The sequence below is a fragment of the Cervus elaphus genome, chromosome 9 (genome assembly GCF_910594005.1).
Source record: "Cervus elaphus chromosome 9, mCerEla1.1, whole genome shotgun sequence".
In the NCBI taxonomy this organism is placed as follows: Eukaryota; Metazoa; Chordata; class Mammalia; order Artiodactyla; family Cervidae; genus Cervus; species Cervus elaphus.
Window position 1 is genome coordinate 33,691,101 of NC_057823.1, and position 144,179 is coordinate 33,835,279.

The 144,179-nt window shown below is 36.9% G+C and overlaps 2 protein-coding genes and 1 long non-coding RNA gene across 6 annotated transcripts; 1 reads left to right on the plus strand and 2 right to left on the minus strand.

Moving 5' to 3' along the window:
* Positions 1–3,392: 3,392 nt before the first annotated feature.
* On the plus strand, positions 3,393–18,914 carry LOX (lysyl oxidase). Of its 3 annotated transcripts, XM_043912275.1 has the most exons (8): positions 3,393–3,509; positions 3,746–4,670; positions 5,020–5,128; positions 6,201–6,338; positions 7,884–8,040; positions 11,350–11,445; positions 11,812–11,927; positions 15,383–18,914. In XM_043912275.1, the coding sequence occupies exons 2-8, from the start codon at positions 4,031–4,033 to the stop codon at positions 15,387–15,389; spliced, it is 1,263 nt and encodes a 420-aa protein (XP_043768210.1). In that variant the 5' UTR covers positions 3,393–3,509; positions 3,746–4,030; the 3' UTR covers positions 15,390–18,914. The 3 variants fall into 3 exon arrangements, with proteins under 3 accessions (XP_043768210.1, XP_043768211.1, XP_043768209.1); XM_043912274.1 differs by lacking the exon at positions 3,393–3,509 and having other exon boundaries at positions 3,634–4,670; XM_043912276.1 differs by lacking the exons at positions 3,393–3,509; positions 15,383–18,914 and having other exon boundaries at positions 3,633–4,670; positions 11,812–11,931.
* Positions 18,915–19,573: 659 nt separating this feature from the next.
* On the minus strand, positions 19,574–26,650 carry LOC122699855. Its single transcript, XR_006342694.1, has 4 exons — positions 24,440–26,650; positions 23,432–23,481; positions 22,483–22,555; positions 19,574–21,265 (listed from the first exon to the last, which is right to left on the minus strand). It is a non-coding gene; the product is annotated as an uncharacterized LOC122699855 (long non-coding RNA).
* Positions 26,651–33,101: 6,451 nt separating this feature from the next.
* SRFBP1 (serum response factor binding protein 1) lies at positions 33,102–95,816 on the minus strand. Of its 2 annotated transcripts, XM_043912277.1 has the most exons (8): positions 95,630–95,816; positions 82,717–82,805; positions 81,619–81,691; positions 59,579–59,650; positions 43,263–43,344; positions 42,049–42,760; positions 40,503–40,540; positions 33,102–36,751 (listed from the first exon to the last, which is right to left on the minus strand). In XM_043912277.1, the coding sequence occupies exons 1-8, from the start codon at positions 95,663–95,665 to the stop codon at positions 36,567–36,569; spliced, it is 1,287 nt and encodes a 428-aa protein (XP_043768212.1). In that variant the 5' UTR covers positions 95,666–95,816; the 3' UTR covers positions 33,102–36,566. The 2 variants fall into 2 exon arrangements, with proteins under 2 accessions (XP_043768212.1, XP_043768213.1); XM_043912278.1 differs by lacking the exon at positions 95,630–95,816 and having other exon boundaries at positions 82,713–82,805.
* Between the last annotated feature and the right edge of the window lie 48,363 nt (positions 95,817–144,179).

Genomic DNA, 144,179 nt, shown 5'->3' on the forward strand with positions numbered 1-144,179 from the left:
GGGCAGACACTGCAGTTTAAATTTTTGATATTGATATTCTATTGATAGACCCTTGAAAAATAGCATGATTCCATCTCTCTTCCTCTTATGCTACATACTGCAGAACTGCCCACAAAAGAAGGCCTTAAGGTCAAAGTGGAATCAGTTATGGATCTTACTAAAGCTAAAAGTAAAGGTATGGATGTAGTTACAGTTATTAATGATTATTTCAGTGATGAGTAGAAGGAACTGTTGTTTCTCCAATTTTGTGAATAATAGTTTTGTCATTGAACAGAAGGCACAATGTGTGGCTAGACTGTGTCTTGTAGCATTTGCAAATACTTTCAATCTTCCCCAATGTGCAAGCCACATGTTTGTTTTCAGCTGGCTGAGTCATAAGGCAGAGAGTTTAGAGAAAGTGGAAGAGAAAGAAAATTAACTAAGGATTCATTAGGAAGTATAACAAAAGATCTCCCCCCACTCCCACCAAGGCAGTGTCGTATGTGTTTAAAAGAAAATAAAGTGTACACATTGCTATTCTAGTTGCTTTATTCTGACAATTTTTTAAGTCTGTTGGAGTAAATTTGATTAAAAAAAAAAAAAGATGGACTTCATTCAGCCATAAATTTTGATGAGTTAATCAATTGACATTCATTGAGTGCTCAGGTGTGCAAATCACCATTACAGTATACTACACTTCACAGTATCACAAGATTCAAGAAATTTGTAAATCAAATGTATATTCAATTTCTGGTGGAAAATATGTAAAAATGGAAAATGGCCATCTGCACACTCTCACACATTGAATACATCTAAAGTTGCAAAGTCCAACTAAAGGAGTTATTCAATTAAATGTTAATAATCATAAAGAAAAACTATAGTGAATGAAAGAGCTGATGAATGATATGTTTAGTTGGTTTTCCTCCCCCACTGCTTGAAGTGGGGGAAGTTTCAACAAAGCTCAGTCAGCCCCACCGTGCAACTGGGTAGGGGAAGTTTCCAAAAGGAAAATACAGTTGTTGTGGCCAGAAAATTCCAGTTACATGAAAGGAACTGGAATTACTTGGATATTCACAAAAGTCAGTGGTTTTAAAAGAGGGAAAACGCTTTAGAAAGGATTTGGGTTAATCCTTGAATCCTGCATATAACTAAGAGTCAGGGAAAGTAAGTCAGCTGTCCAAAGATACACAGCTTTTTATGTAAATACCAGGATTAGAAGCTAGAGTATTCTATCCAAGATTCAGGAAAAATTTCCTACCCTTCCATTAAGGGCTACTCTGGTCTGCCACTCTCACAGTCTGAACTCTACGGCAGAGTTCTTCCCTCAGCACCGTGTGGTCAAGGCCTAGTGGTTGCGGCTTCTCTTTCCTGGGGAATGAGCTCGTCCTGGCTGAATACAGAGCATTCTTCTGATGACAGATAATTACACTCTCTCTCTTCCTGCTTCTCCTATAATCTGGCCTGTCCATCCAAATTATATACACCTGCTTCTTCTTTTTATTCCTTCTCTGCGTGGGTTTGGGGAATTGAGTAGTTTAAGTTCTGCAGTAAGTTCATAAAATGATAGAGAAGCCTCTGAACTTCATACAGAGGGATAGCATGGCTGACCTGCCATCCATGGGATCTGCCCTTGAACTTTTACCTTCATCATGTAAGTAAGACATTTGGCAATACCAGAAAGTTTCCACCTGACACCTGCTTATGACCAAGGATGGTGTGTGGTCAGGGTCATAGCAAAATCTAGCTTGACTGAAGTGAAGTGAAGTCGCTCAGTCGTGTATGACTCTTTGAGAACCCATGGACTGTAGCCTACCAGGCTCCTCCATCCACGGGATTTTCCAGGCAAGAGTACTGGAGTGGATTGCCATTTCTGTCTCTAGGAATCTCTGAACAAAACAAATCTTTGAACAAAACCTTCTTCAGCTTGACTGAGTAACAGTCCAATCGATCACCTTGGATTCAGAATCACTAGCTCTGATTAGCTAAGAGAACCATCCTACCTTTGCCTTAGTGCCAGTCAGGGCTCTTGGGTAGAAAACAATAGGAACTGACTGCCCACACTCAGCCACAAAGGAATGCAGTGGAAAAATGAAAGGAAAAGCTGAAGAATCAGGCCTTTGAAGATACTGGCCTGAAACAGCTTAAGGGTAATCTGTGTAGCAAGAACTCACAGGAACTTTCTTTACTACCAGGAAGAGTGGGCTCCAACATTTCTGACCTCTGTGTACTGCTCAAGAGGTGAATTCTATGGAGATGGTTTGATGAGCCAAGCTTGAATCTCATGTCCACCGCTTGACGTGGTGAACTTGAAGTCCTGCACTCATATCATCAATGCAACTGGGTAGGGGGAGTTTCTAAAAGGAAAACACAGTTGTTCCAACCAGAAAAAAAGTGAAGTGGATGTTGGGAAGTCAAATCAGCAGAGGTTCACGACACAACCAAAATGTGGTGGTTAAACATCAAGAGGCAGAGACCAAGAGTGATAGGTGAATATTGAAGTATATCTTGACAATGGCCCAAACAATGATGAGCCCAGTGAAAAGGTTAATAAAACCTGGTTCCAAGTCTAGTTTAAATCAAGCTGTTAATTTTTATTTTTCCTTTGAAATACTTCCAGCGATACCCAAACCCGGAGTGGCATATGAGCAACTGGTCCACTAAACATCTCTTTCCAGTCAGCATGACCTACCTCCTACCCACATCCTCCTACTCATTCTCCCCTGGCCAATCTCATTCCTTTGTCTTCACCCAAATCTGAAGCCCAAGACTGTTTCTTCAGCAACCTCTTTGTTTAGCTTGGAAGATCAATTAAACACCACAGGATTCTTCATTGACTTTTCAACATTTAACAAATGGTTAAACTTTTTTTTTTTTTTAAATTCAAAGTCAAACCTCCTTATTAGACATACAAAGAGAAAAAATAAAAGCAGATGAAATGCTTATTTGAAACTGCCTTCTGAGTGCTTTCTGAGGCAGAATTTGCTCTAGTCCCCTTTGCTGAAACTTTCTGAGAGACACTGTGGAAGTGAAAGATGGTTCTTCACTTCCAAAGTACAAATCAGGCCGGCATTTTGAAAAGACAGGTTTATTCATCACTTCAGCGTTAGCTGGCTTTTCTCCCTGTAAAATTTTACTTTTGGTTATTAAAATAGTCACTGTAGGAAATAAATTTGTAATCCATTTCTCATATTACCTACACACAGAAAAACAAAATTTGATATCTTGGGGTTTATTTGCTGAGGGCGCTTCCCATAAAAGCAAGGGGTGTGCATTGGGAAATGTGTCTGGTTAACTCCTTATGGATAAATTAGTCACAACCTTTCCTCCGCCCACCCCATCCCCCCTTTCCCGACTCGCCCCCAGCACCCTCTCCACCTCCCGACTTCCCGCCTCTCCAGGGCTGGTGACCTAATAGCATTTTTCTTCATGCATATTTTGGCGTCGCCCCACGGCCTGGCTGCCTTTGCCTGTCTGAGTCTTTTGAAATTCCTGCATGTTCGCCCCAGATTAAGCCGAGTGTGTCTCAGGATGTGTGTTCCGTTTTGTTCTTTCCCCTTAACGCTCCCTGTGCAACGTGTCTGGGGGGAGGAGGACACGACGGGGAGGGGAGGGGAGGGAGGGGCAGAGGCGAGGAGCTGTCCGCCTTGCACGTTTCCAATCACATTACGTGAACAAATAGCAGAGGGGCGGCCGGGCCAGAACGGCTTGTGTAACTTTGCAAATGTGCCAGAAAGTTTAAAAATCTCTCCTCCTTCCTTCACTCCAGACACTGCCCGTTCGCCGGGGCCGCCACGCCGCTACCCGTCGCCTTCCAGAAGGACTGAGAAAGAGAAGAGAGGACAGTGCCACGTCTCACCAGCCGCCTTTACTGGAGAGGGTCTGCACCCACCCTAGGCATTGCTTGGTAGGGACTGAGATACGCGGGCGCCCAGCCCGCCTCCTCGGTTGAAGAGGTCTCCCTCCCTCACGTGACTTGAGCCCCGTATTGTTTTTTTTTCCCCCCCTCCGAGCTACGTCTTCCCGGAGTGGGGACAGTCCAGGAAAGGGAGCGATGCGCTTCGCCTGGACCGCACTCCTCGGGTCGCTGCAGCTCTGCGCACTCGTGCGCTGCGCCCCGCCGGCCGCCGGCCACCGGCAGCCCCCTCGCGAACAGGCGGCGGCTCCCGGCGCCTGGCGCCAGAAGATCCAATGGGAGAACAACGGGCAGGTGTTCAGCCTGCTGAGCCTGGGCTCGCAGTACCAGCCGCAACGGCGACGGGACCCCGGCGCCGCCGCCCCGGGGGCCGCCAACGCCACCGCCCCGCAGATGCGCACGCCAATCCTGCTGCTCCGCAACAACCGCACCGCGGCGGCGCGAGCGCGGACGGCCGGCCCCTTTGCAGCCTCAGCCGCAGCTGGCCGCCCCAGGCCCGCCGCCCGCCACTGGTTCCAAGCTGGCTACTCGACGTCTGGGGCCCAAGACGCTGGGACCTCGCGCGCTGATAACCAGACGGCACCGGGAGAGGTCCCGACGCTCAGTAACCTGCGACCGCCCAACCGCGTGGACGTGGACGGCATGGTGGGCGACGACCCGTACAACCCCTATAAGTACACCGACGACAACCCCTATTACAACTATTACGACACGTACGAAAGGCCCAGGCCTGGGAGCAGGTACCGGCCCGGATATGGCACCGGCTACTTCCAGTATGGTAAGCTCCCCCAAGTCTCCGCTAACTCCCGCGCACCGTTTCCCCAGCTCCGTGTCTCCCCGACGTGGCTGCCTGGGCGCGGCAGGCCTTGGTCCGTGCAGATCCCATCCCTCCCCCTGCGCTGGCCGAGGCAGCCCTGGAATTTGGTGCAAACCGCGCGCGCCTGGCCCCTCCTGCTTCGTTTCCACTTTACTTTGCAGCCCCAGGCGCCCCCATTCTTCTGCTACCCGCTGCCCAACACCGCAGTCCAGCTGACTGAAGGGTGAGGAGTAAGGCACATGAGGGACCCGAAGCCAGGGTGGGGGCCGCTAAATTGTCTCACTGCTTTGCCCATTGCCTGCTGACTTAGGTCTTCCGGACCTGGTGCCTGATCCCTACTACATCCAGGCGTCGACATACGTGCAAAAGATGGCCATGTACAACCTGAGATGCGCTGCGGAGGAAAATTGCTTGGCCAGGTACCAGCGGGGATCTCCTCGGCCTAGCTCCCCCGTCTTGGTTCCAGGGGGCTCCTCAGGTGCTTGGTCCTGACCACTCTTGTTCTGTGCAGACAAGGGTTGGGAAGCGGAACATGATCTCTCGGGCATGCTGACCTGGGTGGAGAATTAAAATTTGGAAGATTTCTGTGGGTTCTCTGACTTTCAAACCGTGGCATAAATCAGGGAGATTAAGCAAACCCTTAGCCTGGAGAGTGGAGGTCTCCTATTCTTTTTCCAAGATCCTTAAACTTTGGAGCCAACTGTTTCCAATGACGTTCTATTAAACTAGTATACCATGGAAAAAATACTGTAATGGAAGAGCTTGTTAAAACCCCCTCAGAACATTGGGGGCCACTTTGCCAGTGTGGCACCCCTCCGTTGGATGTCATTGTTTTCTTCTTTTGTTTGAAGTCACAATTAACTTAGTTGTTTTGGCATTACTTTAGCCAGAATAAGATCAGGAGCAAGAGCTTTGTTTTTGCATTAGTCCTAAAATAAAATCTTAGCAATTTGGGGAATGGAATTCCCTGAGTTTGCTGCTGGGAAACCAGCAGAGGGAGTAAAAGATGTTTTGATAAGACACACAATTTTTTTAAATGTAAAATAAGGTCATCGATAGTATTTGAATATATAGTCACACAAAATATTTTACAAGACACAGAGAAATGTTTATTTATTGTGTCAATTTCTTCCACTTCCTTTATAACTGTTAGGCTAAAAGCAGAGAAATCCAAGCTCATCATTTTCATTCCACTAGAGTCTTGCATCACACACCCCTGCATTCCCTATGGTAGTCTTACAGTAATGCCATTGCTTTAAAGAGTTACTAAATTATTTATCTTATCTGGGTATACTCTTTCAGGGTTATTTCCCCAATTTACATCTTCTTTAACTGGGTGAGAAAAAAATGTATGCAAAATGCTCTAGTCTTTTGGAACTGATAACCTTATTGGGAGAAGAGGGCAGTGAACTCTTGGAAGGTTTTGCTTGTAGTTTTGCCTTTAGTTCATATTCTGTGAAAATCATAATGTTTCTCTCTGTAAAATCACAGCACAGCATACAGGGCAGATGTCAGAGATTATGATCACAGGGTGCTGCTAAGATTTCCCCAGAGGGTGAAAAACCAAGGGACATCTGATTTCCTACCAAGTCGACCAAGATATTCCTGGGAATGGCACAGTTGTCACCAGTAAGTGATGGGACTCTTGGGTACTTTTGAGTTGCTTTTTTCACTTTACAGGTGATTCTTTTTATGTTTTCTAAGAGTTAACTTTTTGTTTTGAACTTTCTATTTTGTAGTAGGGTATAGCCGATTAACAATGTTGTGACAGTTTCAGGTAAATAGCGAAGGGACTCAGCCATACATACACATGTATCTATTCTCCCCCCAAAACCCCTCCTATCCAGGCTGCCATATACTATTGAGCAGAGTTCCATGTGTTATACAATAGGTCCTTGTTGGTCATCCATTTTAAATATAGCAGTGTGTACATGACCATCCCAAACTCCCTAACTATCCCTTCCTCCCCTGGCAACCGTAAGTTCATTTTCTAAATTATAGGTGATTCTTGATATGACAAATTCCTACACAAAGGGAGAAAATTGCTGTTATTTACACTTAGAATTTTTCTATATAATTTGACATAATCAAGGAAATCTATCTTTAGGATAATACAACAGTTACTATATATTGTTATCTTTTAAACTGGAAACTCTTTTAAGCCCAGCTTATTAAAACTGTTGATAAGATCACATCAGTTAGCTTCACTAGAATTTTATCCCAGTATACACAGCTAGGGCTTTCCTGGTGGTCAGTGGTAAAGAATCTACCTGCAATGCAGGAGACATGGGCTGAATCCCTGGGTTGTGAAGATCCTCTGGAGAAGGAAATGGCGACCCACTCCAGTATTCTTGCTTGGGAAATCCCATGGACAGAGGAGCCTGGCGGGTTGCAGTCCATGGTGTAGCAAAGAGTTGGACACGTCTTAGCAACTACACCACCACCACCAATTCTACAGTATGACTTGGTAACTTGCTTCAGTGTTCATTGCCAGGAAATCCTGTTTTATGTTCTTAAAATTTCTATAGTTTGAGCCATTACTTTTTGTCCTTTTCTTATGTGAGAAAATGAACAGTTCAGCACCTTCACTTAAATGAAATGAAAAAAAAAAATGTGAGCAACTACTTTGCTGATAAAGTAGATTTATAAATAAAAGTTTATACTAGTTAAATAAGAATGGTGGATAAAACATGCTTTTATTTCTCCTTTGCATTTTAGTATGGATTAAAATGTGTGAGAATACAGTTTTTAAAAATTTCACAGAAACCTCCCAAGAGAAAAGTGCTCTTCTCTTTTGGAATGAAACATCAGTAGTAGCAGCCAAAGGAGATAGATATACTAGAGAACATAGGACAAGTTTCACTTAAACAAAGATAATTTACTATCTCTGTTTTAATCTTCAAAGATGAAACAGGGTGAAGTAAAAAAGCAGAATACTAAAAATAAGTCTTTTTTTTCCTCATACCAAAGTTAAAGCCTTACCATTTTGATAGATTTTTGTCCTGGAAAAAAAAATCTAGCATGAATCTAGCTTTAAGAAGGTCAATTTGATCCTGATTTTGATGCGAAAACAAATGTGGGAAGCAGTGGAGGCGGGGGCGGGGGGTCCTCTAGAATCCTCACTGCTGTCTCTGTATGTTACTGACTGCTGTGTCTGTGTCCTGTGGACATTAGACATTACCACAGCATGGATGAATTCAGCCACTATGACCTGCTTGATGCCAGCACCCAGAGGAGAGTGGCTGAGGGCCACAAAGCGAGTTTCTGTCTTGAGGACACATCGTGTGACTACGGCTACCACAGGCGATTTGCATGTACTGCACACACACAGGTAGGATGGCAACCTGGGATCAGGAACCCACATGCTTCAGAGAGAAAACGCCATCTATTTTCCTTCCTCCTGCCCATCTTTGTGAAAAACTATTTTACTCAGGGAGTCATCTAGTCCAAATGGTAAATTATTGGGAAAAGGAAAGTGATGGCTCAATGATCCAAATTACTTTTAAAAAGTATTCCATCATCACAGAAGGTCAAGGTGCATACTTGCTGTGTTCCATAATGAAGAGCAGTAGTCTATAATCTGAAAAGATCGGAAAGGTTTCCCAGTTTTGCACTCATCCTGTATTCTTTGACTCAACCGGTAAGTTAACTTGTAGAAGAGGTATGTTTTGTCACCTGCAAAACTATCTCTCCATCTGAGCTAAAAATAGAATGGTGGTTGGGGTTAGCAAAAGGACAGAAATAAGTTTCTTAAAAAGCACTTTAAAAACGTCTCTTTTAATCATGCAGAGAAGAGCAGAAGGACAGTTTCTTTCTCCATGCATATATATTTAAACTTACGGTATAATTGATGTCAGATGTCCTTTGGATGGATTTTTAAAAATAGTGCTGTCCTAAGCAGTTTGTATGTCTTATAATGGGAAAATGTGTGTCAGTTAAAAGCCGCGCCAGTATTTCCATAAGAAACCCTAATTTGTAAAAGGACATTATAATTTTACTCCAGCAGAAATCTTGGCAGGGAGTAGTGAATATACGTAACTCAGGGCACAAGGATCAGCAGCTGGCATCTTGGGAAGCAAATTCGAGGGCTGTGGCAGGAAGCTTTCTGGTGACCTAAATATTATCATTGCTTCTTTCTCTGGGCTTAAAACATCATAGCAATTGGAAGGCGAAAGGTTCAGTTCCTCTCACCCTGGGGCAGCGCTTACGCTAGGAAAAAGATGTGACCTCACATCACACGGGTGTTTGTGTAGAGGTTCCCTTTTCACACAGTGGGCCCCAAGTCCCACGGCACCTGCCAGCACAGGGTACCTCGAGTTTACTCTCTTCACTTAGGAGAAGAGGCACTCTGAACAGCTCAATGCTGAAATATTTGAATCTAAGACTATAGGCACCTATAGCATATGAATCCCCCAACTCCTCGGTGGCTGACCCTACTACATTTTATGTGGTAGCTTTCTTATTAATTATCCTCCATTTATATCCTGTTTAACCACTATTCACTAGATCTTACATTACAAATGACTAAGGTATTTGTGTTTTTCACTACACTGGTTGTCTCTTGAACATGGGCTTCCTTTAAAGGGAAAAAAAGTTCTCACAAAGCTCCACTGTTGACTTAGTTGTATTATAACCCTTTTAAATGTATCCAAATATAAAACTAGATATAACTTCTTTATATTTATACTCTCAGATAAATTCTTGGGCTTCCTTTCCCTCAGTTGGTAAAGTATCCGCCTGTAATGTGGGAGGACCTGGGTTTGATCAGGTCTTGATCCCTGAGTTGAGACGATCCCCTGCAGAAGGGAAAGGCTACCCACTCCAGTATTCTGGACTGGAGAATTCCATGGACTGTATAATCCATGGGGTTGCAAAGAATTTGCATATTAAATATATATGAAGCTAGAAATTACATTCACCTCATTCATTTATGTAATAGCTACGTTTGGCTAAAACCAAATAGTTAATTTATATAGTCTTGGCTGTGGTTCTGCATTTTTTAAGTTTTTAAAGTTTGAATACAGGAAATGCCTGTTTGCTTACTGCCGTGAAAAACCGCTTTTTTTGTTTGCCAGTTCAAATAATCAAAACTTATACTTAAATTCTGTCATCTGAGTAAGGTAGAGTGCCAATATCAGCATTCTTTAAAGTGCTCTTGTTCACCTGAAGGTAAGATAAGCAGGTATCTAATTCAGTGAGTCCCTTACAGCGCCATGAAGGTGCTACTAGTAGTAGAAGTAGCAACAATCATAGCTAACACTGAGTATATACTCTGTGCCAGAATAAGAATTATGTGCTGGAATATTGACTACTCAGCATAAGGTTACAGGTTGGTATGGACCAGCAGGGGAAAACAGTTCTCACCGCAGCGGCACAGGTCCTTTCTGGTTTGCCGGTCTGTACTATTGTGTCCCGTATGAGAACACAGTGCTCCCCCGTTCTTCCCGAATCGAGCCACAGGCAAACCAGCATGGGTACAGCATGTTCCAAATGATTCTGCCCTCTCTCTGGAGGCCACGGTGGTCTTAAGCACCAAACAATACTGAGTTTAAATGACTGCAGCCTATTCTTTTAAATTTACTTTGATTAGTATTAGAATGAAAATACAACAGTGAAAACTTTTGATAAAGAACCAGTGGAATCAAGAATATACCTATGGATTCCAATTTGAGCAAATTTCTCCAGACTAACTTGCTGGAGGGCAAGGGACATATCAGTGGTGTTTTTCTCCTCTCAGCCGCTAGAAGGCACTCATTTACTACTGAAGTGAGTATCTGAGCAAGTAGAGTTGACGTGGCATTCATCCCTTTAACACAACAAAATATTCAGTGATGATGTGAGAAAGATTACAGCGTGGTGGTTACAAACAGGGACCCTGGACCCCAAATGCCTAAACCCAAAACCAGCTCAGCCACTTACCAGCTGTTTATTCTTGTATGAGCTATTTGACCTTAAACAGCCTTAGTTTCTTCATTCATAAAATGCATTAATACTACCTCCTCCCTTGTGTAGTTGTGAGAATTAAATTTGTATATATATAACATGCTTAAAATTGCTCCTGGCACATAATACATACTTCATAAGTGTTAACTATTCAAAAATGCAATAAGACTCCATACTTAAGGAGCTTATAATCTCTAGTAGATTGATTCTTATATAGGATGATTTTAATATAGAGAATAGAAGGATAAATAGCATAAAATGTATACACAAACTGAGTATCATGGGCTTTCAGAGTATAGGAAGGTAATTTCCAAGAACAGAAATTGGAGAGAGTTCCATTGATAACAAGACATTTGAGCTAAATTGATTATTATGTGGCCTTTATTCCTGAACTGGTAATATTCAAGGATTTTGGTGGAGGCCTATTTTGTCACTTAAGATTGTATTTATCACTAGTGATTTATTACACTTTTAAGCGAGATGTACTACTACTTATATTAGTCCTGTATTTTTTTTAGCTGGAGGTGCTATAAGGCTGAGTAATATATACTTCTCAAAGGAGATGCAATATAAGTATAGTTTTATGTCAAACTCTTGTAAGTACTAATTAAAATTTAATTTGCAAATAATAAGCATATTCTTTAGCACATTCTAACCATATACCATCCTTTTAATTTTTGAATTTTATTTGTTTCAGGGCTTGAGTCCTGGCTGCTATGATACCTATAATGCAGACATAGACTGCCAGTGGATTGATATCACTGATGTCAAACCTGGAAACTATATTCTCAAGGTAGAGAACTTTGACTATATACCCATAATGTATTTCAATTGTAACTTGGTGGGCTTGTTCTCTGGAGTCAAATGTTAAATATTCATGGTCCTGCAAGCAATTATACATCTTCTACAACTACTTCTAAACCAACCTAGATATATTTTAAAAATTCTTATTTGAAAAAACTTTATGGAAAAAGATACAGCCTCCTTCAAAAACTTCTCCAGAGTTGAACCACATGCCTAACTTACACCTTCTTCCTTGCCTGATTTAGTTGAATTATGCTGCCTCTATTTTAGCCTCCATCCTGGAAAGAGGAAAAAAATTAACCAGTAAACACTGCTGATGAAATCTGAAACACAGATGATGTTTTTTTCTGCCTAGGTCAGTGTGAATCCCAGCTATCTGGTGCCTGAGTCGGACTATTCCAACAATGTTGTCCGCTGTGAAATTCGCTACACAGGACATCACGCGTATGCCTCGGGCTGCACAATTTCACCGTGAGTCCCATTTGCCTAGCTAAGTAATTCTCTTGACGATGAATTTTAGTTCACTGGTAGGCATTTTACAAGTACATCTGTTTTCACTACTACTGCAGCTTCCTTGTAAAATAGGTCAAAGGTAGAAAGTGATAGAGAGTCTGCACTATCATATAATTGGAGCCGATCCTTTTTAGATAATGCTAGAAAACAGAGTCGCAGATTTGATCCCTGGAAGATCCCCTGGAGAGGGAAATGGCACCCCATTCCAGTATTCTTGACTGGGAGATCCCATGGACAGAGGAGCCTGGTTAGCTATATAGTCCATGGGATTATAAAAGAGATAGATACAACCTAGGGACTAAACAAAAACAAGAGAATGGAGGAGGAGATATGCTCAGATTTTTAATCACCCTGAAACTTAGACAAGACACAGAACACATTTATTTACCCACAAAGCCTGTGTTGCAGCTGAATCTGTAAAATATGCAGTATGCAGTGTGGGTGACCTTGTGAGAGCCCAAAGACTTGGGTTTCTGGCCTCTTCCTCATAGTCCATGATGGAGCCCTGAAAAAATTCCTAGAGTTCTTCAAAATACACTTTGAAAGTCACTGCCTTAAAGTACACAACTGAAGAGGTCAGACCACCTGTTCTGTGGAAATCAAGACTCCACATATTTGAGTTCTTCAAACACAATAGGGAAATACCTTGCAAAAGAAGGGCTGTGTGGCGATGCCTTCATAATTTTTCTAGTCCTAAAGCCCTTCTTTGGATGAAATTTTAGAAGGAGTCCCAGCAGTTATTACAGACATGTTGCTTTGATGAGAGTAATTAAAGAAAGGTGCAGTTTTACCTCCTTGTGTCTCTGTCCCACCCTGACCCGTGGCACTGCCTGCCCTAGTGATGCTGGGTTACAGATTCTAACTACATATGCCACCTGGGAGGGCTGCCTTCCCAACAATAAGAATACCATGAGAGTGATACTAAACACAAGCCAGGTTTGCTGTGATGTGAGAGAGGCACGAGTTAGTAGAAAGGTGTCTGACAGAACCACACCGGAAACTTAATAGAAATTTTCCCCTGTTACACAAACCAGGGCCATGATCACTGCACATGAACCTGTAGCTTGTGGGCTTTCTGAACTCCACGGGAACCTATCTGGCTGTGCACATTTTGCCAACTACTAGGGAGCTAGTAGCCAGGGGAAAGGTGGAACTTAAGGCAGCCCATGCTGGGCACTGTGGACTGGGCTACATTCACCTTGGAGAGGAGCCTTTTCCTTATTTCCACGAAGGAGCAAAGCCTGTGTTTTTTAAGTGTTATCATAGCATTAGAGACATCTGTAGTCTATGACAAACGAAGGCGTAGGACTGAAAGAAGATTATCAAATAAATTCTTCTGAACATGCCTGGAATACAGAAAAACTGGCTGGGTTTATGGCCTCACAGTATAACTGAAAATCCCCAGAAAAGGATTATAACTTAATTTAAAATTATTAATTTCTCTTAATTTTTATAATTCCATAATTTATTCACTCCTTATTTATTCACTGGCACTTTAATTTTTGATACAATATTTAAATTCCATGGGGGCGTGCTAAAATAAAATGCATTAGAAACAGGAGGACCTCTGCAATGATAAGCTAAGTGACTCTCAGATACAACTGCTGACCTCCTATGAGGAAAAAGTCTGAGAGGTTGATTCTATTGTTGTATAGGAAGTGGCTTGCTTGCAGTAGAATCCATTGGGTTGGATATTGACAGACATTTAGAGCAAATAAAAACTGTTACTCTGTTCCAGGAGAGAGTTTCTTTCTCTTTTTTTATTTTAGCCAGTTGTCACTGACTGTAAATTATAAGAGTGGTTGATGAGAAACTTTAATGACCAATACGGATCAGATGAAAATATGCAAAAGTGAAAGGACCCACAGGTAGTGATTTGTAATGAAATAACAATCTCATACATATCTGTGAGTGAAAAATAATGGGAGAAGTACAAAAACCTTGACTTAAACCCCTACCTTCAGGAGAATGATGCTCACCTCTTATATTTTGACTCTCAGTTCCACCTCCCTTGATGGGGATCAGAGTTCAGGGGAAGGAGAAATTTTCTCTGGCTGTGGCTTTAGGATAGCACATGAATTGGACCTTGAGGGCTGAGGAGGACCGTAAGGAGGGCCATGCTAGGAGGAGTCAACATCACTCACAACTACATGGCAAGAAGAAATTGCAGGGCCTGTTTGGAAAAGCAAGTTAGCCTGGCTAAGGCATGAATTTCATGGGCAAAAAGAATGGGAAAGTTGGGATGAGATCAAAGTGAGCACTGAAGAGCAAGCTGAAAAGTCTGAACTTCATCCTGGTGACCATGGGGAGTCCCTGAGGTTTCCTGAGCAAGGTGTGTATCTTGCCTAAAGCCACGTGGTCGCTCAGTGACTCTCTAAGCAGCAGTGTGTGATTCCCTTGGTAATGTTATTGTCATTAAAAAAAAAAAAAACCTCTTAAAGACATATCATCTCTTAGTTCACTGGTTGTTTTTCATGCTAATCAAATATCTGAGAGCATTCTCTGTGTGTCTGACTCTTTGGGACCCCGTGGACTGTAGCCCACCAGGCTCCTCTGTCCATAGGATTTCCCAGGCAAAAATACTGGAGTGGGTTGCCATTTCCTTCTCCAGGGGATCTTCCTGACCTAGAAACTGAACCTGGGTCTCCTGCACTGCAGGCAGATTCTTTACCATCTGAGCCACCAGGTATCGGTTTGTAAAAACACCCAGTAAGAAAGTGTGTGCCTTGGGTGGATCCCCTCTCTCATTTTCCTTACTGTAATCCCAACGAGTGACCCCGGTGACTCTGTGGCCCAGTTCAGTTCTAAGATACCATGATTAAGTTCTTTTTTCACAGAAACTACTTGGGAGTAAATTCACAGAAATTATTTGGAAACTGATGGTTTATAATCTGGACTAAGTGATTCTTATTTCATGCACACAGGGATCTGTGATCACAATATAAATACAGTATTTGATTTACTGGCTTTGACCCAGCCTTGGCCTGTTAGTGTAACATTCTACATCCAGAACCTTGCTGGGAAACCACCAATGCAGGACAGTATGGCGGTCATGAGCCTGCTTTTCGCTGGGCCTGCCACACTAGCTGCACAGAGTGAGCGCACTTGGCCGGGCCTGGTGGTCCTGTAAGCCCTGCCTTACTCTTACAGGTTTCAGAGGGTGTTCCTTTTAACCCTAAACATCAAGTGCGTAGGTATCAGGCATAAACTTTCTCCTATTGACATAGTCACTATCTTCAAATCATGTATTAAATAATGTATTAATGGATAATTTCAGAAGGTGACTGTTGCATAGGTGGAAGGAAATTGTCATATATATATATATTTTTAAAGGTGACTTTAAACTTGTCTACTATACTCAATCAGAGTATTATCAGGTTAATAACTTGTTTTATTTTGTTTTCTTAATATAGGTATTAGAAAGCAAGCCAAAACTCCCAAAGGATATATCAGTGCCTGGTGTTCTGAAGTGGAAAAAAAATAGATTAACTTCAGTAGGATTTATGTATTTTGAAAGAGAGAACAGAAAACAACAAAAGAATTTTTGTTTGGACTGTTTTATAACAAAGCACATAACTGGATTTTGAACATTTCAATCGGCATTATTTGGGAAATTTTTAACATTATTATTCACATTACTTTGTGAACTAACACAGTGTTTCACCTCTGTAATTGCACACTTGGTTCTTTCAGAGAAATCCAAATTTCTTATGCTTCTTCTGAAATTATAGTGCAAAAGGAAAAAAAAATTCGAGGAATGAGTCAAAATTATTTTAAACTGAGAATTTTCTAAAGTTCTAAAACTTTAGTGAACCGTAATAATAACTGGCTTATATATGTCCTAGCATAGATCACTTTAGAAATGAAGCTCCTACTGTTTAAATAGATATGGACACATTTGGTGCTGAGGGAGGAACAAACAGGTTACCATTGGTGTCAAGAAATGTTACTATATAGCAGAGAAATGGCAATATATGTATTCAGATAGTTACATCCCTATATAAAATTTGTTTACATTTTAAAAATTAGTAGATAAACTCCTTTCTTTCTGTCAAGTGTACAAGTTCATTCTGACTTAAGTCAGCTTTTGTTTTGGAACAAATTAAGTAATTGAGCTGCCCAACTTGTGTCTGACATTTGTTGATGCGCCCCTCTATTCTTTAATTTTACTGTGGGCAGAGACCTTTTCAGTGACATTTGTAAAATTACTGTTTTGGGGATCTGCTATACATAGGACAACTGTATCAATGGGAAGTCGTTCTGATGATAGATGTGATACATTCAAAGATAGTATGCATTTTAGTATCTTTAACTATTAGCCAAAAAAATTTCCTTGCTGACATAAAAATCATACAGAAAAGTCCCCCAGACCACAACTGTCTCTAAAATACTTAGAAATATTAGTGAGAAACTTAGGATTTTCAACTTTTCTACACTTTTTAAAATGATCAGCTTTAAAAAGAGTAAGATTAACAATTTTTAAATTATCCAGAATAGATGACATAATGTATTTGGATACATGAACATTATCCTAGGTCATCTAGGAATTAGTCATATGTGATTTTTGTGTGTGTATCTGAAATATTGTACAAACTAGCAAAGCACATAGCATTACATACTTGAGACGTTGGTGAATAAGGGGGGAAAAAAAAGGACAGCTTTCTGCAAAACCAAAGAGTGTGTTGCATAATGAGACAGCTGTGATTTTATTTTAAACTGTGAAACCATGTGCCACATCATAATTAGGAGAATTTCTTTTTTTCCTAGATTCAAAAGATGCAGAAAGAGATCAAATTACACTTTTTAAGTTAGCGGTGCTGAAGCAGAAGTTTTCCTCTCTTAACCAGTATTAAAATCTTAAGCAAGGTATTTCCAGTGCCAAGACACATTAGGTAGAATTTTAAAAGGAGTGGCGTCCCTATATTGTGTCATACAGTTGTAAAGTTAGCACCAACTACCAACCATTCTTCACTCACCGAGTGCTTTGCACTGTAAGAAGGGCTAGAGGTGGGCAGTCATCAGGGGAGATAGAGCGGGCTGCAGGAGCCTCATCTGCCAGGCACACACTTACCGTGAGACAATACAGACAGCTTGATAGAGACCCAGAATTTCCATTGAGCTAGTATCTGAGCTATGGAATAGCTTCTTTGATGTACCTCTTTGCCTTCGATCGCTTTTAGTTTTAAGATTGTAGAATGATCCTTTAAAATTGTAATCTTTTCTAATAGAGATATTTTAATATACTTGCTTTTTTTAAAAAACAAAAACTACTGTCAGTATTAATACTGAGCCAGACTGGCATCTACAGATTTAAGACCTATCATTTCATCAAGATTCTTACCCCTATACTAAAAGCTAGCTAATATCATGGCCTTTGGATACATATGAGAAGATGTGTTTACTATCATTCCATGGGCCTTCCATCTGTGTGTAAATCCATCATCATTTGAGGGCCTAAAATATACTAGGGACTAACATGCTAGGCATTAGGATATGAAAAAGGCTGTCCCTAACCTCATTAAGTATTCAAAATGTCATTATTACTCATTAGGTTCAGCTTATCTCATTTTTAACATCATAAGTACATGTCTAAAAAATTTCTATTTTAAGCACTATTGTTTTTCATGACCATATTTTATTAAAAAATAAGTTTAAAATAAATATATATATGCATGTATGTGTTACTAATAATTAAAACTATGTTTCCAATCCCTGAAATCTCTGCTTTTTAAATATAACACATACTATTTCATTGATTTTGGAAAAAAAATCAAAAGGTTAAAGATTTTCACTTACTCCTTATATAAATATTCCTCCCCACCCCTAATCACTCCTAAACACTCCCAAATATTAATTTAACACTCAGTATTTTTGAACCTCAAAGAATCTCTTTTCTGAATAACCACCAAAACTCACAGATAATGATTAGTTGGTAAAATGCATCCATTAATAAAAAACATAATCCAGACTTACCAAACTCTAAATAAAAAAAATCTTTTAAACAGGAAGTAGAAATGAAACAAAGAATTTTGAGTACTGAAAAGAGACTGGTTTTTAAACACAGACTGTGAAAAAATAGGAAGATAACTTAGTGAGTCTTCCATATGCCATATTAGTGGCCTCATAATTCAGACCACAGTTTGTATTAGAGATGTCTTGCCTTCTAAGGCTAGGGTTCAGTCTCACATAACTTGCCTATTTCCAGGACATCTCTATATTTTTACATAATGACATTCATAATTGCTAATTATTTACTAGACATTATTTTTAATAATGAAGAACAAATTTTTTTTTTCTCCTTGACCTCATAAGAGATCATCACACTCATAATCTTCTCAATATTCAGACTGTAGAGAAAATGCAGTTCACTAAAATCATGGTACTAAGAATTTCTCTTTACCAAATTATGTTAAAATACTGAAATTCTGATCAGAAGACATTTTGTTTTAAAAATAACTTGTTTTGATACTAACAGTATAATTAATAAGTAAAACTACCCTTTTCTATATTTTTATGTTTAGAATTCATATCACAATCAATAGCCACATTTCATTCCCAGCTACCAAAAGTCTTGGGCCACTTTTGAATGCTTAAAGCATGTCATTTATCCTTCTAATCAAAATGGTGCTGAATTATTTCAACTTGAATGTAAAATGTGTTGTCTTAGCTCACAGGATATAAACATTTAATATATAACTGCTTGCTATGAACTAAGTAACATGTGATTTGGTATTGTAATGTTTTTAATGAAGTTTTAGTTTCTTCCAAATTTTTCAGGAACACTAGTTGTAAAACATTTTTAACTTTTTTTTGAAGAGCTCTTATTTTAAATGCCCAGACACTGGCTTTATAATCTTCTTTACACTCTCACATTCTTTTATTATATGCCTATACTATGATTGCAAGATTATGTAAAAATGCCTTGAATAAATGATTTCAAGTGTCTAGAGTGGTCATTTGTTGTTACATATAAATAAATGATATGAATTTCACTTAGATTAAGATCTTAAAGCCATGTGTATGGTTGGTGATTTTGCTTAATTGCCTTTTATATTAACAAACTCTTTATCAAGCTCACACGACTTGAAACTTGTCTATGATGGATAAAAATCTAGCGGATGTTTTAAAAAGAAACTATCATACCTGAACAGATTCTAACTTTTGTCATCATTACCAGCTACTTCCAAGGATGCGGAACAGGCACAGAAAGAATACCTGCCCTCTGTTTTGATCCGCATTTCTTAGAAATACTCTTGAGCATATGTGTACCCAGGGGACACATCTGGCTCAAGATACAAATTATTTATATGAAGAGAAACATTGCTATCACAATAATCCTTATTTAAATGTGTACCAGATTAACCTGAAGCTAGTAGTGTTCTTGCCTGGAGAATCCCAGGGATGGGGGAGCCTGGTGGGCTGCCGTCTATGGGGCCGCACAGAGTTGGACATGACTGAAGCGACTTAGCAGCAGCAGCAGTAGCCTAAGAAGACAAACAGGCCCCAAACTGTGGGCAAGTGTTTTGGGAGAACAATAATTAATCCACAAACAATTTACCTTTAAGGAGCCCTTGCGGGTAAAACAGACGTAGGCTTGTGGCTGGCAGTTTTCAGATTTGACAGCAGTAGGGCATTGGTGACACTTGACACCACCGACTTCCTGCTTTCCTCAGCTGCTCCAGGAAAGGTGCAGTGCAAAAGGTGATGACTCTGGGCTCATCAGCGTTCGCTGTTTCAAGCACTGTTCATTAATATTAGTTCATCAAAGATACATTCTAAGTAGTCACAGTCCCTCTAGAGTGGGTACAATTCAATGGCAGAAAAAGTGGGGAATGAAAACCTCAGAGGAAAACACAGCAAAATACTAGTGTTCTGGAAGAACTGCAGCTGTAAGGAGAGGGTTGGGTGAGAGTAACAGTAGTCAGCTGTACCCCTCCCTCTTGCAGTATGATCTGAGTGTTTTCACCACTCTTTTTAATCCATGATATAGAAAAATTTACACGTGGTTGATGCTGGGGTGAGGCAAGAGTGGCGCAACTCATCCCTGACGCTTCTGCACCTGAGTCCAAGAGCATCAGCAACTGGGTTAAATTTGCTTTGCAGATGAGAGATCTGAGGGGATGAGGTAAGAGGAATGGGATGGAAAACACATCCATGGTGCAACTTCTTCACTAATTTAGGCAACTAGTTCTCTGGAAAGGGACCTACAATGTCAAGATTTTCTCCAAGGCCCAGGCTGACCAGAGATGACTTTTCGTCCACAGGGAGTTATCCTGTTACTCTTTCAGAGTTTGAGAAGGCTTATCAGCAGCTAAGCATACAAAGCCTTACTTTCCGCCCCTTGCTCCCCAATTTTCTAAAAGGAATACTTCTGAGTATTAGAAACAAGGAAAAAAAGGTCATCCTTCTTTTTCTCTTTCATGTACAGGATTCCACAATTTAGCAACTGGTGGTCCTATGGGACTTTTTTCTCTTTTGATGATCAACAAGAGGCCAATAAGTGTTTTAACCTCAAACAGTGGTTTCATTTGAATGTGCTTAGAAAAACATCTTAGGGTTAAGAGTTTGCCTTATCGGAATATTCTAGATTTTCATTCAAAATCAATACTTCCATTATGAAGTTATTTAAAGTTGGTTGTCATCAATAAATAATATTCATTTCACTGCAGTGAAATTAAGGTAACAGTTCCTTAATAGCATCAAATACCTAGTTAGCATTCAAATTTCACCAATTGTCTTAAAAATTTTTTTTAAAGTTGATTTGTTTGATTCAGGATTAAACAAGGACACACTAACTTGGTTATTTTGTGTTTTAAGTCTCTTTAAAATTTATATATTTCCCCTTTATCATTTTTTCTTTGTCTTGCTATTAAAGTGTGTGAATTTTTTTTTTTTTTTTTTTTTTATAGAACACCTACTATCCCATAGAATCTTCCACATTCTAGATTTTGAAGACTGGATCCTGGTGGTGTCATTTAATATTAACACATTCTTCTGTTCCTTGTATTTCCAATGAAAAGTCAAATCTGGAGGCTTGACCAGATGTAGGTTAGGTTTGATTTGGGGGAGCAACAAGACATGACGGTGGTGCATCCTTCATAACTGCATCATATGAGGAAGCCCAGGATGTCTCTACCATCTATCTTTTTGTGATGCTAAAAATGATTAGTGGGCTCAGCGTTGTCAGTCTGATACAGCCACTATAGAAATCTCCAATAGATTCTTAGCTACTCATTTTAGCAGTCATTGATGATCATTGCTAGATCCATTATCAGATTTCCACATTAGGTGATTTTCTAAAAAAAAAAAAAAAAAAAAAAGAACTGTTGAGTATTCCATAATGGTATACACGCTTTTTAACTTGAACTGAGCTGTTTATTTCATTAATGCACTTCACTAAATTAAACAACATTTAACATGAAACTTGGTAACTGATCTCTATCTCCCCCCCCTTTAGTAATATGAGTTGGCTCTGGAACCTTATAAAAGACATTCAAGGTGCTGTGCTGTTGCACAAGAAAAGACAAAACATTGTTTTTGGAGCTGTTTTTCCCATGTGCGTGTATATTTTTCTCCCATTATTGTTAAAGGTAATTTTAACCTTACACAGATGATCTGTTGATTTGAAATATCATGGGAAAACTTTGACCTAGAACATTTTCAAAGAGGTTAGTTACTGGAAATACAAAAAAGCTAAGGATACTTGGCAAGGTGGTTATATTACATGCTTCAAATCTCTACACAAGTGCATAGCTTTCTCCATCCTCAGATTTTTCAATTTCCAATTGAGTTTCTCAATTTCCTGTAAACTAAACTTCAAGAACCTTAAATGACATTCAAGGCCTTCCTTTAGCCTTAATTCTCCACTTCATCAGTTTCATATCTACCATTTTTCTGCATTCTCTTCTCTAGCCACACTAGACAACTGACTATTCCCCTTACTCCTCCTGTCTCTCTAGGAGTCAAGTACTTCCTGGGGTACACATGGGGAGTTTCTCTCTTAAGGTGTTTTGTTTCTTTTTTTAAATAGATTCACATATATTCATGCTCTTTTACTAGACTTGTAGAGGACAGCTACTCTTTCCTGGCTAACACCATGTCTTTCTACTATTTAAGAGATATTAGCACCCTGATTTCCTTTTGGGGGAATACTTTGCCCACATTGCATTGCTAACCATGATATCCTACACCAAGCAGGACACAGCTCCAGATCCCATGTTCAATGAATTAAAGGATACCTTCTCCCTAAAATGTTAATTGTCAGCAAAGTGACTAAAAGATTGACAATATTTATAAATGATTAATCGGCAGTCAGATGAGTTTCTCAAGAACTAACAGTTATTTACTGAGTGCATGCCAAAGAACCCTATATACTAGGTATGCAACCCATGTAGTATTTATTTTGTTGTTTTCAGGGTTTTTCCCACTTTTTCTTTCTCACTTAGCCTCAATTGGTCATTTCTCTACTCCCAGTTCATATTCACTTAGGAACAACCATTCAAAAAAACCTTACTTCTAAAGTGCCTGATGAGTTCTTACAGCCGTACTTGTAGGGTTGTTTTCTCTGGCCTCAAATAAAACAGGAACTGGAAAAGAAAGATAAAAGTAGAGTAGGAATTCAAACTGATAAGGAAGATGGTTAGAAAGAGGAAGGTCAAGAATTTTGAGAGTTTTGGGAAGCAGAATGAAAGGTTTTCTGAGTTTTTATCTACAGGTAACTTGTCATTGGGGCTTCCCCAGTGGCTCAGATGGTAAAGAATCTGCCTGCCAATGCAGGAGAGCCAGGTTCAATCCTCGTGTCAGGAAAATCCCCTGGAGAGGGGAATGGCAACCTACTCCAGTATTCTTGTCTGGAGAATCCCAGGGGCGGAGGGCTACAGTCCATGAGGTTGCAAAGAGCTGGATACAACTGATCCATATGTGACTAAGCACATATGCAACCTCTCAGTCAACAGTCCTGGACACATGTGGATCCTCCTGGAGAAAGGGGTGAGGGAATTTGGATACCTTACACGAAGATGAGGATAAAAAACAAACAAAAACATCCTTACTGTAACCACAATAAAATTGGAATAAAATGAATGGGAAATACCACTATAAATGAGGCAGAGGTAGAACCGATTTTAACTTTATTTCTTCCTTTCCATTTCTAACTGTACTGGCTTCAACTTTTAAAACAATGTCAAGTGAAAATATAGTAATAGTATAATGAGAGCCATCCTTGTTATGTTTCTAACTTTCAATATTTCTCCATTAAATGCAATATTGATTATTAGTGTAAGATACCCATTTTTATGCTGAGAAATTAAACTTCTATTCTTAGATTTTTAAGTGCTTTGTTTAGAAAAGGACAGATTAAAGAAATGAAAGAGGAAAGCAGGGTAGGAATTCAAACTGATAAAGATGATGATTAAAAAAGGAAGGACAAGAACTTTCAGATTGTATACATAGCACTTACAAACCTTAAAAAGTTGATAGGGCTTATAAATTTCTCTTTTATCACAGGTGGAACCTACGATTTAAAAAAAAAATCAGAACTAGTTCACACTTATTTCAGACTTGAGCTAAATTGGTTATTGTTGGTTTATGTAAAGACTGTGAACTTCTGTCCATAATAGAGCTAAGCTAAACAAAGAATATTCATATCATGTTTATTTTTAAAATAAACACAAATAACACTCCGCCATTCACTGATCCTCTAAGTTTTGGCCGTCTTTACTGAAAAACATCCTTTTAATTATATTCTGAAAACAGCATGGAGAATGACTTTCTTTCACAACCAGTTTTCCCTTGAGGGAAAACACATGTTCAAGTACAAACAACATCCCAGTTTCCGACTTAAAGCTACTTAATTTCTGCACAATGATGTCACATTTAAGACTACTGAGCTTGCTCCTGTTCATATCATTTCTTCTGCAGTTCCACATTTTAGGCCCATCCATGGAAAGAGACCCATCATTTTATATAACTACAGAACAACAATGAGAACACACTTGAAATACGAATACCTTCCAGGTTATGAAAAATTTCTAAAAGGAATCAAAATTAATATCCCAAGACAATTTTTTGAAATAAAACTTACAAGCTGATTTTAAAATCTGTTGCTAGAGAAAAGACATAAGACTTGCTAAGAAAATTCGGAGGGAAAAAAAAAAAAACTTAAGTAAAAACAGCTACTCAGTGTCTAAATAAATTACAAGGCTACAATAATTTAAAATACAGTATTTAGTTAGAGAAACAGATAAGCAGCGAAGAGAGTGAGTCTAGGAACAATGGAGTGATTATTAATATACAGTGACATTTCAAATCAGTAGAGAACAGACAACCCAACTATTCAAAAAAGGCATTAGAACAATATGCATTTTGGAAAAACTAGAATAGTAAGATACCAACCACACATATGTTTTAGAATAATTCTTAGCTGGAGTAACAGCTAATACTAAATCTCAGTGACATAACCAAATACTTACTTATCTCCTGCTCATGTGAAGTTCACTCGGTGGCTGGACAGGGTTATGGGGATCTGTTCCATGCAACCAAGCAGGGACCCTGGCTGATATTCATAGAAACTTCACCATCTTGTAAATCTATCTTGTAAGGTTGCCCAAGATGTTTAACATCTAGCTGGAAAACAAAGACAGAAATGTGGAGATTGCCTGGAAAGTTCTGTGGGGCAGGTGAAAATCATGTACCCACATTCTTCTGGCCAGCCTTTGCCAACTTCAAGGAGGCTGGGAAGTGTAATTTAGCCAGGTACCTAACTAAAAGAAGAAATATATTAAGTGAACACTTCTGTGCCAGTTTCTAACATAGTATGTCCTTCTGGTTACCAGGTACCCTACCTAATAGAGCACACTCCCTCCTTCCCCAAGAGAGAAAATTCAAAATTCCATTCAGTTACCACAATCAGCTCAAAGGCCAAGATCTCTGAATGATGTGTGGTTCTTTCCACCAGTTCTGGATATGGCCACTTGAGGTTCTAGTGACAGTTGCACTAACAACAAAGTTACAGAAATCTATTGCCACCAGACCCAATTTACCACGGTAAAGCATGGACAGGAGGTTTGTGATGTAAACTGCCACCTGGTAAAGGGAATATGGGAGACACACAGAGGGCACTGCGTAGGATATCCTTCTGGCAGACATTGTGAGATCCCTCTTTTCTGGTAGTGGGCCACTTTCCTGATAGCAGCTTTTCTGTCTAGAAGGAACTACATATACGGTGTTCTTCATAGCTCTGAATCTACCTTTCTGGAGATTGTTTGGTCCATTATTATATTCGAAATAGATGGGCATTTTGCCTTTCCTGGGAGCCTTTAGTTTTTGCAACTCATCTCTTCTCTAAGCAAGTTTGGGACCCCCCCAAACACTCAGAATGACAGAAAATTCAAAGGCTACCGAAATCCAGACTTTCAATTTCTTTGGCATTACAAAAAAGCAAACTACTATTTTTGAGGGAGAGGTATCTATTCACTTACATATGCTAATAGTATCCTTCAAAATTCTTTCCTAAATATAATTCTCAAGCCTGCCTTATTTTTTCCATTTGTCAACATGGCTTAAAGCTATCATGCTTAGGAGGAAATGCCACATCTTTACTTAGGTCTGAGTGGACCCAGAAGTCTCAGCAGACATTTGTCCATTATCTCTTATTATTTGGGACTAGAAGTCATGGCTTTTTCATCTTTTTTTTTTTTTTCTGCTTTCAAACTAACAGATTTTTGCTACATCCCATTTTTCTTTTTTCCCCTACCACCCTGGTAAGTCCAGAGTAACAATCAACAGTCAATACCAGCATTTCATTCTCCAGCCTCTCTCCTTAGTATCAGGAAGTCAATAAACACGTCATCCACCTTTCAAGCAATTGCAAACGACCATTTAAAAAAATGTTTTGTCATTGCATGCACAAATCTCCAGTTTTATAGCTTTGGATATTAGTTTCCATCTTGACTGTAGAGTGGACCAATGCTAAGTATATTTTGGATTTTTGTCATAGGAACATTTTTTCTAGCAACAGTTTCTGTATCAGAGTAATACTTGTACTATAAAAAAAACTTCTCACTGGTTTTACACAAGGATGTTTGATAGAGGCTAACTTAAGTCCATTTGGCTTAAGTGGAGGGAAAGGTGGTAAGTATGATTTCCACAGTTATTGAGGTTCCCACATTGATAGTTATTTCTTCATCTTAAAAACAGGGTCCTCTACTGTCTCCCCAGGACTTGACACCTAACTGAGGGTCAAAAGAAGGGTGGAAGATAGACGACGACTTCATGGGGCAGACCTAGTAGTTTATATAATTTTCACTCATATTCCACAAATTAATTCTTGTCACATGTCCCCAGCCTAACTTCAGGAGAAGCTGAGAAACACAAGTTCACTGTAACTAACTGGTTTGATTATTTAGCAGTTTGCCCATCAGGGTAAATTCCAGAGATATTAAAGTTGAAAGGTAAACCAAAATCCATAAAAGTACTAGAGGGAAATGTAGTATAATTATTTAGAGATGTCAAGAACTCTAAAGGGTATGGGAATTCCATGGGCCTACACTGGGCACTCAGAAAGATCGGAGACAGAGCAAAAACTGTTCTTGATGGTGCAGGCCTGAAAGAGGAGAGCTTACTGCTGAATCAAGGACACAAATACCTATAAGGAGTCTTCTTCCTTACTGAGAAAAAAAGCCTTAAGCCACAATAAGGTCATCAAACATTGTTAACCAGAACACAGGGACAAAGACTTGCTGTGGCTTGGGGAAGTCTGTAAAAGGAAAAATATGAAAAACAAGAAACAACTCCGTATCCCTGGGAAGGGTCAAGGCGTCACCTAGATTTCCTAACTTGGGAAGGAACAAGAAACTCCACCATAGATACAATGAATGTTTAACTGTCAGAAGCAAAAGGGGCAGGATCACTGAGAAAGCCACAAACCCAAGATCCAGTCATGTTTAACTATGAAAACCACAGAAAAAAAAATTTATAGTATGAAAACTACAGAAAAACATTGAAGCATCAAGAGCTCAAGTAGTTTTTTCCATGAGTCCTTTTTGAGGAATCTGAGAGAAAATGAACTTTATCCAACAAAAGATGACTGAGAAAACTTCAGCAATTTAGCTTTAACATACTTAATTGCAAATCTAAGGCTAAAACAAAGGTGGGGATAAGGGTACAATAATATGTTATATAATAACACTCTGTTATGTGTAGTATCTCCTAATGAAGTAAAAATAACAAAACTAAAAACTGGAAGAGAATGCAGATGGAAGGAGGAAAGTAGAATAAACCCATTAGCTGTAGTTTAGGCAGAAAGTGAAACTTAAAGGATGTCACTGAAAATGGATAATACAGGTTGTGAATTAAAAAAAAAACAAAAACAAAAAACAGGACTAAAGGCATTAAATAAAGGTAGAAGCACAAAGATAACTACCAAAATGGAAATACTGGCTTTTCTAAACATCAAATTTAGGAAACTCTTTTTGAAAAAGAGAACACAGCATACATTATGGAGAGGAACAAAATGAATACAATAATTTCATGAAAGGATGAGAAGGTTGGATGGCATCAATGACTCAATGGACTTGAAAGTGAGCAAACTCCATGGATACAGTGAAGGACAGGGACGTCTAGAGTGCTACAGTTCACACGGTTGCAAAGAGTTGGACATGACTGAACAAAATAGCATAAGACAATCTGAAAGAGTTGAAAGCAATCATATTCATCTTATTAACAACTGTGAAAGGGTTTAATTTGGTTATACGGAAACGTTTTCAAGCTGGCTCATAAAGGCCCAACAAAATGCTCTTTTCAATAGACACATCTGAAACAGAATGCTTCAGAAAGACTAAAAATCAAAAGGATAGTCCAAGGTGTTTCCGACAAATGGAAACAAAGAAAACATGGATAGCAAAAGTGATACCAAAGTAGAAAGAAAGTAGTAGAGTAAGATTTTCTAAATATGATCCCAAATGTAAATATAAAAATTAAGTAACAGTAAATAAAGAGGAACCACTACATCTGAATACATCAAATAAATGACAAACATGATGGAAACATGAACGACAAAAATCAAGTCAACTGACAATGTATGGGGCTATTTTTAATAAAACTACATACACATTTACCTTCTGACATAACAAGATTACTTCTAGGAACTTACTTCAAAGACACACCTCCAACAATATGAAAATACAGTTGGTTCATATTTTATTTGAAAGTGTTTGTAAAATATGACAAATAACCAAAGGCTCATACATGGTGGTGGTGGTGGTTTAGTCGCTAAGTCATGTCCGACTCTTGTGACCCCATGGACTGGAGCCTGCCAGACTCTTCTGTCCATGGGGTTCTCCAGGCAAGAATACTGGAGTGGGTTGCTATTCCCAAGTCTCATACATAAATGAGTGAATAAATAGATCCACTCAATGATGTGTGATGCCGTTTCTATTCTGTAATGGCTTAAACAAAAATAAACATTATCTAATAGTCTAAAGTCTGACATGGGTCTCAGTGGGCTAACATCAGAGTGCCAGCAGGGCTGTGTTCCTCTTTAGAGGCTCTTGGGTAGGATCCTTTCCATGGCTCATTCAGGTTGTTAGCAGAATTCAGTTTTTTGAAGTGGCAGGTGTGAGATTCCCATTTTCTTCCTGGATGTAAACGCAAGGCTGCTAGAGTCCACCAGCTTTCCTCAGGTCGTGATTCTTTCTCTGTCTTCAGAGAAAGCAACAGTGGATACAGTCCCTCTCACACAACTGGCCGTACTCCTGGTGCTGGGTACTACATCCTTGATGCTTTTTTGTACCTAGCAGTTTGAACCTCTTAATCCCCTTCACCTATCTTGCCCCTACCCCACCTCTCTCCCCTGTGGTAACCACTAGCTTGTTCTCTATGTCTATTTCTATTTTGTTATATTCATTAGTTTTATTTTAAAGAAGGAAGACCTCTATGGACAGATCTGTAGTGACTTCCAGACTATGTTGGGTTGGCCTTTGGTTTTTAACTAAAAATAAGACACATTTTTCATTTTCACCAAGAATTTTACTGAACAACATATTCACTATTTTGTTCCACTCCTTTCTGGCGTTTTTCAGGCAACTTTGTCATTCCATCATCCCAAAACTTTCTCTCTTTTTGAGCAAAGAACTGTTCCAGGTGCTTTTTCAGTCTTCTAGGAAACTGAAGCTTTTTGCATTAAGAGAATTTTGTAAAGACTGAAATAACTGGACACGTGAAGGTGCAATGTCTGGTGAAAATGGTAAATGAATCAGAACTTCCCAGCCAGGCTTTAACAGTTTGTATCTGGTCATCAAAGAAGTATGCAGTCTTATGGTAACCTGATAGATTATGCATTTTCTGTTGACTAATTCCAGACACTATTCATTGAGTGATTTCAGTTGGTCTAACTGGGAGCAATACTTGTTGGAAATAATTATTTGGTTTTCCAGAAGGTGCTCATAAGAGAACTCCTTTCCAATCACACCACAAACACACCACCTTCTTTGGATAAAGTTTGGCCTTTGGTGTGGTTGGCGGTTCATTTTGCTTGCCCCAGGATCTCTTCTGTTCTACAATATTATACAGTACTCACTTTTCATCGTTTATCACAATTTGTTTTAAAAACAGAACATTTTCATTACTTTGAAGTAGAGAACTGCATGCAGAAATACAGCCAAGGTTTTTTCACTTAACTTATGTGGAACCCAAACGTCAAAGAGATTAACTTGGCCAAGTTGGTGCAAATTATTTTCAACACTTAAGTTGGATATTTTGGGTATGCTGGCTATCTCCTGTGTGGTAAAATACTGATTATTCTCAATTAATGTCTCAATTTGATCGCTATCACTTCAACTGGTCTACCTGAAGACCATGGAGGATTGTTCAGCAAAAAATTTCCAGCACAAAACTTTGCAAACCATTTTTGACATATTTGATCAGTCACAGAACCTTCTTCATACACTGCATGAATCTTTTTTGCATGTTGTTTTAACCTTTCTTGAAATAATAAAGCATAATATGCCAAAAATGTTGCTATTTCCCCGCATCTTCAATATTAAAATGGCTACACAAAAATTCACCAATTTTGATAAACTTTTTAATGCATGTTGATATGACAGCTGTCGCAATACAATCTAACAAAACTGTTTTGAATGACGTTAAGGACAACTAAGCATTAACTAGAGCCATCTTATGGAAAAAAACAAAGAACTTTTGGAGCAACCCAACATTTTTAAATGATGAAAACAAGGATTATAAAAGCATCTAGAAAATGTCAACTTTTATGTAAGAAAGGGGAAATAAAAAAACATACATATTTGTTAATCTGCAAATAAAAACACAGGAAGAATACACTAAGGACAAATGAGACTGATTAATCTACACGGGGAGGGAGGGGTTGGGATGAAAAGGAAATAAACAATTCGAACAGCAGAGATGCCACTTCTCTGAGTATACTGTTTTATGCAGCTCTAACACACAGAACAATATTAACGTTTCACATACATAAAGAAAAAAAATATAATTATCAAGGATAGAGAAAATAATCCTTAAAATAAAATACAGTCAGAAATATTTGAACTAAAATGCATTTCAAATGAAGTACTATATGGAAGGAAGAAGAGTGGGGGAAAAAAAAAACACTAACCCAGGTAAAGTTTTATTATTATTTAAAAAAAATGAGATACAATTCACATACAGTAATATGCATCCTTATAAAGCACACAATTCAGTGGATTTTTGTATATTCACAAAGTTGTGCAACCAACACTACAATATCCAATTCCAGAACACATCCAGTCCTTGAAGAAATGTCACATCCATTAACAGGCACTCCCTATTCCTCTCCCCCTCAGCCCTTCGCAGCCACTAATCTACTTTTGATCTCAATGCATTTACCTATTCTAGACATTTCACATAAACAGAACTGTATTTTGTGTATGTTTTCTTTTTTATCATGATGTTTTCAAAATTCATCCATGTCACAATATGTATCAATACTTCCTTCTTTTTTAATGGCTCAATAATATGCCACTGCATGTATATATCATTTATCCAGTCATCAGCTGATGGGATATTTGGGTTCTTTCCTCATTTTCTCTATTATGAATAATGCTCCCATGAACATGTGCATTCAATTTTTTTTTCCTTTAAATATGTTTTCAATTCTCTTGAGGGTACATAACTATGATTGGAAATGTGGGGTCATATTAGACTCCCACTATGCCTATATTAACACGCTTGATGGTATCCCCATGGGTCTTCAAGAGTCTATTAATGTTCATTATTTATTTTCCCTCTGTTCCTGTAACTGGATAATCTCAATTGATCAATTGTCAGCTTCACTCAATCCTTCCTAACTGCTCAAATGTATTGTCGAACCCTTCTGCTGAAATTTTTGTTTCAGTAATGTATTTTTCAATTCCTAAACTTTTTTCTTTCTTCTTTATAATTTCTATCTCATTACTGATATTCTCTATTTGGTAAGAATAGTTCTCAAACTTTCTCTTAGACCTTTAGATATTGTTTCCTTTTGTTCTTTGAATACATATAAAATAGCCTATTTAAAGTTTTTGTCAAATAAATTCAAAGTTTGGGCCTATTTGGGACAGTTTCTATAGAAACTGCTTTTTCTCCTTGTACATGAGCCATACGCTGTGTATGTGTGACAACATTCTGTTGAAAACTAGACACTTTAAATAATAATATATGTTCCAACTCTAGAAATCAGGTATTCTCTTCTCCTTAGGGTTTGTTGTTGCTATTTTTTGTTGCTGTTTGTCTAGTGACTTTTCTAAACTATTTTTGTGAAATCTGTATTCTTTGTTGTATATGGTCACTAAAGTCTCTGCTTCATTGGCTTCAGTTCAGTTCAGTTTAGTCACTCAGTTATGTCCGACTCTGCGACCCCATGAATTGCAGCATGCCAGGCCTCCCTGTCCATCACCAACTGCTGGAGTTTACTCAGACTCATGTCCATCGAGTTGGTGATGCCATCTAGCCATCTCATCGTCTGTTTTCCCCTTCTCTTCCTGCCCCCAATCCCTCCCAGCATCAGGGTCTTTTCCAATGAGTCAACTCTTCACATGAGGTGGCCAAAGTATTGGAGTTTCAGCTTCAGCATCAGCCCCTCCAATGAACACCCAGGACTGATCTTTAGGATGGACTGGTTGGATCTCCTTGCAGTCCAAGGGACTCTCAAGAGTCTTCTCCAACACCACAGTTCAAAAGCATCAATTTTTTGGTGCTCAGCTTTCTTCACATTCCAACTCTCACATCCATACATGACCACTGGAAAAACCACAGCCTTGACTAGACAAACATTTGTTGGCAAAGTAATGTCTCTGCTTTTTAATATGCTGTCTAGGTTGGTCATAACTTTCCTTCCAAGGAGTAAGCGTCTTTTAATTTCATGGCTGCAATCACCATCTGCAGTGATTTTGGAGCCCAAAAAATCATTTGCTTAGTGGTATGCTTATAACTGGACAGATTCCCTTAATGCCTGGAACTAATACTTCACTAACTTTGTTGAGAGCCTTTTTTGGGATACACCTTCAACACTTGGCCAGGAAGTTGACATTTCCACACTAGCCATCACTTCCTGCTTATGTAGAGCTCCCAAAGTCAACCAGAAGTGAGGGTTTAGGGCCTTCTCAGCACTTTCCTGAACGTGCACATAATTCTGTCATTCATATGACTTTCTTAATTCCAGGAAATATGTCAAAACTTATCAAAGTTCCTAAGGATAGTGAATTTTCCAGATTTCCTTTTAAGCTGTTTGATTAACTTCTTGTCTTCCCCAACTTTTATTCACTGCCTTTGGAAGTTGTGATGTTAAACAATTGCCTCTAACTGATTTCAAAAAGTGATCTCAGGAAAAAGGCTTTTCACATTGGGTAAGCTCTTAGCCAAGTTAGATAAAGAAAGAATTGCCATCGGGTCTTCCAGTGAACTACCTTACTGGTCAAATAAAGATAATTCTCAGGGAATGTGTCTTTGAAAAAGTTCCAACCTTTTTCTGGCGCCTCTAGTATCTGTCAGGCTGCAGGTTTTTATCATGATTGTGGGCTGCTGATTTTCAAGACACCATGGACTTGGGGAGTGGGGGATGAGAATAGAGCAAGTTAAAATGTCACAAAGATACTCTCTGTATCAAGTTTCAGCCATTTTTAATAAATAACAACCCTTAGTAAGCTTTTGGTTAATTCTGCAGTTCTGAAAACATCAATTCTGACACTATGGACAGCTTTCTCCACTGCTTTTAAAGAAGAAAGGTAATTTTTGGATGTCCTTAGTCAGCCATTTTTGCTAACAATATCCCAGATAACTTGCAAACTTAGTTTTGAAACCATACGCCCTCAGGCTAAAGAAAAAAGAACTTCAAACATAAATTAGTTTGACTAATAAACTTGTGTTTTGCAGAGGTATCAACCAGCAATTTTGAACTGAACTTCTGTGTACGCTGGGGCTGAGAAAATAAATATATTGTGGAAACTAAGAAACCACCTTCCTCACTACTACAGAAAGGACTTACATGCCAAAAATACACAGGGAACAACTTGAAGGGGCTTCCATTAACCAAAGTAAGCAGCATCCCTGGCCTATATCCACTAGATGCAACATCTTCCCCAGGTGTGACATTCAAAATATCTCTAGACACTGCCAAATATACCTTGTTGGTACAAACTGCCCCAAGAGAATCACTGCAGACAAGATCATTAAAACAGCTACTAATGTTCTAGGAAGTAGAGAAAAACATAAACATGATACAGAGACAAACAGAAATTATAGTAAAATCAAAAACAATACACTACAGGGTTAAATGTAGAAGCAAAATGTATATAAACAATAGTACAAAAGCATGGGGAGAAACGTTAACATTTACTACAGTAAGGTGTTTGGACCGTATGTAAAGTGGTATAAATACTACTTGAGATGTATACTATAATAAATCTTATAATCCAATAATTGATAAAATGAATAAAAAATAGCCAATTAATAAAAAGTAATAGAAAAGGAGAAAAGAGAAGTATCCATGAGATAATACTGAAATACATTTAAAAGCTCAATTAATAGGAGAAAATGTAAGATTCTCCCTTATTCTAAAAGGCCATCTAATAAGTGTAGAAAAACTGAAATTAAAAAAAAAATCATAATTTAAACTACTATAGCAATAATTATTTCAGGTAAGAATTATGAATGAATGTTAAAACTAGTGCATGAAAGTTTCAAGACAGTTTCACACAGTCTTAAAGTATCTCCCCACAAGATAATTATTCATTACAAAGAGAAAATAGTAATCCTGCAGTGGAAAAACCGTATAAATACCGTTTAAAACAAGTAAGCAAAGTTAACACCACCAGTAAAGGCCCAGCCATATCAACATCATCACCTAACCTCAGATATGATGCAACAGGACAAATGCAACATTCCTGCCAAAAGTGCATAACTTGAATATGAAAATGTGAGTATTAGACAAGTCCAAATAAAAGGACACTGCAAAATATCTGATCTGCACTTTTGAAAAAGGTCGATGTCATGAAATCCTAAGAGACTGAGGTACTGTTTCCAACCAAAGAGAGATAACTGAATGTAAGGTGACCACTGGATGAAAGGCTTGATGCTGATTTTTCTGTTGCCATAAAAAGACACTGGGACAATTGGCAAAATCTTAATATTTGATAACTGAACTGTGGTAATACAAAAAAACAGAGAATGACTTGTTTTTAGAGAGAGGCTACAAACAGGGTAGAGAAATAGAAATGATAAAAGGATGAGAGGAAGAGAGTAGATGGAGAGGGAGACAGGGATAAAATGAGGAAAAGAGAGATGAAGGGATAAAGAGTATAAAAAAGGAAGGAGAAAGGGGAAAAGGAAGGAAAAAAGGAGGAGAGAAGGGAGTATGAGAGCCAAAGATAAAGTAGATACAGAAAAATTGTTAATATTGGGGGAATTCGGGTGACAGATGTTGTGTAGTAAAGAACCTGGTCTTGCCCAAAGAGAGAAACTGCCTTTGCCTTCCGCTTCACGGAGGCACTCTACGTCATACCTGATAGGATTGTCCTTGTTTAGAGCAGGGGTTGGCTGCACTAAAAAAGACCTACCATGTCATTTAGGATGAGTCTTCGGGTCATATGATATTATCAATCCATCTGAAACAATCACATGGGCAATCAACTGAGCATGTCTATCTATGAAAGATACAATAAAAATTTTGGACATTAAAACTGGAGTGAGCTTTTCAGATTGGCAACACTGTACACATTGATGCAAGGATGGCAATGCAACTTGAGGACAACAGAAACTTTGCTTTTAGAACCCTCACAGACTTTGCCCTATGCATTTCTTCCTTTGGCTGGTTATAATCTGTACTCTTTCCTTGTAATGAACTATCTGTTGTTCAGTCGCTAAACTGTATAATGAACTGTAACTAGGAATATAATAGGTTTTAGTGAGTTCTGCAAGCAAATTTTTGAATCTGACAGTATCTGGGGAGCCCTCCCCTGCAATCTCCAAACCTGCAGTTGGTGTCAGAAGTGAGTAGTCTTGTGTGGCCTCTTTCCTCTAACTTTGTAGTCAAACCCTAACTCCTTGAAGTTGGGGTTAGAAGTGTTGGGTCAATGAATAGTGCTCTCAACTTCATGGTTTGGCTAAATCTGGGTAGGGATAGAAACATTATTTTTTAACTTTTTTGGTTACTTAGTTAACCAAGAACTTTAATTTCTCCCAGTAGCAAGAAGTCAAACATTTGAAGAGATTTTTAAAATTCTGTTTTCCTTTAAAATAACAGTACTATGAAATATAAAGCAGTCCCTTCTTCAGTGAATTATAACCTCTGCTTAGCTATAGTGAAAATGCTTCTGTAATCATATCTCCTTCAGAATTTGCTCTTGTAAATTCCAAACCTATGATTCCTCAAAAACTGTTTCTATAAAAACACATGTCTAATGTTATGTTATACATTTGTGATTTGACAGAAATTTTATATGCAGTAAAACCAATTTTTGGTTGGTTGCAACATTTAAACATGAATGCTGCCCAAATAACTGAAACATAATTCAGAAATCCAAAATTTTCCTGGGAAACTATTTTAAACAGCAAAAACTAAAAAATTACAAATAATTAAAGCTATAATAAAAATTAATATTTACTTAATAGCTTACTATCTGTATACCCATAATAAAAGTTATCATCTTAGTTTTGCTAACAAGAGTAACTCAGTAAGAAGAGTCTGTTTTAAATAGCTACACTTTCCTCATATTTTTCCATTATTATTTCAAATATCACTCAACATTTATTTTCAAAGTAAAGAAACACAGAGCTAACCTAGTGAAATACACTTCATGATAAAACCAAATGAGAAAATCTGAGATAGCTATCATCTCAAAATTCTTTTATAGAGGGACAGCAGTCTTCTAGACATATTTAAAATTAAGTATGTACTTGATCTACAGAAGCTTAAACATAACACGAACACACTTAAAAAAAGACAAAACCAACTCATTTCTAGAACCCATTCAGAGACTTACTTAAATATATATTTAAATAATGAGCTAGTTTAAAAAATAAGAAGAAAATCAAATTTAGACAGAGAAATTAACAAAAATATAGTACTGATCAATCATTAAAGGTAATTTTTTTCCCCTGAAACACAGCAATTTTGGATTGCTGTTCTTTTCGCCGCCGGCTTGCTTCCCATGAAGGATGAAGAGGCAGCTGTGATTTCTGTTTGGTATTTTCAAATCCTCTTTGTGCTTTCTTATTAAACTGATTCTTGATCTGAGGTTCAATGTGCTGAAAATCTGCAGGAGAAAACAAAATTAATGAAAACTAAGTCTATACACAAATAGCATAGAAGACAAAAACATTTTATCTTCTCAAGCCAGTATTTAAGGAAGAAATTTAGTTTTACTTAAGTAGAATACCTCACACAAAAATAAAAAATCTAAGCCCCACTGGGAAGTTTGAAGTTGAAATACACATGGCCAGTGAGTTTTGGGACACATGCTTTCTAACCGTTGTCAATATGTCTGTTGCAGGCCTCCTAGTATATGCTGTTCTATCTTTTTACATTGACATTAAGAAAGGAAACACAGTCCAGACAACACATAAGGAAACAAAATTTTAAAAGGGGAGTATTTTGTATTTTTAAAGGAATATGATTCATTGGCATATGATATCTCTGTGTGGAGCAATGCAGCCAGAAAATTCACATGTTTTAACTAAAATATTGAGTTCAACAGTGTTGATGGGTGAGCTATTTAAAGGGCTATTAATTGATTCCACTCCCTTCTGTTACTGAACAAAATAATGTGACTGCAAAGTAACTGCTATATCTACTCAAATTTAAAACACTGTTCTTATCGAACCATAAAGTTATCCACCAAATATGAGGGTGGCAATTTGTCATCTAGCTCTTACCTCTTTCATTATGAGAAACTTCTATTACATTATTTTGAACAAAGTACTGGGAGACATACGGGCCTAGAAGGACTGAATCAATGCACATTTATAAGATCACAAAGACAAGGCAAAAAATTTAATACAGATTTATTAATCAGTCCTAGGGGTGCATAATTTCTCTACTGCTAGTCAGCGATCATTGTCAAGAAGCCTTTTAAAGATCTTAAAAAGCAAATGTTATAATGTTATTGAAACAAGTGTACAATTGGAATAACACTTCCAAAAGATCACTGCACACAGACTCAAAACATCCCATATCTTGTACAAATCACATGTGCTCCAGAAGTCTGTTATAATACTCCAAGAGTGCCTCTAGTGATAAAGAGTGGAGAACTAAAATGTTAAATGAAACCATTTCATGTAACCTAAAATTTGAATAAGATAGTATTTCTAAACTGATATGTATTTTAATAACTATATAAAGCATACTTGCATATGCAAATAAATGGATAAATTAAATATCATAAATTTATAAGCTAAATAAAAACAAAAACATGTTCTACTTGGGTCTTCTCATTAGGAAGATGTGGGAATCTTTTAATTTGCAGCTATTCTGTATTTGTGAATATAAGGCCATGTATTTGCCAAACCTAGTACTTCAACACAGTGATTAAAATAACATAAAAATGTGGCATGGGTTTTACAGTTCTGTAGTAGATAGTAAGGAAACGATATTTAAGGCTGCAAGTGAGTATCCTATGTATGTGTTAGGAAAGGTAAAACTGTTGCTAGTTAAAACTTGGGAAGCAGGCTACATGCTTATGGAACTGCAGCACAAGGTAAGTGTCTGGAAAGAATAAAAAGATTAGTGTACTGATGGATCTTTGGCAAAGTACTAAAAAGAAAAAGAGAACAGTTCAGGAAAGAACTGGCCAGTTCACAGGCAGATACAAAAGGGAAAAGAGGGTACAGATATTTGGCAATTTAAGGTTTAGAAAAGCATTTTGACTCCAAACTGTGAGAGATATGATTGAGAAAGATTTTAAGCAGTAAAGACCTACAGAGATTTAGCCCTGGAGCAGACATAAGAGCAAAGGTATGGCTCTCTCATAAATGCAAAGAAGAGAAGCAGAAGGCAAAGGAGAAAAGGAAAGATATATCCATTAGAATGCAGAGTTCCAAAGAATAGCACGGAGAGATAAGAAAACCTTCCTCAGTGATCCATGCAAAGAAATAGAGGAAAACAACAGATTGGAAAAGGCTAGAGATCTCTTCAAGAAAATTAGAGATACCAAGGGAACATTTCATGCAAAGATGGGATCAATAAAGGACAGAAACAGTATGGACCTAACAGGAGCACAAGATATCAAAGAAGAGGTAGCAAGGATACACAGAAGAACTGTACAAAAAAGATCTTCATGACCCAGTTAACCACAATGGTGTGATCATTCACTGAGAGCCAGACATCCTGGAATGCGAAGTCAAGTGGGCCTTAGAAAGCATCACTACGAACAAAGCTAGTGGAGGTGATGGAATTCCAACTGAGCTATTTCAAATCCTAAAGGTTGATGCTGTGAAAGTGCTGCACTCAATATGCCAGCAAATTTGGAGAACTCGGCAGTGGCCACAGGGCTGGAAAAGCTCAGTTTTCATTCTGATGCCAAAAAAAGGCAATGTCAAAGAATGTTCAAACTACTGCACAATTGCACTTATCTCACATGCTAGTAAAGTAATGCTCAAAATTCTCCAAGCCAGGCTTCAGCAATACGTGAACCATGAACATCCAAATGTGCAAGCTGGTTTTAGAAAAGGCAGAGGAACCAGAGATCAAACTGCCAACATCCATCGGATCATCAAAAAACCAATGAATTCCAGAAAAAACATCTGCTTTATTGACTACACTAAAGCCTGACTGTGTGGATCACAACAAACTGTGGAAAATTCAAGAGATGGGAATACCAGATCACCTTGCTGGCCTTCTGAGAAATCTGTATGCAGATCAAGAAGCAACAGTTAGAAGTAGACATGGAACAACAGACTGGTTCCAAATCCGGAAAGGTGTACATCAAAGCTGTATACTATCACCCTGCTTATTTAACACATATGCAGAGTACATCACGTGAAATGCTAGGCTGGATGAAGCACAAGCTGGAATCAAGATTGCCTGGAAAAATACCAATAACCTCAGATATGCAGATGACATCATCCTTATGGCAGAAAGTGAAGAACTAAAAAGCCTCTTGATGAAAGTGAAAGAGGAGAGTGAAAAAGTTGGCTTAAAGTTCAACATTCTGAGCGCCGAAGAATTGACACTTTTAAACTGTGGTGTTGGCAAAGACTCTTGAGAGTCCCTTGGACTGCAAGGAGATCTAGTCCACCCTAAAGGAAATCAGTCTTGAATATTCACCGGAAGGACTGTTGCTGAAGCTGAAACTCCAATACTTTGACTACCTGATGCAAAGAACTGACTCATTAGAAAAGACCCTGATGCTGGGAAAGACTGAAGGCGTGAGGAGAAGGGGATGACAGAGTATGAGATGGTTGGATGGTATTACCAACTCAATAGACATGAGTTTTAGTAAACTCCAGGAGTTGCTGATGGTCAGGGAGGCCTGGAGTGCTGCAGTCCATGGGGCCGCAAAGAGTCGGACTCGACTGAGTGACTGAACTGAACTGAAATCAAACAGACTCAACGTAACTGATAAGTTTTGTCTGTATCTTTCCTACTGGTAGAACAGAGAGAGTAAAAAAAAACACATAAAATAAAAAAACAAAAAACTATACTGATAATTACAAGATGCTCTATTTTCGTTTCTGTGGGTACAGAATTTATTCAGACTACTAAGCAACCAGGTTTCCCTCTTCTCAGCAGTTAAGAATCAGGAGACACAGGTTCAATCCCTGGCTCAGGAAGATCCCCTGGAGAAGGAAACGGCAACCCACTCCAGTATTCTTGCCTGGGAAATCCCATGGAGAGAGGAGCCTGGCAGGCTACATACAGTCCATGGGGTCACAAAAGACTCAGACACAAAAGTCTCAGACACGACTTCATGACTAAAGAACAAGTAAGCAACCAGAGTTTTTCTTCTTTCCTCTTGGGAAAAGCACTGCTCAACTGTATGTGGAAGTTAGGTAGTTATTAGTACATACCCAGGGTTTTGCTTCTTGGAACCTGTTCTCTCTGATTCCTAAAAGAAGAAAAACACCATTAGGATATTTAATATTGAAACAAATCCTCCGACTTTAAGAAGACAACATAATAAGAATGTTGATAAAACTCACTTTAAAAACTATCACGTTCCTTTATCTCCCCCACTAGAAACAATAAAAAAATTATGAAAACCCCATGTTTTAGCTATATCAAAGGTTTGTTAGATCCCAGTATCACTATGGGCTTCCTAGGCGGCACTAATAAGGGTGGTAAAGAATCCACCTGCCGATGCAGGAGACGCAAGAGACATGGGTTTGATACTTGGGTGGGTAAGATCCTCTGGAGTAGGGATCAGCAGTCCCTTTTAGCATTCTTGCCTGGAGAATCCCATGGACAGGGGACACTGGTGGGTTACAGGCCATGGGGTCGCAGAGTCAGACATGGCTGAGTGACTGAGCAGAGGATCACCACAGAAACATGTAGGAATCTTTCTCTCAACGTCCTTATCGTGACTTCTGGCTACAGAATATCCTGTCTTGGTTACCTTGGATGCTTGAGAACTATCTAGACAAAGAATTTCAAAAATCTTCTTACTGGAGCAATGAATCACATGTAACAAAAATTAAGTTAACAATTTTGGAGAGAAGAAAGGGATAGTGGTGTGTAATTTTCAAGTGAGGAAAAAAAATAAATCTTTTGAAGGCAGAGTTGGGAGTTACAAGGACTAATTTAATAATTTTCAAGGCTTCAAAGATGGTTTATGTGTCTTTTCCATACTCTTACTTTCTGGGAAAATTTCAACATCACCTTTTTTCTGTTTTATTAAAAATTATGCCTCACCTATAAATTATAGAAAAAGCTTACTGAAGAAAATAGCTAACCATGATTTTTATTCTAAAATGTAAAGATATCACCTAACATTAGAATTACAAATGAATTTAAACCTATTGATTTACAACAAAACAGCTGCAAAAAGCAGTGATTACAGAAGGGATAAGGATGACCACCAAGTATAAGCACCACCAAATAGAAAGCAGTCTGGAGATACCCGGAGTTTGGGCAAGCAAGCAGCCTTATATACTGAAACAGGAAAAGGTATAAAACAATTGTTTTACAATAATGCTCTAGGTCAACACGAGAAAAAACAAAACAAAAATTCACCACAGTCTTTTCAGAAAGTTCTGTTTAGAAACTGAGAAACATGAGACATTTTCAAAAGTTTTCACCAAAAGCTAACTCAAAAGTTTCAGAACTTTGATAATTGAAGGAATAAACTTAAATTAGCTAGACGTTAAATTAGATAAATTACTTATCTATATTATCTCATTTTCTGGTGAGGCTGGAAGAATTTGGCATTATCATACGTGTAGTTGTACATATTACTCCAACTTTATAAGCTGGAGAGAGCCAAGTCTAAACACAAATTCTGTACAAAATAGAATTATGCGTGAGAGAGAGCCGTCTCAATGTCAGGATGTGTAGATATTTCATACTTTTTGAAAATTAAGATTTAATAATTATTTCAGAATGAAAAAATACTCTTACCTTTCAAGGCTCTTAGATCCAGATAAAGAATGGAAAAACACTGATTCAAACCTCCTTGCCTCTGTACGTGGCTTGTTTTTATCATTTTGTAAATCTTGATGGGTTTTAGGTATATCTTCTTCAAGCAACAATTTTTTGGGGGGGTTTTGTTCCTTATCTGAAAAACGACAACTACTTTCCTTCTTCCGTGCCCGTTTGACTTTCCCAATGAAGAAGTCATCACCACTATCACTATCCTCAGACATGGAAGATTGTTTGTAAAACCTTTCTTCTGTGCTATCATCAAAATATTCCTTCTCTTCTTCATGTAATTCTTCTCCATCACTGTCAACATCAAGTGAGCTACTGGACTCTTTCACTTTTTTGGTTTCACTTAATGCTTTCATTTTGGGGTCAGCAGCTATCTTCTGCAATGCTGAAAGAGTTGCAGAATCTTTTTCGGAAGGCTTTGATAGAGAATTTGGGACGTCCATTGCTTTGGGTCCATGATCCATCTTGGCTATTTTTTCTTTTGAATTATTTATTGGTTTCTTTGCCAATATTTTGGCTTCCTTCTCTTCTTGTTCACAGATAATAGTTCCTTCATGCGGTAACTTATTGGCATCATCATTTGAACACAAAGTGTCCTTGGAATGATTTTCTTTTGAAGCACTGTTTGATGACTTATCTTCAACAACATTTTGTCTTGCATCTTTAAAGGATTTGACAGCAGCTGCAAGAGAAACAGCACATGACTTGTTTCAGCACTGAAACAAGTAATAAAAAATATCACTGCTTTAGTACCATATTTCTTAAATTATTTGGAAATACTTAACAAAATGATTGGAATTTAAATTACATATATATAATAAGTGAAAATCTACAAAGAACTCTATTAACTTTTAGAAAATCAGAACATTTATGAAATGCTCAGATATCCATTTTAAATCTCTAAAATTAAATTTATTCCTTCATGTATGATGTTAAGAACAGTAAAAAGTTCACTAAATATAAATGAATAAAATGGCAACTTTAATTTCTATAGCAATAATGTATTAATACAATTGCAGGGTATTATAAATTGTGCTTTCAGGCATAAAAATAATTATCTTCTCATCTGTGACAGAAGCATTTAGTTCTTTCATTGTATTCTTTTTTTCATTTATTTTTATTAGTTGGAGGCTAATTACTTTACAATATTGTAGTGAAAATGGCGTAAGTCATTTAATTCATACCTTTCAGCACATCTATTTTTTTCTTCAGAAGAGGGTGCACTGCTAGTCTAGCAACTGCTCTTTCAGCCGCAGTCGAATCAGGCTGCAAATTGAAATAATAAACACGTGGGAATAAAAACTAACACTACTAAGAAGTGAATAAAATGCAACTCATTATAATTTTTAAAAGTTAAGAATTAGGGAACAGAAATTTATTAATATTCTCACTAGATAACTCACCTATATAATGCATTCTAAAGATAACAAGCTGAAAAAAATACTACTGTTCTTGACAGTTAAAATTATTTAATCAATAACAAATATTCTTTGAGTAATTAATATTGTTCCAGAATTGTGGTAGGCATCACATGTATATTTTAAAAAAATGTAATATAGATCCTGCAGTCAAAGAGTTTAAAAATCTAGTATAGAAGACTAAAATAACATGAAAGAATCAAGTAACATATTAGTACTAAGCTGGGTGATATAATCCATGACTACTATAATGCCTGAAGTTCCATTTACTAGAGACCTAAAATGATCAAATACTATACATTTTTATGTTGAATGACTAATACCACTATTTCATTCTCAAAACCTTTCACCAGTGCCTGGCTTATAGCCAACACTTTATAGATGTTTGATGATGACTGAATGGGATTATATACATATAATGATATGTGGGTATGTGTGTGTGTATACACACATACACAAACATACAGACAGACACACACATAGTATTTATTCACTGAGAAAATTCAGAGTTCAGACTACTTTAAATAAACATCATCTGTGGTTGAAACTTCCAAATTTCCACCTCAAGCTCTAACTTGATCTCCAGACTCATATATCCAACTACTTAGTTGACATGTTAAAAGAAAATGCTGTGATTTTCTCCTTAAACTTTAAACCTTCTTTCATCTTATTAGATATAAGTTTAATTTTTCTGGTGATTAAGGGCTAAAACTCATGATTCTTCCATTACACTTTCTTCCATTCTTCACAGCTCACAATAAATCCTTCAGCAAATCCTGGGATTTCATCTGCAAAATCTATCCAGAACCAGTCACTAATCACCATTCCTACTTACTTTCTTTGACCAAATCACCACCTCTCACCTGGACCAAGGTAATAAGCCCATAACTGGTCATTCTCCATTGGCTCTTGTTTTCCCAAAGACTATTTTCCATAAAGCAGTCACAGTGAAGTTTAAATGTAACCAGATCAGGCTACTTCCTTATGGGTTCTTTTGAAAGCTTTACTGCCTTCTGATGCTTAAGCTATCCCTTTTCAAGTTCTTCTATACTTGGCTGATCATCTCATTGTATTCAGGTTTCTGCTCAAATGTTATCTGAATTAAAACAACACTTTTCATCACCATTTACTTCACATTACAAGAGGCAGGGGCTTTGTCTTCCACATTCCTGTAGACCTAGTGCCTAAAACAATAACTGGTAATAGTCGGTATTCAATAAACACTCCCTGAAGCATGTAAAAGTTTCACCAGTGTGTGAAAGCAGAGCTATCAGCTTTAAACATCTTTACATTTACTCTCATTGTTAATAGCCCAATAAGGCTTTTTTTTCCTCCCAGTAAGAAACACAGATGAGTACCTAAGGAAAAGCAAGGTAACTGCTTGAAATCTATTCTGTTTGGAGAATTTATCTAGGTAAAAATCACTCAGAAAACAACTTTAGACCTGGTGCAAATCCTGTGCTAGGACTACTTGCTGCCTAATTACCTTTTATCTTGGGTCAAATGGTATTATCCTCAAATTTTATACCTAACAAGAAACTGAAAACGTGATCCTAGTTGGAAATAGGAACAAGGGTATTGCAGATATAATTAAGAGGACAGCATACTGGTTTAGGATGGGCCTTAAATCTATTATGACTGGTGTCCTTATAAGGAAGATACTTAGGTACAGAGACACAGGAGACAGAAAGGGAATAACACTGAAGTAAAGGTTGGATGTACCCTCCCACAAGCCAAGTTGGAAGAAGCTACTGGCTCCACTAACATAAGGAAGGAAACAAAAAGAGTGAGGAAGGCATAGATACGAGAAATAGGAAATCCAGGCAAAAGAAATGCTTAGGATGGTGACAGGAGATTTAGATTTATATTTAGAATACCGAGTGTTATTAAGTATCTTGAGAGATTTCAAAAACCAATGAGGAATTTGGTTTTACATAGAGTACACAGACAATCAACAAAATAAACATAATGACAAACTATAAGTAGAAATATTATACAGAAAAAAAAAAGTAATAAACATTCACTAAATGACTCACAGCCAAAATAACATAATCACTATATGTTCACCTCATCTAAATTTGACCCAAGCATATTAGGAAGACAGAAGGGATAAAGAGGGTACATATGTGACACAGAAGCTGAAGGGGGAAAGAGATCTAAATCCTTGTAAACCACAGCCGGAAGTCAACAGCTAGTGCTTAAAATGTATTAATATAAACATACTGATGTGGGGGTAAATTCCATAAGAATCAACTGTAATTGAAGGTGGGGAATGACCAGTAGAGAACTGTCATTTCTCTCTCTCTCTCTCACACACACACACACACACACAAATCTTGTAGAAGTATTTGATTTTCAAAATCAGTGGCTGGCAAACTAACTCGTGTGCCAGTTTCTCACCTGCTTTCTGCTTTTAAAAATGAAGTTTTATGGGAACATAAAACCAAATCCATTTATCCACATACTATCTATGGCTGCACTAAGTCACAGTTGTATTGTTCAGTAGTTGTGACAAAGATTGTAAGGCCTAGAAAGCCTAAAATATTTACGATATGGTCCTTAATGGAAAGAGTTAATATTGCTCTATATTACATGCAAGAACCTTCAGTGGGGATCAACCAAAAACTGATGAAAACAGAAGAAAGCTTTTTTTTTTTTAAAAGCAAGCTCATGATGTCTAAAACTTGAATTTAAAAAAAAAGCACTGCTGTGACAGTTTTGCTGCCAAATTGAGGCAATGGGTTATAGCCCTAAATGCAGTAGATATGCTTCCTGAACTGTGATATAATAAGATATTCTGGCTTAGTAGAAACAATTTGGTACTCAATGTAGAGGCACTATTTCTTAATCCTCAGGACTAATTCTATGTAAAAACATTTATATGTGAAAACAGCGACAATGGCAACAAAAACAACTAGTCCTGACAAACGTTATACACACCACAAGAATCTTTGTTCAGGTTACAAGGGAAAAGAAGACATTCCAACAGCATCTGTTTTTTCTTGAACTGTTTCTTTCAGTACATTTTCCCTGCATAGCTACTAAAAATTCATTTCAAAGAAAATTCCTGATGATATATGAAAAACTGTATCTGTAAAGCAGAAAAACTAGAAAGTAACTATTTTTATCATGTGAGTTAATTTCACATGTTTTAGATAAGAAGTTCTGGGAATCCAAAATAGATTCTGACTAAATGAATTCATGTATAATTGTTCAAAGTCATATTTATTACTGTTCCCAAATCTCTGTTTTGACAACTTGCAAAGAGTTTTAATGACCTGGGCGTTCTTCTTTCCAGAATAGCTGCATCTTACCACTTAACACAATGGTAGTACCTGCATGTCTAGTGTAGACCCTAAGTAACACTACCTTGATAAGAATCACTTTATCTTTGAATTTACTTAGCAATCCTACTTCTGTGCTCTGGAAGATATCTCAGAGTAATCTGACTTCAGTTCAGTTCAGTCGCTCAGTCGTGTCCGACTCTTTGCAACCCCATGAATCACAGCATGCCAGGCCTCCCTGTCCATCACCAACTCCCAGAGTTTACTCAAACTCATGCCCATCAAGTTGGTGATGCCATCCAGCCATCTCATCCTCTGTCGTCCCCTTCTCCTCCTGCCCCAAATCCCTCCCAGCATCAGGGTCTTTTCAAATGAGTCAACTCTTCGCATGAGGTGGCCAAAGTATTGGAGTTTCAGCTTCAGCATCAGTCCTTCCAATGAACACACAGGACTGATCTCCTTCAGGATGGACTGGTTGGATCTCCTTGCAGTCCAAGGGACTCTCAAGAGTCTTCTCCAACACCACAGTTCAAAAGCATCAATTTTTTGGTGCTCAGCTTTCCTCACAGTCCAACTCTCACATCCATACATGGCCACTGGAAAAACCACAGCCTTGACTAGACGGACCTTTGTTGATAAAGTAATGTCTCTGCTTTTTAATATGCTGTCTAGGTTGGTCATAACTCTTCTTCCAAGGAATAAGTGTCTTTTAATTTCATGGCTGCAGTCACCATCTGCAGTGATTTTGGAGCCCAAAAAAATAAAGTCTGACACTGTTTCCACTCTCTCCCCATCTATTTCCCATGAAGTGATCGGACCAGATGCCATGATCTTAGTTTTCTGAATGTTGAGCTTTAAACCAACTTTTTCACTCTCCTCTTTCACTTTCATCAAGAGGATCTTTAGATCATCTTCACTTTCTGCCATAAGGGTGGTGTCATCTGCATATCTGAGGTTATTGATATTTCTCCTGGCAATCTTGATTCCAGCTTGTGCTTCATCCAGCCCAGCATTTCTCATGATGTATTCTGCATATAAGTTAAATAAGCAGGGTGACAATATACAGCCTTGACATACTCCTTTTCCTATTTGGAACCAGTCTGTTGTTCCATGTCCAGTTCTAACTGTTGCTTCCTGACCAGCATACAGGTTTCTCAAGAGGCAGGTCAGGTGGTCTGGTATGCTCATCTCTTTCAGAATTTCCCACAGTTTATTGTGATCCACACAGCTGAAGGCTTTCGCGTAGTCAATAAAGCAGAAATAGATGTTTTTCTGGAACTCTCTTGCTTTTTCGATGATCCAGTGGGTGTTGGCAATTTGATCTCTGGTTCCTCTGCCTTTTCTAAAACCAGCTTGAACATCTGGAAGTTCTCAGTTCACGTATTGCTGAAGCGTGGCTTGGAGAATTTTGAGCATTACTACTAGTGTGTGAGATGAGTGCAATTGTGTGGTAGTTTGAGCATTCTTTGGCATTGCCTTTCTTAGGGATTGGAATGAAAACTGACTTGTGATCCAATTTCAGTAAATTTTTTTTAATAAAAAAAAAAAAGAGAGCCCTAGAGTAAGATTTAAAATTGTACAATTACATATGACTTCTATTATGAAGAGTTATTCTTATTTGTTACATATCATTCTCTTTAACTATATTTTTATGCTGCAACCTTTGCAGTGGACTTATTGGGAAGAATACCAGGTTAATAAGAAGTGAGAGTGAGTAAAAAAGAGTCACTGTATTCCATAATTCTAGGGTTGGCACTCACATTAGTTGTCACAACTGGAGTTGTACAGTATATTGCTTACGCACCCAAATGTAAGCAGTGAATTCAAACAAAAACATTACGGCTTGAGTCAACAAGCTACACAGGTCTATAAAACTAAGTAGTTACTAATGAGGTATGATTATGTAACAGTAAGTAGAATTATGTATATCACAGCTTTAGGTTTGTGATTATATGCAATTTGTGTTTTTAAAGAAAACAGTTAATGATATCAGCAAATAAAATTTTTATTATTGTCCTGAAAGTACTTTGTTGATGAGTAGTTACTTTAAAATGAAGATATATAACGAATTCTCATTCTTTGTGCTTCCTAGTTTGACAGCTAGTGTGTGATGACAAGCCCTGGTGGCTCAGATGGTAAAGAATGCAATGTCAGAGACCCAGGTTCGATCCCTGGGTCAGGAAGAATCCCTTGGAGAAAGGAATGGCAACCCACTCCAGTATTCTTGCCTGGAGAATTTCATGGACAGAGGAGGCTGGCTTGTTGAGGCAGTGTCCATACTATGGCAGTGTCCACGTACTTAACAGTAGCTAGGAATAACACTACTCCATTGGTAGGAATACAATTCTGCTTAAAAAAGCATAAGGAGATGAATGGGTTTCTCTAATGGTTTCTCCATTGCCAATCCTTTTTAAGCTTTCAGGAAAAAAAAAAAAAAATGAAGGCAGAACATTATTTAAGAACCAAACTTCAGCAACCACCACCCTGATCAGTCAGCAGTCATAAATTTTAAGGTAAGACCCTCCACTAGTAAAAAGAATACAACTTGCTGAAGACTCAGATGATGGCTAGTGCTTTTCAGCAATGAAGTATTTTTAAATAAAGGTATGTACATTTTTTTAGACATAATGCTATTATATACTCCACAGTCTACAGTATAGTGCAAACATGACTTTTACATGCACTGGGAAACCAAAATTTTGTGTACTGTTTTATTGTGGTTATTTGCTTTACCAAGGTGGTCTGAAATTGAACACCCAGTATCCTCAATGTATGCTGGTAGTTCTTTGATTTGGAAAAAGTCTTAGATAAAAATATCAAATTTTATATACTATAGCAAACATTTAAATAAATTTATAAAATTCTCTAAGTAAAATATTGTCAAATTTAATACTTTAAACCTTTTTTTAACTTTGTTCTTAAGAAAGCAATTAGAAATCATTCATTTAGTGTTTTAAGTTGAAATTTTAACAAGAGATTAAAGAAGTAAACAGAATAGAGATCACAGATTTTATCAACAATTAAATTAACAGTATTGACTTGATTTCAAGACCACTTAGCCAGTTAGGAACAAGGGAGAACTCAAAGTCAGGTTTCTAAATTCAATCTGGTATTCTCAACAAGCTTTCTTCTAAACTACTTCAAATAACTTTCCTTTGTTTTGTGACCCAATTCCAAGCCACCCTCATATCTTTTTGTAAAGAAATTAAATATAAACATAAAAACAAAAAGAGGCTTATTAATCAACTGGACTAAGTTCATACCTTTAATAGTGTTTGGGGTCTGTGCTGGAATAAGAGATGTCTACATTTTCCTTAAAGCACTGAGGTTAAGTGTAGGAACTCACAAAAGTACAACAGTCCCTGAGATAAGGGACTTCTAATCCTTTATCTAACTTTACTTCTTTCCCATCCCTTTTCCTTCCTCACTTAAATTTCTCTCTCTTTATATTTACAGATATTTACACATAAATATATATAGCTAACAAAACATATACGCTAGCAAAGTAATGCTCAAAATTCTTCAAGCCAGGCTTCGACTGTACGTGAACCGTGAACTCCAGATGTTCAAGCTAGATTTAGAAAAGGCAGAGGAACCAGAGATCAAATTGCCAACATCCACTGGATCATCGAAAAAGCAAGAGACTTCTGGAAAAACATCTACTTCTGCTTTATTGACTATGCTAAAGCCTTTGACTGTATAGACCACAACAAACTGGAAAATTCTTCAAGAGATGGAAATACCAGACTGCCTTAGCCCTGCCTCCTGAGAAATCTGTATGCAGGTCAGGAAGCAACAGTTAGAACTGGACATGGAACAACAGACTGGTCCCAAATTGGGAAAGGAGTACAACAAGGCTATATATTGTCACCCTGCTTATTTAACTTATATGCAAAGTACATCATGCAAAATGCCAGGCTGGATGAAGCACAAGCTGGAATCAAGATTGCTGGGAGAAATATCAATAACCTCAGATATGCAGATGACACCACCCTTATGGCAGAAAAAGTGAAGAGGAACTAAAGATCCTCTTGATGAAAGTGAAAGAGGAGAGTGAAAAAGTTGACTTAAAGCTCAATATTCAAAAAAGTAAGATCAGGGCATCCAGTCCCATCACATCATAGCAAATAGATGGGGAAACAATGAAAATTGTGACAGACTTTATTTTTGGGGGCTCCAAAATCACTGCAGATGGTGACTGCAGCCATGAAATTAAAAGATGCTTGCTCCTTGGAAGAAAAGTTATGACTAACCTAGACAGCATATTAAAAAGCAGAGACATCACTTTGCCAACAAAGGTCCATCTAATCAAAGCTATGGTTTTTCCAGACATCATGTATGGATGTGAGAGTTGGACTATAAAGAAAGCTAAACACTGAAGAATTGATGCTTTTGAACTATGGTGTTGGCGAAGACTTGAGAGTCCCGTGGACTGCAAGGAGATCCAACCAGTCCATCCTAAAGGAAATCAGTCCTTAATATTCATCAGAAGGACTGATGCTGAAACTGAAACTCCAATACTTAGGCCACCTGATGTGAAAAACTGACTCATTTGAGAAGACCTTGATGCTGGGAAACAATGAGGGCGGGAGGAGAAGGGGACGACAGAGGATGAGATGGTTGGTTGGCATCACCAACTTGATGGACATGAGTTTGAGCAAGCTCTGGGTGTTGCTGATGGACAGGGAGGCCTGGTGTGCTGCAGTCCATGGGGTCTCAAAGAGTCAGATGTGACTCAACTGAATGACTGATATATAAGTATGCTCTATTATGCGAAGATGAAATCTTACACATAAGGATACAAATATCATCTCTTGAGGCTCACAATCTTCCACTTATTTAAAAGGTTAAAACAAATGCACAAATAACTAACCCAAAGCAGAACGTGATAAACTTGAGGAGAGACTGAAAATGTTGTGGAGGTTTACAGAAGAATTGAAATATAGTCAAACATCGTAAATTTAAATAAAGGTATTTTGAAGCTTAAAGGTCTAAGCAATCTTTATTAACAAATAGACATTTGTTAATCTCTCTTCCACACCTGCAAGAAACAGTCATCACAATATTGGGAGATATGCAGGAAACCACAACTTTCCTTATTTGAAGTTGACACAGTGTTTGCCTTGGAGCATTCTCAGGAAACTCTGGTTTTCACACACCTCCAGTTTCTTCCATTTCAAATAAATTAAATAAAAAATGGAAAACACCTCATCTTTGAATGGAAGAATTTTATTTTGGCATATGGGTGTTTCTGTGAACACAAAGTATTTGGTGCTCAACTTTGAAAAGAACTTTGAGAATGTACATGTAAATATAAACAAGAGTCTAAAAGTGGAAAAGCTCTCTTACATGCAATGTTCATTCCTTTGAAATGTTGTTGCCTTAGAGAAGAACTAACACCTATCTCTGCTCAAACTATTCTAAAAAACTGCAGAGGGAGGAAAACTCCCAAACTCAGTCTATGAGGCCATCATCATCCTGATATCAAAACCAGACAACGATATCACAGAAAAGGAAAATTACAGGCCAATATCACTGAAGAACATAGAGGCAAAAATCCTCAACAACGTTCTAACGGACAAAATCCAACAACACATTGAAAGGAAGAAACACCATTATCAAGCGGGGTTTACCACAGGGATGCAAGGATTCTTCAATATATGCAAATAAATCAAAGTGATACACCATATTAACAAACTGAAAAATAAAAACCCTATGATCATCTCAATAAACGCAGAGAAAGCTTCTGACAAAATTCAGCACCCATTTATAATAATAAAAAAACCTCTCCAGAAAATTTGCAGAATGAATTTTTTACCTCAACATAATAAAGGCCATACACAGCAAACCCACAGCAAACATTATTCTCAACAGTGAAAAACTGTTCTTCTAAGATAAGGAACACTTACCGCTATTATTCAGTATAGTTTTGGAAGTCCTAGCCACAGTAATTAGAGAAGAAAAAGAAATAAAAGGAATCCAGATTGGAAAACAAGTAAAACTCTCACTGTTTGCAGATGACATGATACTACACATAGAAAACCCTAAAAATACCACAAAATAACTACTAGAGTTAATCAATGAATTTAGTAGTCATAGCATATAAAATCAATACACAGAAATCCCATGCATTTCTATACACTACAATGAAAAATCAGAAAGATAAATTAAGGAAACAATCTCATTCACCATTGCAACAAAAAGAATAAAATACCTAGGAATAAACCATCCTAAAGAGACAAAAGACCTGTATGCAGAAAATTATAAGACACTGATAAAAGAAACCAATGACTACACAAACAGATGGAGAAATCTACCATGTTCCTAGATTGGAAGAATCAATATTATCAAAATGACTGTACTACCCAAGTTCAGTTTAGTTCAGTTGCTCAGTCATGTCCGACTCTTTGCAACCCCATGAATCGCAGCACGCCAGGCCTCCATGTCCATCACAAACTCCCGGAATCCACCCAAACTCATGTCCATGGAGTTGGTGATGCCATCCAGCCATCTCATCCTCTGTCGTCCCCTTCTCCTCCTGCCCCTAGTCCCTCCTAGCATCGGGGTCTTTTCCAATGAGTCAAATCTTTGCATGAGGTGGCCAAAGTACTGGAGTTTCAGCTTCAGCATCAATCCTTCCAATGAACACCCAGGAATGATTTCCTTCAGGATGGACTGGTTGGATCTCCTTGCAGTCCAAGGGACTCTCAAGAGTCTTCTCCAACACCACAGTTCAAAAGCATCAATTTTTCGGTGCTCAGCTTTCCTCACAGTCCAACTCTCACATCCATACATGGCCACTGGAAAAACCACAGCCTTGACTAGACGGACCTTTGTTGACAAAGTAATGTCTCTGCTTTTTAATATGCTGTCTAGGTTGGTCATAACTCTTCTTCCAAGGAGTAAGTGTCTTTTAATTTCATGGCTGCAGTCACCATCTGCAGTGATTTTGGAGCCCAAAAAAATAAAGTCTGACACTGTTTCCACTCTCTCCCCATCTATTTCCCATGAAGTGATCGGACCAGATGCCATGATCTTAGTTTTCTGAATGTTGAGCTTTAAACCAACTTTTTCACTCTCCTCTTTCACTTTCATCAAGAGGATCTTTAGATCATCTTCACTTTCTGCCATAAGGGTGGTGTCATCTGCATATCTGAGGTTATTGATATTTCTCCTGGCAATCTTGATTCCAGCTTGTGCTTCATCCAGCCCAGCATTTCTCATGATGTACTCTGCATATAAGTTAAATAAGCAGGGTGACAATATACAGCCTTGACATACTCCTTTTCCTATTTGGAACCAGTCTGTTGTTCCATGTCCAGGTCTAACTGTTGCTTCCTGACCTGCATACAGGTTTCTCAAGAGGCAGGTCAGGTGGTCTGGTATGCTCATCTCTTTCAGAATTTTCCACAGTTTATTGTGATCCACACAGTCGAAGGCTTTCGCGTAGTTAATAAAGCAGAAATAGATGTTTTTCTGGAACTCTCTTGCTTTTTCGATGATCCAGTGGGTGTTGGCAATTTGATCTCTGGTTCCTCTGCCTTTTCTAAAACCAGCTTGAACATCTGGAAGTTCTCAGTTCACGTATTGCTGAAGCCTGGCTTGGAGAATTTTGAGCATCACTTTATTAGCGTACTACCCAAAACAATCTACAAATCAATGCAATTCCTATCAAATTATCAATGGCATTTTCCACAGAACTAGAACAAAACATTTCACAATTTGCATGGAAACACAAAAGATGACAAACAGCCAAAGCAGTCATCAGAAAGAAAAGCCCAGCGGGAGGTGTCAGCTCCCTGGCCTCAGACTCCACTACAAAGCCGCAGTCACCTAAGACAGCATGGTACTGGCACAGAGCAGAAGTGTACCCCAATGAAGTAAGACCGAAATCCTAGGGATGAACTCATGGACACATGGGCACCTTATTCTTGACAAAGGAGGCAAAAATAAACAGTGGAGAAAAGAAAACCTCTTCAATAAGTGGTTCTGGGAAAACTGGTCAGCTACATGTGAAAGAATAAAATTAGAACACTTCCTAACAACACACACAAAAATAAACTCAAAATGGATTAAAGACTTAAATGTTAAGACCAGAAACTATAAAGCTCTTAGACGAAAACTTAGGCACTACTCTCTGACATAAATCACAGCAATATTCTCTCTGACCCACCTCCTTGATTAATGGAAATAAAAACAAAAATAAACAAATGAGACCTAATAAAACTTCAAAGCTTTTGCGCACCAAAGAAAGCCATAAACAACCCGAAAAGATAACTCTCAGAATGGGAGAAATTAACCGCAAATGAAGCAACTGACAAAGGATTAGTCTCCAAAATATATAAGCAGCTCATACAGCTCAATATAAAAAAAACTAACAACCCAATCAAAAATGGGCAGAAGACCTAAACAGACATTTCTCCACAAAGAAAATATAGAGATGGCTAATAAACACATGAAAAGATGCTCAACATCACTTATTATTAGAGAAATGCAAATCAAAACTACAATAAGGCATCACCTCACACCAGTCAGAATGGTCATCACCAAAAAATCTACAATCAATGCTGGAGACGATGTGGACAAAAGGGAATGCTCCTGCATTACGGGAAACAGTATGGACATTCCTTAAAAAACTATAAATAAATCTACCATATGTCCCAGCAAATCCATTACTGGGCATATACCCTGAGAAAAACACAATTCTAAAAGACACATGTATCCCAATGTTCACTGCAATAATATTTATAATAGCTAGGACATGGAAGCAAGCTAGATACCCATCGACAGATGAATGGGTAAAGATGTGGTACATAAATACAATGAAACATTCCTCAGCTATAAAAGGGAACAAATTTGAGTCAGTTGTAGTGAGGTGGATGAACCTAGAGCCTCTTATACGGAGTAAAGTAAACCAGAAAGAGAAAAACAAGTATCATATATTAACACATATATATGGAATCTAGAAAAATGGTACTGAAAAACCTAGTACAGAACAGACTTGTGTCCACACCTGTTGTCTTGTATATATATTGATATTGTCATGTGTATCATACTATTATGTGTAAAACAGTTAATGGAAATTGCTATAAATACAGGGAGCTCAACCTGGTGCTCTGTGATGACCTAGAGGGATGGGTTGGAGTGAGTGGAGGGAGGCTCAAGAGACAGGGTATATAAATACACAATGATGTGTTGGTTTCTGCCATAAGCAGCATGAATAGACTGTAATGTGCTGCTTATGGCAGAAACCAAAACATCATAGTAAAGCAATCTTCCATCAGTTAAAAATAAAAATCAAATTGACTAAAGGAACTCATACAGGTAGAAAGCTAGTAGCAGTACTTTTAACATTAACTCGACTTCAACTCTAGGTTTTTCCTAAAGATAGAAGTCAACACATTTATATTTGTATTTATTAAAAACATTTAGAAATCTAATAAGAAACAGTCCCTTTAGTTGAATCAGAAGAATTGTAGTTAACAAGCAAAGGGCTTAGAGTCCACATTTAGGAAACAGGAGATTTTTCTGTATTCATTAAACTGTTAAAATCCCATGATTCCAAAATGCTGTCTTACATATAGAGATGTATTCTATCCTTTTGTCCTAAAATTTCATTTTGCAGGCAGAGACTTTGGTTGTCTAAACCTTGGATCTAACATTTCCTACTGATTGACCACAGGTATATTTTGACCCTTCTGGGCCCACTGTCTCATCTGTTAAATGAGATCATTATCATCTTAATGAGAAAGCTAATGTATATAAAGTATCTAACAAGTCAGCTACCAGTAGATGTTAGCAAATATTAATTTGCTTCCTCTTATCCTTTAAAATAACTATGTTCTATTCCCTTCCTTTTTTCCATAGTGCCTGGCCAACTGTTCTGCATATAATTGACATTTGGACTTGAGAAATCCTTGAAATTCTGGCAATAATTGTCTGGAAATGTCACAGTTCTAGTGCCCAAACTCTATAGTTTTAAAATTCTCATACAAATATTAACTGGCTACTTAATCTTTCTAACCATTTCTGAATTTGGAAATGAAGATACTACTAGTATTACTACACACACATGTGCACACATGAATGTTTTCACTTGATATCAATGCTGTAAGATCAACTGAGATACTAACGTATATGGAAAAACGAAGCAAGCTCTAAGGAGTTACACAAATCAGCTTGTTCTGCTCTATTCTGATGGTTAGACAGCTTCAAATGTATAAGCTCTATGTAATAGCCTTATTACTACCTCTTTGGTCATCTAATTAACTTCCCTTCCTGTGGCAAACCGATCAGTCTTCTCTCCATGACACTCAGTTAATTTATTAACATGTTCTGATACAGAAGAACATTAATTCAATGGGAAGAATATCATAAACGAAACAAAACAGCAACAAAATAGGTGAAATCAAATAGCTCTGGAGGAATCTGAAACCATTCTTAAACAAGGCAATTTCCCTTGGCTCTAAATCCTCAAGGGTTCCATCAAGAACTATAAAACAGAACTGTCTTCCTTTGTCCTTCTCCACCTCCCTTTCCTTCCTTTCATTTGGAGGAAGGTACTGAAAGGGCAGAAATGTAATGAAATTTTTTTTTTTTTTGCTTGACAACATTCCAGTTTGATCCAAACTTTCTATGTGTTTATTATATATCTCATGACTATAAATCTAGTAATATGCAAATGAATTTTTGCTATTTAGAAAATATAAATGATAAGCAAATACAGACTCATTTCCCCATTTTTAGGATGACATTTCACACACTGGGAGGTTAAACAAAAGGCTGTAAATTAAATAAGATGCACTAAAGAAACCTGATTTTACAAACACTACACATGCATTAACTAGCAGTAACCTTCCAAGTGAAAACAATCAGACTGAAAAGTTAAAATAAAAAAGACAAAGACACATTATTTTTGATATTTTCAAGCTCAAATTAAAAAACAAGTGTCAAGCTTTAGTGCTGAAATTTAAATGGAAACATAATATTAGGCAACAAAAATAAATTGGTTTTTAATCCCATCATAAATTAAATATTACTGAGATATTTTTAGGGTGCAGCAACCAGAAAATGAAAAAAAAATTTTATTCTGGTAAAAACCTTAAATTATTATTTTTTTAAACTCTCAAGAGAAAACAAATATATTCTACCATATTTTTATACAATTACCACTATTCTAACTTAACATGTCAGTATTTTGTTAGAAACATACACACCAAGTAAAAAAGTATTACAGAACTAAATTTTTTTCATCTCTATGAATGAATGCTATGAAGTAAGAATATTTACTGTAGAATCAGGCAGAATCAAAATAAGGAAGCTGTAAAATCATGCTCCTGACTTTTTGGTGTTGCTTTCCTGACAAGGACCATAACAACAACAACAAATGTTCCCTCTCCTCAAACAGGCAACAATCTTTCATTTTCTGACCTTCTTACAATAAAATGTTTTAAAATTCTAATGTCTAATATCAATTAATTGCAGAGAAATGAGTACTAGTGTACATAAATGTAGAGTTAAGAGTCTTTTTTTCCCTTAAAGCTGTAGTAGGAAAACTGCCATTTATAGTTGTAGATTCCAACACATCTCTCCTAGTAATCAATAAAACAAGCAGGTAGGAAGTCAGTAAAGCTGTAAATCATCTGTACAACACCATCAATCAGTTTGACCTAAGTGACATTTACAGGACACTGATCTCAATATAATAATATTGTTTTCAAGTGCACATGAAATATTCACCAAGATAAGCCATATTCTGAACAAATAATGTAAATATTAAAGTTAAAAGAATAACAATCATAAAAACTATGCTCATGGATCATAAGGAAAACAAAAAGGTACCCCAAATCCTCTAATTGTTCAGAAATTAAACAATACCATCTAATTAAACCATAGGTTAAAAGTGAAATTTCAAAGGAAATTTAAACATTTTAAAATCAAAGAAAATAAAATACAACATATCATATTTATAAGATGTAGCTAAAGCAGTGCTTAGAGGGAATTTTACTGCACTAAATGTTTATATTAGGGAAAAAAAAAGAAATGTCTAAATTAGTAATTTAAGCTTCCAAATTAAGAAACCAGAGGAAAAAAAAAAAAAAAAGAAACCAGAGGAAAGAGCAAAGTAAACACAAATGCAAGAGGAAGAAATAATACAAATTAAAGCAAACGTGAATAAAAGTGAAAAGAGAAATTCAACAGTTACAAAAATCAATTAATTCAAAATCTGTTCCCTGGTGGAACTGTCATGTAGGCTTTAGCAAAGTGGGCAGAAATGAAAAAGAGGGAAAAGCAAGAATGAAGCTAGTGTAGCAAACGCAAGGGGCAGAAGATCTGGGTAAAAGTCCATGTAAGTAACTGTGAACATAACAGTGGTGTACTCTTAATTAGTTCACTTCTTACTTTCTGAGCTTCAGTTTCCTTACTTATAAAAGGGGATAGAAATAATTTCCATAGAATAAATGCAGAGATTAAATGTTTATAAAAACTAGTATTTGGAAAAAATAAAAAATCTTTGTTCTAAATAATAAGATTAACAGACTAATTGCAGTCTAGCACACAAATGCCACATTAACTTCAACATACCTTTTAAGGTCCCTGGAGGTGTGATATAAGAATAAGGTAAAATTCATTAATTATCATAAAAATATTTTTTGGTAGCAACAGTAGAGCTCAAATAGGAAAAATCATCATACACTAATAGTAACTGGTTTATTCAAGGAAAAAAAGTGAAAAGAAAAAATGAGGTCAAGAATACGGAACTATTCCCGAAAGAAATACAACTTACTGCAAAAGTACCTTTTTGCAGATTTTTTCAAAGTTGATATCTTCACCAAGAGCAGATTTAGTTACTACATCAGGTTTCAACTCCTGTAAAAGAATAAACTAATTTTAGTTATGAGCCTAATTTTAAACTGTCATTATACTATGAGTTGAATTTCTTCCTGTGTTTTGCTTTCAAGGATTCTGTTATTTAAAGAAATTATTACTTATTTTAATGATATTTCAGGACACTGGAAATTCTATCAATTTATAAAGAAAAGCCGATATTTACAGAGAAATACTTAATTTTAATCCTTGATTAAAAAAAATCTAAACCACAAATATTTTTCTACTCTGGAAAGGATTAATCTAGTTTTATTTTAGAAAACTAAGAAACATAGAAAAACAAAGAAAAGTAAATAAAATTACTGGCAATGTTTACATAATTATAATTTTATTATATATCCTTCTACAAGCTTCTTTCAGAGTTTGTTTAGTATGCATTCCACTAAGGAATTGTCAGTACCAAAATCAGACTGATTCTATTCTGTGCAATCGAAGATGGAGAAGCTCTATACAGTCAGGAAAAACAAGACCTGGAGCTAACTGTGGCTCAGATCATCAGCTCTTTATTATAAAATTCAGGCTCAAATTGAAGAAAGCAGGAAAAACCACAAGCTCATTTAGGTATGACCTAAATCAAATTGCTTATGATTATACAGTGGAGGTAATGAATAAATTCAAGGGACTAGATCTGGTAGACAGAATGTATGAAGAACTATGGACGGAGGTTCATAACATTGAACAGGAGGTGATGACCAAAATCATGCCCAAGAAAAAAAAATTCAAGAAGTCAAAGTGATTGTCTGAGGAGGCCTTACAAATAGCTGAGATAAGTGACCACTGTAAAGAAATAGAGGAAAACAATAAAATGGGAAAGACTAGGGGTCTCTTTAAGAAAACTGGAGATACCAAGGGAATATTTCATATAAAGATAGGCACATTAAAGGATAAAAATGGCAAGGGCCTAACAGAAGCAGAAGAGATTAAGAAAATGCAAAAATACACAGAAGAACTATACAAAAAACCTCTTAATGACCCAGATAACCACGATGATGTGGTCACTCACCTAGAGTCAGACATTCTGGAGTGTGAAGTCATGTGGGCCTTAGGAAGCATTACTATGAACAAGGATAGTGGAGGTGATGGAATTCCAGCTGATCTATTTCAAATCTTAAAAGATGATGCTGTTAAAGTGCTGCACTCATTATGCCAACAAATTTGGAAAACTCAACAATGGCCACAGGACTGGAAAAGGTCAGTTTTCATCCCAATTCCAAAGAAAGGCAATGCCAAAGAATGTTCAAATTACCGTACAATTGCACTCATTTCACATGACAGCAAGATTATGCTTTACATTCTTCAAACTAGGCATCAACAGTACGTGAACTGAGGACTTCCAGATGTACAAGCTGGATTTAGAAAAGGCAGAGGAACAAGAGATCAAATTGCCAAAATATGCTGAATCATAGAAAAAGCAAGGGAATTCCAAAAAAACCTTCTACTACTGCTTCACTGACTACGCTAAAGCCTTTGACTATGGATCACAACAAACTGCGGAATATTCTTAATGAGATGAGAATACCAGATCATATTACCTGCCTCCTGAGAAACCTGTATGCAAGACAACCAGCAACAGTTAGAACTGGACATGGAACAATGGACTGGTTCCAAATTGGGAAAGAAGTACGTCAAGGCTGTAAATTGTCACCATGCTTATTTAACTTATAAGCACAGTACATCATGCAAAATGCTGGATGGAGTTAAGATTGTAGGGAGAACTCGCAACAACCTCAGATACACAGATGATATCACTTTAATGGCAGAAAGTGAAGAACTAAAGAGCCTTTTGAAGAAAGTGACAGAGGAGAGTGTAAAAGCTGGTTTAAAATTCAACATTCAAAAAATGAAGAACATGGCATCCGGTCCCATCACTTCATGGCAAACAGATGGGGAAAATATGGAAACCATGTCAGATTTCATTTTCTTGGGCTCCAAAATCAATGCAGATGGTAACTGTAGCCACAAAATTAAAAGACACTTGCTCCTTGGAATAATAGCTATGACAAACCTAGACAGTGTATTAAAAAGCATAGACAACATTTTGCCAATAAAGCTCTATATAGTCAAAGCTATGGTTTTTCCATTAGTTGTGTTTGGATGTGAGAGTTGGACCATAAAGAGCGGAGAACTAATGAATTGACACTTTTGAACTGTGGTGCTGGAGAAGACTCTTGAGAGTCCCTTGGATAGCAGGGAGAACAAACCAGTCAATCCTAAAGGAAATCAGTCCTGAATATTCATTGGAAGGACTGATGCTGCAGCTCCAAGACTTTGGCCACCTGATGCAAAGAGCTGACTCACTGGAAAAGATCATGATTCCAGGGAAGACTGAACGGCAAGAGGAGAAGGGGGCAACAAAGGATGAGATGGTTGCACGGCAACACTGACTCAATGCACATGGATTTGAGCAAATGCAGGGAGATAGTGAAGAACAGGGAAGCCTGGCATTCTGCAGTTCATGGGTCACAAAGAGTTGGACATGACTTGGCGAATGAACAACAACAATAGTATAATTCAGTGTTTTGGGTCAATTCATTTTTAACTTAATTTTAAACATAACCATATCTCCTATGACATCATACAAAATTTTTAAATGGTGCTTAAGTAACACTGTATAAATAGAAATGCTATGCCATAACTAGAATTTTGGTTCAAAAGAACTATCCTAATTAGACACTGAGGAATTTAATAAATCAAGCAGTTCATTAGGTAATAAAATATAAATTATGAAGTTATTCTTTCCTTCCTACAGTTTTATTCAGAAAAGATCAGGAACTACCTTTCAGAAAAGACTCTTTGATATGTTATTCCAAATGGAGAGCAGTAACTCAAATGTTAGTATTCCTTTTAGAAGATAAGATGAAATCTAACTGACAGCCTTTCTCAATTCTTCTAAGAGTCAGCTATGGAGTCTACTTGTGAAGTTTCAGGGTAAACTGCCAAGACTTTCAAACTGTTGCTCAAAATTCTAAATCTGTAGCCATTCTGACTCAGTATATCTAATATACTTTTAAAGGAAGAAGTCTTAAGAAACCATTTTCATTATACTTGGATTGGATTTAGTAGTTCTAATGATAGGTTATAATATAGCCACAAAACTCAATTTACTCATATTGTAAGAATAAATTACCCTTCAAATTGATTATGAAAGCCGGTTGCTATAGCAAAATTCACTAGGGTCTAACAGATCGGTAATATAAGCTGCAGGGAATAGTGTAAGTTTTTTAAAAAATACAAGATCTGAAGTAATCCACAGTTTTCAAAGAATGCCTCGGATGATGGGAATTTTTTACTGCAGTAAATGGGATGGGAAGTTGTGGCTATAGTACCTTACCTGACAATTCAGCTACTTTCTTCATTATAAATGAATGGCTTCCCATAAGAGTTTGAAAAGCATGTAAGATTGCAAGCTTTGTACATAAAACTCCAAAAAGCCCTCAATTAGGTAAAAAGTAGAGAACTCTAAAAGACAAGTGGTATCTAGAGGCTTGGGCATGAAAGAGTTTCAACAATTTCAGATTTCAGGCTAGCTATTCAGAAACTGAAGTATAATCTAACCAGCATCTTGGGAACACTTCCGCTTCCAGTACATGGGAAGAAGCTAGCTTGAACATGGTTAGGCAGGAAGCCATCTGGTCAAAAGGTCTGAGGAACTACATAAAAAAGTTGGGGAATAATTTATGCTTATGTAAATCTTGTCTTTCATTTTCTTTATTGGAAAATGGAATGAAGAGCCTAGAGTATAAGTTTTTCAAGGGTGAGAATGGCTTCTTATTCACCTTTGAGTATCTGATCCTAGTACAATGACACATTTGTTCAACAGAAATGGATCAGGGTGAAGAAATTTAAAATGCTTACTTCTCACTGAGAGGTCAGTAAAGTCTCTTATCAACAGAAAAGTCAAATTCAGAATTTCCAAAAAATTTTTAGATGCCAGTGTGGGCTTTTTTTTTTAGAAAATCAAAGACAAGACAAAATACTAGAAAAAAACTACTAGGACCTACTAGAGTGTTGCAAAGCAGAACACTGCTGCTCAAAAGTATTCTACACTACCTTAATATTTATGTATAGCAGGAAGAGGCTAAATACTACTTAAGAACTCACTGAAACATATAGATATATTGTGAATGGCCAGGAAACCACATTAGCTAATAAGCCAGGCAGGTGCCATAAAAGACAAGACTGCTCTTTCTGAGAAAAGACTTCATACCAACTTAAAAATTAAGTTTCATTTCTAGACCCAGGAAAAGACACTTTTATACAACAGCTCTGTTCCTATTCCAAAGACATTATACATACTCAGTGTAGAAAGGTCATACGATCCCCTCACGCACTAGACTTAAACATAGTGTTAGTTGCTCAGTCGTGTCCAACTCTTTGCAACCCATGGACTGTAGTCCACCAGGTTCCTCTGTCCACAGAATTCTCCAGGCAAGAAGACTGTGCCATTCCCTTTTCCAGGAGATCTGACAGAGGGATCAAACTCGGGTCTCATGCATTGCAGGCAGATTCTTCAATGTCTGAGCCACCAGGGAAGCCCTCAACATGGTTAAGAAAATACCAATAAAAATGTGAAAGAAAAGACATCAGTGCAGTGCTTATATGATAATTTTACACTATATCATTTATACTATATGGGGTTAATGATAAGTAAAATGACTAAGACGAAAACACGTTGCTTTCTTTTATACAAAACTAATTCTAGTATCTTTTTTGATAAAAGTATTTTTCTTAAATTTTAGAGCTTTCTCTACTTTATATTGAATTTAACCACTTCAAATAATTCTGCAACTTTAAATGCAGAACAAGATGCATTATTACAGATGGTAAGTTGCAAATTTTATACCAAAGTCATACATTATGAACTTGGGTGGGGGGGGAAGCCTAGGTACATTTCAACTTATGAAAAGAAAATTTTGAACACTTTTAAATCAAAGAAATTTTAAATATGACCCAAGCACATTAAAGGGAAAAAGAATGACAATATTAAAATGCAAAACTATTCTCAATTAGAAAACCATAGATCAAGAAAAAACAATGGCAAAATGAAGATACTGGAACTATGTAACAGGTATTAAATATTGACTACTTCACTAAACAAGTTTAAAATGAGTCAGAGAGACTAACATTAAACTAGACAAGTAAAACTTAATCAATTTTACACAACTGTACAAAAATGCTGCAGAAATTTTTCACTAAAAAAAGACTTAAATTTATCATAAGTGCTCAAGAGAAATTAAATATCAATAATTTGCTAATCAAAAGCTAAATGAACTTAAGCTTCTGAAACTGGGCTTATGTAATTTTTTCCTCCATAGATTTCCTTAATGTTCATCTTCCGACTTGTAAGCTTATTCATTAGTGAGCAGGGCTTATGTTGACTTATGTAAGACACATTCTTTTGTTTTTCGACATTCAATTCAGCTTTGTTTTCTAGCATCCGCATAACCTGTTTCTTTTATTTCAGGTTTCAAATAGTTATGATTATCTAAGCCTTCTTAAAGATGAAATAAAAGCATTAACTACTTTACAATATATGTGAGTTACTAATCTGTTCATAAAGCATCAGAATTATAAGGGACTTCAGCTATCACATAATTCTATACCTGTGCAGGAAAGGGTTAAGTCAGCAGGCCTGGGCTGCTCCAACCGCACATTCCTGAGAAGGCCTAATTTCCTCAGGCCTGGCCTTTGGCCAGTTCCTAGGAATTAAGTTCTGAGCCCTTGGGCCACAGGCTTACCAAGCTGATCAGGTAGTTTACCCTAGTAATGTGGTTTATGGTGACTGTGTCTTCACTCTGGGGAGTTAGAGTCTGCGTAGTAGAGAGGAGTCATGCAGGTGATTCATATCTATGTGACTGGCTCCCAATAACACCCCTGACACCAAGGCTCAAGTGAGCTTCCCTGGTAGGCAACACTTTGCAAGTGTTGTCACACATCTCTGCTAGGAGTGTGTCCATGAAACCATACTATACTGGCTGAGGGCATCTACAGGCTTATGCCTGATTTTTCCTAGACTCCCCTCATGGGCCTTTCCCTTTTGCTGATTTTAATCTGTATCCTTGAATAGAAAAAAAACTGTTATAGTATAAAAGTTGTTTTTTGTTTCCCCGAGTCCTGTGAATCCTTCCAGTGAATCATTCAACCTTGGGGACCTTCAGCCACTCAATTTTAAAAAAAGAAAATGAGAAGCCAATAAGTTTAAGAAACTCAATTAAAACTAACATTGCTTAAGCTTCCTACATTAAAGATAGCTAGTCACTAATAACCAGACCCAGCAGAATATTTCAGTTCCTTATTCCACAGTGCCAGATGCTACTGCTTTGCTTATACTCGAAAGAGCAAACTTAGTGGGAATTAGCCAATCTCAAATTTTGATTATTTGGCTATCTCCTTGTCTTTTTTTCTCTCCAAAGGCTTTCATTTGAACAAATGAATATACCAAATCATAACTAGACACAAAACTAGTGCAATGTTGTCTCTGGCTGAGTGGGGAAAGTCTGTTTGCAAGCAAACTATTCTATATAAGGCTGTGGGGAGGGACACTAAGACAAAAAATAACTTGAAGGCATTAATCAAGCTGATGCTTTTAATTCCAAGAGACTCTCATTAAGGTTGGGCTTTTAATGTAATAAAATATAAAACATGTTTGTATTTTCCAAAATGTGATTAAAACTGGAACATGCTATTTTAGATTATGAGGGGTTAATCTCTAATACCAGGGACTTACAAGGTGCCAAGAAAAATCTGGATTCTTGGAGATATTTTTTGTCTATTTGGAAATGAAGCAAGAAATGCATTTCTGTGAAATAAAGAATCTTAACTAACTCGTGAGAGAGCTGTTGACATCCAAATTCATGCTTTTCCACAGATGGGAATGTCATTATGGTTACCCTTCAGTGACAACAAAAACCCTACTTCCTAAATACTGTTCTGCTGCTAAGTCACTTCAGTCGTGTCCGACTCTGTGCGACCCCAGAGAGGGCAGCCTACCAGGCTCCCCCGTCCCTGGGATTCTCCAGGCAAGAACACTGGAGTGGGTTGCCATTTCCTTCTCCAATGTACGAAAGTGAAAAGTGAAAGTGAAGTCACTCGGTCGTGTCCGACTCTTCACGACCCCATGGACTGCAGCCTACCAGGCTCCTCCGTCCATGGGATTTTCCAGGCGAGAGTACTGTCTCCTAAATACAGTACCAGATGGAACTTCAATAAGGTTATACTCTGTCATCATATTGCCAAGGGATTTTTCCCGTGTTATCTATGGCATTTAATGGCATCTCCAGCCTCTGCTACTCAGGTTAGACAGCTCAGAGTCATCTGATACTGCGGGTCTCCTCGTCATGCCTCTGCTATGCTCCCATCCCTCTTTCCACTTTCTCTGCTGTGGTGTCTGTTGAATTTAGTTCCCTCCTTTGGATTACCATTATTCTACCCACAGAATCAGAACTTCATTATGGATTGTGTGGGTTATAATAACGTAACCGAGTTTCCTGCCTCCACAACCAGTAATTCCAAGAACTATTATGTCACTGTCTTGAATACAGGAAGAAGCCAAAAACCTTTATTCTGGTGTTGAAATCCTTTCATTATCTGGTCTCTTTCTAGCACTATAATACTCTTTTTCCATAAGTCTTATATGCATTCATTCAGCTTTACACAGAATTCCCTGAATAAGTTTCCTATTCTCCCACCCCAGTCTCTTTGCTGTGTGCCTTAAAATTTGTTATTGCAAAATGCCTTTCTTTAACCAGTCACCTAGCTTTCTCACTCTCTTTCTCCCCAATCAAGATCTATTAATGTTTCAACTCTTTGTTTCTGAGTGTCACTGAAATGAAGCAAGGCTTCTTAGAGACATGGCTGACTAGACATAAGGCAGAAAAAAGTATAATCCATGCAACATTTTGTTATGCCAGGAAAGGAAATTGGGTTCTCTCAAAAACTCATAAAAGGTAGCTTAGAAAGGATACTACTGGTCAAACTTGGGTGTCAAAAGAATAATGACAGCAAAGAATCATAACCACACTGACCATATAACTAGTTGTTTAAACCAATACCCATTTGAGAGTGAAATGAGGCTCTATTAAAAATAATGCTGGGACAAGTGATGATTATTAGAACACCAGGGATATCTAGTCATGTAGCCACCCTAATCATACTTGCCAATTTTTGCTACCTCCAAATGCTCTTTTTCTCTTAAAGCCACTTCAAGCAGGCTTTTACCACAATTATCCCCATCAATCTCATTTTTGTCGTCACCAATCTCCACACTGCTAAATCTAATGAGCAGACCTCAGCACTCCTCTTCCTTGAGGAGCATCAGGTGTATTTTAAGTGCCTAGAAAAGGGCATGTCATTTGGTCAATGTTCAGAAAACTTGTTAACAGAATAGATACTGAAGTTATTTTTACCCGTTAGGCATTATAAATTGTTAAACTAAGTATCTATTATCTCAGTATTGGGTATAATATACACCAGACCTGCTAAGAAACACTGCTCCTGCTCAGGAGCTGAAAAAACTACAAGAGAGTACACTTATAACTATGTCTTTCATTCACATTCGTTATTTTTTAATTTTCTAAGTTAAAAACAAAAAACCCCATTAATCTTTATCCACGACTACACTGAGATGTGAATCTGAATCACTATCACACATAACATAACTTCATTTAGACAAACTAGTAAAATAATCTAAAAACTTTGTAACTCTTGGTCCTACAAGTACTTACAAATTTTCAAAACAAGCACAATAAAGCCATATACATTTAAGTCTCCATTCTGTAACCAGTGAAGTTTTAGTCACTTTTTAAGAGTCAGTTTCATATTACAGGAAGTTTTTCTTGAGTCCTCAAAGCAGTACTAAGTGGTGCTCCTCCAGTACATTTACCAGTAGATGTAGTGCAGTGTATTGTATTCAGTATACTGTACTGAAACTGTTTACATGTCCATGTCTCTCACTAGACTACAAGTTTCTCAAGGGCAAATGCCATACTGATTTCTATATACCTGTAAATTAGCACAGTATTTGGCATACAAAGTACAGACCTAGTACATTTTTGTTGAGCTGAAATTAAGTGCTTTGGCCATCTGGATGGTTCTTAAGTCATTATAAAAATGTGCAAACTCTTCAGGCAAAGAACATTTCTAAACATACCAGGTAAAACTTTCATTTTTTGGATCCTACAGTACAAAGTAAAAGAATAAGAATGATTTCTGCACTGGTCTAAAGTCATATGCAACATGGACAATGATGATGGACTGTGTGGTATGCAACGTCTCCAAAAGACCTCTGGTTTGGGAACTCTTTGTCATTGAATAGTTTTGGCCTGCCTTTAAAAAAATGGTATTGAAGACAATGACTATCTCGAATAATATTTCATCCATGCAAATTATATGGAGTAAAAGATTACAGAGATTCAAAATCTTGAAAAGTTTATTAAAAGAGTACTATACTAGGAACATTGATGTGGCATATTTTATTTAATCCCTACAGCAAACAATTCAGACAGGAATTATTTCCAATTTTAAGGTGAAGAAACAGACTCAAGGACACAAATTAGTTAATGGTACAAAAACAGTATCAATCCAACTTGTTAAAAATTTCAGGAAATAATGCAAATGGCTTTATTCTTCTTCACTGTTAGAATTACACCCTTCAGCATCTTAAAAGTTATCAACTTACTGTTGATTTTAGTTCAAAAAACTATTGAAATTCAAATTCTTAAAAGCAAAATTCTTTAATAATAAAATCTCAAACATTAGCATTAGATGGAAAATAAGAAAAAGAAACAAAAACATTAACAAAGAACTTTGATAGAGATCTATCTTCATTTTGATTAGAAAAATTTAATGGTGCTTTGCCATTACCTCTTCAAATATCTGTTTATAATAGATGTGCACATTAATATCTGTAACATGTTACTATTGTGCAGAAAATCAGGCACTGTTTAAAAATACAAATAACCAGAAAGAGTAGAGTTTAGTTTTTAAAATAACATGTAAATGACCTGACATAACACAAGGGAAGATGCACTAAAATAGACTGTTAAAAACTATCACAATGAAGTAGCAGGGCAATTTCTCCTCAGTGTTGTAGCTCTCAATGGTCGAAAAATAAAAAGATACTCAAATTACTGGGGACCTTTCTCAAATTAGCCAAACCTCCCATCCATTATGATATGCATCCCAGGCATGAGTCTTTGTGCATTTATCCCCTGCCTCCCCCAATAAAACCACTGTGATAGAGGATGGTGAAGGCTGTGCAAATGATTCACTCTGGTTTTGTAAAGAGCATGTAAGAGGTGGTGAATTCTGCCTTGTTATCAAATAAAGCCAGAGAAACTTAAAAACAGGATAATGCACAAAGTATGTGGAGGAGATACAATGCCAACTGTAATATGCAGACAAAAATGATCAGGAAGAGAGAGACCAACTGATAAAAACCTTTTAATACCAACAAGGAATTAGATCTGGTCTGGTAGACACCAGGGGAAGCTAACTTAGGTGGCTGATTATGAGAATGATATAACAAAACAAAGTAGGTTTACTATTAGAAAATTTTACCAGTTTCAGGTTTTTGCTGGCAGCCAGTTCAAAGCATCACTAAAGATCAACAAATAGCACAGCACTCTCCCCTTATCTGTGGTTTTGGTTTCTGCGGTTTCAGTTACCCACAGTAAATGGCAGTTCAAAAATAAAAAATCCCAGAAATAAACAATTCATAAATTTTAAATCGTGAGCCATCACTGAGTAGTGTGATGAAATCTTATGCCATTTTGATCTGTCCTGCCTGGTACATCAATCATCTGTTTGTCCAGGTTTCATGCTCATTAGTCACTCAGAAGCCATTTCCTATCAGACTGACTGCTGAGGTATCACAGAGCCTTGGAGCAGTGACACTGTCAATTTGGATATGCTAAAGAGAAGCAGTAAAGTGCTTTCTTTAAGTGAAAACGTGAAAGTTCTTGATAATAATAATAAATTCTGTATTGAGGTTGGTAAGATCCACAGTAAGAACAAATTTTCCATCCATGAAATTATGACGAGGGGAGAAAAAAAGAAATTCAAGCTAGTTTTGCTGCTGAGCCTCAAACTGCAAAAACCATGGATAAGTGCCTAGTTAAAATGGAAAAGGCATTAAATTTGTGGATGGACAACAGGAACACAAAATACATCTCAACTGACAGCCGCGGGCTGCACCAGGAAGCACCGAGCCTGTAGGCAGAGCGCAGCCGGAGACTTACTGAAACAGGTGAGACGAGCTGACTGCAAGTGAGGGGTGAGCACACAGACTCAGTAACAGGCTTGGGCTAAAAAACGTAAAAGTTACTGGAAAGCTGCATTTGCCAATCAAGAAGTCTCTGCCACATTTTTGGCAGAGCTGAAGAGGTTGATAAAGAAGAGAGATCAACATGCACATAACTTTTATTACAGTCTACTGTTAAAATTATTCCATTTTATTATTAGTTACCATTAATCTCTTACTGTGCCTAATCTGTAAACTAAACTTTACTGCAGATATTTTCATTTAGGAAAAAACCCAGTATTTATAGGATTGGTTTGAAACTGTTAGTTGCTCAGTCATGTCCAACTCGTTGCACCATGGACTGCAGCCCGCCAGTTCATTGACAGCTCCTCTGTCAATGAAATTTTGCAAGCAGGATTACTGGAGTGGATAGCTGTTCCCTTCTCCAGGGGATCTTCCTAACACGGGGATCAAATCTGGGTCTCCTGCATTGCAGGCAGATTCTTTACCACACTAGCCAGCAAGGAAGTCCATAGGATTGGATACCAACTGCCATTTTAGGCATCTACTGAGAGTCTTGGGATGTCTGCAGATAAAGGACTATTATACTGCCTGACTTTACTTCCAACTTGACTTTCATTCATGTTTAAAGTTGAAGTTTTGTACTTTAAAAACAGAATTCATCTTTCAACTATAAATTATTTTCATCAAGATATGAAAATAATTCGACACAAAAATAATTACAATTTCAGTGTGCTAAAAACAACTTGTACAATTCAACTGTCCAAACATTTGCATTTCACTTAAAAATAGTATCTAAGCATAAACATCATCAAGTAATTTAGTCAAATGAAACTCTAAAACCACTTTATCCCTCATAATAGAAACACTTTTTAGAAAACAGAATAGGGCATTTTTATCCTTCTTTCCCCTGATCTGAACTGTTCCTGGCACATAAAATTACTCACTTCTGTCATGTTCAAAGAGGCGGGCAGAGAAAATGAGATAAGAGTAATTATATCAACCCAAAGACTCTCCACAGAACACTTCTGCATTCTAAAGTAAGTCAGAGTAAACAGATTTTTTCATTCTAGAGATTCTTTTCCAAAAAAATGGCTGGCTTTGGGGGTAAAAGTTAACCATTTTTGAGTGGAATTCAAACATCTGTTTAAATGGGCATTATTTTGTGGCAAATTTATAGGGAGTAAACAAAATACTTAAACACCATATTTAGAATAACATGTTGAGAATAAGAACAATTAGAGAAGGTGAGATAATATATAGGTATTATTTTTTATTATTTAGTATGTATGTCAAAAAAAGGACAAAATTATAGCTTGGTGTGAATATATTAAATGCACTTTACTCCTGAATTTTTTTAATCTACATACCTTTGCAACTTTAGATTTCTTAACCTAACAACAAAGAGTTAAGGAAACAAAGAAACAAACAAAACCTCAAATTTAATGAATAATTACATAAGCTCATAGCAAATATTCCCCACAGTGTAGCACCTAAAAAATGCATCAAAAGGCAGGGAATTGTTAGGGAAATTGTATTAGGTGCCTGAGGCAGTCTTTCCCTGTAATTTTAGAATTATGACTAAGATATAGGGATGTTCTAAAAAGGTTATAGGCATGTGTTAAGAAAGAGAGCAATCTTTAACTGAAAGAATAAGGAACAATCTTTCAAAGTCTCTATAAAGTCATATTATTTGTTATTACAAGTTCCTTCAAATTTGAAACAATCTTTTCCAAGGGCATATATGATAACAAAATACATACTCATTTCTTAAATTATATTTCTAAGTGTTAATAGTTTAAGGGACCTGTATCAAGTAATTCTAGGATGTTACATTCAAGTATGTTTTTAAAGGGAAAGTGAAAGTTGCTCAGTCATGTCTGACTCTTTGCAACCCCATGGACTGTGGACTACTACTACAGTCCATGGAATTCTCCAGGCCAGAATACTGGAGTGGGTAGCCTTTCCCTTCTCCAGGGGATCTTTGCAACCTAGGGATCGAACCCAGGCCTCCTTCATTGCAGGCGGATTCTTTACCAGCTGAGCCACAAGGAAAATATAGTGCCAAACTGAGTAAGGAATAAAACTTTTTTGAAATATAATCACGGTTATCAGTACATAATCCCAAGGGAATTGACTATTTTGGTATTTAGCTTCCAGGCATTATTTCTAAATATTAAATTTACACACAAAAGCCTTTATGGATAACAAGACATTCCGTATCTTTAGGAAGGCCCAACTATTCTAACTATACCAAATTAAAAATGAATACTATTTTTCAACTCAAAGGAGCAATGATGATACAGTATTTCACCAGTATTTTTACTCTTCTATTAAAAACAGAATGCAAAAGCACATTTATCATACCTTTATCAATCTTGATAAAACTGTGTACTTAATTCTTAAGAGAGTCGGTTAGTAGTCTGAAGCGACTTAGCAGCAGCAGCAGCAGGTTAGTAGAGTGTTAAGAACACAGGTTACTGATACAGATAGATATGGACTGAAAAACCCTGGGCAAAGCAATTAACACTTAAATCCCCAGTTTCTACCTCGTTAAAATGGGGTTAAACAGGAACATTTATGAGTTAATAAGATTACAGATAATACCCGTAGATTGTAGCAAAGAATGTGACATAGAGCAAGTGCTAAATAATTAATAACTAAAATTATTAAGCAATTTATGAGCAGTATCCTTATATCTGATATTGAGCTTCACAGTACTATAAATAATATGTAAGTCTTGGATGTGAAGTTGTTACATGAAACACTATCCTTGCTGTCTAATTGGGATTCAATTAAATACTATCAAGGAAATCACGTCAATTTGAAAAATCAGTAACATTAATTTTTTTTATTAAACTTTCCCAAGAAACATTCCCCAATTAATTACTAGCTAAAAGCAATCTCTTGCTCTTCCATAATTTTCAAAGACCCTATCATAACTTGGAGGTACTTGCAGATCTGTATGCTTTGTTCTTGCACGCTATTTATCTAGTCTACCTTTTTGAAGACAGAATCATACTTATTCTTCAGGTTCCAACTCAGTGCCATTCTGTAAGATCATCCCCAAGTCCTAAAAGTAATTAAATAAATTGACCCTTTCTCTAGTTTCTTACAACTCTTTGACTGTAACAGGGTATGGCATATATTACAGAGACTAAAATGCTTTTTCCCCAGAGAACAATGTGTTCCCTGACAGCAGAAATCTATTAATCTACATATATAATAGGTTCTAATTTAAAATACAGTTAACCAACCTAAATATATATTATGGAATTTATAACAGCTGTACTGTAAATTCCTTTTTTTTTTCTTTATACTTTCTTCTTTTCTGGTTGCAAATTTCATGGATCTTAAAGATATATGATCATTAATAAACTAGAATGCTATCTTAAGATTGTGATGAACAGAAGAAAACTATAGTTATTGATTCACTACAACCAAAATTCATAAGTTCTACTATATTTTAATGTACTGAGCTTCAATGAAAATCAAGAATTTTAAAAAGTGAGAATTTCTCTCTCATCCTCACTCACATATAAAATTAAAATGCCTTGTATAAAGAGTTTAATTTTTATAGAAGGGGAGAATAAAAGAGAACTATACATTTCCAATGCAAACTGCTAAAAAAACATTTTTAATTGAATCAATCACTACTCAGGATTATTTTTATTTCTTGGAAGACTACATAGTTTACATAATTTAGTGGCAGGTAGAGGAAAAAATAAAATTCTTCACAGGCAAGAAAAACAAAGTTTCTCTTGTCACAAAATACTAATTGAACAGCAAACCACTAACACAAGGTATTCTAACATAGAAAAAAAAATATAGAGAGCTTCCATTACAATAGAAATCTAGCAACATAAAATATATGTTCAAAGTAAGGAGTTTAAATGTTTAAAAAAAATCTGTCTCTATTTAACCCAAAATTCAGGTGATATCCCAGATGAATAGAAAGAAAGCCTCATTAAAAGAAAAGTTATTTACTATCCTTATTGCTGCTTTTCTCTGGGGCCCTTTGTCTCCCAATGGGTATTTCGAACAAAATATACTGTAATATTTGCTCCTTTTCTCAACCACTGAATTATTCCATACTGGAATTAGGACAGTAGTATTGGTTGTCCAATTTTTTTTAAATCAATAGTTGAGAGGGGCTTTGGGTACTTTCACAGTTAGTAGGAACGTCCTGTCAAGGTTGTAAGTTCAAATTTCCAAAATTACAAAACTTAAAAAATCAAGTCAAAACAAAACAGAAAAAACAACAAAATACATTCTGAGGAAAAAAAACTCATATGATACTCCTTCCTTCCTACCCCTAAATCCTGTTTACACACTCAGTAGCCTTTGAACTGGCTTAACTTGACTGAAGCAATTCCAAAGTCAGCTTTTCATTTTAAAATTAAGTGTATATAATGACTCAGTAAGTGGTAATAGTACTTCATCAATTTTACCAACAAGGACCTGTACCTTTTTGTTTTCAAATAAAAGCAAGGAGCTTACTATAAAAGCAGCGAGTGGATACCACCTTTATTTGCTATAATTGCTCTTATTTAAAACACAAAAATACTTTAAGGCCACCACAGACTTGACATAACATCTTTAATATCAAAACAGCTTACAATGAAAACCATGACTCCTACATATTAAAAAATGCAACACTGCTAAGGATTCCAGGAATATGAACTATTCAAAATACTGGCTTCAAGCTGCAGGATCCACATGCCAAGAAAGCAAACTGGAATTCCAATGTGATGATCTGTTACTAAACGCTGTTGTATGAGTGTGAGGAGAGCGGTATATACTGGTCCCTTGCCCTTTTAAAATACCACTATGACTTCCTGTTTATCATTTCAAATGTCACAAGCTGAGTACAGAAGGATATTAAATCAGGCATCCTTCTTTGCCTTGAGAAGCAATAAAAGTTCTCCCTTAAAAAAAAAACAAAACTGAATTAGAAGTTAAATGGTCTTAAGAGTGCTGGTTAAGCTGGCTATAAAATAAGAGCCTATTTATTCTTTGGTTTCTGATAATTAACATTAAAACCAATAAATAAAAATACACTATCCTAAGTTGACAATTTTTATTGAGAATCTCTAAAGTTACCTGAGGGTTTAAAAATTATTTATTACTTGATTTCTACAATGCATTAGAGAAAAATAATCTAAATAAAAAGTACAGATTTATAAGAGACTTACAGGTCATAGTGCTGATCCTATAACTATAGAAGACCATGATGTGGGTTATGCTTGAGGATGGAAACCAAACAAGAAACAGAAACATTATGCCTCTTTCACACTTGGACCAGTGTTTGCAGCTTCTAGGTTTCAGACATAAAGAAGAAAATACGAATGTGGAAACATTTCAAACTTTCGAGATTTTAATATCAGTTTAGAGAAAGAAACAGGACAGGGAAGGGGAAGAATAGAAGGCATGCTTAGGATGACATGAGCAAGAACAAAACCCCTTCTGGTTCTATCAGCACAGCTCTGCAAGGTATTCTAGACTCTAGAATTGAGACAACTTGAAAAATTCATTAATGATTATGATCTAATAAGTGAGTTTACACTTTACAAATAACATTGCTAATTTTGAAAAAAAGAAAAATAATATCAATATAAACAGTTCATCACTCCGTTCTCTTGAAACAGTTTCTTCACTTGGTTTCCTAGATACCATACTCTTAGTTCTCTTTCTCCTTTACTATCTGCACTTTCTCAGTCTATTTATTCTCTCTCTCTAAGATCTACACTTACAGTGTTGTGGGGTACTCAGTCCTCTTCTTTAGCAACTTACAATTACTTTGAACTTTGACTGCTTCCATTTCTGGGAATGACAGACCAAGGTACTAGCAGATAACATGATTAATCCTTCCTTCAAAAAACAAAATAAAGCAAAAATGAAAACTGGGCACACTACAAAAAACCCTCTCTGAAGGTAAAGTAGAGTAAATGAAAGAAGGCAGGATCTGATGCAGTGTCAAAGCGCACTAGGAATAAAGATGGAAAGCTGTACAAGTAAGTCACCATCTCTTCAGAACGTAACCTAAAACTAACTGCAGTCTTCATGGTTCAGGAGCAGTGGCCAAGGAACACATCGACAGTGAAGCCTGGGTGCATTACCCGCTGAGAGAGTAGGGGAAACCCCGAAGAGACGGAACCAACCATACAAGGGGTTCTGAAACTTGAACAACTCATCAAAGAAACAGATTCAGTTCATCTCACCAAAAGGCAAAAGACCTGAACTGAAGCTAGAGGTGCTATCCAAGAAACACTGCTTGAAATTCAAGTGAAAGTGAAAGTCGCTCAGTCATGTCCGACTCTGTGAACCCATGGATTATACAGTCCATGGAATTCTCCAGGCCAGAATACTGGAGTGGGTAGCCTTTCCCTTCTCCAGGGGATCTTTGCAACCCAGGGATCGAACCCAGGTCCCCCACATTGCAGGCAGAAACTTTACCAGCTGAACCACAGTTTGAAATTAAAGCCTACTCCAAAAGTTAACTGAAAAAGTCACCATTCACTGGAGAAGAAAAACCAAACCCTGAATCTCTACTGTTTAATGTTTGTAATGTTCAGAGTACAATTCAAAATTACCCAGCATATGGTGCTTCCCTGGCAGTGCAGTGGTTAGGACTCCATGCTTCCACTGGAGGGGTCAAGGGTTCGATCCCTGATGAGGAAATCGAGATACTGCAGCATGTTGCACAGCACAGGCAAAAACAAAACAAAGCAAAAAACCCCTCAAATTACTCAGCAGATGCAGAACCAAGAAAAACAACCATTATTTTCCTCTCCACAAGCAAAAATGGCTATTATCCCTATCCTATGATGCTAAAAAAAAAAAAAAAATCCTTTCAGTGGATTAAAATCGTATGAGAGAAATTAAAACAAAAAAAATCCCAGCAAAGAAACAGAAACAATAAAAACTGTTAACTGATTCAGTCACAGAACATAAGTCACTGGGTGAAAAGACCACAGGATATTCACATACTCTCAAAGTTACCATCTTACAAATGAGTTAACAAATGCTGAAACAGAAAAAGGAGCCTTTAAAAGGGAGGAATCTGTCAGACAACATCTAAACCAAGTGTTTGGAACTCACCATTGCCAGTAAGGGATAAACATGTATGTGATACAATGTATTATTATTATTACACTGTAACATTACAATTTTCCTTTAGTTTTGAAATATTTTCCAAAAAGTTAGAGGGAAATACAAAAAGAAAAAAATTGCAAAAAGGCGTATTTTTACAAATCAGAGAGGGAAGAATTAAAACAGCTGCCTTGCCATCTGTTCACTTTTCTTACCAGGAAGAAACTCAGGGAAAAGTAGATGATGGAGTTTAATGTGTAGCAGAAAATCTGGGTATAAGTTGTATATAACTTAGAAACAGGCCATGATGGAGCACAAGACAAAGCAATTCTAACAGCTGATAAAGCACAAAGGATGCTTTTAATAAGAGACTGAAACATGCAAAAATAGAAAAAGAATGGAACAAAAGGTGAAAGAGTCTTAACACAGAGAAGAGTAGCAAACAGAGCAAGATCTCGCGTATAAATTATCATTGTATATAAATATTCAGCATGAGGAAAATTAATGGCCTCAGAGAAGTGAAAAAGAAAAGTTAACTGGGTATATTGAGCTGTGAGGAAATAAAGAATCTGAAAACTTATCACACATCTTTGAACCTTTTTTACTTAGAGAGCAAGCTTCATATTTATTATATTACCTCTGTCCTGGTGGCTCAGATGGTATGGTAAAGACTCTGCCTACCAATGCAGGAGACTCAGGTTCGATCCCTGGGTCAGGAAGATCCCCTAGAGGAGGAAATGGCAACTCACTCCAGTACTGTCCCCTGGGAATTCCCATGACACAGGAGCCTGGTGGGCTATAGTTCATGGGGTTGCAACGAGTTGGACATGACTGAACAACTAACACTAACGCATCCAGTCTTTAGGAGACAGAGTCTACATATATTTCAGAAGTTCTCATTTTAATGAAGGAGTAAGTGAAATGGCTAACACTATCAACTTTATAGTTAGTTACAACCAGATCATTACCTAACAACTATTTGACTGAGAACAAGCTGCTGAACTTCTCTAAGCCTGCTTCCTACTCTGTAAGATGGAGATAATATCTACCTCATGAATATAAAACACACAATACAGTGCCTGGCACATAGTAAATAATAAAAGTTAGTTATTTAACCCTTATTATTAAGAAAAAAGATTTCTTGTACATTTTTATTAATTTCATTCTATGCTTTAATTTTACCATCTCCTTCTCTAGCTAAATAACCTGGAGATCTGTCAAAGTCAAAAAGCTACCTTAATATCCAAAGAGAAAGCAACTGTTTCAGAAGCCAGTATATATATATCAGAATCAAAGTTAAAAGTGTGAATACCATTAGAAAAGGCAGAAAGATTTCTTTCACATTCATACATTACAGGCTATAAAACTGGAATCTATCATTTTATAGTATCATAAAGACCAGGCAACTTTTTTCCTTGACCAGAAAAAACAAACTCTTATTTCTAAAAATATCTCAGGTTTTCTTCTTAAGGAAGTCCTCTTGCAACAAAATACCCTATTATCATAGAAAGCAAGTATAGGACAAGACCATAAAAATGTAGTGGTATATAAGCCAAGGAAAAAATTCATCTGGAAAAATGAGTAAGAAAAGGTTTTTCTTCAAATTTAATTGAGACTGTGAGCTTTCTGTTTTGTGACTATTTCTTTGATACTCCTGTGTACATGATAAAACATTCCCTTAAGAAATTACAAATGATCTTTCAAATTAAAAATGTTTTATGTATTTGCTTCTTTTAGAAAGTAGACCAACTTTGTAAAAGAACCATAAGTGAAGAATGAAATTTGACATGTAAGGAAAGCAAACATACAGACTTAATCTTTTTCTGGTTTTTATATTTAGATTTAATTCAGTTTTTAAACAGCACCGTGAAAGCTGAAAGAAGAGTATCCAAATTAAACCATCCTAACCACTGACATTGACTCAAGAAATATATATACTATTAATTTTATGAATTTAAGGACTATATCCAGCAATGAATTTTAGCTTTCTATGAGGCAACAATTCCACAATGGTCTTTTATAAACACAAGGAAAAACAGAAACAAGCAAAAACTATAATCACGACAGTAATCTTGTAAACCTATAAACTTTATCAGTGAGTCTGATTTTCTACTGCTGATGAGATTTAATAATTACAGAAAACAAGTTTCACATATAGATCAAATAGGACAACTTTGTTTCTAACTAACTAAATTAAATTCATTATTGAGTTATGGAAGGGATGTATTTTAAATATTAATGAATATCTTTTGTTTCTAAACTCCTTATACAATGCACAGAGGCTTACTGTATATGATCCATCCTTTCCACAGTGAAATAAAATCAGCAATTATATAGTAGCTCAAAGCCTCTGAATAATTTAGGACTACAAAAATGACTATTCAGAAGAAATTACAGGGAAAAATTTAGGTAAGGAATGTAATTTAGTAAGGAGCTTGGTTAAGAGAAAGTGAAAGACAACAGCACAAATCATAACTTCTTACCTTAGTGTTATCCTCAAGAATCTCTAAAGATTTTATTTCTCATAGGAATTTCATGGAAAAAAAAAGTCTAAATGATACATAAAATAAAGCAATACAAATAATAATTAAGAGTCAAATATAGAGTATTTTGAATGAATGGCTGGACAGTAAGAGTATTAAAACTTATGACATATCAAATGGATTCCATGAATTTTATGGTCCTGTGAAAAACAATACAAATTAAGGGAAAAAAGCCACAAAAATCATAACTCACACCAAAGAATCATGTCCTACATCTGTTTCTATTCAGATTAACTATGGTAACTTTGTCTTATAGGACATTTTATCATCCTTTCAAAAGGAAAAAACAGTAAGTCTTAACAATTTAATTCAATTAAAATATTGTTAGAGATTTCTCTTGCTCTTTTATCTATCTCAAAACTTAGAAGTTCTACCAAAATGTAATAGTCAAACATACATGCAAAATGACCCTGCAATTAAGGTAATTGCTGGTACCAAATGTTGTTTTTAAGTTCTTCAATAAAACAGTCTTCCAGACATTTAATAGTATGTCATTTGGTAAATGAAAGTTTCCACAAAGAACAGCGAGAAGACCTAAAAATTATGCTAGCAAAGAGTCTGGCTGAAAGAAACGAAAATACGGATCATTTTGGTCCAATACTAATTTTATTTCAAGTTACTACAGAGCTGAATAAAATGGTGACGCCACCACACAAAAATTTATTGAGCTGGCAATAGGCAAAGCATGATGTCAGCCACCAATATCACCATCCACATTACCAAACAACAGGAACTTAACTTAGACCTCATGCCTAAACTTTTAGTAAAAATAAAAACCTTAGGCATGAAGCATTATTAAATATAGATGAGTTTAATCTGGCAGTTTTGACTCAAGTTAATCTAGTACTTTAACAACTTCAGTAAAAACATAAAATAATGCAAACAAATCCAATTTTCTAAATGTAGTGCTACATTCTTCACCAAACAGATCCACACAAACAAGCCTTAGCCGACTCACATTATAGTCAACAAATAACACTGAACACACATGAACAAAACGCAGCTGACAGGAGACATGGAAACACACATGCACACAGCTCCACACAAGTTCTCACCTTCATGGCATGAATTTCTTCGAGCAGTCGTTGTGCTCGTCTTTGGTTTTTTAACAGTGCATCTTCGGTACCCCTGCAAAAGACACATTATAATATGTAGCCAGAAAAAGGATTTATTTGAGACTAGTATCATAATAAAAAGTCTTTCCATTTCTTTTGGAAAAGCTTAATATTTCTAAATAACAAGCATTCTGTCATCCTGCACTGCCCTTTCCCCCATCCAACACACACCCCAACTCCATCAACAAATCCAAGATTTTGGCATTATATTAATGACATTATCACTGATAGCTTGTCTTCTAATTCCTTAATAGGAAAGCCAAATAATACTTTCCAGTCAATTAACAGCACATTGCATTTCATGTAAGCAATAAGCTTGGATATAATTAAATGAAAATTTGTTTTCTGGAATTAAATAAATATCTAAAGAAATTAAATATATAATTGTATCAGAGGAGAGCTACCTTATGAAACACACACACACACACACACACAAAAAAAAACACACACACCAGAAACAAAACACATTTGAAGACTTTGTAAGTATTCATGCTTAAAGCATAAGAAGTATAAATAACATACTTTTGTTCTCATACTAGTGATACCAAAAATATAGAATATTATTTTGTTCAAAAAAATTAAACGGAACACAGTGTTTTGACAAATACTTCCAAAAGGTACTAAATATTTCAAATTAATCAGCAATTCAAGGAATACGATGATATAAAATCTTCATAATTGATTCAGACTATCACTTGGTTTGCTAACCTATATGAAAAACATCTTAAAATAATAACTTCTAATAACATAAAATATATAAATAACTTCAAAGACTTTTCAGTTCGACAAAGCCAAAAGAAGAGGTTTGAAAACAGAATTTATCCTATATCTTAAGTGAATATGATTTGAACTATGTAAGCACATGCTGACACAGCACATTTTATTTCACTCAGGATCTATCTACAGATAAAACAAAGTGCTATAGGAGTAAGATATTTAATTACTCCTCTAAGTCCCACCCTCAACTTTTGTAAATACTGAACAAAAACAACTTTTGACGTTTTATTAGTCACAGGACCATAACGTTAAATGACTAACTTTTTTGACTTCAGTCTGCCAACACTCCTGACAAGTTTTCGGATAACCAAAACTCGGATTCTCTTCACTTCTTTTCTCATCTTCACAACCTTCAAGGAATAAAGCCAAAATTAGAGAGTCTTAATTCAAGAGGGAATATACCTTATAGTGAATACTAATAATACAGAATATGCCTGCCACCTTGGCCGAGTTTCGTTTAACTGTTATTCATAGCTTGATGAAATCTAACTTCTTCCAAAACAGAGAAGGAATAAGAAATAAATCAACATTCTAAACAAGTGTATGAGGACTTACAAGAAACATCTCATGATTTAAAACACAAAACAAAACACAGCATTCCCAGTGGCTAGTGTTTTAAATTACATTTGTATCTTGTTGGGTTTGGCACATAAAAAACTGTGAACTTGCTGAGATCAGAAACCATCATATTTATCTCTAAATCCTTGTGGTTTAAAACAAAGCTTCACCTATAAACTGTAGGAATTTAATGTACTGAAAACATTTGTATTAACAAAAGCAAATGCATGAAAGTGATTTTATTTTACTTATTTTTAGCACATCCCTTTCATTTATATTTAACAAATCATTTTAAGCATAACTTGAAAAACAGAAGGGCAGGCACCATGCAGGCACACACAGACACTTTAAATTACCCCATTAGAGAACAATGTTGAGCTCTAAGAATCAAAAAAACCAAAAAGAAAACAAAAACCGTTGGCCAAGAAAGAGAAATATTCTAATGATAAACAACTACATGTTACAACAGTACTTACGGCAATGGGATGCTACCATTTTGAGTTCATGTTTTCTCTATCACTGTTAAGAGACATACATATATAATGCCTCTTGTAATGTCCTTCACCCCATTCTCCACTTTAAGAACTACATGAAATTCAGTCTGGATATACTCATTGCTGTGAAATCTTCAACGACTTCTTCAGAAAGATAACCATTCTATCCCTGGAGTTCCCACTATACCTGTAGGCAGCACCTACCACTGTACTGTCACTAATTGCTCATAGAAGTGTTCTTTTTCTATACTCTCCTGAAGGGCAGGGCCCTTGCAATACTTACATAATGTTTTCTGTACCTTGCAAGAGTGTCTGACATGTACAATTCTCAAATTCTTGTTGCCAAAATAACAGTAGCAACATCATTCTGTTTTTACAAGGCTCTTGTATTTAGCTGTTACTTTTTTGCCCTTCATTAATGTCATTCATCCCCTTATTCATTGATAATATGGGCGACCAACCTACAATTTCTCTCCACCATAAGTTTTGCCATTATTCTGGGTGATGCAGATGTCCACTTGAATAATCCACCCAATATTACAGCCTCATTCCTTGACTTCCTCCTTTCTAACGGCTTAACCTATTCCATCATAGCCACCCACTTTCACAGTCATACTATAGTCCCTGTCATTGTTCGTGATTATTCCATTTCTAAAACCATCAATTCAGATTCTATACACTGAGATCAAAACTTCTTTCAGCTTGCATGTTCAACCCCAGCCACCACAAAAGGTGTTCGATTTCACTGGAACCACCAGTTCACTGACTCCTATACTTTTCCTCAAATGATTAGTCCTTTTCAATTTTCCTTCTCTTATCTAGTTTAGGTACATAACCAACATTTGCCAATATATTATACTCATTCCTCTGGTTAGTGAATCCTGGATAAAGACAATATCCTGAGTTCTTTATCACAGTACCCAAGAGTCAGGAAACATTTGAGATATTCTATCTACTAGATATCCATCTAGTAATGGATCTAGTAATCTAGTAATCTCCAGTAGTAATCTCGAATGAGTTCTTACACTTCTTATTATACATAAATACATACTTTGGTCAATTCACTTTACAATCATTATTCTAAATCTGTGCCTGCTTTCCTAAAACATCTAACCTCTCTCTTCCTCTCTTTCTCAATTTCATGAAGAAAATAAACATCAGATGGGAACCATCATCTTTCTACTATCATGAATGTAAATTTACTTGCATCACCCATCCCCCTCTATTAATAAAATTATGTGCATGCTCAATCATATCCAACTCTTTGTGACCCAAAGGGCTATAGCCCGCCAGGTTTCTCCGTTCATGGGATTTTCCAGACAATAACACTGGAGTGGGTTGTCATTTCCTCCTCCAATTCCTGACCCAGGGATTAAGCCCGTCTCTCCTGTGGCTTATGCACTGGCAGGCAGATTCTTTACCACTGAGCCACCTGGGAAGCACTTAATAAAGTTATAATATAAGAAATATTACTAAACTTTTCTGAGGTTAATCTTCTAACTGTATTTTGGATCCCATCCTTTTCTGCCTTCCTAGAACACTCACTGCAAACTATGCATTTACTCTAGGACTGTCAATCTCTTAAATGTGTGTTTCTCACACATTTTTTTAAAATTGGGGTACAGTTGCTTTACAGTGCTGTGTTAGTTAGTGGTGTACAACAAAGTGAGTCAGTTACATGTGTATATATATATATTCCCTTTCCTTTTGGAGCTCCCTCCCCCCATTCCACCCATCTGGGTCATCACAGAGCACTGCGCTTAGCTCCCTGTTCTACACAACAGGTCTCCACGAGCTATCTATTTCACACATGGTAGTTTATCTATGTCAGTTCCAATTTTCCAATTCATCCCCACACCCCTCCCCGCCCCTTGTCCACACTGATTTCTGATCATGCTTGAGTCATTTTCATCAAAAACAGAAACAAAACAACCTCACTACAAAGTTTACAGAAGCATCCTCTCTTCAACTGCCCCAGAGTCAGGTTTTTTGGAGATGTTCAAACAGATCACTCCATATATGCATGCCACATAATTCCAGTTTAATTTCCATTTCCACCAGTCTACTAAATGCTGTCACAAAGACACCAATGACTTCTAAAAGTCCTTGAAGCCAACAGGAATTTTTCAGACTTATTTTGCTTGGAATCTCAGCAGCATTTGATACTGATGAATACTTTCTCCTTCTTAAAATACTCCCCTTTGGCTTGTATACCAGAATACTTATTTTGGTTTTCCTTCTTCCTCTCTAGCTACTTTATCTTTGTCTTCTTTGAAGATACATCCATCTCTAATCAGTCTTGAACTGATTAGGCCAGCTCTTCCTTTCAAGATATATTTTTTAGCCCTAAGTGATCTTATGTGTATATACAATTTTAATTTGCCACCTAAGAAAGATGACTCAAAAATTTCTACCATCAGGTGAGATCTCCACTTTAGCTCCAGACCTGAATGTGTAACTGCCTACTTAACATTTCAAGTATGCTTAAAAACATCTCCAACTCACACTGAACCCATGCTTCTCACTCTCAACTGGATCTCTTTTTTGGTCTTTCATACTTAAGGGACTAGAACCATCTTTTCAATTATAAACCTAACTTTCATTTCTAAGTCCCTCACAATGAATCTATTAATAAGTCCTAATAATTTTATTTCCTACTTATCTCCCAAATTGTATCATCTTCCCTTCTATCTTGACTTTCTTGGCTCTCTCGGCTGAGTTACTGTCAACTAGTCTCTCAATATCCATTCTTGTCCTTCTCCAGTCAGTTATCCACAACTGAATCAGAATACATTTTTTAACACTTAGATCTGATGTAACACCTTTACTTAACTCTCTTCAGTGGTTTCAACTGTTCTTAGGATGGCCACAAGCACCATCTTTTAGTCCATTCTCACCACGCTTACAACTACCACCAATTTTTACATCTGCTGTCTTCTCTGTTAGGAATACTCTTTCTCCTCATGTTAGCTTGTTAACATCTTGTCTGATTTGGCCTAATTGTCATTTCTCAGTAAAGTGTCTCCTGGCCTCCCTCAGAGGGTCAAAAAGTGCTTCTAGAATTTTCATGACCTTTGTTTTAATATTTTACTTTTAATATGATAATGGTTAATGTGTCTTTCTCCCACTAGCCTATAAATTCCATGAAAGTAAAATATCTGGTTTTATTCAACATTGTATCTTAACAGTCAGCATAGCAGATGACATACAATAGGTGGTCAATAAATATTTGTTAAGTAAATGAACAGAAAAGAAGCAATACTCTCATGATCATTCACTGTTTCTAAAAAATAATATTTTAACAGAACATAATCAGATTTCCACTATCTACATGAACCTCTTTAGAATCTGTTTCAAAGTTAGATCTATTTAGGAAAAAAAAAATACCTGCATAAACAAAAAGTCACTGAGATCAGGTTTAAGTGGAAAAATGGACTGTTACATTTCATAAGCAGCCAAATAGTGGATTATGATCCATTTCTGAAAGTCAAGTCATTCATAAAATGAATAGCAAGTGATAAATTATGCATTAAAATATATTAACAAATGTTTCCAATTGCTGTACCCTGCAGGTGCAGGAAAAGATTAACCATTTGCTAACTGCTGTTAACCAAACTTAACTAATAAACGCAGGAAGCAGAACTGGTCCTCAGTTACATTCCCATCATGGGAAAGCTAGACTCCAATTTTAAAACTCCACTTTAAGAAACACTATGTTTGTCGTTACTGCATAAGGGAATTCTGAAAAGCAAAGGGAACGCTTCATGTGCTTAGTTTCATGCCGATGCCAAAAAATGCTTTTTTAGCCTATTAACTTTTTCAGTTATTTGCTTAGTATACTAAAAAAATACATATATTCACTTCATATAAAAATGAAATTATTACTTTTATTTTCCTCACACTGTTTCTCTCACTTAGCTTTCTAAAAGCATTTAAATTTATTTTTACACAACTGGCAAACAGCGACCAGTAGCCCTTTACTTAGAATTTAAAAGGTTGCCAATTCATTTGTCACCCAGGAATTATGAAGCTGGTTGACAGATATCCCAGACATCAATAGATAGTCCTAAAACACTCAGTACTGTCAGAAGGCCAATGTACTGCTTAAGGGCAACACATTTGGTGAATTCTTTAACCAAAAGCAAACATAACTGTGATTGTTACAAATGTGAAAAGAGTATAATACTGTTCAGGAGGAAAAAAAGGAAAGAGAAATAAAGTGAGAAAGGACAAAACAGGAATAATAATGAAATGTGCTGACAGGAAAGAGACACATGAAAAAGAAGTAAAAGAATGTGAAGTCAAAAACTGAAGGACAAAACTCTGTAGTTCATCGTTACCAAGACTGGTAAGCCCACACTGAGTGCTTCTAAGCTGCAAAAGAATGCCTTCAATAACTGCAAGAGCACAAAAAGAGTTGACACACAAACATCCACATCCACAGAAAACACACGCACTGAAAGTGAGCTATCACCTAGAACCTAGGCACAGAGATGCCCTCCTTAACCTGGTGAAATCTGAACACAGTAATGCAACCTGGATCAACCCTTATGTAGACAGTAGAAAAATTATGATAATTAAATGAAAAGCTAATATACTTGCTTGGAAAAAGACCATGTGAACATATGGGCAAGACTCAATATAAACACAGGAAAGGGAACCACAAAGAACAAAAGCTGGCAGTATCTGAATCAAGAAGATTCCAGAGAAAGGTTCCCCAGCTCAGAGCCTTGGGAACTCCAATTTGGACTGGAATAACTCAATTATGGGGATACATGTTATCACAGCCCAACAACTAACTGAATCATGCAGCTAAAACCCTTGCTGTGGCAAATGTAAATGTTACTTTGAAATGATTCCTAGTTGACTATCTGCTAGTCAATCAATTAGTCAACCTCATTTGGTAATGTAGTAACTTTGCTACATATATGAATTAGTGAAGTCACTCAGTCATGTCTGACTCTTTGCGACCCCATGGGCAGTCTCCCCCATGGTCTGTAGCCTACCAGGCTCCTCCGTCCATGGGATTTTCCAGGCAAGAGTACTGGAGTGGGTTGCCATTTCCTTCTCAAGGGGATCTTCCTGACCCAGGGATCAAACCCAGGTCTCCCTCATTGCAGGCAGACGCTTAACCGTCTGAGTCACTAGTGAAGCCCACATATCATACTGTATAAATGCAGTATCATACTATGTATCATTCTAAAAGTTACTTTTTCACCTAACAGTATTTTCAGAGTTTATCCATAACACATATAGATGTCTTGCGTTGATCTAAAATAGTACATTGCTTACACTTTGTTTACATAACATATGAATTAATTTATAACAAAAACACATGGTTATTAGAAAACAATTATTCAAAGATACGGCTGCTCTGGAGAAGCTTGCAGTGCCAAGAAAAATCTTAGTATTCCTCTGTTTTGTAAGACACATTAAAACTTCTGTTTACTCATTACTTAGGGCTTCCCTGATAGCTCAGTTGGTAAAGAATCCACCTGCAATGCAGGAGACCCTGGTTCAATTCCTGGGTCAGGAAGATCTGCTGGAGAAGGGATAGGCTACCCATTCCAGTATTCTTGGGCTTTCCTTGTGGCTCAGCTGGTAAAGAACTCACCAGCAATGCAGGAGACCTGGGTTCGATCCCTGGGTTGGGAAGATCCCCTGGAGAAGGGAAAGGCTACCCATTCCAGTATTCTCACCTGAAGAATTCCACAGACTGTACAGTCCACGGGGTCACAAAGAATCAGACACGACTTAGTGACTTTCACTTTCATTTTTCACCTGTCAGACTGGCAAAAACAAAATAATATAACACATTCTGCTTGTGAGACTTTGAGCAGGCACTCATGCATTGCTGGTCGGAATGCAAATTGGTACACTCCTTCTGGGGGAAACTGGCAACATCTAACAAAAATCCCACTTCCAGGAATCTGTCCAGAAGACATACCTCCAGCTATAGAAAAAGGCTATGGACAAGACTACTCAATGTGGCATTCTTATAAAATGTTGCGTAAGAGAGAAAATACCGGATATAAACAAAGTTAGATCAACTCAGGGATCTACATGTACTATGAATGAACTCTGAAAATACTGTTAGGTGAAAAAGTAACTTTTAGAATGATACATAGTATGATACTGCATTTATACAGTACAATATCACACATGTAAAGTGTAATACTATACACTGATTATGAATATGGGTATATGTTACAAACATTATAAAATACATACGAGAAAACACACAGAATGAGTAATGATTACTTCTAATGTGGACAGGAAGGTAGGTGGAATCCAGCATTATGATATGGTAACATACTGATATTTGCTAAATATAGGAAGTAGATATTTTTTGTATCATTTTCCCATACATTTGAACTATTTCATAGTTAATAACATTAACTACAGCTTTATACAGAGGACTTCTAATTTGACCAACTAGATGATATCTTATTACTGAATTATATCTTTTATTTCTGATGAGCAACAATTAAAAATTCTAGAGTGCTTGGTGATTGTCTACAACTTAATCATGATTGAGTATATGCTGCCACCTAGCATAATTTCCTAGAACTGTTAAAGAACTGAACAGAAAATGATTCTCTTATGACCGACCCTAGTTTAGTATTTCCTTAGTATTTCAGTAAAGAATTATTTAAAAAGTAGTATTTAATTATGAAACTGGAGCTTTGCAACTTCAAAAATATATACAAAACCAGTTTTTGACAATAATCTTTGCAAATCAGCTTGTTCTCTAGCATTTTAGTTTCTACTATCTTAAAGGACATGGAAAGCAATTTTCTAATATACTCCTTGATAATCTGCTATCAAGAATAAAATAATGTCAGTTTCATATAGAAGCCCTTGGTCCTCCTGTGGAATTTAAGTACTTTACCAGATCAGAATGTTTCACCTTCTAATTTTCATTTTTATATATCACTTCAGCCTAAAGAAACAAATGACTAGAGAAAATCCAGCTCTAGATTCGCAAATTCTTTATCCATTAAATGCCTTGGCACTACTGTTTTCAATTATACATCCCTTTTCTGGTTCTAATGGAAAGGGACAAAAAAGTTTACATTTAGCAGATTTCTCCCCCTCATTTGAACATTAAGTGATTCAAGTTGAGCTATTCAGACTTTTATCTGCCCAGCAAGTATATAGTACTTATTATTACCCATACACAAGGAACTATGTTAAAGATTAGGGAAGCTACTGTAATAAATCAGTTAAATATTCTCTCTTCAAAGTCCACATGAGTATGTTTGAAGATAAAATATGCAACAAATAATCATAAGATTAAGTAAAAAGTGATTATTTTATTTTTTTAAAAAAGTAACGGTAGGAGCTTATATTATTTCAGAAGACTACATGTATTTTAAGAACCTAGAGTCAGGAAGTGTTCTGTAACTGTCAGCTGTCAGCCTTGGAAAATGATTGGGGGAGAAAAAAAGAATTAGGGCTGAATACATTGAAAGTTCGCATAATATAATAGTTGTGTCTGCAGTCAGGCTTTTATTTTCACAAAAGACATCCTGGGAAATTAAATATACTGTAAATTAGCTGGCCATATAAGTTTTTAAAAGAAAAGACTAAAACCAAAAATTATGGAAAAAGGATTCCAATCAAATTAACCACAGATATGAGTATCAATATTTCAAAGATAATACCAGAAATTTACAAATTTTTGCAAATATGACAAAACCTCTGCCCCCCAGAGACAGGCATAAGTGCAACAAATTGCATATAATTTCAGGCAGTTATATGACCCCTGAAATCTTCCTGAATCTCAGTTATAGGAGAGCTAATTATTCAGTTATCAAGGATCAAAAAAACGATGTCTCAAGTTACTCAGTCAACACACAGACACTGAGGATATGATGGTGAGCAAAGATTCAGTCAGGTTGAGGGCGTAAGAAATCTCTTATGTTCACATGCCCCTCATGTTAAGCAATTCTTACAAATGCTAAAAAGAAGTAAACAGTGCTACAAAAGCTCACAAAAGGAGTAAATGGAAGTCAAGAACCATTTCCCCGATAAAGCAACAAAGAAGTATAGAATGTACTGAGAGGAACAGGAGCTATGGATAAAAGGAAGGGCACGTGGAAATAATCTGTGCACACGCTAGGGCTATGACTGACAGCGGGGAAAGCCAATGTGGCTTAAGTACAGCGCCTGAGGCAGGTGAGGGCTGTGGTCTAACAGTGGAGAGACTGGCCTTCTTTAGATTGGTTTTGACCAACAGGAAACCACATCAATTTTAGGCAAGAAAACACATGATTATGCATGTTTTTAAGATTGCACTCCATCTGTACTACAGAGATGAAATTAGAAGATGGGTCAAGTAGTTGGGAGGCAATGACAGTAGTTCTTCTGGGAGATATAACTTGGAGTAGGATAGTGGGGATGAAGGAAAATCTAGAGGGGTGGGATGGGGCGTGGGAGGGAGGCTCACAAGGGAGGGGGCTGATTCTAGTTGTTGTATGGCAGAAACCAATACAACATTAAAAAGCAATTCTCCTCCAATTCAAAATAAATAAAATTTTTTTAAAAGGGGGAAAAAGTAATGGAAAGACATGAAAGAAAACAGTGAATTTGAACTCTTTTTCATATATATATTTTTTCCTTAAAGAAGTTAATTCATTTCTTTTAACCAGTTTCCTATGAGATTATTTCTCTAAGTTCCATTAAGCTATTTTAGAGTAATGACATTAGCCATTTATCTGTCATATCTGCTGTATTTTTCTTCTAACTGGTTGCCTCATTTCTTCCCCCTGGGTTTTTGAATTTTTATGTAAGCAATATGTTTTTCCCTTTGTAGTCATTCTCCTACTAATTTTAAATTATAACACTTCTCTTCCACCATCACCACTTTCTTTTCTTTTTCCCCTACTTTCATATTATAACATATAAGATTTACTTCAGTATGGGATGTATAAACTTCCTAATTTGATTAGTTCATTCAATCATCCAGCAAACATTCATAAACCACACATGGCGCAGGTGATAGACCCACACGCAAAAGGAGAGAAACAGGTAAACAAATGCTTTCAGCGCAGAAAGAGTCCTCGTTGCATAAAGAATGGACACCTAGCTCATACCAAGATGAATTGGTGAGGACATCCTAAACGTCAAATTTTAACTGTTCTGAAGAGGCCTGGAAACTGGCTAAAAGGAAAAAGAAACAACCTTAAGTGAAGAGTGGAGTAAATTGACTGTCACCACTCTTCAGAGTAATTTCAAAATCAAATGGGAAACTCACTAGTATTTGCAGTGAATTTCCAAGGACATCACTCTGATTAAGGGCTTTTATACCTCACCTGTAATCTAACGGGAAAAAAGACCACCAAATGCTTTCTGTAACTAGCATGAGTTTAACGTACGGGTATTAATGTAAACCAAATACCTTCAAGAGTTCTCTTCAATATACCCTGTTGTTTACTGTCAAGTGAAATCCAGACTTATTAACCTGGCAGTAAGACAGTAATGTGGGCCTTAGGAAGCATCACTGCGAACAAAGCTAGTGGAGGTGACAGAATTCCAGTTGAGCTATTTCAAATCCTAAAAGATGAAGCTGTGAAAGTGCTGCACTCAACAGGCCAGCAAATTTAGAAAACTCAGCAGTGGCCACAGGACTGGAAAAGGTCAGTTTTCATTGCAATCCCAAAGAAAGGCAATGCTCAAACTATTGCACAATTGTACTCATCTCACATGCTAGAAAAGTAATGCTTAAAATTCTCCAAGTCAGAAATGAACAGCAGCACATGAACCATGAACTTGCAGTTGTTCAAGCTGGATTTAGGGAGAGGAACCAGAGATCAAACTGCCAACATCCACTGGGTCATAGAAAAAGCAAGAGAGTTCCAGAAAAACATCTACTTCTGCTTTATTGACTATACCAAAGACTTTGACTGTGTGGATCACAACAAACTGTGGAAAATTCTTCAAGAGAGGGGAATACCTGATCTGCCTCCTGAGAAATCTGGAGGTCAGGAAGCAACAGTTAGAACCGGACATGGAACAACAAACTGGTTCCAAATAGGGAAAGGGGTATGTCAAGGCTGTATACTGTCACCTTGCTTATTTAACTTATATGCAGAGGACATCATGAGAAATGCTGGGCTGGATGAAGCACAAGCTGGAATCAAGATTGCCAGGAGAAATATCAATAACCTCAGATATGCAGATGACACCACCCTTATGGCAGAAAGTGAAGATGATCTAAAGATCCTCTTGATGAAAGTGAAAGAGGAGAGTGAAAAAGTTGGTTTAAAGCTCAACATTCAGAAAACTAAGATCATGGCATCTGGTCCGATCACTTCATGACAAATAGATGGGGAAACAACGGCATCAGTAGCTGACTTTATTTTGGGGGGCTCCATGAAATTGAAGACGCTTACTCCTTGGAAGAAGAGTTATGACCAACCTAGACAGCATATTAAAAAGCAGAGACATTACTTTGCCAACAAAGGTCCATCTAGTCAAAGCTATGGTTTTTCCAGTAGTCATGTATGGATGTGAGAGTTGGACTATAAAGACAGCTGATCACCAAATAATTGATGCTTTTGAACTGTGGTGCGGGAGAGTCCCTTGGACTTCAAGGTCCAACCAGTCCATCCTAAAGGAAATCAGTCCTGAATATTCATTGGAAGGACTGATGCTATGCTGAAATTCCAGTGTTTAGGCCACCTAATGCAAAGAACTGACTCATCTGAAAAGACCCTGATGCTGGGAAAGGCTGAAAGCGGGAGGAGAAGGTGAGGACAGAGGATGAGAGGGTTGGATGGCAACACCAACTCAATGGACATGAATTTGAGTCAACTCTGGGAGTTGGTGATGGACAAGGAAGCCTGGCATGCTTCAGTTCATGGGGTTGCAGAGTCTGACACGACTGAACGACTGAACTGAATTGAAGACAGAAATACACTAGCTTTATTTCCCACTTCATCTCACAAGTTCTCATCAGTAGAGTGTTCTTTACTCCTGTATAACTCAAGATGTTTCCCACTCCCACTCTTCCCCCCCCCCATACTTTTAGAGAATTTAATATGCTTTATATAAAAACATAATTCTCAACCATTGCCATATTTATATTACCTTTTTTTTCTTTTAACACCAAAAATATTCTTTCTTCGCCTGTGTGTCCCTCTGGCTAGAATGCCTTCTTTCCCCTTCTTTGAATCACTAAATGCAATCTTGTGTAAGATCCTTAAAGATCAAGACGAAATATCACTCATTTCATTTTGCTTTCTTTGGAAACTTTTCTGCACTAAGTATCTCTTTTTTCTGTGAGCATTATTCTGTATCATTGGTGGATGCTGCTTACCCTTTCCTACCTGAATACAGGTTGCTTAAAAACAGAAAGTATGTCTAAAGAATTGTGTAATATGAAAAGTGACTTGATCAGAGCAGACACATAACCAGTGAATAAATACGAAGAACCTCCTTTGCTGGAGCTGTGAAGTTCTCAACTGATACCCGCTTTCCAGCCTACTTCAAGTCTTCGATGACTTTTGAATTTCTTGAATAGAGCCACAAGCTAGAAAGGGGATAATGACAGAAACGGTAAGCTAGTGAAATTAACCCGTAATGGTGGCGGTGATGAGGGCAATTGTCTGATAAGACTGGATTTAAGACAGTTGAGATGAAAACTTGGGAGCAGCAAGTATTAAAATTTTGCTGCAAATGGAAGCAGAGAAATGGAACAAAAGCCATAAGAAGAAATGAGGTACTGAGGAAGCATTCATCCTTATAAACCATACGGTCTCATTCAAGACGAGCAATTTCCTAGGAAAAGCTACAGCTCTCAACTTCTCAAGGAAAGTACTACCATGAGCTTCGTTTTACAGACGGTCACTGAATAGAGAAATTAAATGATCTTCCCAAGGTCCATGGAAAAAAATTCAAGACAACCGACGGCCAAAGACATTTCAGCCACCTAGAAACCAGGAGGTGGAAGAGTAGGGGTGGGGAGTTACGGCTGTCAGTCCTCAGAGTTCCGGAAAAGTCGCCTGAGCCGTTAGGCGCACCTCCCACCTCGTCCCAGACCCTTCCACAAGACGCAGAAAAGCCGTCCTGAGGCCCCTAAAGGTCAGCCCCACACGTTTCCAGACCTCAGTGCTCACCTCATTATTGAGGTTCAAAGTCCCCGGCTCGGTCATGGTAGCTCTTAGCAGAAGATCCGCCGCTGCTGCACGTGAACTGTAACTGCCGGAACGCGGATGCGTCGTCACGCCCCTAACGGCGGCCTCAGTGGCCCAAAAGGCATCCGCCGTCTGCTCAAACCGACTCGTAAGTAAAAGGTATACCGACTTTGAGGGGAAGAGCGGAAGTGACGAAGAACAACTTCCTGCGTCGAGTGCGCCGTACCGGATTTCCGTGTTCCTATGGAAACCATGCAGGGGCCGGTGGCTGAGAGGGTGTTCTGCAAGTTATTGCCTTCTTCAGAAGTTTTTCAAGATGCTGATTTTCTTATATTCTTTTGCAGAATGGGTCCAGCTTTGTAAGAACCTTGTTTTTCTTGTTTCAATGGGAATGAAAACCTTTATGAAAGGATCACTTGAGCCACTAGTTTTGCCCCGAATTTTTACCTAGCTTTTGTGAAGGTTTCTGTGCTTTTGATGTGCACTTTTATTAGATTCACCATTTTTCCTGTCCTCACTGTATAGCTAAAGCAGGGCCATATTTTTCTGCACACCGAAAGAAGGTTTAAATTTATATAGAGAACATATAAGCAAAACCAAGATGTACATTTGCTGCTGCTTGTGAAAATGGCTGTTTGAAGTATAATATGCATGCAGAGAACCAAGAAGGAGTGAGTCGGAATTAAATAACATTATTAATAGTTAACACCTGGTAGTATTGAGCTTTATAAGGGGTCCAGTGCTGGGACAAACGCTTTACGTGAATTATGTCTCAAATCTAAAGAGATAGGGACTATTCTTATTTTACAGATTTGGAAACTAACTTTTGAGGAGCCAGTTGTCTCACCAAGAGTTGCCCAGCTGGAGCCCACCACTGCTACAGGACCCCAGGGCTGGTGACATAATTTGAGGGGCCCAGGACAAAATGAACATGCAGGACACCCCCCCCCCCCCCAATTCAAAAAGTGGAGGCAAGTTTCTTCTTTTCTTCTGTGGTGTCTTTTGACCTGTCATGTGCTTTTTATTTGGTGTTTAATGTGGTGCTCCCTCAAGCAACAGGGATGCCCTGAGGCTAGTGCACTGGGACCCATTTTTGAGGACCCATGGAGGGTGTGCCTGTACTGGATCAAGATGGCAGCAATCGCTAGACAAGAGACTGGGAAGTAGGAAGCCAGAGAATCCGAATGGGAGTATGTGGTAGGAAATACCACACTGATCTGAGACTAAGTTCTTGACATATGTTCCATTGTCCCACTGGATTTAACTTAATAAAACTCAATTTTCAAACTTATTAAGAATTTCAATACTATAATGAAAGAAAATTTAAACCAGGCCCACTTCTGAGCTTCTGCCCAAGAAGAGGGTGCTGTGCAGAGTCTGTGCTTTTGACTCCTGTTTCTGTATTCAGTTTACAACTTAGTCTTATCTTTGGATTGGTATTCTTTAGTGTGTGATTTGGGCGCAGTTGGATTAACGCCAACTTCCTGTTTAACTAGTGTTGCATAAAGGTAGTTTTTGTATTCACAAATCATATTCTGAAATTGTAATTATCTTCTTATTCAGCTAGTTCTTCTTATCAAAACTGATCTCCTGGAGTGAAGGGGCTTTTCATCCCAGTTGGGTAGTAGGCACTTCAGTCATAAAAAATATAGGAAAGGAGGTTTTAAATATAAATGTAGAGCTTTATGGAAAATTTGTCTTCTGATTCAGGAAAAAGGTGTTTTTAGTATGATTCCATAATGCATTAAGATTATTTTTATTTACAGTGTTCTACTTTATTTTGAAACTTTTTATGTACTGTTTATTCTTTTATGTGATCTGTTCAGTTTAGTTCAGTCACTCAGTCCTGTCCAACTCTGTGACCCCATGAACTGCTGTACGCCAGGCCTCCCTGTCCATCACCAATGCCTGGGGTTTACTCAAACTCATATCCATCGGGTCAGTGATGCCATCCAACCATCTCATCCTCTGTCGTCCCCTTCTCCTCCTGCCCTCAATCTTTCCCAGCATCAGGGTCTTTTCCAGTGAGTCGGTTCTTCGCAGCAGGTGGCCAGAAGTATTGGACTTTCAGCTTTAGCATCAGTCCTTCCAATGAATATTTAGGACTGATTTCCTTTAGGATGGACTGGTTGGATCTCCTTGCAGTCCAAGGGACTCTCAAGAGTCTTCTCCAACACCACAGTTCAAAAGCATCAATTCTTTGGTACTCAGCTTTCTTTATAGTCCAATTCTCACATCCATACATGACTACTGGTAAACCATAGCTTTGACTAGATGGACCTTTGTTGACAAAGTAATGTCTCTGCTTTTTAATATGCTGTCTAGGTTGGTCATAACTCTTCTTCCAAGGAGTAAGCATCTTTTAATTTCATGGCTAAGCACCACATGGTTAATTTTATGTGATATGCTCTCAGTAACCTTAGATATCATTTTTAAAGTGACTAGTAGTTTTTCATTGTCCCTGATGTATCACTTCCCTATCTATCCATCTCTGTCTTTTGGTGCTGCAATCTCAAAAATTTTGATTCTTTACAAAGGTGATTCTAGTAACTAATATGTCCTCTAGTAATAATAATGTATTAATATTTGTCTTAATCAGGCTACATGTTCTCTGGAAAGCAATACCTGCTCCTTTTATTCTTGAAGGACTGAGCTGGATCAGTTAAATGTTGTCAGAGATATGTAACAGCAATAGTATTACCATTAAAAGCAACTGGTATGAGACCTCTTTTGTCTTTATTACAGTGTTCCATTTAGTGGAAGTAAGGATTCCCAAGCGTGTACAATGGGGACTCAAATTTTCCAACTTGAAGTTTCTTAAGACTTTCTCAGATTCCACTGTATTTGTCTACTCAGGCTACAACAAAATACCACAGACTGGGTGACTTAAATAACATAAACTTCTTTTCTTACATTTGCTAGAACTTCTAATATATTCTAGGTCATTCCTGATTTTAATGGTAATAGCTTTCACATTTTACCATTTGAAGTGACATTTTGTGTTTGTTGTGGTGAATAGTTTAGTAAAATTCAGGTAGTTTTCTTGTATTTGTCTAGCCTTTTTCTTGATATGTAGAAATGGTTGATGAAATTCATCATTTGCTTTTTCAATTTCTTTTGCTTTGATCATATAGTGATTTTTTCCCTTTAAGTCATTTCCCCCACATATGTTCTAATTTAATTGTGGCCTTTAGAAAGGTATAGGTGTGGACCTTAGCATCAGGCCTGCCTGTATGTGGACCCTAGCAGTAGGCCTGCTCATCTGTGTCCCGTGAACAGACCTCACCAGCCATCCTGCCTATGGACCCTGCCAGTAGGCCCACCCAGGATCTCTGGGCAGTTTGCCGGTGAATGACTTTCCTGTGAAGCCAGATTGAAAAGTCTGTTAGAGGACAATGCAAGGCTATTATGATAATGGAAATCAAGGAAACATGATACCACCAAAGGAGCAAAATAAAGATCAAGTAACTGACCCTAAGGAAATGGTGACTAGCAATTTTCCTGACAAAGAATTAAAAATAATCATCTTATATTAACCTCAGTGAGCTAAAAGAGAACAGAGACATAAAACAAAATTGCATCAAGAAAACAATATATTAATAAAATGAGAAATTCAACATCCTTTCATGATAAAAAACTCTCAACAAATTGGGTATAGCAGAAATGTACCTCAGCATAATAAAATCCATGTGTAACAAGCCCACAGCTAACAGCTAAATGTTGAAAACTTTTCCTCTGATGTCAGGAATGAGACAAGGATGCCCACTCCCACCACTCCTATGCAACACAATACTGGAAATCCTAGTCAGAGCAATTTGGCAAGAAAAGGAAATAAAAGGCATCAAAATTAAAAAAGAAGTAGAATGATTTCTGTTTGCAGATGACATGATCTTATGTGTGGAAACCTTGAAAATTCCACACACAAAAAAACTGAACTAATAATACATTCTGTAAAGCTTCAGGATAAAAATCAACAAATAAAAATTGTGTTTCTGTACACTTATAATGTTCTATCCCAAAAGCAAATTAAGAAAACAATCCCATTTAAAATAGCAGAAGAAAGAATAAGATATTTAAAATAAATGTAATCAAGGAGGTGTGAAAATTGTACACTAAAAAGTATAAAACACTGATGAAAGAAATTGAAGCAGGGCAAATAAATGAAAAGATGATCCTGTGTCTATGGACTGGAAAAATAAATACTGTTAAAATGCCCATACTACTCAAAGCAAATTCAACGCTTTTAAATAGAAGTAGAAAAAACAACCCTAAAATGCATATGGAATTATTAAAGACCCTAAATAACCAAAACAGTTTTGAGCAAGAATAACAAACCTGGAGGCATCACCCATCCTTTTCAAAATATACCACAAAGCTACAGTAATCACAACAGTATGGAAACAGTGTGGTAAAAGCAGGTGCGTGTGTGTGTGTGTGTGTGTGTGTGCGCACAAACACACACACACACACGGAGCAGAATATTCCAGGAATAAGCCCACACATATAAAGTCGATTGATTTTTTTAAACAAAGATGCCAATAATATACATTGGGGAAAATATTTAAAAAAGAAAAACTCTCTTTTTAAAACTCTCACAATAATTGGTGTTGTGAAAACTGTATGTCTACCTGCAAAAAAGACCTTAAACCACAAAACTCCTTAAACCAACAAAACATAAGGAAAAAGCTTCTTGACATTGGCCTTGGTAATGATTTATTGGATGTGACACCTAAAAGTTCAGGGAAGTATAGATAAGTAGTATTACAGCAAACTGAAAAGCTGCAAAACAAAGGAAATCATCAAAATTAACAGGTAACTCACAAAATGGGCAGAGAAGGCAATAGCAACCCACTTCAGTGCTCTTGCCTGGAAAATCCCATGGATGGAGGAGCCTGGTAGGATGCAGTCCATGGGGTCGCAAAGAGTTGGACACAACTGAGCGACTTCATTTTCACTTTTCACTTTCATGCATTGGAGAAGGAAATGGCAACCCACTCCAATGTTTTTGCTTGGAGAATCCCAGGGATGGCAGAGTCTGGAGGGCTGCCATCTATGGGGTCGTACAGAGTCGGACATGACTGAAGCAACTTAGCAGCAGCAGCACAAAATGGGAAAATTTCATACCATACATCTGATAAAGGGTTAATATTTGAAAGTTATACAACTCGATACCAAAAGGAAAATAGCCCAAGTTAAAAAAAAAAAAAATGGGCAAAGGACCTGTACAGACATGTCTCTGAAAAAGACATACAGATAACTAGCATGTATGTGAAAATATGTTCAACATCAATAATCATCCAGGAAACACAAATCCAAATCACAGTGAGATATCACCTTGCATCTGTTAGGATTTCTATAAACAAAAAACAAAAGGTAACAAATATTGGTATTGATGTGTAGAAAAAGGAACCCTTGTACATTGTGGGGATGTAAATTGATGCAGGCAATGTTTACTGCAGCATTATTCACAGTAGCCAAGACAAGGAAGCAACTTAAATGTTCATCAGTGGATTACTGGAAAACGAAAATGCAATTCACACAAGCATAAAGCTATTACTCTGGTTTTAAACAGAAGGAAATTCTGCCATTTGTAATAACATGGTTGAACCTGGAAGACGTTATACTAAGTGAAATAAGCCAGGCACAGAAAGACAAATAATACATCATTTCAGTTCAGTCACTCAGTTGTGTCCGACTCTTTGTGACCCCATGGACTGCAGCACACCAGGCTTCCCTGTCCCTCACGAGCTCCCGGAGCATGCTCAAACTCATGCCCATTGAGTCGGTGATGCCATCCAACCATCTCATCCTCTGTCATCCCCTTCTCCTCTTGCCTTCAATCTTTCCCAGCATAAGGGTCTTTTCAGATGAGTCAGTTCTTTCCATCAGGTGGTCAGTGTATTGGAGTTTTAGCTTCAACATCAGTCCTTCCAATGAATATTCAGAATTGATTTCCATTAGGGTGGACTGGTTGGATCTCCTTGCAGTCCAAGGGACTCTCAAGAGTCCTCTCCAACACCACAGTTCAAAAGCATCGATTCTTTGGTACTCAGCTTTCTTTATAGTCCGACTGTCATATCCATACATGACAACTGGAAGAACCATAGCTTTGAGTAGATGGACCTTTGTCAGAAAAGTAATGTCTCTGCTTTTTAATATGCTGTCTAGGTTGGTCATAACTTTCCTTCCAAGGAGTAAGTGTCTTTTAATTTTAATGGCTGCAATCACCATCTACAGTGATTTTGGAGCCCCCCAAAATAAACTCACTGTTTCCATTTTTTCCCCATCTATTTGCCATGAAATGATGGGACCAGATGCCATGATCTTAGTTTTTTTAATGTTGAGTTTTAAGCGAGCTTTTCACTCTCCTCTTTCATTTTCAGCAAAAGGCTTTTTAGTTCTTCTTCCTCACTTTCTGCCATAAGGGTGATTTCATTTATGTATCAGAGGTTATTGATATTTCTCCCGGCAATCTTGATTCCAGCTTGTGCTTCATCCAGCCCAGCGTTTCTCATGATGTACTCTGCATATAAGTTAAATAAATAGGATGACAGTATACAGCCTTGACATAGTCTTTTCCTGATTTGGAACCAGTCTGTTGTTCCATGTCTAGTTCTAACTGATGCTTCATGTTCTGTGTACAGATTTCTCAGGAGGCAAGCAAGGTGATCTGGTATTCCCATCGCTTGAAAAATTTTCCACAGTTTATTGTGATCCACACAGTCAAAGGCTTTGGCGTAGTCAATAAAGCAGAAGTAGATGTTTTTCTGGAACTCTCTTGCTTTTCTATGATCCAAAGTATGTTGGCAATTCAATCTCTGGTTCCTCTGCCTTTTCTAAACCTAGCTTGAACATCTGGAAGTTAACACTACATAATACTATTTATATAAGGAATCTAAAACTGTCAGACTCATAGAATCAGAGTATAATCATGATTGCCAGAGGCTGGAGGGAGGGAAAAGTGGGAAAGTATTAGTCAAAAGGCACAAAGTTTTAGTTGTACAAAATAAATAGGTGCTATGGGTTTACTATACAGCATAGAACTTATAGTTAACAATACATTATTGTATGCTTAAAATTTTCCAAGAGGATGAATCTTGAAAACATTTTAGTGTTTTTATCATCAGAAAAATAATAAAAAGGGCAGGAGGAAACTGTTGGAGGTGATGGATATGCTAATGACATAGATTGTGTTGATGGTTTCACAGTATATACGTCTCTCCAAAGTCACCAAGTTGTACATATTAATTATTTACAGCTTTTTGTATGTCAATTATGCCTCAATAATTTTTTTTTTAAAGAAAAGACATTTGGGGGTTAATAAAAAAATAAAGACAAATGCTACACCTTTCTCTCATTTGAATAAGTGGATAAAGAGAACTTACTATTGACAAACCTGTCATTTTTTGAAAGCATGTTGTTTACAATGTTTAGTACTTGAACTATTATTATTAATTCACCTCACAACAGATTCCAACACAGCCAAGTATTTCAATCCCAGGTAAGAACCACTGCATTAAGTTTCTCAGTTATTCTGGCTCTGCACTTTCAGTCCTCTATCCCCTGGATGGCAGTGTTGTTCTCCAAATTTCACATTACAATAGAAATTTGACATCTTAAAGAAAGCCATCTGAATGAATGGCTTATGATGATAGCATTTTTTACTTAAAAGGAAAAGAGATGGATCCCTCAGATATTATATTTTTAATGCTTGAGATTAACCCCTCTGGTATCAATTTTTAACTTGAAGTGAATTACCAAACATTAATAAATTCTCAAATTGAGCCATTAATGGATGTATTTAATTCAATGTTTTATATATTTAACATACTGAAGAGACAAGTAGTTGGCAAGTCACTAGACTAATCTATTTACTAAGTCAACCCTCTAGTCTAACAGATTTTTTTTGCCTAAATTGCATGTCAATGTTTATGGGGTGTTTTGGTTAGATTTGTTACTTTATATCTCTGGGAAATTTAAAGAAAAGTTTCTGTTGTAGGAATTTTAGGTCTTAGACAATTTTGAAATAGCTAGTTAATATTATGTAGTCAAGTTTTGCAAAATCTGAAGGGATGGAGTTGACATTTAGCAGTTTAGCACTTTGTCTAAGAGCTTTGGCTGTGGAAATCAGACGGATACCAAATTCTAATTCTGTCTTTTAGTAGTTATATGCCCTTGGGCAACTTATATCAGCTCTCTGTGACAAGATTTCTTTATTTATAAAAATGGGAATGATAATTACCCTCATAAGATTGTTGTGATGTTTAAATGAAAACACAATCTAGAGTTGAATATTAACCTCTCAATAATTTAGTCTGCTATTATTTTCCATTATCTAAATTGATCTTGACAGCGACTTTGGGAGATAGGCTTGGTACATATGAATGGTGCGTGTCTTATGAATATAAATATGCATGAGGTCAAAGAGGTAATAAGAGGGCAATCCAAGTATCTTGACATAAAATCGATGGTGGCAGTTTTACAACAGCTGTATATGAATGTATAAGTTACATTAATAATTTATGACTACTATTCTTTCCCATTCACCTAATTGTTTATTGATTTTTCAGTGATTAATGAATGAGCTAAGGTATTTTATAAACTATAAATCAACATATATATGATTTATTTATTTTAATCATTACCAAGTAGTCCAAGACAGGCTCAAAGATTATGCAACAAAACCTATAATAATTTAAGCTCAGTTTAGAAAGCATTAAAGTTTCCAAAAACATTATTGGGCAGACATAGGAACTAAAACTTTTAAAGTTTTTTAAATATGTTCTATTCAGTTCAGTTCAGTTGCTCAGTCGTGTCCGACTTTTTGCGACCCCATGAATCGCAGCACGCCAGGCCTCCCTGTCCATCACCAACTCCCGGAATTTACTCAAACTCATGCCCATCGAGTCAGTGATGCCATCTAACCATCTCATCCTCTGTCGTCCCCTTCTCCTCCTGCCCCCAATCCCTCCCAGCATCAGGGTCTTTTCCAATGAGTCAAATCTTCACATGAGGTGGCCAAAATATTGGAGTTTCAGCTTCAGTATCAGTCCTTCCAATGAACACCCAGGACTGATCTCCTTTAGGATGGACTGGTTGGATCTCCTTGCAGTCCAAGGGACTCTCAAGAGTCTTCTCCAACACCAGAGTTCAAAAGCATCAATTTTTTGGCGCTCAGTTTTCTTCACAGTCCAACTCTCACATCCATACATGACCACTGGTAAAACCATAGCTTTGACCAGGTGGACCTTTGTTGGCAAAGTATTGTCTTTGCCTTTTAATATGCTATCTAGGTTGGTCATAACTTTCCTTCCAAGGAGTAAGAATCTTTTATTTTCATGGCTGCAATCACCATCTGCAGTGATTTTGGAGCCCAAAAAAATAATGTCTGACACTGTTTCCACTGTCTCCCCATCTATTTGCCATGAAATGATGGGACCAGATGCAATGATCTTAGTTTTCTGAATGTTGAGCTTTAAGCCAACTTTTTCACTCTCCTCTTTCACTTTCATCAAGAGGCTTTTTAGTTCCTCTTCACTCTCTGCCATAAGGGTGGTGTCATCTGCATATCCGAACTTATTGATATTTCTCCTGGCAATCTTGATTCCAGCTTGTGCTTCTTCCAGCCCAGCGTTTCTCATGATGTACTCTGCATATAAGTTAAATAGGCAGGGTGACAATATACAGCCTTAATGTACTCCTTTTCCTATTTATGTTAGGTTGGTGCAAAAATAATTGTGGTTTTTGTGTTGTTGAAATTTGCCATTTGATGTTGAAATACATTCTAAATAAATGTGGTTATGTTGTACATCACTTTAATGTGCATTTCTTTATGTTTTTTAACTAATGACTTATTACTTGCTGCTTGTTTTAGACTATGGAAATGATGTTAGACAAAAAGCAAATTTGAACAAGTTTCTTACTTAAGTTCAAACTGGATCATAAAGCAGCAGAGACAACTCGTACATCAACAAAACATTTGGCCCAGGAACTATTAATGAATGTACAGTGCAGTGATGGTTCAAGAAGTTCTGCAAAGGAAACAAGAGCTTTGAAGATGAAGAGCATAGAGGCTGGCCCTCGGAAGGTGACAATAATTGAGAGCCATTATCGAAGCTGATTCTCTTAAACTACACGAGATGTTGCTGAAGAACTCAATGTCGACCTTTAAGGTCATTTGGCATTTGAAGTAAATTGGAAAGGTGAAAAAGCTTGGTAAGTGGGTGCCTCATGACCTGACCACAAATGAAAAAAAAAAAAAAATCATTGTTTTGAAGTGTTGTCTTCTCTTGTTCTACGCAACAACCATGAAACATTTCTCGATCGGATTGTGACATGAGATGAAAAGTGGATTGTATACAACAACCAGTGACGACCAGCTCAGCTCAGTGGTTGGAATGAGAAGTTCCAAAGCACTTCCCAAAGCCAAAGTGAAGTGAAGTCGCTCAGTCATGTCCAATTCTTTGTGACCCCATGGACTGCAGCCCACCAGGCTCCTCTGTCCATGGGATTCTCCAGGCAAGAATACTGGAGTGGGTTGCCATTTCCTTCTCCAGGGGATCTTCCCAACCCAGGGATCGAACCCAGCATTGCAGGCAAATGCTTTAACCTCTGAGCCACCAGGGAAGCCCCAACTTGCCCCCAAAGAAGGTCATGGTAACTGTTTGGTGGTCTGTTGCTGGTCTGATCCACTACAGTTTTCTGAATGCTGGCAAAACCATTATATCTGAGAAGTATGCTCAGCAGATGGATGAGATGCATTGAAAATTTCAACACACTGGTAAACAGAAAGGGCACAGTTCTTCATGTCAACACCCAGCCGCACGTTGCACAATCACCTCTTCAAAAGTTTAATGAATTGGGATGCAAAGTTTTGCCCCATCCACCAGATTCTCAGGACTGTCCTCTCACCAACTGACTACCACTTCTTCAAGCATCTCGACAATGTTTTGCAGGTAAAATGCTTCCATAACGAGTAAGGGGCAGAAAATGCTTTTCAGGAGTTTGTCAAATCATGTATTTTGTTGTGGTTCAGTCACTAAGTTGTGTCCAACTCTTTGTGAACCCATGGCCTGCAGCACATCAGGTTTCCCTGTCCTTCACTATCTCCTGGAGTTTGGTCAAACTCATGTCCATTGAGTCAGTGATGCCATCCAACCATCTCATCCTCTGTCACATTCTTTTCCTCCTTCCCTCAATTTTTCCCAGTGTCAGGGTCTTTTCCAGTGAGTCAGCTGTTTGCATCAGGTGGATGAAGTATGGGAGCTTCAGCCTCAGTCCTTCCAATGAATATTCCAATCCTTTAGGATTGACTGGTTTGATCTCCTTGCTCTCCAGGAAAGTCCCAAGAGGCTTCTCCAGCACTGCAATTAAAAAATATCAGTTCTTCAGCATTCAGCCCTCTTTATGGTCCAACTCTCACATCTGTACATGACTACTGGAAAAATCATAGCTTTAAGTATACTAACCTTTGTTGGCAAAATGACTCTCTGCTTTTTTGTTTCTTTTTAAAACATTTTATTTATTTTTAATTGGAGGATAATTGCTTTACAAGATTGTGTTGGTTTTTGCCATACATCAACATGAATCAGCCATAGGTATACATATGTATCTTCCCACTTGACCCTCCCTCCCACCTCCCGCCCTATCCCACCCCTCTAGGTTGTCACAGAGGACCAAGTTTGAGCTCCTTGCATTGTAGAGCAAATTCCCATTGGCTATCTATTTTATATGTAATGTATATGTTTCTTCTTTTGAACACACTGTCTAGGTTTGTCATAGCTTTCTTTCCAAGGAGCAAGCATCTTTTAATTTCATGACTGCAGTCACTGTCCACAGTGATTTTGGAGCCCAAGAAAATAAAAATTTGTCACTGCTTCCACTTTTTCCCGGTCTGTAGTATTTGCCACGAAGTGATGGGACTGGACTTAGTTTTTTTAATGTTGAGTTTCAAGCCAGCTTTTTCACTCTCCTCTTTCTGCACTACTTAACTCTAATGCAATTTTCTCCTCAGAAACTGGTGTAATCTCAGATTTGGGTTATCATATTCCTCAGTTTGTATTCATTTTCATCATTGGTCAGGACAAAATTTCTTTCTTATTTGAGTTATGTATTTCCTTTACCCACTCCTACTTCCACCCTCCACCCTGGTAGGTAAGTATTCTATTGTATTTAATATGTATCTTTTTAGAAGGAATAGGTGTGTTTCCATACAAAATATGTATTACCTTATAAATTAAAACATTTTAATTCTCTTTTAAAATCTTCACTGTCCACCATACAAGTCAAACAGAAGATCAAAATAATAGTATATATAAATATATATATAAATAATATTATATATATAAATAATAGTATGATGTAGTTAAAAAAATAGAAAAGGTTGAGTTTTGAGTATCTATTACCTTTGTTGCTAATATAGTTTGTTTCATAATAAATTTACATAAATTAAATTTTAATAATGGTTATGTTTTGAAACATTATATTCTTGTTTTTTTTTTTTTTTTCTTTGGTGTATGTTTACTCTTTGAGGAATATCATCTGCCCCCAATGTTTTACCTTTCTTTTGAAACATTTCCCAAGTAATGTTCTACACAATATTTCACAGTATTAGGTCTAGGTAGAAAAATGGTCTATATTCAAATACATTTAGAATTTTCTATATGATTTATAATGTAAAGTAACATTCATAATGTAAACTAAATTCTATAATTCTGAAGTAATGAACCTCTCAACCATGTTTAAACTAACCTTTTCCAAACTCATTGGAGTGTAGATCACTGTGCATTTACCAAATCTACTAGAACTGTATATATGAGTTTCAGAAATATTGGCATAAAAGTTGATAACTTTCCAATATATGTATCCAGTCTTTCCTTTTATCTGATGAATTTTCAACTGTCTCTTACATACCCAGAAGTTTATATAGTCTGATATTAGCAATGATATGATGCCAAAGACTACCGACATACACTTACAGTTAAATGAGTTAAATTTATTACTGGTTAGAGCGAGGGAAAATGCAAAACATAGTGAAATAGGGTGTCTCACAAAGAGTATGTTAGAACTTGTAAGATTTTAATATAGTCTGAGTAATTTTGAAGAGGATCTAAGGAAGTAGAGGCTAGCTCTAGATTGGTTGCTGCCAGAAACAAAGAGCAAATCTATGAATGATTATCTCAATAAATTTTTGTTTCAGAGGGCTGTATAGAGTGAGAATAAAGCTATAATTGGCAAAGGAGTACCAGTCACTTATTTTAGCTGAGGGAGGGAAATATTTGGTATTTTGTGGATTTCCCAATAATCATCTTTTTGTCTTATTTAGTCATGGTTACAGAGTTATTTGTGTTTGATGTTCATGTTTGGTGAGGTTGTTTATGTCCAAGAGCAGAACACCATGGTTTAACTGTTAGCATCATAAGGACTTGGAGTAACACTGAGGCCTAGCTGTGAGTTTCAGAACAGGTCTCCAATATCAGGAGCTGTTTTGTCCTTCCTTAAATCCTTTACAATACTTGTTCTTTGTTTTGTATTATTTACTAGCATAACCTTAGTCATCCAAACAAGAAACATATGTTTAATGTTCATCTCTCATATTCCTGACCCTTTGGAAGTAAAAGTGAAAGTGTTAGTCACTCAGTCTTGTCTGACTTTTTGTGACCCCATGGACTGTGTAGCCCACCAGGCTCCTCTGTCCATGGAATTCTCCAGGCAAGAATACTGGAGTGGGTTGCTAATCTCCTGACATTTTAAAGGATTATTAACCACCAATTTCAATCATAAGTACCCATGAAATATTTTTCAAAATCATTCCTGTACCTCTTATTTCAATATCTAGATTCAGGCCCTCATTATTTCTTACCTGAAGAGTTGCAGTTGCCAACAAACAGATCTTTCTGATTCTGTTTTATAGCCAATCATGTTATCCTTTCACTATTGTCAAAGATTTCTTCCCAAAACATAAGTAAGATCATGTCCTTCCTCCATTTTACAACCTTAATGGCTCACTTTATCTACACATTTTGTTATTCATTGTATAAGTACCTACCCTGCTATTTATTTAAGGTCCTTGACAATTTGATATATCTTAACTTCATAGTCTCACTTCACACACAGTCCTGTCACCATATATGATCTGTGTCCTAAAATTCATTCAATAAATATTTGTTGAAATTATTTATGATGTGTTTTCTTTGGGCCACGTTATTCATCTAAATAAGTTTTTAAAGTATATGGCAATTAGTGTGCTTGTTTAATATCTGTTTCCATACTAAACTTCAGTTCAGAGTCAGCAGGTACCATATTTCGTTTTTCTCACTACTTCATTCTCCACCATCAAGAAGAATATTCAGGCTGCTAACACAGACTACTTAGTTGTATAACAGGTGCAGGATTGAACTGAGTACCTGGTTAAGTTCAAAATATTTTGAATTGGAAATATTAAAAGTCAGGCTTTCTTAATATCCAACTATGATTAATAGTTGAAGATGAATAAAAGATTGAGCAATGAATTAAATGAATCCTTGTAAAACTACACAATGTAGCTAATATAAAATGACAATAGTTAGACCACCTTTCTGAATCAATGTTAACATAGATCTGAAAATAAGAATTCTAAATTGTTGTGCTGAGACTTTTTCAAGGTTGAGAAGCTAAAATTTGATGACATTACATCCTGACAAGAGAATATTTAAGTAGATTTAAGGTCTATGAAATAGGAGTCAGAATGATTCTATATGTCTAGTACTAATACTAAAACTTAGTAGCTCTGTTCCTGAGAACTCTGTGTTCACTTTCCTGAACCCCAGAATCCTTACCTGTAAAACTAGGGTAGAGCTCTAGTAATGCTCCACGTAGATTGTCTTAATTCCGTAAGATAAAAGATACAGCAAATTCTCCCCCACCTCAAACGCCTTAGAAGTCCGTCTCAGACTTCTTGCAAGAAGCAGTGGCAGTTTTTTCACTTAACATCATTATGTTCTCCTTAATCTAAAAGATACATTGATCAATGATAATGTAGTGTTCCCTACTTTATATTTCTGCTTCTCCTGTTTAAAAGACCAAATCTGGTCCCATGAAACATCACAGTAGATCCTTGAGGTGTTCAGCATATATTGAGTTAGTTCTTGAGCCATCAACCTCTTTTTACTCAATATTGCCTTTCTTTATACCTTGTCTCTAATTGGTCTCGCCTTTTTAATCCTTTAAAGTTTTCATTGCTGAACTTTCCAGTTTGTCTATGTCTTTCAGTGTACAATATCCTATATGGATAATTCCATGATAACTGATAGAGACTGAGAATTTGTTCTGTTACTTTTTTTCCTCATCTGATATTGTAAAAGAATCACTGATATTTTAAGCTTAGAAAACTAAAAATATATTCAGTCACCTGAGTATAGATTCTGTTAAGCTTCCTTTATAGATAGGCTAGCCACCTTATCAATTTGTGACCAAAAGGTCATAAATGAAAAGTGGTTTGTACGGCTTATGTTGAAGTGAATGTGTCTATTTCTCTGTCTCCTTTACTGGAATGTTGACATAATGTTGATATAATGGCAGGAACTCCAGCAATATTTAAAAACATATAAATGAAGGCTACGTAAAATAATGATGAAGTCATAATTTGGAGGAGTTTGGGTCCTTGATTGCTTCATTGAACTGACATAGCCCAAGATAGGGCTATTCCTTGAGTGAAAAGAATTATAAGACAAAATTTGTGTGTTTGAGCCACTTAAATTTGGATTTTTTTTGTAACATGAGGGTGAACTTAATTTTCTCTGATATAATAATAATGGTAACCACACTTTTAAGAAATTTCATTTGATTTAGCTACCCATTTGTCACTTTTCTTTCCATACATTGCCTATCAATATCTATCCAAAAGAACTCAATGCAGTGTGGTGGGATATTATAAAACATCAAAATTACATAGTATTAATATAAGAGTATCTACCTCCTTTTTTAATCTCCCTTAATACTTTCATCTGAACCCTGAAAACTTCTTCTCTTCCCTTTCAAAAGGATGAGAACTACTCAGAATAGAACATAAAGGCTAGAGAAAGTATTAAAATAACAAACAAATGAAAAGAATTTTTATAAGAAAATAACAGCCACTGGCCAAAGCAGAGTTTAGAAATCTTAGGATATACACATCTAATATTAGTTTTCTTACTTACATAAGCTGAATAAAGTGCATGGGCAGAGGAGAGGAGGAGTTGAAAGAACCATGAGGTAAGAGAGAATGTGCTGGAGAAACTAAGAGCCTCTGCCAGAGTTACAAAAAACTATTTCTTCATTACCAAAAGCCAGCTTTAGCTTATGGAATATTAGGTTTCAATTAAAACTTGATTGTGCCAGTCTCACATCTCTATCCAATATATCCTTTAAAGGCAACCCTCTCTCTGATGGCTCAGGATTATTGAAAGCCTCTGAAAAATGTATAGTGAGAGACCCAGACCCTGAGGTTTGAAATGTAACATGAAAGTAAACCTTGCCTCTGTTCAAGGTAAGACAAATGAAAACAGTTTAAAGTTGCACACAAAGTGAAACTGCTTTGAAGTTTACAAATCTACAATTAGTTGCAGGATAGATAAATTTATAAAGTCAATAAGGCAAATGGAAAAGAAATGGAAGAAAATAAGACAGAAGCAGAACATTGGTTATATTCTAAACGGATGCCACATTTTTTAGGGATGAGCCATGAGTTAAAACCCAAGATTATAGTGCTAATATACAGAGAGAAATACAGTAATTTTGATGTTTTAAAAGTTCATAACATAAAATATGTCTTGTTGCTTAGAAATACCTGTTGTTCAGTCACTAAATCATGTCCAGCTCTTTGTGACCATGTGGACTGTGATACTCCAGATTCCTCTGTCCTCCACTGTCTCCCAGAGTTTGCTCAAACTCATGTCCATTGAGTCAGTGATGCTATCCAACTATACAAACTAATACTAATACAAAGATAACAGAGAACCAACCTTAGCTTGCTCCTCCTCCCTGAAGCCATTATGTCAATGAAGATATTCTCAAAATTTTTATAGTGAACATTATCATTTTTCCTGTTGTTTACTATTTATCTGTTCTTAATGTTTATATTTTGTGTTCTACAACTGAAGGGCACTGAAAGTTTCAATTCATCAAAGTATTTTTTCCAAAATATTAAAGATTAAGTTAAAAAAGTGGGGAGAGGAAAGTTCATCTTCCAGCCTTGAGAGACTAACAGGATCTGATATTACTTTTAGATGTAAAGAACTAGAAAACTGTGTGAAATATATTAAATTATATACATAATTCATATATAATTTTGGTACATTGAACAATAGGAGCACAGGACTGTAATCCCTGAAAGAAAGTAAACAAATGAATATACACTTAATTTAAGATGTTCTTTTATGCTCTCAGGGTCAGTATTAATTATACCTCTTCTGAACAACAAGATCAAGACATATGTTATGTTGTGAATATTTTGAGTTTTAAAATTATTTTATTGTGTCTTTCATAGTAGTAAAATCACATCTAAATACCATAGTATCATTTAATCTGTCCTCTAACTCTTATATTTCTTATAATTTGGTACTTAGATCTGGAGGATAAATAGAATTTTTATTTTTCTTAAAGTAAAGATACTTCATTTGTAATAATGTGTACCTCCACAAGAAGTCAAGGATATTTTACTCCTGTGACATAATGTAGCTATTATCATCATTGATTACTAGTTCAATTAATTTCCTAATGGCTCCAAAATGGTGGTATTTTAATTTCATGGTTAGTTTATTTAGGAGTTTTCTTACTTCTGTAAAAAGAAACTTCCTTTTGAATTATTTGATCATCTTAGGGCACAGTCATATAGGAAAGACAAGGTAAATACTTGCTAGACTTTCTCAGTTTTAAAAATGAATTGATTTCCCAGCATGCTCAAAAAATTGACTAAAGAATTTTCTGGGGTTTTGTTTGTTTGGTTTTTTTAAGTACTTGTTTTAGAAAATAAGTACCAATTTTGGGCAAAAAGATTTACCTCATTGGGGTCATTTTCTTTAAAATATTTATTCATTTATTTATTTGATTTTGACTAAACTGGGTTTTCCTTGCTACACGCAGCCTTTCTCTAGTTGGCGAGCGGGGGCTACTCTTTGTCGTAGTGTGCGGGCTTTTCATTGTTGTGGCTTCTCTTGTTGTGGAGCACGGGCTCTAGGGTGGATGGGCTTCAGTAGTTGCAGAGTGTGGGCTTGGTCGTTGTAGGACATGGGCTTCGTTGCCCAGTGGCATGTGGGATCTTCCTGAATCTGGTTTCCCCTGCATTGCAAGGAGGATTCTTAACCACTGGACCACCAGGGAAGCCCTCACTGGGGTCTTAATCATAAGACCGATTGGTGACCAGATGGTCAGGAAATAAGTTGAGGTAGATCCCATTATTTGCTATTGCTATCAGAAGTTATGTAAAGGCTACTCAACAACTTTCTTCCTCTCTTTTCATAGACTCACTTCAGGCAATTTGAAATGTTACTGCTCCTTAATAGTTTTCTTTTTTTCTAGGAGAAAAACAAAGTGACAGGAATAAGAATCCTAGGGAGGGGAATAGGGTAGGTAGGCAGAGGGATATGGATTATCTTAAGCTGGGGATTCACAAACCAATCAGGTTGTTGGGGGAGTCTGTAGTTACTTGGCTCTTTGATCAAGCTGTTGGACCAGTGTAGAAAGTGTGGACCAGAGTGGACCAGTGTAGAAAGACCTGGAGAGGGAGAAAACATTGTGTTTTAGACCACAGAAAAGGTACAAGAGGGGAAACTAAGTTCTGTTGTGAAGTTTTAGAAGTGATGACTGGGAAAAATATGGGCAGTAAAGAAAAGAATATTAGAGGCCATGTAGGCCCTAGGATTAAGAGAAGGGCAAGATCAAAGGCAAAGGCAAAGAATCTAAGATAACTGCTTTTAATAAGTTGGAGAATCCAAGGGCTACTTTCACTAAGTCAGTTACACAAGACTTACAAAGGTGTGGGAGGAAAAAAATCCTTAATATGCTGAAGTGCTCAGCCCTCAATTTATTCTGGGGTGGCCTAATTTATTTCAGATTTTGGGGAAATGGCTGATTATGTTTGATTATATGCTTATTGAAATGCTGTGTATATCTTTATCAGAATAGAACTCAGTTTTAAATGGAGTTGCTCCAATTTTTACTATTTGGATGATAAAAAGACTTAATTCTAGTAGTACTTAAATTAAGCAATCATGAATAATAACCTCTTGTCAGAAATCCTAGATGAAAGGATAACTGTTGCTTGACAACATCATTAGCCTGCCATGTTACAAATCCTTCTTTATTTTCAACATTGAGATTCAACAGCACTATTGTAGTGCTAAAAATTAAAGAAGCCACTAGAATTCTTTTACTTTTTTAAATTATTTATTTATTTATTTATTTTTTTATTAGTTGGAGGCTAATTTCTTCACAACATTTCAGTCGGTTTTGTCATACATTGATATGAATCAGCCATAGATTTACACATATTCCCCAACCCGATCCCCCCTCCCACATCCCTCTCCACCCGATTCCTCTGGGTCTTCCCAGTGCACCAGGCCCGAGCACTTGTCTCATGCATCCCACCTGGGCTGGTGATCTGTTTCACTTTCGAAACATCCCACCCTCACCTTCTCCCACAGAGTCCAAAAGGCTGTTCTGTACTTCTGTGTCTCTTTTTCTGTTTTGCATATAGGGTTATCATTACCATCTTTCTAAATTCCATATATATGTGTTAGTATACTGTAATGGTCTTTATCTTTCTGGCTTACTTCATTCTGTGTAATGGGCTCCAGTTTCATCCATCTCATTAGAACTGATTCAAATGAATTCTTTTTAATGGCTGAGTAATATTCCATGGTGTATATGTACCACAGCTTTCTTATCCATTCGTCTGCTGATGGGCATCTAGGTTGCTTCCATGTCCTGGCTATTATAAATAGTGCTGTGATGAACATTGGGGTGCACGTGTCTCTTTCAGATCTGGTTTCCTCAGTGTGTATGCCCAGAAGTGGGATTGCTGGGTCATATGGCAGTTCTATTTCCAGTTTTTTAAGAAATCTCCACACTGTTTTCCATAGCGGCTGTACTAGTTTGCATTCCCACCAACAGTGTAAGAGGGTTCCCTTTTCTCCACACCCTCTCCAGCATTTATTGCTTGTAGACTTTTGGATAGCAGCCATCCTGACTGGCGTGTAATGGTACCTCATTGTGGTTTTGATTTGCATTTCTCTGATAATGAGATGTTGAGCATCTTTTCATGTGTTTGTTAGCCATCTGTATGTCTTCTTTGGAGAAATGTCTGTTTAGTTCTTTGGCCCATTTTTTGATTGGGTCATTGATTTTTCTGGAATTGAGCTACAGGAGTTGCTTGTATATTTTTGAGATTAATCCTTTGTCTGTTTCTTCATTTGCTATTATTTTCTCCCAATCTGAGGGCTGTCTTTTCACCTTACTTATAGTTTCCTTTGTAGTGCAAAAGCTTTTAAGTTTCATTAGGTTCTATTTGTTTATTTTTGCTTTTATTTCCAATATTCTGGTAGGTGGGTCATAGAGGATCTTGCTGTGATTTATGTCGGAGAGTGTTTTGCCTATGTTCTCCTCTAGGAGTTTTATAGTTTCTGGTCTTACATTTAGATCTTTAATCCATTTTGAGTTTATTTTTGTGTATGGTGTTAGAAAGTGTTCTAGTTTCATTCTTTTACAAGTGGTTGACCCGTTTTCCCAGCACCACTTGTTAAAGAGGTTGTCTTTTTTCCATTGTATATCCTTGCCTCCTTTGTCAAAGATAAGGTGTCCATAGGTTCGTGGATTTATCTCTGGGCTTTCTATTCTGTTGCATTGATCTATATTTCTGTCTTTTTGCCAGTACCATACTGTCTTGACTGTGGCTTTGTAGTAGAGTCTGAAGTCAGGCAGGTTGATTCCTCCAGTTCCATTCTTCTTTCTCAGGATTACTTTGGCTATTCGAGGTTTTTTGTATTTCCATACAAATTGTGAAATTCTTTGGTCTAGTTCTGTGAAAAATACCGTTGGTAGCTTGATAGGGATTGCATTGAATCTATAGATTGCTTTGGGTAGAATAGCCATTTTGACAATATTGATTCTTCCAATCCATGAACACGGTATGTTTCTCCATCTCTTTGTATCCTCTTTGATTTCTTTCATCAGTGTTTTATAGTTTTCTATGTATAGGTCTTTTGTTTCTTTAGGTAGATATACTCCTAAGTATTTTATTCTTTTTGTTGCAATGGTGAATGGTATTGTTTCCTTAATTTCTCTTTCTGTTTTTTCATTGTTAGTATATAGGAATGCAAGGGATTTCTGTGTGTTAATTTTATATCCTACAACTTTACTATATTCATTGATTAGCTCTAGTAATTTTCTGGAAGAGTCTTTAGGGTTTTCTATGTAGAGGATCATGTCATCTGCAAACAGTGAGAGTTTTACTTCTTCTTTTCCTATCTGGATTCCTTTTACTTCTTTTTCTGCTCTGATTGCTGTGGCCAGAACTTCCAACACTATGTTGAACAGTAGTGGTGAGAGTGGGCACCCTTGTCTTGTTCCTGATTTCAGGGGAAATGCTTTCAATTTTTCACTATTGAGGGTGATGCTTGCTGTGGGTTTGTCATATATAGCTTTTATTTTGTTGAGGTATGTTCCTTCTATTCCTGCTTTTTGGAGAGTTTTAATCATAAATGAGTGTTGAATTTTGTCAAAGGCTTTCTCTGCATCTATTGAGATAATCATATGGTTTTTATCTTTCAATTTGTTAATGTGGTATATTACATTGATTGATTTGCGGATAATAAAGGATCCTTGTATTCCTGGGATAAAGCCCACTTGGTCATGGTGTATGATTTTTTTAATATGTTGTTGGATTCTGTTTGCTAGAATTTTGTTAAGGATTTTTGCATCTATGTTCATCAGTGATATTGGCCTGTAGTTTTCTTTTTTTGTGGCATCTTTGTCAGGTTTTGGAATTAGGGTGATGGTGGCCTCATAGAATGAGTTTGGAAGTTTACCTTCTTCTGCAATTTTCTGGAAGAGTTTGAGTAAGACAGGTGTTAGCTCTTCTCTAAATTTTTGGTAGAATTCAGCTGTGAAGCCATCTTGTCCTGGGCTTTTGTTTGCTGGAAGATTTTTGATTACAGTTTTGATTTCCTTGCTTGTGATGGGTCTGTTAAGATCTTCTATTTCTTCCTGGTTCAGTTTTGGAAAGTTATACTTTTCTAAGAATTTGTCCATTTCATCCAAGTTGTCCATTTTATTGGCATAGGGCTGCTGGTAGTAGTCTCTAATGATCCTTTGTATTTCAGTGTTGTCTGTTGTGATCTCTCCATTTTCATTTCTAATTTTGTTAATTTGGTTCTTCTCTCTTTGTTTCTTAATGAGTCTTGCTAATGGTTTGTCAATTTTGTTTATTTTTTCAAAAAACCAGCTTTTAGCTTTGTTGATTTTTGCTATGGTCTCTTTAGTTTCTTTTGCATTTATTTCTGCCCTAATTTTTAAGATTTCTTTCCCTCTGCTAACCCTGGGGTTCTTCATTTCTTCCTTCTCTAATTGCTTTAGGTGTAGAGTTAGGTTATTTATTTGGCTTTTTTCTTGTTTCTTGATGTAAGCCTGTAATGCTATGAACCTTCCCCTTAGCACTGCTTTTACAGTGTCCCATAGGTTTTGGGTTGTTGTGTTTTCATTTTCATTCATTTCTATACATACTTTGATTTCTTTTTTTATTTCTTCTATGATTTGTTGGTTATTCAGAAGCGTGTTATTTAGCCTCCATATGTTTGAATTTTTAACAATTTTTTTCCTGTAATTGAGATCTAATCTTACTGCACTGTGGTCAGAAAAGATGACTGGAATGATTTCAATTTTTTTGAATTTTCCAAGACCAGATTTATGGCCCAGGATGTGATCTATTCTGGAGAAGGTTCCGTGTGCACTTGAGAAAAAGGTGAAGTTGATTGTTTTGGGGTGAAATGTCCTATAGATATCAATTAGGTCTAGCTGGTCCATTGTGTCATTTAAGGTTTGTGTTTCCTTGTTAATTTTCTGTTTATTTGATCTATCCATAGTTGTGAGTGGGGTATTAAAGTCTCCCACTATTATTGTGTTACTATTAATTTCCTCTTTCATACTCGTTAGCGTTTGCTGTACATATTGTGGTGCTCCTATGTTGGGTGCATATATATTTATAATTGTTGTATCTTCTTCTTGGATTGATCCTTTGATCATTATGTAGTGTCCTTCTTTGTCTCTTTTCACATCCTTTATTTGAAAGTCTATTTTATCTGATATGAGTATTGCAACTCCTGCTTTCTTTTGGTCTCCGTTTGCGTGAAATATTTTTTTCCAGCCCTTCACTTTTAGTCTGTATGTGTCTCTTGTTTTGAGGTGGGTCTCTTGTAGACAGCATATATAGGGGTCTTGTTTTTGTATCCATTCAGCCAATCTTTGTCTTTTGGTTGGGACATTCAACCCATTTACATTTAAGGTAATTATTGATAGGTGTGGTCCCGTTGCCATTTACTTTGTTGTTTTGGGTTCACATTTATACAACCTTTCTGCATTTCCTGTCTAGAGAAGATCCTTTAGCATTTGTTGAAGAGCTGGTTTGGTGGTGCTGAATTCTCTCAGCTTTTGCTTGTCTGTAAAGCTTTTGAATTCTCCTTCATATCTGAATGAGATCCTTGCTGGGTACAGTAATCTAGGTTGTAGGTTATTCTCTTTCATTACTTTCAGTATGTCCTGCCATTCCCTTCTGGACTGGAGGGTTTCTATTGATAGATCAGCTGTTATCCTTATGGGAATCCCTTTGTGTGTTTTTTGTTGTTTCTCCCTTGCTGCTTTTAATATTTGTTCTTTGTGATTGATCTTTGTTAATTTGATTAATATGTGTCTTGGGGTGTTTCACCTTGGGTTTATCCTGTTTGGGACTCTCTGGGTTTCTTGGACTTGGGTGGCTATTTCCTTCCCCATTTTAGGGAAGTTTTCAGCTATTATCTCCTCGAGTATTTTCTCATGGCCTTTCTTTTTGTCTTCTTCTTCTGGGACTCCTATGATTTGAATGTTGGGGCGTTTCACAGTGTCCCAGAGGTCCCTGAGGTTGTCCTCATTTGTTTTGATCCTTTTTTCTTTTTTCCTCTCTGCTTCATTTATTTCCTCCATTTTATCTTCTACCTCACTTATCCTATCTTCTGTCTCCGTTATTCTACTCTTGGTTCCCTCCAGAGTGTTTTTGATCTCATTCATTGCATTATTCATTTTTAATTGACTCTTTTTTATTTCTTCTAGTTCTTTATTAAACATTTCTTGCATCTTTTCAATCTTTGTCTCCAGGCTATTTATCTGTCACTCCATTTTGTTTTCAAGATTTTGGATCATTTTTATTATCATTATTCTAAATTCTTTTTCAGATAGATTCCCTATCTCGTCCTCACCAGAATTCTTAAAGTTGCCTTTGTGTTGTTATATCTTTTGTAACCAAAAGAGGATTGTGTCTTATTTAGTATATGTCCTTAACACACAAGAAATACTAATAATTAAATAAATTCTCCCCACCCCAGTTGCAAATTCAATAGAGGCAAAAAGAGCAATAGTATAAATGATGTTCTTCCAGTGGAGACAGATCAAGTTTGAACAGGCAGAACAAAGCTAGATGATTAAAAATCATGAAAAGATTTTAAAAGAAATGTATTTTATGTGAGAATGCTAAATGTCTCTACTGCTAATAGTATGTCAAATCCAAATACTGACAGAAGTGGTTTAAAAAAATGTCAGCTTTGATTAATATTTTGACAAGTTTCTAGCGTTAAATGATTTTATGTCCATCTAGCATAGAATGCTGCATCTAAACAGAAATGGGAAAAATGGACTCATGAACTTAGCAGAATGATGCCTTATTCATCTAAGTAATATTTTTGTGCCAAAAAAAAGAAGCCCAAAGCTATAGTTTTATTGACTTTACCTTGTAATTAGGAATTTTTGCAAGACAGCTTCCATAGCAAATTAAAGAAATGCATTTCCCTTTGGAATAAATGTGACTTTATTTTTCAGTTTTCAAGAAGTGAAAGAACTTTAAATTTTAGCTTTTATTATTTAACACAAGAAAATCTCATAATATTAGTATTTTAAAAAGTAGGAATCAATTTCAGTGTTGTATGATTGTATATTCTTAATGAAAAATGATCTCTACATGGATCCACTGATCAGAGAAATTTTATATCCTAAATGTATTAGAATATGATACAAAAAATAAAAATGCACTTATGAAACAGTTCTTAATTTTTTATTTAAGCAACAGTTTCCTATGGTCAGGCATATTTAGTATATTTACTAGAATTTAAGTCCATTCTTCATTGGCTTAGCATTGAAGTTTTTAGGAGAGTACCCCTCTGATTCCAGAGTCAAAAAATTAGGTCATCACTGCTTGTAAAATAAGGGAGCCATGTGAATTCCTAAGGTAAAGCAAACAAAGGTATTGAAATAACATTAAGTTTTGTTCAGTTCAACTCTGAAGCTATTCTAAGAAACCGAAGACTATGCTTCCAGTTTTGTTGACTCCATAAGTACATCAAGGTACATATTGGTAATAGGCTCATGATTATAGTTATGGTTCTTAAAAGTATTACTAAATCAGAAATATTGAGATAAGACATCAGAACTGCTCTTTTCTAGCTATTTGCAATTTTAACTATTTTGAATACTACATTTTGGTTTTCAAATGAGAACATCTTCAGTTCAGTTCAGTTCAGTCGCTCAGTCATGTCCGACTCTTTGCGACCCAGTGAATCGCAGCACACCAGGCCTCCCTGTCCATCACCAACTCCCGGAGTCTACTCAAACCCATGTCCATCGAGTCGGTGATGCCATCCAACCATCTCATCCTCTGTCTTACAATGTATTAATCTTGTAAACCTCTCTTGATTTCCGTGCTTCCTTCCTGGTAATTTGCATTCTTTGACTGTAATGTTTGTGATAGCAGTAGACAGGCAGGGAATGATCAAATTTTAGTTAAATAAATAAAAGCTACTAAGTAATCTGGACTTCCCTGGTGGCTCAGATGGTAAAGCGGCTGCCTACAATGCGGGAGACTGGGGTTCGATCCCTGGGTTGGGAAGATCACCTGGAGAAGAAATTGGCAACCCACTCCAGTATTCTTGCCTGGAAAATCCCATGGATGGAGGATTCTGTTAGGCTACAGTCCACAGGGTCGCAAAGAGTCAGAATCTACACTCATTCCCTAATTCTAAAACCCAAATTATCATTATACAAGTTCACATTTGTATTCAACCTCATGTTACAAAAGCAATCTAATATTTCCCTTATTCCAAGCCCTCTCTACTTCCATTATGTCCTCAACTTTTATTACTTCCTGTCCTGAATAGTTATTGGCTCCATGATGATCCCAGAAACCTGAGCCTGTCATGAATGTTTCAATTTATCTTACTTTTTGCATCAGTTGCTACAGACTGTTGGTACTTTTCCCTAAACATGTCTCATTTCTTTCCATGTGTCTCCATTACTACTGCCACATTTCTAGCTCAGGCATTACTCCTCTGTCACCTGTCCTTGAAAAAGTTTCTTAACTGGTCTTTCTGTTTGTAGAATGATGCCATCCAATCCAAGTTCTATCCTGAATCCAGAGTAATCTTTGTAACCAGGATATGTTATCACATCAATGTCACTTCCTTCTGTACAAGTTTTCAATAATTCCCCACTATTTACAGGATACATCTGAAACCCTTTCCACATAGCAAATATTACCTTGCCTTTCTCGGCAGCTTTAACTTTTAGAACTCCCACCTTTGCACTTGTATATACATGTGTTCAACTGTTTGAAATCCCTGAAACATCAAACTTAACAAATGTCTGAGTCTTGCTGAGACTGTTCCCACTGCTTGGAAATCCCTTCCTAACCTGTCTGCCTACTAAATATCTACTCTTTCTGCATATTTTTTGAAAGATACCTACAACTCCTTTCCTTCATTCAGAACTTTATCAACTCAGTTGGTCTTGAGACCACCAAAACCATTCCTACCACACCTTTGATTTTTTTATATTCTAGTCCCCAAAGGAAGCCCTGGACTCTATCCCATATGGCTTATGCTTGACCTTATTTGATTCTACTTTTTACCCGTTTTCCCAATTTCATTTCCTAGATTCTTATAGCTCACCCTATGGAACTTGTGATTTGTCCTTATGAAAACATCCTACATCTTCAACCTCTTAATTAAGCACTTCCTTTACCTTCGTGCTCTAACCAAGATTTGGTTGCAGCCTTATTACGTTTTTTTTTTTTTTAATTTATGTCTCTCGGGTAGTGGTTATTTTTCTTCTCCTATGGCCCTTGTGATTCTGAGCCTGAAATAGAAATAAATGGCCATTTTTATTCTCTCTGTTGTATTCAGAACATTGTTTTTCCTTCTCTCCAAAAGGCCTTCAACACTGAAGTTCCTGCATTCAGAATGTGTCACTCATTATTATTTCTGTTAGCTACACACAGACCAGTCTCTCCCATTTCTTGAATACTTAAGTACTGGTTCACTGTCACACCCCAGTACAACAAATACAAAAAGCATTTTATCATTTCAGTATCCATATAGATTCAAATAGATGGACCTTCCATTTCCTTGTCCTGGTTTCTCAATTCTTTGACTTCCTTTATTAACCATATTTTTCATCTTAAAACAGGCAGCTCTCATGTTCTTACTTTAAATCACCTGTAACCAATAACTGCACTTTCTCCATGCTTTCATGTTTAAGCATACTGCTTTCTTTTCCTTTCCAGAATTGTATTATAAAAAGTTTTCAAACACAGAAAATTAAAAGAATTTTTACAGTAAATATCTGTATATCCACATTTAGATTCTATCATTAACATTTTACTGTATTTGCTTTACAAATAGCTGTCTATCCACCCATCCCTTTCTGCATCATTAATTCATCTTATTTTAGTGCATTTCAAAATAAATTGAAGGCATGAGTAAAACTCCTTTAATACCTCCGAATAAATATCACTAACTGTAATTTAATATTTGTTTATGATAATAGTAATTCACACACACAAATAATTATGAATATTTGCATTATGCTTCCGCTTTAAAACAGAACCGTGATCTCTTTGAGGGTATACACTTATATTTGTATCCTTAAGGGCTAACACAAGAGAAGTTCAGTCAGTTCAGTTCAGTCGTTCAGGCATATTTGACTCTTTGTGACCCCATGGACTGCAGCATGCCAGGATTCCCTGTCCGTCACCAACTCCCGGAGCTTACTCAAACTCATATCCATTGAGTCAGTGATGCCATCCAACCATCTCATCCTCTCTCGTCCCCTTCTCCTCCTGCCCTCAATCTTTCCCAGCATCAGGGTCTTTTCAAATGAGTCAGCTCTTCTCATCAGGTGGCCAAAGTATTGGAATTTCAGCTTCAGCATCAGTCCTTCCAATGAACACCCAGGACTGATCTCCTTTAGGGTGGACTGGTTGGATCTCCTTGCAGTCCAAAGGACTCTCAAGAGTCTTCTCCAACACCACAGTTCAAAAGCAACAATTCTTTGGTGCTAAGCTTTCTTTATAGTCCAACTCTCACATCCATACATGACCACTGGAAAAACCACAGCCTTGACTAGATGGACCTTTGTTGACAAAGTAATGTCTCTGCTTTTTAATATGCTGTCTAGCTTGGCCATAACTTTCCTTCCAAGGAGTAAGCGTCTTTTAATTTCATAGCTGTAATCCCCATCTGCAGTGATTTTGGAGCCCCCCAAAATAAAGTCAGCCACAGTTTCCACTGTTTCCCCATCAATTTGCCATGAAGCGATGGGATGCCATGATCTTTGTTTTCTGAATGTTGAGCTTTAAGCCAACTTTTTCACTCTCCTCTTTCACTTTCATCAAGACGCTTTTTAGTTCTTCTCTTTCTGCCATAAGAATGGCGTCATCTGCATATCTGAAGTTATTGATATTTCTCCTGGAAGTCTTGATTCCAGCTTATGCTTCATCCAGCCCAGCGTTTCTCATGATGTATTCTGCATATGAGTTAAACAAGCAGGGTGACAATAGACAGCCTTGACATACTCCTTTCCTGATTTGGAACCAGTCTGTTCCATGTCCAGTTCTAACTGTTCCTTCTTGACCTGCATACAGATTTCTCAAGAGGCAGGTCAGGTGGTCTGGTATTCCCATCTCTTTCAGAATTTTCCACAGTTTATTGTGATCCACACAGTCAAAGGCTTTGGCAAGAAAATTTAGTTGTTGGTAAATAAATGCTAGTTGAATGAATGAAGGTCTCACCTCACAGTAATACCAATATCAATACCAAGTTAAGATAATAAGATAAATCCTACCAGATCACTCAAATCCAGAATTAGATTATCTTGACAAATCAGGCATAGAACATTGCCAATGTATCAGGACACTTAAGGATGAGTTCATAGACAAATCAGGCTTTTTCTTGAACCACTTTTCTTACATTTCATTACATCCTGAAGAAGTGACAAAATTGGAATTTGTTACATGTCAGAAGGCATAATCCTTAATTGCTTTCCTCAAAAAGCCCTGCTTGTTATTGTAGTCATATTTATTTTCTATTACAGCTAAGTAGAGGCTAATATTTGTATTATTCGTTTAGTATGCTCAGAATAATTATAGACTCTTGATGTAGAATTAATTCCAGACTGCATTTTCCCTTTGGGCTTGGTTAAGCATAACTGTATCATATATAACAGAAAGATACCATTAACAAATAAAATGTTCACATCAAACCTTTTTAGGTTACATGGATCAGGCATTTAATAAATGGAATGCAGTCTAACTTGGCTTTTATACATCTTGTTGATTTTCCAAGGTTCCCTATAGTATAAGTTATATTGATGTCATCCTGTTAATGAGAAAATTAAGACTGTGTAATATACCATACTCTCAACAATATAATTGTATAATTTATTCCTCCTGCTAAGAGAATCAGTAAGCTTACTTACTGAACAGATGCAAAGAAAGAGAAATGTGTGAGATGCTCTGACAGGATGACACCATCCACAATACTAAACAAGAAGTATGTGTCATAAATGCAAACCTTACATAATAGAATAACACCTTTCAAAACACAAGTGTGATTGTAAAACCATCTGCTTCATAATCAGCTTCTCAAGTACATCTGGTATTGCTATATTGCTCACTAAATTGTTACTAAATGAATTTTAAAAACATAAAGTGAATGCAAATAGTCTATGGGATAAGAAACTAAAGGTCCAAATGGCTTCCTTTAGTACCTTTCTAATTTAATCATTGTATTTCTTAATTAAACTCTCTCAGTAAGCATGTAACAGTTACTATTAAAAACACATATTGTTTAAATGAGTGTTTAAAGGACTCAGGTAAGTAGTGGTTTCAATTTAGCTATGTAAGTTGAGTATAATTTTATTACTATGTAATTATTTCTTTTTATTAAAAAAAAGAAAATACATCATGAGTCCTTATTTCAATCATAGTATCATATACAGTATGACTGTATTGTTAGAAGTAGCAAGACAAAATGGTAAACTAATGTAGAGCACAAAATGGGTTCTGACTTTAAACATTTTTAAAACAACAGTTTAAAACTTAGTCTAAACTCACAGTGCCCTTAGATTTTATTATTGACATCAGAGATTTAGTTATTGTATTTTTTTAAGAGTAACATTTGTTTTGGAACTGTTTCCTGGTTGATCAATATTTCATAGGCAAGTTCAGTTCAGTTCAGTCGCTCAGTCATGTCCAACTCTTCACGACCCCATGAACTGCAGCACGCCAGGCCTCCCAGTCCATCACCAACTGCTGGAGTCTACCCAAACCCATGTCCATTGAGTTGGTGATGCCATCCAACCATCTCTTCCTCTGTTGTCCCCTTCTCCTCCTGCCCTCAATCTTTCCCAGCATCAGGGTCTTTTCAAATGAGTCAGCACTTCTCATCAGGTGGACAAAGTACTGAAGTTTCAGATTCAACATAAGTTCTTCCAATGAACACCCAGGACTGATCTCCTTTAGGATGGACTGGTTGCATCTCCTTGCAGTCCAAGTGACTCTTAAGAGTCTTCTCTAACACCACAGTTCAAAAGCAACAATTCTTTGGTGCTCAGCTTTCTTTATAGTCCAACACTCACATCCATACATGACCACTGGAAAAACCATAGCCTTGACTAGACGGACCTTTGTTGACAAAGTAATGTCTCTGCTTTTTAATATGCTGTCTAGCTTGGTCATAACTACCTCCCAAGGTGTAAGTGTCTTTTAATTTCATGGCTGCAGTCACCATCTGCAGTGATTTTGGAGCCCCCCAAAATAAAGTCAGTCACTGTTTCCACTGTTTCCCCATCAATTTGCCATGAAGTGATGGGACCAGATGCCATGATCTTAGTTTTCTAAATGTTGAGCTTTAAGCCAACCTATTCACTCTCCTTTTTCACTTTCATCAAGAGGCTTTTTAGTTCTTCTTCACTTTCTGCCACAAGGGTGGTATCATCTGCATATCTGAGGTTATTGATATTTCTCCCAGCAATCTTGATTCCAGCTTGTGCTTCCTCCAGCCCAGCATTTCTCATGATATACTCCGCATATAAATTAAATAAGTAGGGTGACAATATATAGCCTTGACATACTCCTTTTCCTATTTGGAACCAGTCTGTTGTTCCATGTCCAGTTCTAACCACTGCTTCCTGACCTGCATATAGGTTCTTCAAGAGGCAGGTCAGGTGGCCTGATATTCCCATCTCTTGAAGAATTTTCCACAGTTTGTTGTGATCCACACAGTCAAAGTCTTTGGCATAGTCAGTAAAGCAGAAATAGATGTTTTTCTGGAACTCTCTTGCTTGTTCAATGATCCAGGGGATGTTAGCAATTTGATCTCTGCTTCCTCTGCCTTTTCTAAAACCAGCTTGAACATCTGGAAGTTCTTGGTTCAAATAATGCTGATGCCTGGCTTGGAGAATTTTGAGCATTACTTTACTAGTGTGTGAAATGAGTGCAATTGTGCAGTAGTTTGAGCATTCTATGGGATTGCCTTTCATAGGGATTGGAATGAAAACTGACCTTTTCCAGTCCTGTGGTCACTGCTGAGTTTTCCAAATTTGCTGGCATATTGAGTGCAGCACTTTCACAGCATCATCTTTCAGGATTTGAAATAGCTCAACTGGAATTCCATCACCTCCACTAGCTTTGTTCGTAGTGATGCTTTCTAAGGCCCACTTGACTTCACATTCCAGGATGTCTGGCTCTAGGTGAGTGTGAGTGATCACACCATTGTGATTATCTGGGCCTTTAAGATCTTTTTTGTACAGTTCTTCTGTGTATTCTTGCCACCTCTTCTTAATATCTTCTGCTTCTGTTAGATCCCTACCATTTCTGTCCTTTATTTATCCCATCTTTGCATGAAATGTTCCTGTGGTATCTCTAATTTTCTTGAAGAGATCTCTAGTCTTTCCCATTCTATTGTTTCCCTCTATTTCTTTGCACTGATCGCTATTTCTTTACACTGATCGCTATTTCTTTGCACTGATCGCTAACGAAGGCTTTCTTATCTCTTCTTGCTATTCTTTGGAACTCTGCATTCAAATGGGTATATCTTTCCTTTTCTCCTTTGCATTTCACTTCTCTTCTTTTCACAGCTCTTTGTAAGGCCTCCTCAGACAGCTATTTTGCCTTTTTCCATTTCTTTTTCTTGGGGATGGTCTTGATCCCTGTTTCCTGTACAATGTCACAAACCTCTGTCCATAGTTCATCAGGCTCTCTGTCTATCAGATCTAGTGTCTTAAATCTATTTCTCACTTCCACTGCATAGTCATAAGGGATTTGATTTAAGTCATAGCTGAATGGTCTAGTGATTTCCCCCACTTTCTTCAAAGTTTTTCTTTATACTAGCTGAAGTAAAACTGTAAAGAATCTATGTATATTAGGAGATTATTTTAATAGTCATGTGAACTACTGTTTTTATCCTATCTTTTCTGTGAGAGTTTGAACTTTCTTTGATTCAGATTCCAGATTTTCTTTTGCACATGTGTCTCTCTCCTGTCAGTACTATTATTTTCAGTACAATCCTTTTCCCCCCTTCTCATCCTGAGAAGAAATGCAGGGGTGTTTGTATTAGAATGTTTTGACAACTTTTAATATAACCATTTAAAAATATTTATTTTTTTTATTTGGTGTCTAAGATGGTCATATAGCAAGACCTTCGACTCATTTCTTCCCATGGACACACCTAATCTACACCTACAACATGTAAAGAAATTCCTCATAAGGAATAAATGAGAGCTGATTGAGGCTTCTGTGAAACAAGTGACAGAAAGACCACACAGAAATACATAGAAGAGATGGAAACATGGTTTAATGGGAACCTCCACTCCTGAGGTAGTGACCTGCAGTAAAGGGAGGTAATACTAAGGAGCATATATGCAGATTTGCTTGTCCTAGAGCAGAATGAAAAAGAACAGAAGTTTAAGGGCAATAAACTACACATACAGGAAATCCATTTACTAGCCCTAGATAGTCTGCAAATGGGCCAGGAACTATTAGAACTAGCTTCAGGATCTGAGACACCAAGAATGCCATTTTTTGTGCTCTCCACTCATCTTGGTAGTATAGCTAGAAACATGGCCCATGCACTCTAGCCAGCCTGCTATAACTGCCCTATTTTATCCCAAGCTGTCTGCTTATACCAGCTGCAGCCACATCCCTACAACCCAAGGTAATCCCAGCCCATTCCTGCTCCAACCCCAGTCATTCCTACCAGGTGGCGTTGGTGCAGAGCACTCTGAGACATTCTCAGCCTATGCCTGCTCCAGCTACAGCCATCTCTCCAGCATGGCCTAGGAGTACAAGGCTGATCTCTTGGCACATACCTACTCCAGATCAAGCTGTCCCACTGGGTTGGCTCTGGTGCAGCACACACTGGGACACCGTTGGCCTACACTTGCTCCAGCCCCAGCTGGCCTGATGAAGCCTCTTAGTACATACAGTGCACACATGTGATGCTCTTATACTGGGCCATGTCTTTGAGGCCAGGTGAGGTACCTGGTATCACAAGAAATGCTGAGCTTGAGGAAGCACAAGCTGGAATCAAGATTGCCAGGAAAAATATCAATAACCTCAGATATGCAGATGATACCACCCTTAAGGCAGAAAGTGAAGAAGAACTAAAGAACCTCTTGATGAAAGTGAAAGAGGAGAGTGAAAAAGTTGGCTTAAAGCTCAACATTCAGAAAACTAAGATCATGGCATCCAGTCCCATCACTTCATGGCAAATTGATGGGGAAACAGTGGCTGACTTTATTTTTGGGGGCTCCAAAATCACTGCAGATGGGGATTACAGCCATGAAATTAAAAGACGCTTACTCCTTGAAAGGAAAGTTATGGCCAAGCTAGACAGCATATTAAAAAGCAGAGACATTACTTTGTCAACAAAGGTCCATCTAGTCAAGGCTATGGTTTTTCCAGTGGTCATGTATGGATGTGAGAGTTGGACTGTGAAGAAAGCTGAGTGCCAAAGAATTGTTGCTTTTGAACTGTGGTGTTGGAGAAGACTCTTGAGAGTCCTTTGGACTGCAAGGAGATCCAACCAGTCCACCCTAAAGGAGATCAGTCCTGGGTGTTCATTGGAAGGACTGATGCTGAAGCTGAAACTCCAATATTTTGGCCACCTGATGAGAAAAGCTGACTCATTTGAAAAGACCCTGATGCTGGGAAAGATTGAGGGCAGGAGGAGAAGGGGACGACAGAGGATGAGATGGTTGGATGGCATCACCAACTCAATGGACATGGGTTTGGGTGACTTCCGGCAGTTGGTGATGGACAGGGAGGCCTGGCATGCTGTGGTTCATGGGGTCACAAAGAGTTGGACACGACTGAGCGACTGAATTGAACTAAACTGAACTGAGGTACCTGTTTTGCTTAATTCATAGAAACAAACACAGAAAGTCAAACAAAATAAAGAAACAAAGAAATACATTCAAAGAAAAAGAAAAAAACTCTGATGAAATGGCGCTACATAATTTATCTGATTGAGAGTTCAAAGTAATGGTCATAAAGAAGCTCACCAAGTTGAGGAGAAGAATGAACATTGAGAAAGTCAACAAAGAGAAAATATGAGAAAGAACTAATCAGAGATGAAGACTATAATGGAAATGAAAAATACATGAGAGGGAATCAGTAGTAGATTATGTGACACCAAAGAACAGATATGTGATCTAGAAAACGGAATAATGGAAATCACCCAATCATAATAGCAAAAAGGAAAAAAGAATTTTAAAATATGAGGATGTTTACAAGAATTCTGGGACAACATGATGCACATCAACCTTTGCATTATTAGAAGAAGAGAGTAGAAAAGGGGGCAAAAAAATTATTTGAATACATGATGGCTGAAAACTTACCTAGCCTGGAGAAATAAACAGATATCCAGGAATAACAGAAAATCTGAAACAAGATGAATCCAAAGAGATTCATACCAAGATATATCATAATTAAAACACAAATATTAGAGTGGAAAGTAGAGTGCTAGGTGCCGAGAAATTCAGACAGCCTCTAGAAGATGGGAAGATGGAATGTTCTGGAAGAGATTAAGATGGCAGAATAGGAGGATGTGAAAGTCATCTCTCTCCATGAATATATGAAAAACCTTTATGTGGAACAATTCTCACTAAAAAGTAACCAGAGACTGGCAGAAAGACTCCTATACAACAAAGGCTGTAAATAAAGATCCATGTGGATTTGAGCAAGAAGGGAAGAGAAGCAATCAAGTTGGAAACTTTGCTCCTGGAAGAGGACTCAGAGGAAAAAGGGAGATTACATGGGTGGACATCTTTCCTGGAGAGTGAGTGGTTCGAGCCACATATTGAGTGCCCAAGCTCTGGGGCCCAACACAGGGTATACAAGCCCCCTTTGTTGTTTGGAAGCTGGTAAGACTAACAAAAGGGCTGTGGGAAGCCTGAACTTGTTCATAAGAAGAACATACATGTTTTCTTGTTCCCAAAGCAGGGCAGAGAAGTTGGATTGAAAATTGCACCTGTGGTTGGATCTGTGATCGCCCTGGTGAATGCTGCAGCCTGAACCAAGCAAACAGTCCAGCCTGATGCTTCACGAAACAACTCCATACTGGGGCAAGGGCTTGGCTGTGAGACACAGATCCCAAACTGCATCTGAATGAAGTGGAAAAGTGACAAGGGAGGTGAAAGTGAAAGTGTTAGCTGCTTAGTCATATGTCTGACTCTTTTCAACCCCATGGACTATAGTCTACCAGGCTCCTCTGTCCATGGAATTCTCCAGGTAAGAATACTGGAATGAGTAGCCATTCCCTTCTCCAGGGGTTCTTCCTGACCCAGGAATTGAATCCGGGTCTCCTGCATTGCAGGCAGATTCTTTGCTGTCTGGGCCCAGCCATTACTGGCACTTACAGAAGCAACGCATCAGAAACAGCCCAGATCTTTGATCCAAGTCTGATTTCTGCAGCCTGTTCCCAGACACACACCAAGTAACCATACAAGACCCTCTTGCTCCAACACTGTTACTGTTCTGGGTGAGGATACAGGTGCTAGGAGAAGGGAGAACACACACCTGCTTGGCCATGACCCTCTGGGCTTCTCTCATGCCACTTGGGACCTACCCCTGCTCCTGATGAGGTGGTGATAGCCACTGAGGAGAGGGCTTAGCCCCAGTTCGCAACTGGTTCCAGCGCCAGTTCTTCCATTTTTAGCCCCACTTCTCACCAAGGTGATAACTGGCAGCATACCCAGAGGAAAGATTTGACTTGTGTTCACACCAGTTCCAGCACTCCCATCAAAGTACTGGGCATATGCAGACTATATAGGGATGCTCTCACGCAAGGAAACCCATTCAAAACCACCAGAGATAACTGTTTCACATAATTTCATAGGCAGAAAGGTTAAGCAAAATGATAAGACAAAGAAATTTATTTTAGTATAAAGAACAAGAGAAAACCCCTGAAAAAAACAACTAATGAAATAGAAATAGACAATTTACCAGATAATAAAAAACCTTAGTAATAAGAATGCTACCCGAATTAGGAAAAAATAGATGAAAATGGTGAAAAATTTTGAAACTAGAAAATTTAAAAAAAATAACAGTTAAAACAGAAGAATACAATTATTGAAATTAAAACACGCATACACACACACACACACACACGGAGGAATTAATAGCAGACTAGGAAGAACATATAAGTGATCTGGAAGATAGGAAAATGGAAATCACTGAATCAGAACAGCAAAAAGAAAAAAATTAATGAAAAGTTTAAGGGATCTCTGAGATAGTATCAAGCACACCAACATTCTCATTATAAATGTCCCAGAAGAAGAGAAAGAGGAGAGGATTGAAAATATATTTGATAAAATTATGAACAAAATCTTTCCAAACCTGAAGAAGGAAACAGATAATCCAGTACAAAAGGAGAGGGTTCTAGACAAGATGAACACAAATGGACCTACACCAAGATATATCATAATTAAAATGATAAAAGTTAAAGGTAAATGTAATTCTAAAGTCAGCAAGAAGAAACAATCATATACAAGGGATTCCCTATAAGGCTATTTACTAATTTCTTTACAGAAACTTTGCAGGTTAGAAGGAGTGGCATAAATACATTCAAACTTTTGAAAGGGAAAAACCTGCAACATAGGTTACTCTCCCCAGGATTATATTTGGAATTTAAGGAGAAATAAGGAACTTCTTAGATAAGTAAAATCTAAAAGAACTCATCAATACTAAACTTAATCTAAAAGAAGTAATGGGTCTTGAAGTTGAAAAAAGAAGGCAATAAAAAGAAGAAACTAGAGGAAATGAAAAATCCCACTAGTATAGGTAAAAATATATGAAAATACTGAGGATCAATTACTTAAACTAGTATAAAGATTAAAAGACAAAAAAATATAAAAGCAACAATTAGTATAATAAGCAGTTAAGGAATAAGCATGAAGATTTAAAATAGGACACCAAAGCCCCAAAATGTGGAGGAGAGGAATGAAAACATAGAACTTTTAGAATGAGTTTGATCACTTCTCAGCCTTTTGGCTAAGAACAAGTGTAGGATGAGTGAATTTAAAGGAAAACCTATTTAAATAAGTAGATATAATTATAAGTCAACATTTATGAACTGCATGTTAACCACAAATCACAAACCTATAATTGTTGAGCAAAAATCAGAAGGAAAGGAACATAAGCACAGCACAAAAGAAATGGATCAAACCACAAGGGAAGAAACAAAAATAAGATGAAGAGAACAGAGAAGAACTTTAAAAACAACAGGAAAATAAGTACTAAAATGGCAATAAGTATACATCTATCAATAATTACTTTGAATATCAATAGACTAAATCCTCTAATCAGAAAACATAGGGTGGCTAATTGGATTTAAAAAAAAAAAACAACAGAACTCATCTATATGCACTTCAGAAAGAAGGACAAAGACTGAGTCAAGGGATGGAGAAAGTTAGTAATGTGAATGGAAACAACAAGAAAGGGGGATAGCAATATTCATGTCAGACAAATTAGACTTTATTGAAAAGTCGATTAGTTGCTCAGTTGTGTCCAACTCTGCAATCCCATGGACTATAGCCCATCAGGCTCCTCTGTCCATGGAATTCCCCAGGCAAGAATACTGGAGTGAGTTGCCATTTCCCTCTCCAGGGGATCTTCCCAACCCTGGGATCAAACCTGTGTCTCCTGAATTGCAGGCAGATTCTTTACCATCTGAGCCACCTGGGAAGCCCCATGAAAAAGACAGAAGGGCTTTAAATAATGATAAAGGGATCAATACAAGAAGACTCACTGGCATATATGTACTCAATAAAGGAGCTTCTAAATATATAAAGAAATTATGATCAACCACAAAGGGAGAAATTGACAGTGATATAATAATTGTAGGGAACTTTAATACTGCTTTTACATCAATGGAGAGGTCATCCAGACAGAAAAATAAAAAAGTTAACAGTGGTCTAAAATAAATCAATAGATCAGCTAAACTTAATAGATATATACAGAATGTTTCATCCAAAAAAAAGGAAAGTACAAACTTTTTTCAAGTGTGCATGGAACATTGTCCACAATAGCTAACATGTTAGGCCACAAATCAAGTCTCAGTAAATTTAAGAAGATGGAGATCATATCAAGCATGTTTTCTAATCATAGCAATATGAAACTAGAAATCTGTTACAAATAGAAGACTGGAAAGACCACAAATATTCAGTGGAGAGTGAACAACATGCTACTAAATAACCGATGAGTCAATAAAGAAATCAAAAAGAGAATAAAAAACTACCTGAGACAAATATAAATATAAACACAATTTTCCAAAATGTATGGGATGTAATAAAAGCAGTTCATAGCAATACCAGCCTACTCCAAAAAACAAGGAGAATCTCAAATAAGCACTCTAACTTTACATCTAAAGAAACTAAAAAAGATCAAACCAAGCTCAAAGTTAGTAAAAGGAGGGACATATAGAGTGGTATTTTGTAAGATAGAGAATAAAAAAAGAAATCAATGAACCTAAGGGATAGTTCTTTGAAAAAATAAAGAAAATTTACAAATCTTTAGCCAGACTCATTAAGAAAAAAAGAGAAAGTGTTCAAATAAAGAAAATCAGAAATGAAAGAGGAGATGTTATAACTGATATCACAGAAATTTAAAAATTAAGAGATTACTATGACGCATTATACACCAACAAATTGGACAACCTAAAAGAAAAAGATAAATATGTAGAAACATACAATCTTCCAAGACTGAATCAGGAAGAAATAGAAAGCCTAAGCAGACCAATAACCAGTAATGAAATTGAAAGAAAGAAAGAAAGTTAAGTTGATCAGTCGTGTCCAACTCTTTGCGACCCCATGGACTGTAGCCTGCAAGGCCCCTCAGTCTGTGGAATTTTCCAGGGAAGGATACTGGAGTGGGTTGCCATTTTTTTCTCCAGGGAATCTTCCCAACCCATGGATCGAACCTGGGTCTCCCACACGGCAAACAGACTCTTTACTGTCTGCGCCACCAGGGAAGCCCAACTGAATCAGTAATCAAAAAAGTTCAACCAAGACCAAGGAGCCTCACAGGTCAATTTTGCCAAAATTCAATATCCATTTATGATCATCAGACAGCTAACATCATACTCAATGATGAAAAGCTGAAATTATTTCCTCCAAGATTAGGAACAAAACAAGGATACCCATTCTCTCCACTTCTATTCAAAATATTTTTGAAAGTCCTAGCCACAGCAACCAGAGAAGAAAAAAAAAAAAAAATAAAAGAAATCTATATTGGGAAGAAAGAAGTAAATTGCAGGTGACATGATATTATACATAGAAAATTCTAAAGATGCCAGCAAAAAACTACTGAAGCTCATCAAAGAATCTGGTAAAGTTGCAGGATAAAATATTAATATACAGAAATATGTTGCTTTTCTATAATGAACTATCCAGATGAGAAATTAAAAGAACAAACCCATTTACAATTATATCCAAAAAATGAAATATATAGTAATAAATTAGCCAAGAAGGTAGAAGATTTGTAGTCAGAAAACTATAAAACACTAATGAAAGAAATTGAAGATGACAAACAGATGGAATGATATACCAAGTTCATGGATTGGAAAAGTTAATAATGTTACAATGACTGTACTACAAAAGGCAATCTACAGATTCAATACAATCCCTATCAAAATACCAGTGACATTTTTCATAGAATTAGGACAAATAATTCTGAAATTTGTATGGAAACAAAAGGATGTCAAATAGTCAAAACAACTTTGAGAGAGAAGAGAGCTGGAGATATCATGCTCTCTAACTTCAGACTCTACTACAAAACTACAGTAATCACAACAGCATGGTACTAGCACAAGACCAGAGTCATAGCTCAATGGAACAGAATAGAGAGCCTAGAAATGAATCCATACACTTATTGTCAGTTGATCTATGGCAAAGGAGACAAGAATATACAATGGAGAAAAGACAGTCTTCTCAATAAATAGAGCTGGAAAAACTGGACAGGCTCATATAAAAGGATGAGTTTAGAACACTGTTTCATACCTTATACAAAAATAAACTCAAAATTGATAAAATACCTAAATGTAAGACCTGAAACCTTAAAATTCATAGAAGAGAACATAGGTAGAACACTCCCTGACATAAATCGTGTCAACATATTTTTTTGGTTCTTCTTCCTAAGGCAAAAGAAGCAAACATAAAAATAAGTTAATGGGACCTAATTAAGCTTAAAAACTTTTGCACAGCAAAAGAAACCATTGTCAAAAATGAAAAGACTACCTACCTAATGGGTAAAACTCTTTTCAAATGATGATGATAAATACAGGGTTAATATTTAAAATATATAAACATCCCATACAACTCAATATAAGAAAACACAATTTAGAAAAGGTCAGAAGACCTGAATAGATATTTTTCCAAAGAAGACATATAGATGGTCAGCAGGTGTGTGAAAAGATGCTGAACTTTGCTAATTATCAGAGAAATGCAAATCAAAGCTAGGATGATTCATTACCTCATATCTATTAGAAAAAGTATCATCAAAAAGTCTCCAAATAATAGAAGTTGTGAAGGATGTGAAGAAAAGTAACCCAGTACACTATTGGTTCGAAATGTAAATTTGTGCAATCACTGTGGAAAACAGTGTGGAGTTTTGTCAAAAAACTAAAAATACAACTGCTGTATGATGCAGAAATTCCACTCCTGGTTGTACATCCAAAGAAAACGAAAACACTAATTTGAGAAAATAGAAGCACCCCAATATTCATGACAGTGTTATTTAAAATAGCTGAGATATGGAAGTAACCTAAGTGTCCACCAGAAGATGAATGGATAAAGAAGATGTGGTGTGTACATATATATATGTGTATGTATATACACACACCACACATTTATGTAAATGTATCTAAAATGAAATGTGTGTGTGTGAAGTTGCTTCAGTCATGTCCAGCTCTTTGCAACACTATGGACTGTGGCCCACCAAGCTCCTCTGTCCATGGGATTCTCCAGGCAGGCATACTGGAGTGGGTTGCTATGCCCTTCACCAGGGGATCTTCCTGACTCAGGGATCCAATGTGCACCTTCTGCATTGACAGGTGAGTTCTTTATCACTAGCGCCACATATTACTTGACCATTAAAAAAAAAAAAAAGAAATGATGCCATTTGCAAAATCATGAATGGGCCTAGGAGGTATTATGCTTAGTGAAATAAGTTAGAGAAAACAAATATTGAGTGTTATTCCTTATATGTGGAATATATAGTACAAAGCACATGAATGAATATAACAAAAGAGAAACAGATATATATAAAGAAAACAAACTAGTGGTTACCAGTGAGGTGAGAGAAGAGGGAGGGGCTGGGGTAGGAGAGTAAGAGGCACAAACTATGTGCCAGAATATAACATTAAATGGAGTATTTTCTGTAAAAAATATTGAATCACTGTGTTGTACACCAAAAAGTAATATATTATAATCAACTACTTTGATTAAACAAATGGAGGCAACAGAACTTTTGCATTTAGTCCTTCCCACTGGCCACTCCTCTGGGAATAGTGAGCAAGAGATCAAGATGATGGAGTTTCGCTGACGACTGTTGTGTATACATGTTGTATTTCTCTAACAATTAACCTTAGTGACTTTGCCAATCCCTTTGCTGTATTGAAGCTGTATGCATCTGAGTCTCACTGGATATATATATGATTAATCTTACAAGCCGACTAGAGTGCCTGAGGCTCAGCTCTCTTAATTTGCCCTTCAGCTACTGTCTGTCACAATTTTTATGACAGAGAGTTTTAAAGTATTATTTGTCATTTTTGGCTTACTTCCATGAAATTTATTCCAGTCAGTGCTCACCATTACCAGTAGTTAGCTAATTCTGTAATTCTCCTTTCAGTTTTCTATGTATCTTTCTATCATCTTTCTCAGTGAGTTTAAATTATTGAAGTATCACTGCATACATTAAACTATACAAATTTTAGGTGTTGAATCACGTATGTGGTATTTGCTTCTGAACTATGATACTCTTGGGTCTTCCTTGGTGGCTCCAAAAGAATCCGTCTGAAATGCAGGAGATGAGGGTTCAATCCCTGGGTTGGGAAGATCCCTCAAGAAGGGAATGGCTACCCACTCAAGTGTTGCAGGTCAGGAAGCAATAGTTAGAACTGGACATGAAACCACAGACTGGTTCCAAATAGGAAAAGGAGTATGTCAAGGCTATATATTGTCACCCTGCTTATTTAACTTATAAGCAGAGTACATCATGAGAAATGCTGGGCTGGATGAAGCACAAGCTGGAATAGAGATTGCCAGGAGAAACATCAATAACCTCAGATATGCAGATGATACCACCCTTATGGTAGAAAGTGAAGAAGAACTAAAGAGCCTCTTGATGAAAGTGAAAGAGGAGAGTGAAGAAGTTGGCTTAAAGCTCAACATTCAGAAAACTAAGATCATGGCATCTGGTCCCATCACTTCATGGCAAATAGATGGGGAAACCGTGCAAACAGTGGCTGACTTCATTTTTTGGGCTCCAGAAACACTGCAGATGGTGACTGCAGCCTTGAAATTAAAAGACACTTGCTCCTTGAAAGGAAAGTTATGACCAACTTAGACAGCATATTAAAAAGCAGGGACATTACTTTGCCAACAAAGTTCCACCTAATCAAGGGTATGGTTTTCCTAGTAGTCATGTATGGATGTAAGAGTTGGACTATAAAGAAAGCTGAGCACTGAAGAATTAATGCTTTTGAATTGTGGTGTTGGAGAAGACTCTTGAGAGTCCCTTGGAATGCAAGGAGAGCCAACCAGTCCATCCTAAAGGAAATCAGTCCTGAATGTTCGTTGGAAGGACTGATGCTGAAGCTGAGGGTTCAATACTTTGGCCACCTCATGCAGAGAGCTGTCTCATTTGAAAAGACCCTGATGCTGGGAAAGATTGAAGGTGGGAGGAGGAGGGTGCAACAGAAGATGAGATGGTTGGATGGCATCACCGACTCAATGGACATACGTTTGGGTAAACTCCAGGAGTCGGTGATGGACAGGGAGGCCTGGCGTGCTGCAGTCCATGGGGTTGCAAAGAGTCGGACATGACTGAGCCACTGAACTGAACTGAAGAACCACAGAAACAATAGATCCTGCATGTAGTCTTCTTTTAGCAGGAAAGGATGCGGCTGGATTTCTTTCCTTCACTTGAATGGATGAATGGATGGATGGATGAATGGATGGATGAATGGATGAGCCACCAGGAAGCCCAGAATAAAACCACAGATTGCTCTGTTAATGGTGGCTTTTTAAGGATAAAATGGCACATTTGGTAAATATTATTCTATAGATATAAAATCCTCTTGAATACAATTATAATGATACCAAGTGTTATTCCAGAGATTTTTATATCTGTAGAATAATATGTACCATATATGCTGTTCAATCATTAAAAAGTCACAAATATTAGAACAATCTGCTATTTTTTCATCCATCCATCTATCCATTCATTCATTCATATATTGAGCTCCTAATATGTGAAATCACCTCCACCCCTTTACCCTTTGGTAACCATACATTTGTTTTCTATGTCTGTGAGTCTATTTCTGCTTTGTAAATAAGTCCATTTGTATCCATTTTTTAGATTCCACAAATAAGCAATTTCTTCTGCTATTTATCTTTCTCTATCTGGCTTACTTCACTCAGTATGGTAATCTCTAGGTCCATCCATGTTGCTGCAAATGACATTATTTACCTCTTTTTTTTAATGGCTGAGTAATATTTCATTGTATATGTGTACCACATCTTCTTAATTTTTTTTTTCATTTATTTTTATTAGTTGGAGGCTAATTACTTTACAATATTGTAGTGGTTTTTCTTTAGCCATACCTCTGTCAGTGGATACTTGGGTTGCTTCCAAGTCTTAACTAATGTAAATGGTGCTACAATATACATTGGGGTGCATGCGTCTTTTCAAATTACAATTTTTTTTCCAGAGATAGGCCCAGGAGTGGGATTGCTGGATCATATTGTGACTCTATTTTTAATTTTTTTAAGGAAGCTTAATGCTATTCTCCTTAGGGGCTGTACTGATTTACATTCTAACTAAAAGTTTATGAGGGTTCTCTTTTCTCCTTACCCTCTCCAGCATTTATTTTTGTAGACTTTTTGATGATGGCCATCCTGACCAGTGTGAGGTGATAAATCATTGTAGTTTTGATTTGTTTTCTCTAATAAGTAGTGATACCAAAATTCATTTTTAAGTGGAACATATAAAAGACCAAGTCTCCACTCTGTGGAGCATCTCATCAAAGTGGCCCATTTGGATTAGGATAGTGAGAAACAGATGATTTACAGATAAGTGTAAGGCTAGCTGGTTCTTAAAGCTCTGTGAAAGAGTAACCTAGGTCACAGAAGTTTTGGCTCAGCAAAAAGGACCGAGACTATCTTAATAAAGATGTTGATAATGGCAGTACTTCTGACAGAAATAAGTGCTACTAATTAATTTAATATTCAGTGCTCTCAGACCTCAACAAACCTAGCATATTGTTAGATAATTGGAAGAACTGGTGCTACTGTATGACACATGTGATAGCTTTAAGGAGAAAATTTTGTGAGAGTAATACATATAGTTTGGGCAGAATATTAGGTATAAACCAGAGTAAGATACAAATAGTGCCTACAAAATCAAGTCACATTAATTTATATCATGAAGATTCTAGAGTGTTGTATTTAATTTCAATATACATTAATTTATTAAACAGTTATTGGATAACAGCTATGTACCAGTCACTTTTAGAGTTCTGGAAATATAAAAATAGAACTGTTTTTTCACTCAAAGGTGCTTACTGTAGAGTGAAGGATGTTCATGATAGCAATAATTACTTTTCTAAAGAACATTCTCTAGTAACTGGAAAACTCATTTGTCTCTCTCTACAATAAGCTCAGTGAATTTTAAAAGCTGTTTGTTTGATGACATAGTCACATATCTGTGAACCTTTGTCAGTTCGGAACGTATTTATTGACTACCTAGTATGTGGGACTTCCCTGGTGACTCAGACGGTAAAGTGTCTGCTTGCAGTGCGGGAGACCCGGGTTCAATCCTTGGGTTGGGAAGATCCCCTGGAGAAGGAAATGGCAACCCACTCCAGTACTCTTGCCTAGAAAATTCCATGGACTGAAGAGCCTGGTAGGCTATACAGTCCATGGGGTCGCAAAGAGTCGGACACAACTGAGCGACTTCACTATTCACTAATGTGTTTGCCAAGCATTTTGGGAGAGGCTAGAGAGATCATGACAAAGATCTTGGTCTTACTTTCAAGAAACGCTTAGTCATATGTGATATACAGCTGTCTACACGCCAGTTTTAAAATATATCAGTAAGTGAATCCAAACTCAGTCAAAGAAAGGAACAAAATATTATGCACAGTCTTGCTTTCTTCTTTTATACCCTTTTCTCAACTCTTCAGTGCTTTTTGGTCTTACGATGTTTGTGTAAGTTTGGATTTCTTTTGTTTAGGTTAGCAAATCAATTAGGATTCTTGGTGGTGACCAATAGAAACTGACTTTGATTAACTTAAGCAACAACAAAAAAAAGGAATTTAAAGGACACATAATGCATTACTCATAATGGAAAATGAATGGTTTAAAAACATAGGCTTTGGTAAAGAACAGAAACCCACTGTTTCTCCAGTGATCTCAGCAGTGAGGACCCATAGTCATTTTTCTTGGAAATAACTCAGGTCTGCCTTCTAACTTTTATATGTCTCCATCCAATATTCACATTCCTAGGAGAGACAATTTTGATTGTTCCAATGTGAGTTATGTGCCCATACCTAGGATAAGGGAAAAATAGCAGTATGATTTATAGTTCTCCTAGAACCACATGGAGTAGAGGAATGGTTTTTCAAGGGAAGAGTGAAAAGAGTAATTTTTAGTCAATTACTAAAGACAGGACAAAAGATGCTGGGTATATAAGAACAGTGTCTCTCAAAGTTGGGACATGCATGGCCTCTTAAATGAAAAAAAGATGATCACAGCTCTCCTCAGTGTAGTTTAAAATTATTTTACTTCAACTTGATTGTCAATATTTTAAAATGTTCAAACATTTTATGCTTATAAGAAATATACTACATCCTTTTAAAAGTTTGTTGATGTAAGGATAGAAACATGATCAATATTTTTTGTTTCTTGGTTTAAAACAACATGGAAAATTATGTGTAATAGTACAGTAATACTGTGTTTCTGTTTTCCTTCCCAATGGGGCTGTCATCTGGTAGCTAAGGGTGGAGAGTAGTTTCCCATAATTTCCATACAACCCTCCTGCATAATCTTCAAAATTATCTTACCAATCAAATGCAAACAAAACTAAAAGAGAACATGAAATTTTTATTTTAAAACATTGCTTGGCTGTGACAGATGATGTTGTTTGCTGAAACTTCATCATTGCTCAAAACATAAATACGAAACCAGCTGCTACAAGCCAGTTTCCTTTAAGTTTGGGATGCCTGTATCACCATATGCTCAGGGCTACCTCAAAATCTCCTTTACGTTTCTTCACTGAGACAACTTCATAACCATTGTTTTCAGAAACTTTAGTGATAACCATCTAACCTTCATTTGGCACGAAAATATTTGTAGATTAAGTCCACATCTGTGCTTTTGTCCTTAGCCTCAACAAATAAAGCTAACTGGTTAGTCACTCTGATAGTATAGACAAATGCAAAGTTGTTGAAATGATAAAGCTGCTTTTAAGTATAAGGCAGCTATCCAGAATATGCTTGTGTATAAAATTTTAGATTATTATCAAAATAAGCCCATTAAAGTAAAAGAATTGTCTTGAATTGTCACATATCCTAATTGGGCACTTCTTTGGGCAGTCTGGTTGTAGAGGCAGGTGAAGGATAGAAGGATAGGAAAGATAATCACTATGGGCAGGACACTCCCTACATCTCTGCATAGCTCTCCTTTCTTATTTAAACTTGGTTCAGTAGTCTTTAGTGAATGCACACAGCACTGGTCAAGTTTTCTTTTTCTTTTACAAAGAATTTTATTAGGTAGATAAGAATGAGAGAAACTATGCATTTTATAAGATGATTTACTATATATTATTTATTGATGTAAATCAGGAAAACTGCTTCTCAAGAAATAGTAGACTTTCATTTATTTATAAGAGAAGAGAGTTATGAAATTATACGTGCGATAGATCCTGGTTCACACTCGGATGGTTCTCCTGCTTTGCAGGCAGATTCATTACCATCTGAGCCACCCAGGGAGCCCCTTGGATGGTTCTGAAACAATTGTTGTTAACAAAAATTGTTTGAAATTTGAACTTTGTATACGCAGTTTGTCTCAAGGTGTAATAGAGCAGCCAATTCTTTATTAGTAAATATACAACCCCCTTTACAAGGTTGTTGGTTGGAGAAGAATGAAGAATGATTGCCTCTGAAGGAAATTAAATCAGTATCTTGAAGAAATATCGGCACACACATGTTGCATTTTGTGTTGCACACATTGC

Coding starts and splice junctions, on each gene's coding strand:
- LOX (XM_043912275.1), top strand. CDS start 4,031: ATGCGCTTCGCCTGGACCGCACTCCTCGGGTCGCTGCAGCTCTGCGCA. Junction 4,671..5,019: donor CACCGGCTACTTCCAGTATG/GTAAGCTCCCCC, acceptor CTGCTGACTTAG/GTCTTCCGGACCTGGTGCCT. Junction 11,446..11,811: donor CTGGAAACTATATTCTCAAG/GTAGAGAACTTT, acceptor TTTTCTGCCTAG/GTCAGTGTGAATCCCAGCTA.
- SRFBP1 (XM_043912277.1), bottom strand. CDS start 95,665: ATGACCGAGCCGGGGACTTTGAACCTCAATAATGAG. Junction 59,651..81,618: donor AAGAAATTCATGCCATGAAG/GTGAGAACTTGT, acceptor ATTCTTTTACAG/GAGTTGAAACCTGATGTAGT. Junction 42,761..43,262: donor AAAAATAGATGTGCTGAAAG/GTATGAATTAAA, acceptor TTTCTCTTGCAG/CTGCTGTCAAATCCTTTAAA.